This window comes from Lytechinus variegatus, chromosome 1 (genome assembly GCF_018143015.1).
Source record: "Lytechinus variegatus isolate NC3 chromosome 1, Lvar_3.0, whole genome shotgun sequence".
Lineage (NCBI taxonomy): Eukaryota > Metazoa > Echinodermata > Echinoidea > Temnopleuroida > Toxopneustidae > Lytechinus > Lytechinus variegatus.
Genome location: NC_054740.1, coordinates 45,177,939 through 45,322,117, shown reverse-complemented (window position 1 = coordinate 45,322,117; position 144,179 = coordinate 45,177,939). Strand labels below are relative to the sequence as shown.

Sequence of the window (144,179 nt, the reverse complement as noted above, 5' to 3'; positions counted from 1 at the left end):
CCCCCCCCGCCATACGATCTCCCAAAATCCCGCCAAGTTACGGTTAAATCTTCCTATGGCGGCGCAAGCAATTTTGATTGCGCACATGCTGTTTAGAACCTGATGGAATTATGGGAAAGTTTCAGTATATGGGAAATTCCACGCCCAACATTCTTTCCTGTTATTAAAGTTAAAAGAGATAAGCAGCCTGATATCTAAGAAGCAAGAATACCCCTTCGCTTAATCTGTACAGTACTGCCTACTTGAATATCAGGTAATTTATCTCCATTATGGACACACAAAAAAAGGAATGTCTGGGTGGATGTGCCCTTATATATATCACATATCATGGTAAAGAGACTAGTTATATACAGTCCTAAAAAAGGTACTATGTCTACATAACAATGTAAATTAAAGCAATAATGTTTTTCATGGAAAGTTCAATGATAGTTTGACATTTCAAACTTTGTCAAATATTACCCCTATTCAAACACGACAAGATGCATTTCAGATTTAATATTAAATGGCAGAAATATTGCCAAGTATACAAAGGCAAAACTGGTACTGCTGTTCATATTAAAGGGGACCAATACCCATGGAAATAATCACTTTTTTAATGAAATAGCACAATGAGAGGAACAGTTTTAAAAAAGTTTCATTAAAATCGGTTATAAAATAAGAGATTTATGGAAGTTTGAAAAGTCTCGTTGTACCTTCTACGGGGATCCTCAAATTGGCAACATCGGCTTCAAAATGGCTGATTTTATGGACAACTCTTCATTTGTTTTGTACGCAAATTTTAAGATAATATTTCTTTCAAAATATGTCTTATTTACCTCTGAGCTTAAAATATGTCAGAGGAAAATGTATTTCACACAATATGTTGAGCTCTCAACCTGTCTGGACTAAATATTAGAACACTGCATTTTGCATTAGTTAATTTTAATGAACCACAACTTTGAAACTACATTAACACAATTTTAGAATCAATCTATACATTGTACAATAGAATAACAAGAGGCCCACAGACCTTGCACTCATCTGTGGCAAGAAAAGATAGTTTTCATATCCTGTTCAAATTACGAGTATACTTTTTACCCTTTTTTGGGACCAAGTTCCACTATCATATACTAGCTCCAAGGGTCCATGGTAACAATTTAAACAACCCTAGGCAAAATTTTAATGCCCTTGAAGATTTCCAGGAGCAATTTGTTTTTCTAACAGTCTGTAAAGTTCTCTTACATTAATTTTCCTTTAACTCTCATTCATCCAAATGTAGGTTCGTTTGCAAGTCATGTTAAAGTCCCAGACCGGACCGAGAAATGAAAACCAAAATGACATATAAAATGAAAGCTAATATTTCTTCATAATACAACAATTCCCAATTTAAGCATTTTTATCTTCCATCTAGAAAGTATTTCATTAAAAAGGTGATCAAACCTCAACCAGGCCATTCCTCCCAAATACTAGAAAAGTACCCCTATTATAGTGGCGCGGCTGATGATGTCAAAGAAGTTTAAGGGAATGCTACTGCCAGGCATGATTGGGTTTCGCCTTTAGAAAACATGTTTGTATTGCTATGTCAGAACAATAGACCCCATGTGTGCTAGAATTCTATTGTTCTGACATAGCAATACAAACGTGTTTTCTAAAGGCGAAACCCAATCATGCCTGGCAGTAGCACATTCCCTTAAACTTCTTTGACTTCATCAACCGCGCCATCAAAATAGGGGTAACTTTTCAAGTATTTGGGAGGGATGGCCTGGTTGAGGTTCAATCATCTTTTTATGAATACCGGTACTGTTATGAAAATTTAATTTATTTTGGGGGTATTTATGTTATACGCCTACTTAGCTATCAATCGATGTAAGGTTGTATTTACTCCGTCAACGGACTTTAAAGTTTGGCAACATCTAAAAATATGTTCTACTTGATCACACGAATCAGAAAATATATGTTGCCAATTTTTTAATTGACCTTTTGTGACCTGAAATGGAGGTCAAAGGTCAGGCTACATTAACATAAACATAATTTTCTTCAAATTGTGTCAAATTTGGTATCAAATTGTAGGTAATGTTATAACTACAAGATAAGGTCAAAGTTCAAATAACATGACGCTGAAAAACCTGGAAATACCAGGAACTACGTATTTTCCATTACTTTCCACATAATCAAAAGGATCAAAACTATCAGTAGGAGTGGGCTATAAGTAGGTACAAAATGTGTTTTTTGTTATTTTTCCCTGGTAACAGTTTTTTTCTGTTCCATATATCCTACCTCAACATGAAATGACAAAATTTTTGACCTTGCGTCCAAGAAAAAACTGAGCAGGGCAAAATTCCAAGATGGCTGCCGTTTTCCTGAAAAATCACATTTTTAGCCATAATTTTGCCATTTTGGGCTCTTTTTAGCTGGTTTTGGTGTCTACTCCTATGTATTAGAGGGCAGGCTATCTGTTTATGCAACAAGAAGTAGTATCAACCCTTCACCTGTATAAATAGCCCTCAATATCCCTGCTCTGGGGGCTAAATTAGCCCCGCCCCTCTTAACTTTTTTCGCTATAACTTTTCAGTGCAAAAATATTTTGGGCTGAAATTTCATAACTTTTTTATTTTTCATCTCACACACATTTTAAGACCCTATTCACCAAAATCAGGGGTAGGGTTGAAGAGATACAGCACGTTTTTGTGACCAATATCACAAAAAATAGGCCGGTTTCCAATGCTTATATGTGTACAATGTACATGGTTTTACCATAAATGTTGTCAGAAGAATGTTTTTTATTGCAGAATAACAAGAGATATCATAAATTTGACTATGTATTCTTGTAAAATACATGATGAGATTTGGACACACCAAGTTTGGTCACAGTCAGTTCATAAATAGATGAGATCTCAGGATGGAACGGAGGAAAATTAGTAAATTAGATCAATGTACATGCACTTGCACCAATACATTTTACACACAAAAGCATTGGAATCGCTTTTTTTTTAAAAGATTGGTTATGAAAAGTGTTTTTTTTTCTGCAACCGTTACCCCCAATTTTCGCAAATAGGGTTTTAAAATGGGTGTGAAATGTCAATTGAAAAAGTCCAGAATATTTTTGTCCGAAATATTTTTGCATTGACAGATTATCAAGAAAAATGTCAAGAGGGGCGGGGCTAATTTAGCCCCCAAAGCAGGGATATAAGGGGTTATTTATACAGGTGAAGGGTTGATACTACTTCTTGTAGCATAAACAGATTGCTCTCCCTCCAATATATAGGATTAGACACCAAAACCAGCTAAAAAGATCCCAAAATGGCAAAATTATGGCTGAAAATGTGATTTTTCAGGAAAACGGCGGCCATCTTGGATTTTTGCCCTGCACACTTTTTTTGTGGTAAAAAATTTTGTCATTTTATGTTGAGGTAGGATATATGGAACAGAAAAAAACTGTTACCAGGGTAAAACAAAAAATCACCCATTTATAGCCCACTCCTACTATCAGGAATTAAGTTGGGAGCATGGGAAAGAGAAATGGTTGACAAAGTATATAAGTTATGTAGATTTGATAGAACATGCGAAGGAACGCACCATAGGCTTCACCTTATGGGTGGGCCAAATTTCGTATAGACAAAAGCCGCAAAGAAATCATAGAAATGTGAGAGGATGTCCGGATAATGTACATTAAAGACGAAGAAACTCTTGAATAGCTTGTCGAACGCTTCTACGATCGTCTGTCCAGCACTGAAAGGCAGACTATCGAGGCACAGGAAGTATTGCTGCTGTCCTGTCTCCTTCCCGATGGCCACTATGAGGGGCTGCCTGTATGTCTGCTTGATATGATTGATGGCTTCTTTGATGCTTGTTCCTTCCTGTAATTAGAATTTGAAAACATGTTTCAAATAAATAACATTATCCTTCATCCTGCTCAATTTAACAACATCACCCTATTTAAAGAGGATGTTTTCTTCATCAGGGTTTTTTTTAAGTGTTGGTGGCATATCAGACCACAAAAAGTCAATAATAAAAATGCATAGCACAAACGGTTACCATAGACCCCCTAAAAGATCAATTTACCTCATCACAACTCCAATATCCTTTGAGCTCATGTAGTTTGCCTAAAACTATGAAGAGGCTGTGACGTTTACGTTATAATCACCCTACATGTATAAGCCATTAGTTGTAAATACCCCACTGGGGTGATTCACTAACTGGGAACAATTTAATGATTCTCAGGACTAGTATTATTCCCGGCAAATATTAATCCTGATTCACTGGTTCGCTAAAATGTTGTTGGGCTGCAATAATTTTTATCATAAGGCTAAGCGCATTTCAATATTCATGAGCGCATCTAATCCATCCAATCAAAGCATGCAAATTCCTCAAATTTCAGACACCACCATGGACACCCAATCTAATAATCAATAGCTTGTCTGGTCATGACGGGTGTCTGGAAAACGAAGACCGAAGACCGGGGACACGAATCACACTCGTGTGAAAGCGTTTGTAGTTCACGCACGAAGCGTGTACAAAGCAGTGCAAAGTGTGTACAAAAGACGTGCGCGGGTTAGAATGGACTTTGGACCTTGCCCCCTACACATGTTCTCCCATTGACATAACGCATGTCCCCGGTCTTCGATCTTCGTTTTCCAGACGTGTTGTTGGGTGTCTGGAAAACGAAGACAGAAGACCGGGGCCATCGCATCCGTCTAGCTAAAATAAACCATTATTATATTCAGATCAAATTCAGGAATATTCTGATATTTGATATGTAATGAATTATGATTGGTTATAGGATTAATTGTATGGATATCGTAATGTGAATGATAATTGATTGAGCAATATATCGCGCTCAGCTCAGCTGGCATTAAAATTTTATACCATTGACATACCGCATGTCCCCGGTCTTCGATCTTCGTTTTCCAGACCTGTTGTTGGGTGTCTGGAAAACGAAGACAGAAGACCGGGGCCATCGCATCCGTCTTGCTAAAATAAACCATTATTATATTCAGATCAAATTCAGGAATATTCTGATATTGGATATGTAATGAATTATGATTGGTTAATGATTAATTGTATGGATATCGTAATGTGAATGATAATTGATTAAGCAATATATCGCGCTCAGCTCAGCTGGCATTAAAATTTTATACCATTGACATAACGCATGTCCCCGGTCTTCGATCTTCGTTTTCCAGACCTGTTGTTGGGTGTCTGGAAAACGAAGACAGAAGACCGGGGCCATCACATCCGTCTAGCTAAAATAAACCATTATTATATTCAGATCAAATTCAGGAATATTCTGATATTGGATATGTAATGAATTATGATTGGTTGATAAGTTAATGATTAATTGTATGGATATCGTAATGTGAATTATAATTGATTGAGCAATATATCGCGCTCAGCTCAGCTGGCATTAAAATTTTATACCATTGACATAACGCATGTCCCCGGTCTTCGATCTTCGTTTTCCAGACCTGTTGTTGGGTGTCTGGAAAACGAAGACAGAAGACCGGGGCCATCGCATCCGTCTAGCTAAAATAAACCATTATTATATTCAGATCAAATTCAGGAATATTCTGATATTGGATATGTAATGAATTATGATTGGTTGATAAGTTAATGATTAATTGTATGGATATCGTAATGTGAATGATAATTGATTGAGCAATATATCGCGCTCAGCTCAGCTGGCATTAAAATTTTATACCATTGACATAACGCATGTCCCCGGTCTTCGATCTTCGTTTTCCAGACCTGTTGTTGGGTGTCTGGAAAACGAAGACAGAAGACCGGGGCCATCGCATCCGTCTAGCTAAAATAAACCATTATTATATTCAGATCAAATTCAGGAATATTCTGATATTGGATATGTAATGAATTATGATTGGTTGATAAGTTAATGATTAATTGTATGGATATCGTAATGTGAATGATAATTGATTGAGCAATATATCGCGCTCAGCTCAGCTGGCATTAAAATTTTATACCATTGACATAACGCATGTCCCCGGTCTTCGATCTTCGTTTTCCAGACCTGTTGTTGGGTGTCTGGAAAACGAAGACAGAAGACCGGGGCCATCGCATCCGTCTAGCTAAAATAAACCATTATTATATTCAGATCAAATTCAGGAATATTCTGATATTGGATATGTGATGAATTATGATTGGTTGATAAGTTATGGATATCGTAATGTGAATGATAATTGATTCAGCAATATGTCGCGCTCAGCTCAGCTGGCATTAAAATTTTATACCATTGACATAACGCATGTCCCCGGTCTTCGATCTTCGTTTTCCAGACCTGTTGTTGGGTGTCTGGAAAACGAAGACAGAAGACCGGGGATCGCATCCGTCTAGCTAAAATAAACCTTTATTATATTCAGATCAAATTCAGGAATATTCTGATATTGGATATTGTAATCAGTTATAATTGGCTGATAAGTTAATGATTAATTGTATGGATCGTGATGCATGATAATTGATTGAGCAATTATATCGCGCTCAGCTCAGCTGGCCTTAAAATTTTACTACCATTGACATAACGCATGTCCCCGGTCTTCGATCTTCGTTTTCCAGACCTGTTGTTGGGTGTCTGGAAAACGAAGACAGAAGACCGGGGACACGCGTAATGTCAATGGTAGTTGCAAACGGCAGTTAAGTTGAGACTGCTTGTACGTGATTGCGCAGTATGAGGTGTATTGTACGTTATAATTGTTATGTATTAATTATGCCCTAGCTGATAACGATATCCATACAATTAATCATTAACTTATCAACCAATCATAACTGACTACATATCCAATATCAGAATATTCCTGAATTTGATCTGAATATAATAATGGTTTATTTTAGCTAGACGGATGCGATGGCCCCGGTCTTCTGTCTTCGTTTTCCAGACACCCAACAACAGGTCTGGAAAACGAAGATCGAAGACCGGGGACATGCGTTATGTCAATGGTATAAAATTTTAATGCCAGCTGAGCTGAGCGCGATATATTGCTCAATCAATTATCATTCACATTACGATATCCATACAATAATCATTAACTTGTCAACCAATCATAATTCATTACATATCCAATATCAGAATATTCCTGAATTTGATCTGAATATAATAATGGTTTATTTTAGCTAGACGGATGCGATGGCCCCGGTCTTCTGTCTTCGTTTTCCAGACACCCAACAACAGGTCTGGAAAACGAAGATCGAAGACCGGGGACATGCGTTATGTCAATGGTATAAAATTTTAATGCCAGCTGAGCTGAGCGCGATATATTGCTCAATCAATTATCATTCACATTACGATATCCATACAATTAATCATTAACCAATCATAATTCATTACATATCCAATATCAAAATATTCCTGAATTTGATCTGAATATAATAATGGTTTATTTTAGCTAGACGGATGCGATGGCCCCGGTCTTCTGTCTTCGTTTTCCAGACACCCAACAACAGGTCTGGAAAACGAAGATCGAAGACCGGGGACATGCGTTATGTCAATGGTATAAAATTTTAATGCCAGCTGAGCTGAGCGCGATATATTGCTCAATCGATTATCATTCACATTACGATATCCATACAATTAATCATTAACCAATCATAATTCATTACATATCCAATATCAGAATATTCCTGAATTTGATCTGAATATAATAATGGTTTATTTTAGCTAGACGGATGCGATGGCCCCGGTCTTCTGTCTTCGTTTTCCAGACACCCAACAACAGGTCTGGAAAACGAAGATCGAAGACCGGGGACATGCGTTATGTCAATGGGAGAACATGTGTAGGGGGCAAGGTCCAAAGTCCATTCTAACCCGCGCACGTGTTTTGTACACACTTTGCACTGCTTTGTACACACTTCGTGCGTGAACTACAAACGCTTTCACACGAGTGTGATATGTGTCCCCGGTCTTCGGTCTTCGTTTTCCAGACACCCTGGTCATGACTCAACTTTTCGTCAACTTCCCCCTTGAAACTAAAGAGAGCATACGTTTATTAAGACGTTGGACAAGCTTGAAAAAAATTCAGGACCATTTGTAGTAGTGCAGGTATTGCATCAAATTGTGTAGGTATCAGTTAACTTTATTCAACCTTAAGTTTGTCTTAAAATTTGGCCCTTTTCAAGCATTTATTCACGTTTGACCACACTTTCACTGCTTAGTCATACAATAAAACAGGCAGGAGACACACATGGAGGCACATACTCAAGGCGCACAGGGTGGGTCTGAAGGGAATGAAGAGCATTGGTCGTTTGCAATAGGAGTTGCAAGCAATCCAAATCACTCTAAGCCTAATTAATAGGGATTTTACTGCTAATATCAATCCCAAGTACTTTAGTGAATCAGATACAAAAAGGGATATTGCTCTTAGTAGGGATATTGGGCCAAAGAACAATTTTCACTTTATAGTTAGGATTGATATTTGCTGTTCACCCCCTGATGAATTATAAAAGAACCCTAAAAAAAGTGCAATATTTCAGAATCAAATTACTCACTGGCACATGCTGTACAAGGTAGTGTACTGCTGCAGATCTGCTACAGTTTACGCCCTTCGACTTTGGCACCGGCCGATGCAGTGTGTAGAGCACAGTTAGTAGTGCACAAAGATCTCCTGAAAGATGAATGAAAATTCATAAATGAAATCTTTACATTTTAGAACAAGGTAATTTCTGGATCATGTGTTACCCTTCAGATGGAGAAGTAGAACAACAAGTGTTGCCGGCTCCTCTGCAATTTGCATTCTGATAATACATTAATGACTAAATATGAAAGCACCCTTCCCTCTCTCCCTGCCTGCCTTTTTAGGGTTTAAACTCTAGGAAGTTCCAGCCCAACCAGTCACCAAACACTAAAAGTCAACTGATTTAAGAACATTAGATACAACAATGTTTTCATGACATCAATAAATATATGAAGGATAAATTTGCTGAAATTATGTAACATTACTCAACCTGAATAACTATTTATTTCTAAACACAGTAATCTGGGAAAATATTTCCATGACCTTTCAGGGTCCTAAGACATCTTAGGACCCTATAAGTTGAATCAGGTTCACAGGATGCGGTAAAATCATTAACCTACTGTTTGTATCTTCGTAGCGTTTCACTACTTCCTTGATGCTTTCAGATTCCTGATGGCCCTGCAATATGATCTTCTCCCTCAAGGTTGACATCTTTGACAGCAGTTTGTCGGCTGCATCTTCATGTAGTAACGCAAAATCGATGCCAATCTAAGAAAATTAGGCAAATAGCAAACAAAATATTAAAACAAATAAATAAGATAAAATAGCTTTAAGTTTGATGGACTTGAGAAGTACAATATTATGCATGCATAGATTTAATCCATACACATTAAAAAAATATATAAATACAGGAATACTACCAAAACTAGGTCTGGCTGGCTGGCTCTCAACTGAAGTCACAGCAAGACGCATTATTAAATGTGCTCTAGTCTAGACATAAACAATAATGTCCATCTAGCCTCTATTTGTGATCTGTACTGATGTCATTATCCATTACCAACCACATCCTATTCCAACAGACCTAATCTAGGATAGGTCTAGACCCTAGTCAAGAACAGTGTTATTTTACGAAACGACAAGCCTGTCTAAAAATTATAAAATAACACTGTTCTTGTAGACTTTCTTTCTAAATGATTTCTTGAGATATTTTGCTTCATTGATCATTAGAATATAAAGAATGGAATAAATCTAACATTGATGAATCGTAAAAAAAAATATTTTACTTTTTATTGAAATTGAGATAAAATTTCAGTTGCGCAGACTTAGATCTAAATCTAGGCAATACAGCCTACGTATGATGGGGGGGGGGGGTCCGTTGTCCGGATACTTATATAGACCCTAGACTCTAACGTTAGGTCTAACTCACTGTTAAGCAGATAAAAACTTCATCTTTTGCTCTGGATTTTCTCAAAATCTGTGCAGTAAATACCAAAAATATTTGCTAATGTTTGTGCTTTGTCCTAGATCTAGATTCTATTGTCTGTATTACTTTCAATCGATTAGTCTAGAATATTGATCACAAACTTCATAAAATGTTGTCCGGATCGACAAACAACCCGTCCGGAAACACAACAACCGGGTAGATAGGCTATAGATCTAGACCCTTGGTCTAAGTTACAGGCTTTAACTTAACGTTAGACCTAACGTTAGGGCCTAGAATCTATACCCGGTTGTTGTGTCCGGACGGGTTGTTTGTCCGGACAAGACAGAAATTTTTAAGAACTTTGTGATTTCATTAGGCCCCTTAGGTTTCTAGGCCTAATTGATTGAAAGTCGATTCTAATTTAACAGACAATATAACAAAGCACACATATTACTTTTATTAGCAAATATTTTTGGTATTTACTGCACAGATTTTGAGAAAATCCAGAGCAAAAGATGATGTTTTTGTAGGACCTGTTACAACCGATAATGTCGCACCAACGCATAATGTCGCAGCAACGCATAATGTCGCAATCTGCGACATTATGCCAAGAGCGTCCGACGCATAATGTCGCAGTCAACGCATAATGTCGTAGTTTTTCTAACGCATAATGTCACATGTCGCAACGCATAATGTCGCAGTAAATCGTTAACGCATAATTTCACATGTCGCAACGCATAATGTCACAGCGGTATTTTCTTCAGGACTTGAGCTACAGATAAGATATAAAACATGCTTTTACTCAGTATTTTGAGACACGAAAAAGAGAATGAAATTATTTTGAAATCAGGATTACTCTTTGTATGGATATTTGTCGCTTTATTGCCATTTCGTCTACTGCCTTTTCCCCACTATCGCATGGTCTGATATAATTTCGTCTACCATTAGTTAGTCAACTATCAACATAGTCCAATAACCATTTCGTCTAATTACCATCTCGTCTAATAGCCAGTTGGTCTAATAGCCGTTGTGTTTATTATCATTTAGTCTAATTGTATTTTTTTCAGTTGGTCCAATATCCATTTTGTCCAATATCATTACGTCTATTACCTTTTGGTCTAATAGCCAATTGGTCTAATAACCACTTGGTGTACTCTCATTTTCGTCCATGTTCCATTTGGTCTAACTTCAGTTGGTTCGCTATCACTTTGTCTAAATCCATTTCGGCTAATACTCATTTGGTATCGTTGCCACGGGTCCAATCACCAATAGGTCCAATCATTGGTTCTAGGACAATTACCCCACGGACAATCACCCTTCCGGACAACTAATCCCTGACAATTTTACCCACCCGAGGTCAATTACCCCCGGACAACTACCCCCGGATAATTACCCCTTAGGAAATTACCCCCCCCCCCCCGAGGACAATTACCCTGCCCCGGGGACAATAACCCCCTAGACAAAGGGAGTGCACAGAGTTAGGGCCTAAATAGTAAAATTACAAAGCGTTCTTGTGTATATTATCTTTGCATATTTTTTTTTTGCTTGCTGTATTAAAACTAAAGCCACATCTTAATCTGGAATGTGCACCAATTGTTTCATAATTCTTAGCTTCTTGATAGATGAATTGTTTTAAAATAACAGGTTTATAGGTTTTTCTTGTCAATAGTAGTGTTGATGGTTTGCGTTACCGACTACCTGTGAAGGTGTCTTTTTAATGTTTTATCTATTTTCCTGATTTTTCCTGAAATTAAACCCCAAATGAATCAAGAAAAAATCAGATCAGTTGGAATCAGAGAAATTAGGCATTTGTGATTATTATGTCTAATCGTGTCTTTTCATGAATGTTCAATTGTTCTATGAAAACTTAGTATGTGGGCCAGTTTACACATTTTCTGATGTACATATGCGTAGCTATATAGCGCAAGCCCCCACCCCCATTTTTCATGATGCAGAAGGCATTGCTAAACAAAAAGAAAGAAGGCGGAAAAGGAAGAAAAAATGAAAAAGAAGAAAATGAGAGAGAGGGAGAGAGAAAAAGGGAGAAAGAGCGATATAAGAGAGAAAGTTATTAACATAAGATAAAGTAGAAAATATATTGAAAACCTGTGCCACCGACCCAGACCATTATAATGGTTCACGCCGGGGGGGGGGGGGGCACTCAGTATATGATAATGTGCAGCGGAGGTGACCCCTATTTTTACACTCAAATTTCCGTTCCAAGGCATAGCATCTTTGTCTTATTGAGAAAAAGAACAAATAAAGCCGCTCCAAGGCAAAAAATGTTCTTCTTATCGAGAAAAAAGAAGAAAGAAATCCGCTCCAAAGCTTGTCATATTTTTCGTTACGCCGTTCCGGTCACATTGATCTGCTACAATGAGCTGCAGTTTTGGTGAAATGCGGCCGCAGAGCGCTGTCCGACCATCACCTCTGCGCGAGCGCACCCGGCGGACGTTCCAAGGACCCCTCGTTTTTTTTGTCGAGTGCCCCCTCCGCCCCTGGGGTCACGCTTGATTCGATGCCAGAGAGAAATGGGGGGGGGGATTTTCGGGGGGTAATTGTTTGGCGGTAACTGTCTGGGGAATTATTGTCCTCGGGGGCAATTGCTGGGGGGGGGGGTAATTGTCTGCGAAATAATTGTCCAGGGGATGATTGTCCGGGGGTAATTGTCGGGGGGGGGGGGGGTAATTGTTCTCGGAGGCTAAATGTTAAGAGGTGGTTGTCCGGAAGGTGATTTTCTGGGGATCATTGTCCTAGAACCGATGATAGGACCTAATGGTGATTGGACCCATGGCAACGATACCAAATGATTGTTTGCCGAAATGGGTTTAGACAAAGTCATAGCGAACCAACTGAAGTTAGACCAAATGGAACATGGACGAAAATGAGAGTACACCAAGTGGTTATTAGACCAAAAGGTAATAGACGTAATGATTTTGGACAAAATGGATATTGGACCAACTGAAAAAAAATACAATTAGTCTAAATGATAATAAACACAACGGCTATTAGACCAACTGGCTATTAGACGAGATGGTAATTAGACGAAATGGTTATTGGACAATGTTGATAGTTGACTAACTAATGGTAGACGAAATGATATCAGACCATGCGACAGTGGGGAAAAGGCAGTAGACGAAATGGCAATAAAGCGACAAATATCCATACAAAGAGTAATCCTGATTTCAAAATAATTTCATTCTCTTTTTCGTGTCTCAAAATACTAAGTAAAAGCATGTTTTATATCTTATCTGTAGCTCAAGGCCTTAAGAAAATACCGCTGTGACATTATGCGTTGCGACATGTGACATTATGCGTTAACGATTTGCTGCGACATTATGCGTTGCGACATGTGACATTATGCGTTAGAAAAACTACGACATTATGCGTTGACTGCGACATTATGCGTCGGACGCTCTTGGCATAATGTCGCAGATTGCGACATTATGCGTTGCTGCGACATTATGCGTTGGTGCGACATTTGGGACCTTTCGCAATCATCACGGACGCTAGTATTAGGGTCCCCTAACACAAAAGTTAACGCTTAATCATACACTTGATTTTTAAGATTGATTGTGCATTACAGTCAATAGAATCAAACGTAGAAAACTGCTCTACGATCAATGCTAAGCTTTGTGTAACAGGGGGGTTACAGGCCCTACAAATCTGCTTTTCGTGTGCAAAATCCCTTTCCGCGACACCCGTACCGCATACATGCATGTATATTACGACTGATGGCTGGAGATATTCAAAATGCAGAACCTAAAATAGATTTATGACATTGACATAGATATTGAGTGAGATCACTGGTCAATTGATTATTGGTGGATCACTGGCAATTGATTTCATGGATAAGATCAACCTCTCCAGCCGAACATTTCGCATGCGTTGATATGTACACATCATATGCGATACCTTTGAACTCGTTTCCTTTTGTTTCTTTTGTTTCTTTGTTTCTTTTGTTTACTCCTTATACACAAACGATATGCCTCTCGCACACGATGTGAGGGGCATTAATGTTTTACATTCCCCAGAAATGGGGATTAGATTCAAATTCCGGGGGACCACTTCCATTGATGAGTGGATACCAGGCACGACCATGGGGTTTCGAAAAGTACCCTAAACATGCTAAACAAGGGAAGCAATTCTTTTCCAGATTATGAAAATGCATCTCTTAACAAGTATTTGGCTTGTGAAACCCTACAAGTATTGAATATATATCCCTTATTTCAGCATTTTAAACATCGTTTTGACACCCTTATAACGTTACATAGACCTATATACGTAACGTACCTGCCCACTCTGTCCCCTTTTACGGGTGGTCGCTACTGGTATCCACTAATCAATGGAAGTGGGCCCCCCGGGCGGCCTCTCGAGCTCTAGGAGGAGTCAAATGTGGCTTTGGAAAGTCGTCCTCAATCGGATAAATCGCTGTTACCATAGTAGCAACCAGAATTTTGCACACGAAACGCATATTGAATGTTTCCGTCGCAGATGCGAAACGAAAAAAAAATCTCATGTCACACAATTTGCATTGCAGGACTGAGTTTTACGACCATGATGACGGGCCCAAAAAGTCCCTTCCAAAGTCAACGACCGTTGTAAATAAGCGTCCGCGTCCTCAAACGAAAGGTCGGGATTATCGGTTGTAACAGGGCCTACCGCCCGGTGCAGCGGTGCCGATTTCTACAGGTAACCGTCACCACTGCATACAGCCAGGTAAACCGCCACCGCTGCACCGGGCGGTAGGCCCTACAAAAACTTAACGACTGTCCAGCCCGCACTTCGTGTGTATGGGCTGCAGTATGTAACGACGGTCGTTAGGCACGTTAGGAACGCTCACAAAAATACCAAAATTGCCCAATTGGTAACAAGACTTGGCTTAAATGAGAGCTTGATAATCATGCGTCACAATTCTGGAAACAAATATCTGTGAAAAATGTTTTAAGAATGTATTATTTGATGTTTTCTACAAGTCAATTGTCTATGACTATGGCGAAATTGCGACTCAGAAAAATCGCACACGCAATTTTGCCATTCACGTGAATGGCAAAATTGCGCGTGCGATTTTTCTGAGGTCGACTATTCCCAACTTGATAAAACACCCGTTTTGCCGCCATATAATTAGTTATTCTAATAAAGTTAGCATACTTAACACCAAATGAACTTACCCTCCGATATTCGTTTAGTATCTTCGGCCTTCGTGCCCAGTACTTTTTCCAAAAATCCATCCAGATTGGCCATTTTCAATCCATGGATTACTGCGATGATTTTTTTTCCCGCTGCAGTTCCCGCTTGCAAGTCACGTGACAAAATATCCATCTTCCTATTGGCCACTTTTCTATTTATCTTCGAAACTTTTTTAGTCTTTCGGGACTTAAATAAAAATATTGGAATCTCGGATAAAGAACTACGTTTAGCAATCTTTCAGGACTTAAATTTAATCTTTTAGATTTAATTTCATTTCAATCCCGACTGAGACTTAAATTTTAAGTCCCTGAAATTTAGAGTGTATGACATGGATAAGAAAGTGGTTTTTCAAAAAAATCGACTCCATATTTAGAGAGGAAAAACTTACTGAATGAAGGCTTAGATATAGATCATTACAGTCCATCGAATCGATTTTGCATTTAATGTGGATTATTGGTGGATCACTGGCAATTGATTTCATGAGGTTAGATCAACCTCTCCAGCCGAACATTTCATTTCGCATGCGTTGATACACGTACAACACAGCATGCAATACGTTTGACCAGGGACGTGTTGACCTCGCGGGTTTCTTTTGTTTCTTTTGTTTAACCCTTCTACACAAACGATATGCCTCTAGCACACGATGTAATGGGCATTATGTTTTATACTTTCCGCAGAAATGTGGATTAGATTCAAATTCCGGGGGGACCACTTTCATTGATGAGTGGATACCAGGCACGACCATGGGGTTTCGAACAGTACCCCGCTAAACAAGGGAAGCAATTAATCATTTTTCAGATTATGAAAATGCATCTCTTAACAAGTGTGAAACCCTACAAGTATTGGATATGTATCATTTTTTCAGCATTTTAAACATCGTTTTGACACCTTTATAACGTTACATAGGTCTATACGTAATGTACTTGCCCACTCTGTCCCCTTTTACGCGTGCTCGCTCTTGGTGTCCACTAATAAATGGAAGTGGGCCCCCCGGGCGGCCTCTCGAGCTCTAGGAGGAGTCAAATGTTGATTTGGAAAGTCGTCCTCAATCGGATATATCGCTGTTACCATAGTAGCAACCAGAATTTTGCACACGAAACGCATATTGAACGTTTCTGTCGCAGATGCGAAACGAAAAAAATATCTCATGTCACACAATTTGCATTGCCGGCCAGAGTTTTAAGACGGGCCCAAATGTCTCTTCCAAAGCCAACTACCGTTGTAAATTAGCGTCTGCGTCCTCAAACGAAAGGTCGGGAATATCTGTGCCGGCGCGGCCCGAACGCTCTGCAGACGTTCGAGCTGTCGCAGTTAATTCTGGGCGAGAATTTCGCATGCAATTAACGGACAAGTCCACCCTAACAAAAACTTGATTTGAATAAAAGGAGAAAAATTCAATAATCATAACACTGAAAATTTCATCCAAAGTGGATGTAAAAATAAGAAAGTTATGGCATTTCAAAGTTTCGCTTCATTTCACAAAAAAAGTTAGTTATGCACATCTCGGTCGGTATGAAAGTGAGGAACTGATGACATCACTCACTCATTATTTCTTTTGTATTTTATTATATGAAATATTTTTATTTTCTCGTCATTACTCATTGTCATGTGAAATGAAGCTCTCATTCCTCCCTTAACACATGGAATTCCATTCCTCCCTTCTACATTATTTCATTTTTTACGAATTTGACGATTTGGACCTCCTTGCCTGAAGCAAAAAATTAAAATAATGGAATTCCATCAATTTTTACGAATTTAACGATTTGGACCTCCTTGCCTGAAGCAAAAAAAAATATTAAAATAATGGAATTCCATGGAATTCCATTATTTTAATATTTTTTGCTTCAGGCAAGGAGGTCCAAATCGTCAGATTCGTAAAAATTGAAATATTGTAGAATTAGAAAAAAAAGAAGGAAATAGTGACATCATCGACTCTCTCATTTGGATGTAACTGGCTCGTTCATATAACTATTTTGTTTAATTAAAAATAAGCGAAACTTTGAAATGTCATAACTTATTTTACATCCAATTTGGATGAAATTTTCAACATTGTGCTTATCTGATTTTTCTCTATTGATTGAAATCAACACTTTTCTGAGGTGGACTGACCTTTAAGTTACAGTAGGCCTGAGACCAATTAGGTGCCAGTGTGACTGTCACAGTGTGAGTGATACACTATACTGCCTTGGCCTTGGGCCTTACGGCTGTGAATAGTATACCCAGTGTCCTGTCGGGTTGTATGTCCGGACGATCAATTTTAGAAAGTCATTTGGAAAAAAATTTACAAGGGAAGTTTCATCAATTTTTAGTACATTACAAAATGTTAGGAAATATAAAGAACAAAATACGGTACAAGATGATAACAAGTATTGAATTCATATTTCTACTGTAATCCAAAGACAAAAAAGAAGGCATCAAAAAAGATTAAAGTGTCCGGACAAGTAGTCTAGATCCAGATGTAGACCTAGACTAAACTTAAAATCTAGACTAGGAGATGGGTCTAGATCTATCTAAATGTAATAGATCTAAAAGCTAATGTAAGTACAGAAACCATAGCCTTACACAGAATGTAGAAATTGATGAACTGCTAATTAATGCAAGTATATTAAAATCACCAAACTGCTTTTTTTAATCTTAGGTCTAAGTCCAACTTCAAACTAAATCTGGTAGAGCCAAGTACAGGGATCATAATTTGTGCATAGAATTGGAAATTTATATTGGCTAATTCATGCAAATTGTACGATAAGCCCTCCGAACAATTAAAAATAAGTGTAATTATCAAAAAGTGAAAAAAGAGATTCAGAGCTAATCATTATTGGTCAATGATTAAAGACTTTCCTCATGAGGGAAGCATTTCCTTAACTGTTGTGTGATAAGCCCGAATTGTTATTTTGACTACCAACTTTAACTTTAACAGTTTGTTCAATTTTTGTGTATTTATTTCATTTCTGTTTTATATAAGTTAATATAGCGCACATATCTGTCGATGACACTCAAGGTGCACCTTGAGTGTCATCGACAGATATGTGCGCTATACAAATCTTTAATTATTATTATTATTATGAATGATTTGCCTTGATAATCATCATCATTCTTTCATTTTAAGTTTGTTTCATCAATCTGAGTGACAATGCACATTTGGAAAGCTTTAATGATTTCAAGTCATTTCATGCAGTTAACATTTACGGAGGTTATATTGACAAATGTTGTGAAATCTATTTCTCATTGGCAAGGTTTCTGATGAGTTGCCATGTCGATGGCATCCCTAGTACGCATGCACATCTGTGTAATGTATGAAATGCAGAATAGCTCAAAATACGAGATCAAGGGGGCACCAAAATCACGTTAAGAAGTAATGCAAAGAGTATGGCCAAGGCAATAAAAGCGCCTTACATGTACTGAAGGTTATTTTGATGGTTGAAATAATACGGTAACTACTGTCTTTCAGGTTAACTGGATGAAGCACACAGTTCCCACTGCAGCAAATAAGGGGAAAATTATCAAATTTTTCAAAGACACTCCTGCTTATCGTCAAATGATGCTGAAGAAGAGGACAGACGTGACCATTACAGACTTCATCACCACGTTTCCAAGGATACAAGAGATGCCAGAACTTGTAAGTTAACCCAAGCTTTCATGACAACTTATTTAGAGGCCTATTTGATCACCTTTTCTTCTGCTAATTGGCTTAAAATGTTAAACAAACATTTGCTTATAATATATCCACTAATAAATATGTTTAATCCTAAACTGGCCGGGGGACCCCCCCCTCAACATTTTCTGCGATCATTCCGCCGCGCGATATTTTTTGACCGCGCCACTCACAGAGTTTATACTTTTAAGTCTGGCGCATCTTTTGAGACCAAATTTACGACGCCGGGTTCGTGGTTCCGAAATTACGCAACATTTTGTAAGTACATGTTGGACCAACAATTGTTCCAAAACGTGATTTTGTTTACAAAGTCAATGCAAATTGAGCTTTCTCATCTTTTTCATAAAGATATGATTATTTTTATTTTAAACATCTGAAATCAATTGATTTTAGCATAATTATGCTTTAAAAAGTTTTTGCAATAAATCTGGTGAGAAAAACAAAAGGTTGAAAAACAAAGAAATTCATAAAACAATAAAATACATAAGAAATTGATTTCCAAACCGAAGTTTTTTTTTATTGCTATTGTTAAGAATACTACAAAGAATATTTTTACCAAAAATAAGCATTCTAGCAGCTTTATTTGGTGAATTAGAGCAAAAGATATGATTTATGCAAAAATTAGCATAATTACTTGTATAAAATAAAATCTCATTATTTTGGAAAATGTTACCATACAGCCTTGAAGATTACATCGCACACTATCAGCATGCAAATCAACCAAAGTTTGAGTAAGATTGTGCAAGTAATAAGAATGTTATGAGCATTTAAATTTCAAGATCACTAATGCTATGGAGACATTGCCATTGGCAATGCGACCAATATCTGTGATGTCACAGACGTACAACTCTTCCCATATCAATTTGTTTGCGCTCCTTTTTTGCAGTGCGTAGCGTGTTAAATTATTTCCCTATGGAGAATAATAGAAAAATACGCCTTTTTTGACGGATTTGCTAAGATATCTCCCAAACGCGTCAACAAGGTGATCTATCAAAACAGAATAGAGCAGATTCTCACCTTGAACATGATATGATTTTCATTTAATTTTAGTCAAATTAAGTTCTGTCACTTTTGAGGTTTTTGGAACCTTTCTTGATGATTTTGGAAATCCATTTGTACATGAGCCAATGGGCAAGTGCAGGAAACGAAACGTTTGGTGCGACTTCACATTGTTGTAAAAAAATATATACGTCACAATAGACCCTATCAAAAAAAGACATTTTGCAGAAAATGCTGTAGATTGCGAATACCTAAGAATTATTTTGATTGGATAAAAAAAACCTCTGTCACTTTTCACATTTGCAAAAGCTTTTGCAATAATTGGTCACTATAGTTTGGCGGGTTCAGCCGATGGCATTGTGTGTACACAGTACACACGCATAGCCAGGCAACGCAACGCGTGAAGAATTTTGCACGTTTTCATTATTCGTACAGCGACGACTTTAGTGTATGTTGGGTAGGACCGTACCATTTTTGACCGGGGGGTGTGCCAATGAATGCAAGTGATCAAGAAGAGTTACAAAACTGAAGGGAGTGAGAAAATAAGGAAAGTGAGAGGGAAATTTATGAAAACAAGTAATGCGAGGAAAAATGACAAGAAAAGGAGAGAAAGGAGAAGAAGTGAAAACACGCAGCTGAGTGCGCTCACGATATGTAAGTTGAACACCCCCCCTGATAGCAGACATGGTCATAATCACGTGATAATTACGTCGTATTCTCGGCATACTGGTCGTAGACAATAAATATGACGTCTTTATGACGTAATTTTGACCACTTTTAACGGCGAGTTTATCTTGCATTTTTATTTGACCAGATTATGACGTGATTACGACGTCATTAATTCACCAGTCAATGACGAGTAAATTTAAAATTTTGCATGACCAGAATATAACGGGATTATTACGTCATTTATTGACAAATCAACGACGAGTCTATCCACAATTTTACATGACCAGATTTTGTCGTGATTATGACGTCATTAATTGACCATTCAATGACAAGTAAAATTTACAGTTTTGCATGACCTAAATATGACGTCATATATTGACAAATCAAAGACGAATATATCACAATTTTATATGACCAGATAATGATGAGATTATGACATCATTAATCAACCAGTCAGGAGTAAATTTACAATTTTGCATGACCAAAATATACAACGTGATTATAATAATAATATGCAACATTTATATAGCGCTTAATACAAATGTTTCTAAGCGCTGCATGCCATTACCCCGGCTTTAGCACGGCTACCCTGATCTGGCGCATCGAGCATTCCAAGGAATTTCTTCCTACCGGGTACCCATTTACTACACCTTGGTCGAGAGTGGCAGATAAACGCCTTGCCAAAGGACATGCTGTGGTGGGATTTGAACCCTGGTCCTTTTGGTTCACAGTCCGCAGACTTATCCACTGAGCCACAACACCTTCACGACGAGTGCATTTACAATTTTATATGACGTCATGAAAACATTTAGACGTACCATAGGCAGCGAAAGCGCGGGGGGGTGTTCCCCCTTCTAAATTGTTTGTTGATATAATAACCTTTTTTTTGCTTGTTTACTTTGTTTTTCTGCATGCATCCCCCTTAATTCACGTGGGCCCCCACCCCTCCCTAAAATGTTTGTGTCCCCCCCTCCCTAAAATTTAGGTTGATAACCCCCCTTTTTTTGCTTGTCAAATATTTTTGGTAATACACTCCCCTAAATTCAAATGTCATTTTTTTTGCCTGCGTCCATCCCTAAATTTCAGATGGACCATGCATCCCAAAATTTCAGATGGACCCCCCCCCCTAAATTTTGAACGAAGTCGAGTCAAAGTGCTGGATCGTGCAATCGACGTCCGTAATAACTTGTTCTCAATTGACTGCCTGCCTTTTTTGACATGTCAAGACACTTCAGGGTAAGCATTTACATGTATACTAATATTCTATATACCGTATGTCTAAATTAGCTGGAGTATCAGTAGAAATCAGAATAACCTATCACTGATGAAGTTATTTCAACCAGCGGTATTGTGCGTGCCGGCGTAAGTACCGTACGGTACGGTATGTGAAGTCGAACCCTAGAGTTGTGGCGATGCCAACGCCCTAACGGCTCTCGAGCCGTGGCGTTTGCTGTTTGGACTGTGAACATGTGAAAACGTTTTCTTGGCTTTCATCTTTAAATCCAATTATCAAACGTTGAAATACATTCTTATGACTTCTTAAATTTGATCTCAAAAAATCATTTTAGACCCTATTCTCTAATTTGTATGGTGTGGACGTTGTCAGCCATGGCATGGCCTGGACACGTGCTCTGCACAGTGCCCTTTCCTCGCCTTTTTATTAGGCCTAAGGCTTTGGCTTGGCCTACATTACATGTACCTTCAATTCAAGTGATGTTTGTGCAGGCTCCACTTCACCACTGCTACACTGCGCTCCACCTACCCGAACCTCAACTCGGTGAACTCGTAATTCGGATACTCCGAGTTTCAAAGGTGGGAAAAAATAAAATGAATTTTTATTGTAAAAATTACCCCCGCCCTTATAAAAAAAATTGAATGGTATACCATTGACTACCATTTATCATACACCATTGATATACCATTGGAATACCATTCGCACAGCACCCACCATACACCAATGGTATACCATTCAAGCCTCAATGGTATACCATTCAAACTAATTTAAATAATTTGGACCTTACTATTACCATATTCATGAGCACCATTTACCATTCATATACCATTGATCAAACACCATTCACCATTGATCTACCATATGGCCACTATAGACAGGTTTACCATTGACCACCATTGACCATTCAGCCACCATTCACTGGCCTACCATTTACCATTCAGCCACCATTCACTGGACACCATTGGCCTACCAATTACCTTACACCATTCACCATACACCATTCGCCTACCATTCAACATACACCATTCGTGTACCATTCACCATTCGTGTACCATTCACCATTCGTGTACAATTCACCATCCGCGTACCATTCATCGTACACCATTCATTGTACACCATTCGCGTACCATTCGCCGTACACCATTCGTGTACCATTCACTGCTCACCATACACCATTCAACTACCATTCGTCGTACACCATTCACGTACCATTCACCGCTCACCATACACCATTCAACTACCATTCGTCGTACACCACACACCATTCACCATTGATTGACCATTCACTTTACACCATTCTACCATACACCGTATACCATTGACCTACCATTTACAGTACACCATTGGCCTACCATACACCATTGAACTACTATTCACCGTACACCATAGGCTTACCATACACCATTGGCTTACCATACACCGTACACCATTGACCTACCATTTACCATACAACACTGTCATACACACTATACTATTAGTCAACCATTCAAATAACACCATTGGTCATACACTATAGACCACAAGTTCAATGGTAGACCAATGGTTTACACTGAATGGTAGACAGTAGAACAACGATGTGCAATGTATAGTAGGCCAATAAAGTACAGTGAATGGTAGACCATTGGTGAACAGCATATCTCTGGGGTTAGTGGTAGGCTTAATAATGGAATAAGTATACACAAGAAAAAAAATGAAAACAGTTACTTATTTCAAGAACGTCAATAAAATGTTTTTACTATAAGAAGTTTAAGTACAGCATAAATGGCACAGAGTATTCACAAGTATAGACTTTATAATTAAAGCACATAAGTTATTAATATATATGACTTAGCTACTCGTTGATATCTATACTCTGTCAATCTTGTTATCTAAAAGTAAACATGCATCAAGACAGAGTTTGATTGAAAAACACAACAAATGAAGGCTAACATTTCCAAGAATAAACCTGTTCTCTCATATTGCTTTTTACATGGATTGAGTACTTGGCAAAACCACTGTTCTGCATACAAACCTGATACTTGTAATACAATAAACTTGATGTTAAATCTGTTGTGTGTAATTGCTTTCAACGACATTAATAAACATTTTTTTACTAATAAGTTCAAGTACAAAAGAGTATTGACAGGTATGGCATAAAAGCACCATATTATGAATACATGTGACTGTGCGACTCCACAAGAGATCAATGATTGCACTCCACATAAATATTATGTTAATCTTCCTATAAACAAATTTACATGTAAGACAGAGTTTGGACAACAAACTAATGAACACCAAATTTCGAAGATTAAACTCAAAATGTGTGATAGCCTTCACATGGCCAAATGAATAAAGGGTACCACACCTAGAAGAAATGAAATATCCCCAAAAGGGGGGAAAATAGTACTCCCAAATTGGTCTCTTTTTTCTTTTCACCTAAAAAGATATATCAATGGCATGTTTCTACATAGAATTGTTAAAAGGTATTACCCGCCTAAGTATCCCGAATCCCTGATAACTTTCCTGTAGAAACAGACGCGATGCGGTTTATTGATAAATTGCATCGCGCAAAATACGGTTTCTCATAACCCTCTCTCTGAGAGGTGGTTATTGCCATGTTAATCCGTTTAACTTTTCTGTAAAAACACGGGGCAAAATAGCATACGTGTCTGGCTTAAGTGCTTGAACCAAGAAGTGCGATCTCACAGTAAACATATATTCTGGCCGTTTTTTATCTCGCCAGCTGATCGCGAAACGTGTACCTGCTACAATGAGTGAGATCTACCATGAATTTTGAAAATTTTCCTAACGAGATGCAATTTTTGACATACCAAAATGCAATGTGAGGTTATAGGTTGAATTTTCCGATTTCCACCGTATTTGCGACGCGAAATGCAAGTTAATCAGATTATTCAGTCTGTAGAAACAGGTTGGTTTAAGAACGATAAGGTTATTCAAGTCCGGAAAAGATAAACTGTTTTTAATGATTTACTGTAGAAACACGCCAAAAGTTTATCATAAATACAATAATGATACATTAAGAAATAAATAATATATCACACATAGAAAAAAAATATAATGAAAATAAGGAAAGAAAATTATTCAATTTGGAACACTAAAAAACAGAAGAAAAATAGAGACCTTTTTTGCAAAATATATAGAAAATAATCTATACAAGATACCAACTTATTTCTTTTCTGTCTATTTTTGTTGTGTTAAATATGTGTGAGAAAGATTATTGTCTTACACAGTAAATTAGTAGTCAATCGTAATTCGAGTCCGGAAAAGATAAACCGTTTTAATGATTTACTGTAGAAACACGCAAAAAGTTTATCATAAATACAATAATGATACATTAATAAATAAATAATATATCACACATAGAAAAAAATATAAGGAAAATAAGGAAAGAAAATTATTCAATTTGGAAAACTAAAAAACAGAAGAAAAATAGAGACCTTTTTTGCAAAATATATAGAAAATAATATATACAAGATACCCACTTATTTCTTTTCTGTCTATTTTTGTTGTGTTATATTGTCTTACACAGTAAATCAGTAGTCAATCGTAATTTTTTACAACCGAGCTTGGACAAAATTTAAATTCATGTAATACAAAAAAATATATAAATTGTGATCTTGTATATTCATGAGGACTTGCAGAGAACAGTTTTAGCAAAAAATAACAACTTTAATTCGTCAAAACTTTGTTAATCCTAAACAAATTTGGATGAGATTTTCAGTGTTTTTTGTTTGTCTGATGTACACTTTGAATTATATCACATAGCTTTCAGTCTCGAGTACCTCTAGCCCTTCAATCAAATTGGTTGGACGACCGGTTACACTTTACATATAACATAGTTATAAGGAGAATGAAGGGGACCATAGAAAGAAAGCATGAGAAAAGGGGAGATTTTGGTAGGGAGAGAATGAATCAGAAAAGGATCATGCTGAAAATTTCATTAAAATCTGATAATAACAAAGTTATTGAATTTGAAATTTAACAACATTTTGGTAAAAAATTAACCCAATGTACACACGATCGTCAGGAATATTTGTTAGGCTTATTCTATAAAATGAAATAATTATTTCATATTTTCATACATGTGTGTATGATATGTCCCAAGTATCATATCATTATTTCCAGCAATGCATATCTTCACATTAAAGGTCTAGTCCACCACAGAAAAGATTGTTTTGAATCAACAGAGAAAATCAGGCAAGCATCATGCAAAATATTTCATCTAAATCGGATGCAAAATAAGACCCTCACTTTTTGTTTTGGTTTTCATTGTTTGAATTGTACAATATTTCATTTTTTTTACGGATTTGACAATAAAAAATAAAAATAAAACTTTATTTCATAGGACAATGAGGAGAAAATTATAATATTTCATATTTAAAAAACAAAGAAAAGTGAATGAGTGATGTCATCAGTTCCCTCATTTGCATACCGACCTGGATGTGCATGTAACTATTAATTGAAATTGAGCGAAACTTAAAAATGTCATACCTTTCTTATTTTTCATCCGATTTTTATGTTTGATTTTTCTCTTTTTAATCAAATCAACTTTTTTGTTAGGGTGGACATGTCTTTGAAATAAATTTTCACTCCATTTTTTATAGTTCTCGGAGGACAAAATGTAAATTAGCGTGACTTCTTGTAATAAAATACAAAAGAACAAGTGGGGATATGACATCAGCTGGGAACGTCGTGGTCTAGTGGTTCTGACTCTCACCTTTCAAACAGAGGGTCGTGAATTTGAGTCCTAGCCATGGTGTGTTTTCCTTCAGCCCGAATTTCATCCACACTGTGCATCACTAGACCCAGATGAAGTGAATGGGTACCCGGCAGGATTAATTCCTTGAAGCTGTAATAAGAAATATTGGATGAAAACAATGCAAAGGACAGTATATTAGCTAAGTGTTCAAAATATGAATGCTTGTCATGTGTGTAAGCTTTCTTTAGAAGTTCATATATTTTTTTATATATTGAGAAATTTGCAGTATACTCTACCATTCAATTGAATGATACCAATTAACAAATATCAACAAAACATTTTGTAAAATATGATAAATAAATTTATGTTTAACCATAGATGGGTAGACAATAACCTATTATATAATGGGAGGTTGCCACAATGATGACAAATACCACAACAAATGAATACCTGGGGAAAAAGTGTCCACCCTTCCCCCCTCAGCCAACATACTGATTTTTTTCTGGGGGGGGGTGTCAGAAAAGACGTGTGCTCCTCTAAATAGGGATGACATTTGTCCTTTCTAAGGATTTTTTACCATTCCTGACAAGGTTTTTTTTTTCAGCTATGCCACTGCAGGAATACAATCTGTTTTATCTCATGAAGCTTTGCATTTTTTCTACTGAAGAAAATTCTTACACACCTACCTTTCATAAACTCCAATTGTTTCTTGTACACGGTACGTTTTCTGTGTTCAACACCCGTCGTGTCATTCCAAGATAAGGCTGGATCATCTACCTTATCATCCAGTGTATCCGTCGTCCAAACTTTGAAAATGAAATAAAATCAATTTAAGTGTAAAATCTGCATGTATGTGCAGATACAAACAAAAATAGAATACTAATATAATAATAGAAAAATAATGATCTTAGAACTTTAATGTTAAAGATATTTTTCATGGACCTCTGATTACCAGCCCAGAATTTAGGATAAAAATAAGGAAATGTGATAGTATTTCAGCGTAGTTCAGACAAGGCTGTATTATAACTGTGCATGCTTTATACTAGTAATAGCTATGTCATCTGAAATCAAATTTCTAGAGCAGCAATTTTCAAGAGGGTAATCGATGACATAAATTCCATTTTTCTGGTATTGACAATCGCAGAAGCAGATCCAAGTGGGCACATTTGACCTGTGCCCCCACCTTGAGAGCAATAGTTGATGTGTTTGATAAAAATGTGGCTTTCTTACACAAGTGTTCTCCCCCCCCCCCTTCGAAAGTTACAGCAAATATTTATATTAAAAATATTGTCTCATACAAGAGGATCTCCTTTTTGGTTTGCTTGTTATTTAAAGTTTCCTTGGGAAAATGTGCCCCACTACCCCCTTTGAGAAATCATGGATCCGTTCATGGACAATCATATGCCAGTGGATGAACTCCAGACGTTTTTTAGGCAAGTTTTGATCAGTAAATAAATAAAAACAGATAAAATGTGATCACAGGACAAACTTAACTTTAAAAGAGGATAAAATTTACTTTAAAAATTGATATGCCTAGCCCCATGAAAGGATCTAAGAATACCCTCCGGCACTAATGCAGTTTCACACCAGCCAACTCACAGTGAACAATTGTGTACAACGGATAGCAGAGCGTGAACGTAGCGGTCGTGTACATTTTTGCTTATTACATGACGTCATCCAGCCACTGCCGAGAACCAATTTATGAATGAAAATATAGTAAGCATGCGCAGTGCAAGCCTTTTGTTTCCCCACACAGAATTCCACCAAAACAAGTGTGCAATTCCCTATCACCTCGTACCAAAATCGACCTAGAATTTCAATTTTCCTATATTTTATATGAATTATGAAAGGTATTCTCGGAGGATCTATTTTCTCACCGATACCGCACAGGTAAGCGAATTTTGAATACTTCTTGCTTTTCCGTCAAAATCTTACAAATTAGCGTCTATATGTCATCGTGTTCCTTGGAATTTGTAGAGTCTATCGCAACGTGCATAAAGTCAATTGGCTTCCGGGTTTTGGAGCGTCGCGTGAATATGCATGAAATTGCAGTTTTGATAATGTTCGATCGATACCGGAGCGATCCAATCACGAACCAAGACCATTTACCGTGTACACAACATGACCGGATATCGTTATCGATACTTCCGCACGCAGTCCAAAGGAATTATTTTTGGGACCACGTGGTCATGACGTGATCTGCACTATTGACCAATCAGCGGTCTTCGAATCGCTGTGCGGAGACGATCTATCCGTTGTACACAGTCTATGGACAATTGTTCGTTGTGCATGCAACTTCAAGCAAAACTCCCCACCAGAATTGTCTACACACATTTTGAGATCAATACACAATATGCCCACCACTTTTCAAAATATTGCGGATCGCTTGGATTCGCCGTCATGTTGATATGGACCGAAGTTATGCGATCAAAAGATTCGCATGCGGCATGCTGGCAGTTTGTTTGCCACATGTTAGCATGATTTGGTTGCTAACTTCAGTCCATATAAATATTACGGCGAATCCGAGAGATCCGCGAAGTGATGTCTACGGATTAGATCAACGACGTCGAGATCGAAGACTAAATACAGCCATTCCCAATATTTTGAAAAACGGTGGGTATATTAACATCAAAATGTGACTGAGAGACCTGTCATGACATTTGGGAACAAGTTTTGGTGATGAGGTATGCTGGTAATCGGCTGGTGCAAAACTGCATTAGCGCCAGTTTTCTCTGCATATTTATTGCAGCCTCTGTAGAAAAATTGAATAGGAATCGTTTGTCACTCCGTCCAGTCACAGTTCCACACACAAAGTGCACATTTTACCATTGAAATAGTATGTGCAATGAGTGGTGTGTACAGTGTAGCAAAGTTATAGACCTGCGTAGCCTTTATCATTTTTTAAACTTTAGGACCCTTACCATGTTTCACCTCCATTTTATCTCATTTACCAACATCTATCAACAACAACAACAACAAATTATAGGCCTAATTTCAAAGCAATATTTGTCGGCAAGTTTTCAATTTCAGTAAATTAACGTGTGCAGTAACGGTCTATTTATTCACAATTAAAACTTTGACAGTCTTGACATTAGCATTAACAAATCATTCATTCACGAATTCAATGTATTCAGAGATGGTTTTTGTAAAACATTGACAATAAACATCAGGCAATATGAGCGAATTACTATTCAATGCTCGCCGATCTTAACTCTGCCAATACAAAGCATAAACCATAAGCACTTCCTATCGTCAAAGCCACGTCCCGGCCCGTAGAGCAGCGGCCAGCGCCAACGGGGCAGTGACGGTGGCAGTGCAGTGGTCGTGCATGTCGTGGCAGTACAACGACATCTAACATTTTGAGACAATTTGAGAAATAAATCAAAGAAAATTGTTATAGAACTTACTGTTATAGCCTTCTACAAATGACTTTGAAGTCGCTGTCCGAATCTGACCCGTGTTCCTTTAGTTTTTGATGAATTGTCGACGGACTTATCAACAGCAAAACGGTAGTACCGGTAGATCGAGTTTTCTTTTTCAAATATTGCACTTGGCGGTTATAGACGTTCGCGCGTGCGTAGTGCGAGAACAACACGTATAATAGAGCTACCTGGCAAGCAGCCAAGCGGCCCCTCTCGCCAAAGCATATGGGGGGGGGGATAAATTATGACAAAATATGGGGGGAGGGGACTTCTTCGCCAAGATAAATACACATCCCGATATGGGGGGGGGGGGGGGGTGAATTAAAACCAAATCAGGGGTGTCTTCTTTTTCCTCTCGATTGGTTCTGGGTTGGAAACCATGATGGCGTGAGTGCATGCCACTGAATTTCCTTGGATCTTGGAATATATGAAAAAAGTTTTCGATCCCTTCACTTTTTTTTCCTGTTCTCTATGTTATTTTCTTTTTTATTTTCGTTGTCTTTTTTTCTTTTCTGTTAATCTTTCTTTTCTTCTTTGCCTTTTTTCTTTTCTTGTTTTTTCCCCTTTATATATATATTTTTTACTCACTCCTCTTCCCTTTTAATTTGCTTTTGTAATGATTGAAATTGAGATTTCATTCAGTAGATTTCTTTTCTGTTACATTGTACGATACCCTGTATGGCGGCAGGGAATTTTGATAGGGGTGAGGGAGCAAGACCATGTGGATAAATCATTTCAATCAAGTAATGCCGGCCTATAGAATAGCTCTCCTCTTTATAAACGCCGTCCACAAGTGGGAAAGAATATTTAGAGCCTAAAATAGAATTAGAATTTTGGAAATATCATTTGTAAAAAAAGGGTGCATAATTCATGAATGGAAGCAGCTATAATAGCGTACAAATGGGTCAGATGGGGCTTTTGACGTTGCAGACAGACCAAATCAGGGTTTGCGGATGGGAATTTGATAGAGGTTGGGGGACCAAGACAACCAACAGTGAATTCATTTTTAGCAAAACTATATGGGGCATTGCAAGAAACTTGCAATCGAAGCAATCGAACGCAAATCAATTTCAGACTCCAAAATAATGAGAGTCATACTTTTCATTGCAAACTTGCAACTGATCCATAAAAAAATCCAAATTGATATGTTCTAGATAAACTGAATGTATCATCACCTGTAAATTTGCATCTGATCGAATTTTGGGATTGATTGCAAATATCTTCTTGGAACACTATATATATATACACAATATATAGTTCTTTTTATAAAAAGCGGCCATAAACAAGCAAAATGATTATAAAAATAGAATAAAACTTATTAATTAAATATTAAAACCCTTTTTATCAAAAAAGATTTCATTGACCGATTGATTTTATTTTTGCATGCACCCATTGCATCAGATTTAAATTTATGTACAATAGCAAAATATAACAAATTTTTAATATTGTATCATAACCACTGGATCAATAATATTTAAACACATATAGACCTTTTACTTAATAAGGACAAAGACAATTTAAAAGAATGCAAGAGACCATGTTTACAATCATGAGCGATTACACTTGATTTGGGGAAGCTGCTCGCATAAAAGTCACAGGTCAAATATTTAATTAACTCTAAATACCTTTTAATCTTTGATATATTTTCTTTAAATCTTCGGAATTATGTTAATGGGTAATGCAATTGGGCATATCATTCAGCATTAACACAAATGGCATTCATTAGGCAAACACCACTAAGCCACTATAGCTTTACAATTATCCAACATGATTATATTATATACCACTAGGCACATACTACTAAGACACCATATTGATACCAATCATACCATTATAGAGGCACATACTACTGAGACACCATTGAATACCACTGAGACACCATTGTATACCACTGAGACACCATTGGGTATATAATGGTATACCATGCAGTCATACCATTAGAGGCACATACTACCCAGACACCATTTGACACCACTGAGACACCATTGGGTATATGGTATACAATTCATCATACCAGTCATACCATTATAGAGACACATACTACTGAGACACCATTGAATACCACTGAGACACCATTGTATACCACTAAGACACCATTGGTGCATGGTATACCATTCATTATACCGGTCATACCATTAGAGGCATATACTACTGAGACACTATTGAATACCACTGAGATACCATTGTATACCACTGAGACACCATTGGATGTATGGTATACTATTCATCATACCAATCATACCATTACAAGCACATACCACTGAGACACCATTGAATACCACTGAGACACCATTGTATACCACTGAGACACCATTGGGTATATCATGGTATACCATGCAGTCATACCATCAAAGACACATACTACTGAGACACCATTGAATACCACTGAGACACCATTGTATACCACTGAGACACCATTGGTGCATGGTATACCATCCATTATACCAGTCATACCATTAGAGGCATATACTACTGAGCACCATTGTATACCACTGAGACACCATTGGTGTATGGTATACCATTGATCATACCAATCATACCATTACATGCACATACTACTGAGACACCATTGAATACCACTGAGACACCATTGTATACCACTGAGACACCATTGGATGTATGGTATACTATTCATCATACCAATCATACCATTACAAGCACATACCACTGAGACACCATTGAATACCACTGAGACACCATTGGGTAAATGGTATACCATTCATCATACCAATCATATCATTAGTCACATACCACTGAAACACCATTCGGTATATGGTATACCATTTACCATTAAATAAACTACCAATTACCATTAAGAACTTACCATTGAAACACCACTTAAATACCATTCGCGTACCATTTACCATTCAGATTACCATTCAACTACCATTCGGCACCATTCAAATACCATTGGCGATTTTTATAAGGGGGCCCCCCCCCCCCAACCAACAATGCATTAAAGTTTAAGGCGCTAATGCAGTTTCGCACCGGCCGATTACCAGCACACCTAATCACCAATACTTGTTACCAGATGTCATGACAAGTGGATATATTGACATCGAAATGTGACTGAGAGTCTCAGTCACATTTCATGTCAATATATCCACCACTTTTCAAAATATTGTGATCGGGAATGGCTGTATTTCGTCTTCGATCTCAATGTCGTTGATCGACATCGCTTCGCGGATCGCTTGAATTCACCGTGCACCGTAATATTGATATGAACTGAAGTTAGCAACCAAATCATGCGAACATAGATTCGCATGCGGCATGCTGGCAATTTGTTCGCCACATTTTCGCATGATTTGGTTGCTAACTTCAGTTCATATCAACATTACTGTGCACGGTGAATCCAAGCGATCTGCGAAGCGATGTCTACGCCATGTCACTTCGCAGATTGCTTGGATTCACCGTGCACCGTAATGTTGATATGAACGGAAGTTAGCAACCAAATCATGCGAACATAGATTCGCATGCGGCATGCTGGCAGTTTGTTCGCCACATTTTCGCATGATTTGGTTGCTAACTTCAGTTCATATCAACATTACGGTGCACGGTGAATCCAAGCGATCTGCGAAGCGATGTCTATGCTGTGTCGATCAACGACGTTGAGATCGAAGCCGAAATACAGCCATTCCCAATCACGATATTTTGAAAAGTGGTGGATATATTGACATCGAAATGTGACTGAGAGACTTGTCATGACATTTGGGAACAAATATTGGTGATGAGGTATGCTGGTTACCAGCCGCTGCGAAACTGCATTAACGCCAAGTTTAATTTCTTACTCTTGACTTAGACTTGGTCTTAGAGCCAAGGTACTTAGTACATAATGTGTGGTGGGTATGTGCCGCAGTGGGAACCCCCCTGTTTTACACTCAAATTTCCATTCCAAGGCATAGCATTTTGTCTTATTGAGGTAACCGGAGGATTAGAGCAAGAAATCTAGCTTTTATTTATTGTTGATGTCTTTTGGGGGATATTTTTTACAATAAATATGCATTTTCCCCACCTTTGCCACTCAGAGTATCTGAACGAGTTCAACGACTTGAAGTTCGGGGAAGTGGAGCGGTAATGAAGAGGAGAAAAGCCTGCTCGAACATCACTTCAGGTAGGCTTGGCCTTGCTTATAAATGTAATTGTACATAGACCCAATTCAGAAGAGATGTGTTTTTTCTAAAAAAATAATCCCTGTCTGAAAATTGGTAGTGATGGACAATCATATGGCAAATCATATATTAATTTATGATTAGAAAATATCTCAAACCAAAATATCGCTTCCATCTTTTCCAAACACCTTTAAATTTTGCCGCCCGATTTTGAAGGTGTCCTTATATCTAATACACACTCGATTTATCATGCAATTTTTTTTCTTGTTCCTCAGTTCTCAGTTTTTAAAACATGTTCTATTGTTGGAAAAATATAAATGAAGGTGCATACACCTAAAAAAAATGATTTTTTTTTGTTTTCTCTACAATTTGCAATTTTATGTACAAAATATTAATACTAAAGGAGTCGTTTGTCACACTACAGTCACGAAGATTGTGCATTTGCCATTAAAATTGCATGTGGAATGAGTGGTGAGTACCTGAAGCTTTAGGACATGTATATCTGATCGATAGACTAAATAAATAATCATTTCAATTTCAGTGACATCATCTGGGACAGTTGGAACAACTCTACGCTCCACATTTAATTCAGTGTCAATCCTGATTTCATCAACATGGACTGATGGAACAAAAGTCATGCAAATATGCTGTTTTGTGTAGTGGTGAGTACAATTATCACTTTTGGAAGGGATTTTTTTTTACATGAACATGAGCTCCATGTTTGATTCAGTTTATTTGTTCCAATGTTAAAATGAGAATGAAGGAAAGTTATGTAATCATTGACAGTGACTGATACTCCAACATTATTCCTGTAGATTAACCCTAAATCTCCTGGGGTATTTTGATTCTTGGGGGCATTAGGGCCCCCCTTAAGATCTCAGCCACGGATTGCGCTATCACAATGAAAATTTGCATGATGGTAGAGAGTGACATAATCTACGCAGTTGCATTGGTAAATTTCACTGAATTCATATATTTTTATTTTGTAGGAATTAATTTTCTAATTTATTCATGAAACTTATGTATTTTATTCATGAAATCATACTTTTTGCTCTGATTCACTAAATAAAGCTCATAGAATGCTATTTTTGGTGAAATATTCTTTATAGCATTCCTAACAATTGTGAATGAAAAAATCCTGGTGCCAAGACCGATTTCTTATGTATTTTATTGCTTTTTTAATTTATGTATTTCTTTTTTTTTTGTACTTTTTTCGATAAAAATCGTTCCAGAGTGAATTCTGATCATAAACAAGGCAAAATTAATATTGTTTAATCAGTAAAAGTAGAAATAATGATACGTTTCTGAATTTTGGCTAAATACCCGGTACACTATTTGCATTGGATTTGTACATGAAAAATATAAGGGCTCGAATTAAGAATTTAATAATACACATCCCGATATGGGGGGGGGGGGGTGAATTAAAACCAAATCAGGGGTGTCTTCTTTTTCCTCTCGATTGGTTCTGGGTTGGAAACCATGATGGCGTGAGTGCATGCCACTGAATTTCCTTGGATCTTGGAATATATGAAAAAAGTTTTCGATCCCTTCACTTTTTTTTCCTGTTCTCTATGTTATTTTCTTTTTTATTTTCGTTGTCTTTTTTTCTTTTCTGTTAATCTTTCTTTTCTTCTTTGCCTTTTTTCTTTTCTTGTTTTTTCCCCTTTATATATATATTTTTTACTCACTCCTCTTCCCTTTTAATTTGCTTTTGTAATGATTGAAATTGAGATTTCATTCAGTAGATTTCTTTTCTGTTACATTGTACGATACCCTGTATGGCGGCAGGGAATTTTGATAGGGGTGAGGGAGCAAGACCATGTGGATAAATCATTTCAATCAAGTAATGCCGGCCTATAGAATAGCTCTCCTCTTTATAAACGCCGTCCACAAGTGGGAAAGAATATTTAGAGCCTAAAATAGAATTAGAATTTTGGAAATATCATTTGTAAAAAAAGGGTGCATAATTCATGAATGGAAGCAGCTATAATAGCGTACAAATGGGTCAGATGGGGCTTTTGACGTTGCAGACAGACCAAATCAGGGTTTGCGGATGGGAATTTGATAGAGGTTGGGGGACCAAGACAACCAACAGTGAATTCATTTTTAGCAAAACTATATGGGGCATTGCAAGAAACTTGCAATCGAAGCAATCGAACGCAAATCAATTTCAGACTCCAAAATAATGAGAGTCATACTTTTCATTGCAAACTTGCAACTGATCCATAAAAAAATCCAAATTGATATGTTCTAGATAAACTGAATGTATCATCACCTGTAAATTTGCATCTGATCGAATTTTGGGATTGATTGCAAATATCTTCTTGGAACACTATATATATATACACAATATATAGTTCTTTTTATAAAAAGCGGCCATAAACAAGCAAAATGATTATAAAAATAGAATAAAACTTATTAATTAAATATTAAAACCCTTTTTATCAAAAAAGATTTCATTGACCGATTGATTTTATTTTTGCATGCACCCATTGCATCAGATTTAAATTTATGTACAATAGCAAAATATAACAAATTTTTAATATTGTATCATAACCACTGGATCAATAATATTTAAACACATATAGACCTTTTACTTAATAAGGACAAAGACAATTTAAAAGAATGCAAGAGACCATGTTTACAATCATGAGCGATTACACTTGATTTGGGGAAGCTGCTCGCATAAAAGTCACAGGTCAAATATTTAATTAACTCTAAATACCTTTTAATCTTTGATATATTTTCTTTAAATCTTCGGAATTATGTTAATGGGTAATGCAATTGGGCATATCATTCAGCATTAACACAAATGGCATTCATTAGGCAAACACCACTAAGCCACTATAGCTTTACAATTATCCAACATGATTATATTATATACCACTAGGCACATACTACTAAGACACCATATTGATACCAATCATACCATTATAGAGGCACATACTACTGAGACACCATTGAATACCACTGAGACACCATTGTATACCACTGAGACACCATTGGGTATATAATGGTATACCATGCAGTCATACCATTAGAGGCACATACTACCCAGACACCATTTGACACCACTGAGACACCATTGGGTATATGGTATACAATTCATCATACCAGTCATACCATTATAGAGACACATACTACTGAGACACCATTGAATACCACTGAGACACCATTGTATACCACTAAGACACCATTGGTGCATGGTATACCATTCATTATACCGGTCATACCATTAGAGGCATATACTACTGAGACACTATTGAATACCACTGAGATACCATTGTATACCACTGAGACACCATTGGATGTATGGTATACTATTCATCATACCAATCATACCATTACAAGCACATACCACTGAGACACCATTGAATACCACTGAGACACCATTGTATACCACTGAGACACCATTGGGTATATCATGGTATACCATGCAGTCATACCATCAAAGACACATACTACTGAGACACCATTGAATACCACTGAGACACCATTGTATACCACTGAGACACCATTGGTGCATGGTATACCATCCATTATACCAGTCATACCATTAGAGGCATATACTACTGAGCACCATTGTATACCACTGAGACACCATTGGTGTATGGTATACCATTGATCATACCAATCATACCATTACATGCACATACTACTGAGACACCATTGAATACCACTGAGACACCATTGTATACCACTGAGACACCATTGGATGTATGGTATACTATTCATCATACCAATCATACCATTACAAGCACATACCACTGAGACACCATTGAATACCACTGAGACACCATTGGGTAAATGGTATACCATTCATCATACCAATCATATCATTAGTCACATACCACTGAAACACCATTCGGTATATGGTATACCATTTACCATTAAATAAACTACCAATTACCATTAAGAACTTACCATTGAAACACCACTTAAATACCATTCGCGTACCATTTACCATTCAGATTACCATTCAACTACCATTCGGCACCATTCAAATACCATTGGCGATTTTTATAAGGGGGCCCCCCCCCCCCAACCAACAATGCATTAAAGTTTAAGGCGCTAATGCAGTTTCGCACCGGCCGATTACCAGCACACCTAATCACCAATACTTGTTACCAGATGTCATGACAAGTGGATATATTGACATCGAAATGTGACTGAGAGTCTCAGTCACATTTCATGTCAATATATCCACCACTTTTCAAAATATTGTGATCGGGAATGGCTGTATTTCGTCTTCGATCTCAATGTCGTTGATCGACATCGCTTCGCGGATCGCTTGAATTCACCGTGCACCGTAATATTGATATGAACTGAAGTTAGCAACCAAATCATGCGAACATAGATTCGCATGCGGCATGCTGGCAATTTGTTCGCCACATTTTCGCATGATTTGGTTGCTAACTTCAGTTCATATCAACATTACTGTGCACGGTGAATCCAAGCGATCTGCGAAGCGATGTCTACGCCATGTCACTTCGCAGATTGCTTGGATTCACCGTGCACCGTAATGTTGATATGAACGGAAGTTAGCAACCAAATCATGCGAACATAGATTCGCATGCGGCATGCTGGCAGTTTGTTCGCCACATTTTCGCATGATTTGGTTGCTAACTTCAGTTCATATCAACATTACGGTGCACGGTGAATCCAAGCGATCTGCGAAGCGATGTCTATGCTGTGTCGATCAACGACGTTGAGATCGAAGCCGAAATACAGCCATTCCCAATCACGATATTTTGAAAAGTGGTGGATATATTGACATCGAAATGTGACTGAGAGACTTGTCATGACATTTGGGAACAAATATTGGTGATGAGGTATGCTGGTTACCAGCCGCTGCGAAACTGCATTAACGCCAAGTTTAATTTCTTACTCTTGACTTAGACTTGGTCTTAGAGCCAAGGTACTTAGTACATAATGTGTGGTGGGTATGTGCCGCAGTGGGAACCCCCCTGTTTTACACTCAAATTTCCATTCCAAGGCATAGCATTTTGTCTTATTGAGGTAACCGGAGGATTAGAGCAAGAAATCTAGCTTTTATTTATTGTTGATGTCTTTTGGGGGATATTTTTTACAATAAATATGCATTTTCCCCACCTTTGCCACTCAGAGTATCTGAACGAGTTCAACGACTTGAAGTTCGGGGAAGTGGAGCGGTAATGAAGAGGAGAAAAGCCTGCTCGAACATCACTTCAGGTAGGCTTGGCCTTGCTTATAAATGTAATTGTACATAGACCCAATTCAGAAGAGATGTGTTTTTTCTAAAAAAATAATCCCTGTCTGAAAATTGGTAGTGATGGACAATCATATGGCAAATCATATATTAATTTATGATTAGAAAATATCTCAAACCAAAATATCGCTTCCATCTTTTCCAAACACCTTTAAATTTTGCCGCCCGATTTTGAAGGTGTCCTTATATCTAATACACACTCGATTTATCATGCAATTTTTTTTCTTGTTCCTCAGTTCTCAGTTTTTAAAACATGTTCTATTGTTGGAAAAATATAAATGAAGGTGCATACACCTAAAAAAAATGATTTTTTTTTGTTTTCTCTACAATTTGCAATTTTATGTACAAAATATTAATACTAAAGGAGTCGTTTGTCACACTACAGTCACGAAGATTGTGCATTTGCCATTAAAATTGCATGTGGAATGAGTGGTGAGTACCTGAAGCTTTAGGACATGTATATCTGATCGATAGACTAAATAAATAATCATTTCAATTTCAGTGACATCATCTGGGACAGTTGGAACAACTCTACGCTCCACATTTAATTCAGTGTCAATCCTGATTTCATCAACATGGACTGATGGAACAAAAGTCATGCAAATATGCTGTTTTGTGTAGTGGTGAGTACAATTATCACTTTTGGAAGGGATTTTTTTTTACATGAACATGAGCTCCATGTTTGATTCAGTTTATTTGTTCCAATGTTAAAATGAGAATGAAGGAAAGTTATGTAATCATTGACAGTGACTGATACTCCAACATTATTCCTGTAGATTAACCCTAAATCTCCTGGGGTATTTTGATTCTTGGGGGCATTAGGGCCCCCCTTAAGATCTCAGCCACGGATTGCGCTATCACAATGAAAATTTGCATGATGGTAGAGAGTGACATAATCTACGCAGTTGCATTGGTAAATTTCACTGAATTCATATATTTTTATTTTGTAGGAATTAATTTTCTAATTTATTCATGAAACTTATGTATTTTATTCATGAAATCATACTTTTTGCTCTGATTCACTAAATAAAGCTCATAGAATGCTATTTTTGGTGAAATATTCTTTATAGCATTCCTAACAATTGTGAATGAAAAAATCCTGGTGCCAAGACCGATTTCTTATGTATTTTATTGCTTTTTTAATTTATGTATTTCTTTTTTTTTTGTACTTTTTTCGATAAAAATCGTTCCAGAGTGAATTCTGATCATAAACAAGGCAAAATTAATATTGTTTAATCAGTAAAAGTAGAAATAATGATACGTTTCTGAATTTTGGCTAAATACCCGGTACACTATTTGCATTGGATTTGTACATGAAAAATATAAGGGCTCGAATTAAGAATTTAAAGGGGCAAGGCCATTTTTTAAAAGGGCACTTAAGGGAAAGGGCAGGCAGTTTTCACTTTATGGGACATCCAAGGCCACCAAAAAAAGGGCATCAGTAATAAATGCACTTTTCAATGGGGCACATGCACTGGATTACCGCAGGGCACCAAGGCCACAGCAAAAAAGGGCAGTTATTTTGGCCTTAAGTCTACAAATATATGAAGGGCATCAAGGCCATTTCTGAGGGCATCTAAGGCCATGGCCTTGGATTAATTCGAGCCCTGAAATACACTTACATTTTGACGTGTAATGTCGTAACCGCGCACCCGGGTGTCACAAATTTGGTCTCAAAATTTATGCGAGACTTAAAAGTAAAAAGTCAGTGAGCGGCGAGGTCAAAAAACTTTGCGCAGCAGATATCGCAAAAATTGTCGAGGGGGGGGGGGCATTATGGCCCTCCCCTGGCAGAATTAGGGTTAATGAAAAATTTCAAAAGACTAGTTTAATAATTTTTTCTCTGAAATTATGCATGAAACGATGCAAAAGTGACATCTTAACAAAGATAAGAGTATTGTTTGTTTTTGCAACTTAGACAATTTTTATGATGCGAAGTAGACATCTAAACAATGATAAGAATAAGAGTATCGTTTGATTTTGCAAAGACAATGACAATGATTTTATTGGACCCCTGTTACACTCTTTCGGGGATTAGGGACACTATCAAAACGACATTACACATGAATTATGCAATTTTACATATGTAACTAATCAAAAGATTAAATCCACATCTGGCGTAAAAGATTTTCATTGGATGAATGAGATGGGACTGCTGCATTTTATTTACAGCCTTTCTCATTGGATGTTGCTTCACAAATGGGTGTGTCTTAGATAATAAAATGAAGATGAAATTGTTCTTAGAAGAATATCAATTCAAAGGGATTTTAAGGGATTCTTTTTTCAGAGATGAAATGGATCTAAAAATACTACCCCTGTTCCCTTCTATGAGTTTTTCCTTTAATTGAATATTGATTCAAATTGTCTTTATTGCACTCTTGCGCTCCTTTTTTTTAGAGTGAAATATCTCTTCTGCAGTGTCTCTTCTTTCACCTCTTATTAAGTGCCCCATTTATGCCCTCATTTATTTTTTTTTCTACTTCTAAATGTACAAAGGTGAATGCAATTAGCACCCTTTCATTTTTACATATTTCATATTACAGAATATAAAAGTTTTCAGCTGAGCGATTGGAATAAAATAAACTGAATAAGCAAATGTCCTCCCTCACCTGATGTTGATTTTCATATCAATGGATATTGATATCGATAGTGATAATGTAGATCACTGACTTTTGGCAATATGCAATAACAAGAATTGATAATTGAAACCAATAAGTTTTGCATGCAGATGAAATAGTTTGGTTATGTTTATTATAAGTTTGTCAATACCCCCCTTTTATTTTTTACAGGTGTCACAAGATAAAGTACTTCCTTGATGAGTTCAGAGATGGATGATCAATCAAACATAGAATATGGTTTCTAGCAACCCTGCAGGTATCCTTCATACGCCAATGAGAGTGCATAAAGCTTGCACATATTATAAACGGTATCTGTGCTATCCCCAATATATAACATTAGACCAATTACATTGCCAAATTACAATGGAGCCTATCAAAGAAAAGGTAGACTCCACCAAAACGTAATTTGAATATTAAAATAGAGAAAAAACCAAAGAAGCACCGATAATTTCATCAAAATCTGACTAAGATAAGAAGGTTATGAAATTTTGAGTTTCAAAAAACTTTAATATTAAATGCAAAACACAGGTCAAATGAGGATCAAAGACGTTATTTGTATTTTAGAACAGATCCATTGTCTTTGGCAGAGAGTAATTGGTCTACCGGTAATCTTATACTTAGGGGGATAATAATTTAAGAGATGCTTTACATAGGAATAAATAATTATGTAGTACAATACATTTTTCAGGAGCAACTTGGTCTGCTCATCATTAGAGTGCAGTGGGCTGATTCATAAATCTGTTAGTAAGTTAAGATTGACTTTGAGAACGACTAGTGAACCTTTCCTTTGTGCTAAATGATTATTAACCCTAAATAGACTGGGCTATTTCAACACCTAAGAAGACTGGGGGGCCTGATTCAGTCCCCCCCCACCTTATGATCTCGGTCGTCCATCGCGCGATCGCAACAGAAATTGGCACGGGCGTTACCCATGGCATTATCTACAAAATTTTAATATATATAATTCTGTGAAAAATCTCATTGCTCATTAATTTGCCAGTTTATGCGTAAAATCATAAGTTTGCTCTAATTAATAAAATAATGCCCCTAAAATGCTACTTTTTGTTTCACATAATCTAGATAGGCATCTGATCAAATTTATTTTTTAAAAATTTCAACATCACATTTATTTTCTTAAGTATTCTATTGTTTTCTAAATTTCCTATGTATTTCTCTGTTTTTCGACTTTTTGTTTTTTATTGTTTTTTCAATGGAAATTGTCAGGGACTTCATTTTGACCATAAAAAAGATAAATTTAATTGATTTTAAGCACTAAATGGAAAAATGATACAATTTATGAATTTTGACGAAAAACACTATTTGCATTGGATTTGTACACAAATTAACGTTTTTGAGTTATTTTGGGTCTGCATGCACTTGCGAAATGTTGCGTAATTTCGAATCCGCGTACCCGGGAGTCACAATTTAGGTCTCAAAAGTTGCGTGAGACTTAAAGTAAAAAGTCAGCGAGTGACGCGGTAAAAAGATTTCAAGCAGCGGGTTTATCGGGAAAAAATGTCGAGGGGGGGGGCTGAATCAACCCCCCAGTCTTTTTAGGGTTAAGTCGCTCGTAACTTACGAACAGCTTAATGAAACGTCCCCCAGGTCTTCCGGCAATTCAATTGGCAAAATTTGATTCCCGTCAAAGTTGACCAAGCACGGGCCACAGACCGGTTTTTCAAGGGGGGGGCTGACCATGCTAATAAACACAATCATGATAAATTTTGATTTTTTTACATGGTTTTAGAAGAAAGTGGGGAAGCCCCTCAGCCTCCGCAGCCCCTGCCTGATTTAAAGTACAAGTCCAACCTGACAAAAACTTGAATTGAATAAAAAGAGAAAAATTCAACAAGCATAACACTGAAAGTTTCATCAAAATGTAATGTTAAATAAGAAAGTTATGATGTTCTAAAGTTTCGCTTCATTTCACAAAACAGTTATATGCATATCTCTGTCAGTATGCAAATGAGACCGATGACATCTCTCACCCTCCTTTTGTATTTTATTATATGAAAATATGAAATGTTTTGATTTTCTCGACATTGTCATGTGAAATGAAGTTTCATTCCTCCCTGAACACGTGGATTTCCATTATTTTAACATTTTGTGCTTCAGGCAAGGAGGTCCTAATCATCAATTTCGTAAAAATTGAAATATTGTCTAATTCAAACAAAAGAAATAGTGAGTGAGTGACATCATCAACTCTCTCATTTTGATGTAAGTGGCTCGTTCATATAACAATAAACGAAACTTTGAAATGTCATAATTTTTTTATTTTACATCCGATTTTGATGAAATTTTCAGCATTGTGCTTGTCTGATTTTTCTCTATTGATTCAAATCAACATTTTTTTACTTATTGTACTTATTTATTCATCATGAACTTTTGTTCAAATTACTTACTTTTGACATTTAATTTATAATCTTTGGATTATTTTCCTTATTTTCTATTTTTAATTACTAATTTTCATAATATGAAAATTAATTTCAGGCATTGGAATGAATTGGACTTGACCTTTAACCTCCCCTTAGAACATGAGTTTAATGTTTCATTTCATTCATCTGAAAAAGGTCGATTTCTTTTGATCTATTTCTACTATAATTTCAGTTGGGGGAATTCGTCATGTTCATTGTGAGGCTTTTACAAACTTTACTAAAACAAAATAATAAAGAAAACGTAGATCATTGGTATGATAGAAGATTTAGGAGATGAAGAATTGTAAAAATTAGCTTGATAATTAACGTATATCAATGTCAAGTTTGACAACTATTCGCCCGGAGGTCAAAATGATACAACCTTTTTCATATTTAATTCAATTGGTCAACTCGTATGGCGCAATGGCCGTTTGAAAGTAAGGTCACGCCCATTTTTGTCAAAACAAGAGAAAAGGGCGGGTTGTAGCGCGAGAAATGATGGGTCGTTCGCACTGATCCTTATTGTTACATACTTTAAAGGATAAGTCCACGCCAACAAAAAGTTGATTTCACTTAAAAAAGAATGAAACCATTGGAACAAGATAGCTTGTGTGAAAATAGAAAAATCAAAGAAACAGATCAACAAAAGTTTGAGAAAAATCGGACAAATAATGAGAAAGTTATGAGCATTTGAGTATTGCGATCACTAATGCTATGGAGATAGCAAATTGACAACGCGACAAAGATGAGTGATGTCACTTGTGAACAACTCTCCCCATTACTTTAGGATATATTTCACTTGAATTGCCTCTTTTATCACATCTATCCATAGATCATGTGTTCTGTCTACATGAGGGCATGTAATAAATATTTTGTTAAGAATACATCATGGATAAAGTGTTTGTATCATCATAAGAAAAAGCAAAAAGAGACATTTTGAGGGTATTTTATAGTCCACCAAAGGGAAAGTTGTTCATCAGTGACATCACACATCCTTGTCGCATTGCCAATTGGAGGATCTCCATAGCATTAGTGATTGCAATATTTAAATGCTCATAACTTTCTCATTATTTGTCCGATTTTTCTCAAACTTTCTTTATTCTTATTCTCTGATTTTTCTGTTTCTACACAAGCCTATTTGTTCCAAAGGTTTCATTCCCCTTTAAAAGAGAAAATTTATTTTATGTGGTATTTGATTTACTCATTTTAGTTAAATTTTTTATACTTGTAAGCAATTATTTCTTATATATCAGCATTATATTCACGCAGTACAACTCATGCTACACAATATCGAGAAATATTTTAACTGGGTCAGGCTCTAGCTGGTGTCAGGAATTTCACTCATGTATGCAAGTGAAGTATTCACCTTAAACTTGGGTGTTTTTCATTATTATGTATATATGGAAAACTGCTGTTACCAAGGTGAAACTTTTAAGCGACAATCACAAACCATACTTAGTTAAAATGAATACATGTTGCTTACATCCAAATAAATATGAGCTTCCATTTGAGTATCGCTGCAAATCTGGTATTATTTTCACAGACATATTGTTCAGGGTAAGCCATTTCTTGTTTAAAATAAGGTACTTGGAAGCCATATTTCTTGGACATCAGTATTGTATTTACCTTAATATCTCAGACTCTGCATGGGTTTATCAGTCGAACGCTATCATTTGGTTTACCATCAGTTCGTCCACCCACCATTTTTTCTGAATAACCAATTGGTTTAATTGCCAAACCATTTGGTCTAATTGGACCAAGTGTAATAAGTGTCAATCGGACAAAATGAAGGAAAAGAAAATTGGTATTAGACCAACTGGTTATGAGATGAAATGGTCATAGACAAGCTGGTGATTAGAAGATTATTGGACCAAATGGTTGTTAGATATTTCGTTGATGGACCAATTGTCTTTTGACTAAATGAGGTAGGCCATGATCACAGTGGATGAGTTGACAATAGATGAATAGGCAATTTATCCAAATTGTATCTCTGTATTTATTAACAGACATTGTAACTGGTTTCATAGTTCTTTGACCAGACACGGAATGGGGGGGGGGGGGGGTGCCAATTCTGAAAGCCAAATTACCTTTTTTTTTTAGCTTGTCAAACTTTTGGGAAAGCAATCCGCACCCTGTAAGAGTAAAATCCAACTTGTTGTATGTTGTATTTACAAGAATACACCACATACTGTATTCTTAAAGGAAAAAAGTTTTGTTACGCGATTTCTTGAATTTATTAATAAAATATTTGTAACTGAGTTCACAATTGAAATGTGTATTTGATTTATCGTTTAATGTGTGTGACTGTGTGTATGGGTGTTTGTGTTTTGTCTGTTCTTGACAAGTCTTGGACCTACAGTCAATCTTGCAATCGTAAAAATATTGGAACTGATCAACCCATGATTTGATTTCTTTAATATTTTGAACTAAGCTAGGTTAACTGTACGTTCGAGTTGTGTTTTCATGTACAATTTCATATGTAAATCATTATCACGTCATAATAAGTCAAAATTACATCAATATGACATCGTAGTCGACTATTAAAGACCTTAAAATCATGTCCAGATGACGTCTAATACTGGTCATATATATGTTATAAAGTGACTATTAATCACGTCATAATCACGTCATAAAGATGTTATAAGTGACCATTAATGACATCATAATCACGTCAATATACGACGTCAATCTGACGTATAATACTGGTAATGAATACGTTATAAAGACGTTATAAAGACGTTGTAAGTAACCATTAATGACGTCATAATCAAGTCATAAAGACGTGTAATACTGGTCAGGAATATGGCGTAAAAACGTCATAAAGGCGTCGTATTCGACTTATTAAGACGTCATAATCACGTCATTTTACGACGTTGATATGACGACGTGCGTTGGTGCAAATAGTTGACTTTAAGACGTCTTTTTACGACGTCAAAACGATGTGATACTCGTCGTAAAATGACGTCAATATAACGTCTTTTTACCCAGTTTTTGCTATCAGGGCCTGCACCGCAATGTAGCAGCCCGCCACTATACACGTAGATTGCCTGCACGATGCGAAGACAGCGGCGCGTATTAGTGACTGTGCGTTAAACGTCCCATTTCTATGCCTTATAAAAGGAGCGTTTTTTGTACACAACAAATTGATATGCTTTGGACACTGAAAATATACCCCAAAATGTCTCATTTTGCTCATTCTTATGATATGACAAACAAATCATCCAAGATATAATGCTGTGAAACCTCTGTGTTTGTCCTCTCATAAAATAACACCTCATCTTGCAATAGAGAATTTAAGTGAGGTAAGTATTAAAGTAATGTGAAATCACAGATCTTGGTCGCATTGCCAATGGGAGGGTCTACATGGCATAGTGATCTGAATATTCAGATACTCATATAACTTTCTTATTATTCATTCAATCTGGCTCAAACTTTCAACAACATGTTTCTTTGATTTTTCACTTTGATATGAATTCAACTGCATGGTTTCTAGGGTTTCTTTCTCCATTAATTATCCTTATGTGGGTTATGTCCATGTTTAATGAACTAGGCAAAATGTACGCATTGAATCATGGACCCAATGTTTTACTATTACAAGCATGAAAGTTTACAAAAATATACTTATTCCTGTTTGATTTTACAGATCAACATGGACTTTGAAACAGAACATGGGCACATTTCTGACAACTTTATTTCAAGGTGGGAGTCGTTCTACCGAGACCGCATATCAATTTGTTGTGTACAAAAAACGCTCCTCTTATAAGGCATAGAAATGGGACGTTTAACGCACAGTCACTAATACGCGCCGCGCCGCTGTCTTCGCATCGCGCGTGCAGGCAGTCTACGTGTATAGTGGCGGGCTGCTCACATTGCGGTGCAGGGGTGTTCAACTTACATATCGTGAGCGCACTCAGCTGCGTGTTTTCACTTCTTCTCCTTTCTCTCCTTTTTGTCATTTTTCCTCGCATTACTTGTTTTCATAAATTTCCCTCTCACTTTCCTTGTGTTCTCACTCCCTTCAGTTTTGTAACTCTTCTTGATCACTTGCATTCATTGGCACACCCCCGGTCAAAAATGGTACGGTCCTATCCAACATACACTCAAGTCGTCGCTGTACGAATAATGAAAACGCGCCGCGTTGCCTAGCTATGCGTGTGTACTAGTCCTGTGTACACACAATGCCATATAATATGATGATTAGAAATTGCAGAGCCAGAACTTGAAAGAGGCCATAATGCAGTGGTGTATGCCATCCTGAAGATGCATTCCAATATCTTATGTAATACAAATTCCAGCTAATACATTCAGTCATTAATCTCTCCTTCACTGGCAAAACCTCATTGTTGGCTGTTTATGGATTGTGGCAGCCTCCCAAAGCTTCATCCATGGGTTTGTTTCAAATATACTACAGGTTTACATCATGCAATTTTTTCCTCCCTGTTTGAATATGAGATTAATTAGGTGCTACATTTGTTTGAATATTATATTGTTGGGGCCTATATGCTTTTAAAATTTGTAGATCATGTTGTCAATGCTCAACTATCACTTCTTTCTGCTTCTTTGCCAGATTGGGACAGACGTTCAAGCGGCAGCAGCTGGGAAGTCTACTGAGTTTCGGCAGCCCTATTGCCTGGACACAGACGCAATCCACTACAATATTTCTTGATTGCAGACAGGGTAGTGATTGAAGCGGGACAGAAAGTGGTGGAAGCCACTTACAGGCTTTTTAAGTCTCATGTATTTGGAGTCCATTTTGCCCAAGTAATTCAAAATTTCTGGGAGTTCATGGCATCTGAAGTGTACAGTGTAATGCAGGCATCTGATACCAAAGCCTCTGTAAGAAGTATGGCGTTATCGATCCGAAATTTAAAGTTAACCGAGCAGTAGCTTGGACAACAAAACTAAGCGGCTTTCGGGGACAGGCTTCTCACTTACCTTTGTAATTCATAAGCACTTTTGCTGTCTATATGAACATGACAGAGAATAGTTTCTCTAAGGCTGTTATTTCGGATTTTGTACATAAATCTGAAAATAATAAAATATGAAAATAAGAGATGTTTTGTACAGATTCCAAATGGTATAGATATACGCTGAGTGAGAAAATGTTGTTCATATAGGTAGTCTTGTATGCAGACCATTTATGAAAGAAGTTCTAATTTACATATTTTAATTATGCAGAGCAAAGAAGTAGTACAAGGTTGTTATTTCAAGCTTTAATAAAGCGATCAGGATAGTAGTGGTTTGGAGTGAAAGCTAAATTAATGGTTAGTTTATGCCAGAACAATGAGCCCTTGTATGAAATTATCTGAATTAAGATGAGTTATGATGTACACATGTTCTGAGACAAAATGAGTTTGTTGACTACTTGTGGTGTGAGCCTATAAGGGTTGAAAAGAAATGTTAGTAATCAGCGTATGGTCGGGCGGTCCGTTGCAAATCTTGCGGATCAATCTTCTTCCTCATTTTTCAACCAATACTCGTGAAAATTGGCACATAGATTACACTTGTTGTGAGGATGTGCAAGACACATTTTTCTTAAGTGTTGGAAACTGTGCGTTGTCGGGGTAACGGCATGTATTGGCATAAAATTTGGTAAAAATCTTGTGGATCGAACTACTTCAGTTTTCAACCAATATTCATGAAATTTGGCACATATATTGGTCTGCTTGTGAGGATGTGCAGACACATTTTTCACAAAAATATCTAGAAGACAAGGTGATATCTAGTTTTATATTACATTGCTGAGAGTGATTTATAATTCATGAGTCATAAGGTAAAGAATCAAGTAGAATTTGCAGGGTCTTTTATTAAGACATAACGACAAATTTAACCCTAAATAGACTTGGGAGGGGGAGGGTGAAAGGCCCCCCTTGAAATTTTTTTGGCAATAAATCTGTGTCGATAAATCTCATGCAACCTTTGAGACCAAATTTGCGACGCCTGGGTATGCAGTCCGAAATTATGCATAATTATGTAAGTGTCAAAAGTCCCAAAATTGCTCAAAATGCAAATTCTGTTTAATGTGCATTTGGTCAGAATCTCACAGGGAGTCTCTAAAAAAAGATTAGCGGTACAAGGGCCTTATAATTTAAAATAGTCAAATTCTAATTTCATGCATAAATTAGGATAATTAATAACAAATTAATTTGAATAATTTTGGAACAATCAAAAAGTATACAGTTTTGTAGATTAAGTCATGACTATTTTCGTTGCAATTGTGCGATCAACGAAGTCGAGATTGGGCGGGGACATTTAGGGCATTTAACCCCCCCCCCCAACAGTATTTCCATCCTCCAAAATACTCCAGTGTGATTAAGGTTAAACTTTCATTTTCATATTGATTTTGCTTTTTTTTCTCACCTGAACAAAGTTCAGCAGAGACTTAATCGCTGTCCCTGTTGGTCTGTTACAACAATCTGAAAGTTTTTGTTTAACTTGCTTTTATTTCTGCAATTTATGAATTTGAGTACACATGACTATTGGCGGCGGAGCAGAGGTTTATCTTTTGTGTTTGGGGGGACGGCTATTGTTGCGTCCCCCCCCCAAACACGAAAGACAATCATCTGCTCCTCCGCCTATGCACATGACTATAATTAATTATGCCATGAAGTTATTTACTGTGACACTGTTTAGTGCTGAAAAAACAACTCGCATTGTAAACTCTTTCAATACTATACATTGTCTGGTCACTTATCCCTTCCTTAGATTATATATGATATAACTTATTCTCAGTATTTTTATGAATTTATATCAAATCACAACATTTAATATCATACTTATGAAGTTTGAAGGTGGTATATAGTAACCAAATGAAGTTTGAAGGGGCTATATGAGTAATCAGCGTATGGTCGGGCGGGCGGTCCGTTGCAAATCTTGTGGATCAAACTACTTATTTTTCAACCAATACTCATGAAATTTTTGGCACATACATTGATCTTTGTGTGAGGATGTTCAGGACACATTTTCCACATGTTTCGGAAACCGTTGCCATGGTAACGGCATTTTATGTCAGAAAATTTGGTAAAATCTTGCGGATCGAACTACTTCCTCAGTTCCAATTTGGCACAAACATTTGTCTTGGTGTGAGGATGTGCAAGACACATTTTTAACATGTGTTGAAAATCGAGTTGTCATGGTAACAGTATGATTTTGATGTAGCGTGGGGTATTGATCCCCTTTATACCTTGCTATTCCAAATATTCTGAAAATTATGAATATGATGAAATTATTTTATGTTTTCCAACCTTTTTCTTTGCACCGCACTTGCCGCATACCCCTCCGCGAAAAACAATTATTTTCGTGCGTGACAAATTACATCACAATTCCGGACGCGCGACGGACGGGTAAAAATATTCTTGATTATAATGATGTAAGAAAGAGTTGGTGTGTTTTTTTCATGATATATCATCTCATGAGTAAATTCTAAGTTTTTGTTTGCTTTCTCATATCGATTTTGAGCAGATCTTTGTAATAAATTGGTGTTTGCTAACTAATTTCTTTTTTTTTTCAAAAAAAATTGATTGCGTGTTCGATATGGCACTTTCCAGTATTAATGCTCGTTCATATCGTGACCCTCAGTCAACATGGTCAAGTTCTATCGATGCGCAGACGATCGTTGACGGCTCTCTATCTACCTCGCGCACGGACGGCCGGGGTATACCTTGAGAACTAGCCGTCGACGATCTGATCGATGGAGCGGACAAGATTGAAATTTGGCGAATCAGGCCCGAAATTAGGTCCGTATTGCCATCAGAAAATAGATCGATTGGGATCAATTGTTAATGCAATACTATGTTACAAGATATTTTAAGCATTTTCTGTCATTTTAGAGAAAAATAAGGAAAAAGTTTGATTTTTTCGCCTTGTTTTTGCAAACTTGTTCTTTGAATTGATCTGTGAAATTGAATTGCGGAAGTCTTACGGTACGAAATTGATTTCGTACGCAGTAATATGCGTGGTTCAGAAACTACCTCGTAAATCGTAAACAATTCGTAAGCATAAATGAACAAAATTCTTCTCTACAAAATGTTAACTGGGGTGTTCCCCAAGGCAGCCTCCTGGGCCCTGTTTTATTCATAATCTATATAAATGACATTCAGAACTCCTCTGAAATATTATCTTATGTCCTTTTTGCAAATGATTCAAATGTACTCTACTCTCATCCTAACCCCGATATTTTAATTAATGTACTGAACACTGAACTGGATAAATTGGTACAATGGATTAGGGCTAATAAATTGTCAATTAATGTTCAAAAAACGAAATGCATGCTTTTTAGCAATTCTTTAGAACAATTACCATTTAAATATCAAATTAGACAATGTAGAAATTGAAGTTGTTACTACAACAAAATTTTTAGGCCTCATAATCGACAACAAATTATCTTGGAAATCGCATATTGACTCTATATGTCGTACAATTTCACGCAATATTGATGTTATCAACAAAGTTAAGTTTTTTCTTCCAACTTCCTCCCTGAAGATGCTTTATTCAACATTAATTTTACTATATCTAAATTATGGAGCAATTGTTTGGGGAAACACACACTCAACCTACCTAGATAGAATATTGCTTTTCATTGGCGGCGGAAGCCAATAAATTTAGGGGGTGTCCACCTGAAATTTTGGGATGGACACATGTAAAAATTAGGACAAGCGCCCCAAAAATTTTTGAGAAGCAAAAAAAAAAAAAAAAAAAAAAAAAAAAAAAAAAAAAAAACAGGTCATCAACCTAAATTTTAGGGGGGGACAACACACGTGTCAAGGGGGTCCGCGTAAATTTAGGGGGAACGCAGGAAAAAAAATTGACATGCAAAAAAAAAAAAAAAAAAAAAAGGTTATCAAAACTAAATTTAGGGGGGGACCGTCCCCCCACCTCAAATTTAGGGGGGGACACGTCCCCCCCGTCCCCCCCGCTTCCGCCGCCTATGTTGCTTTTACAAAAGAAGGCATTGCGTGTTATTTTCAACTTAATTGTCCTAGAGATCTCACACAGATAAGTTGTTTTTAAACAATAACATTCTAAAAATACAAACACTGTACCAATATAATTTAGGTCAATTCATGTATCAGTTAAACAATATGTTACCACCCATATTTAATTCTTCATTTAACAATAACAAAACCTTTCACAAATATCCCACACGTCAATCCGATGAATTTCATTTACCACTACCCCGGACCATCCTTGCAAAATCAATTTTTACTTTTGAAGGCCCTAGACTCTGGGGAACTATTAATAGTAACATCAAAGAATCTCCAAGCCTTAATTCTTTCAAATATAAGTTCGAAAAATTTCTTCAAGATAACCATTGAATTTAACTCTTCATCACTCAAACTCTTGTATTTTTTAATCAAACATGTTTATCATGTCACGTACACTTTTACATCTCTCTCGTTTCCCTGTTGATCGGCGAGGTCCGTCTGTGAGTGCTGGGGCTGGATTCTGGAGACCTTTCATCTCTCTTTTTCTTATTTCCTTTTCTATTTTTATTTCCCATTTTTCCTTTTAATTCAACTGGTTATGCTCAAGTTGTTATTTTATTTTTTATATGCTATACAACTGCAAGAATATTTATTAGGAGGCTGCACTCTACAAGCTCCGCTTTTTAGCAGCCTCCTCCACTTCCAACCTGATTTGTAATAACCTTGAATATAATTTTCTGTACAGGAATATTTGAAATGTGTTTTCTTATTTATATATGTCAACATGTACAGAAGAAACTGTAATTGAAATAAACGAATGAAATGAAATGAAATGCGCGTCCGGAAATATGATAGTGTCCGGTAATACAATACGTGACTATACTATCGGAATGCGCTATTTATCATACTACTGACATTTATCCAATTAACATCATAACTATTGAAGGAAGGTTTGCCTTTTTTTCTTTTGTCTTTTTTTTCCAGACAGTTACTCCTATCCGCTATGCAAAGCGGAGAGATTGACATAACCAGATACATGCACATGTAGCTATAGGCCTAGATATTTGCATTAGACCTACAATACCATTTAACTACAGAAGCATTCCTGTCATTATTACTGGCAGTCCCCGAGATCATATAGAGAGGGAGGGAGAGAGATAGAAAGAGATCATAAAAATAAAAATGCATCTTGTATATGTATACGCATATCCACTTATAGATTGGATAAAATGTATCTCTTCGAATCCATAGATTTTTTTTTTGGCAAAGGAAATCCATAGTTATATTACAAAGAAGCTCCACAGAACTTTAATTCACTGCAGTTAAAAAAAAAACGCAGCTTAAACTGCCATTTTCCCTTTTTTCCCCCTTCCCTTCCCCTTTCCTCACTTTTTCTTGGTTTGAACTTCAAGTTTGTTAATACTTATTCCCACAAATATAAGAGAAATGGTGAAAACAGATAAAGGGGGGGGGGGGGGGGGAAGAGAAGAGGCTTTCTCTAATATAGGCCTATATTTTTTCACATTTACTTGGTACATTTAAGAAGGCCCCAAAACAACCTGTACAATCAATCAGAGTCACTTTAGGCTCTAATTAATATTTATTAAAAAAATATATATATTTATATATGTCTATATATCTTTTACACAAAATAAATAAAGGGTGATTATTCCATGAACGTCTTCTAGTTTCTTCTCGTTGCATGATTATAATATGTCTTTAATAATCAGAATATCAGCTCTGTTGCTTTTCACTTTTGAAACAATTCATCTCCATTTCTTCCTTCAAAAAAAAAAGTTTTTAGTATTAAACTCATTCTCCATCCCGCAGTGTTCCCAGTTGAGTACGCAATATCTTTTCTCACACCACGCTTTAGTTATTGCTGTTATATTTTCCTGTCTTCTTTATCCTGCATTTCTCTCCCTTTTTTGGTTTGAATAGGAATATACCATTCTTCAATCATCCTCATTGCATGCATCTTCGAGATGTAATGAAACAATTTTGCTTTCAGTTGACTCGCATTTTGTTAATATTTATCAAACCAAATTCTTATCACAGTTAAACAGTTCAAATGGTGTTTAGCAGGGTCTCACTTTGCGAAAACCTCTTTAACTCCGTTGTCTAGAAAATCAAATGCTTAGTGTAAGTGAATGTAAACATAAATGATACTTATCCAAGCTTTTCTCCTTGCATTCTCATAGCGCCAGTCGCTTATTAATACCATGGTCACATTTGCTACGGCCGCCGTAGATTCTAAAATTTCTACGGCGAGTAGCAATTCTACGGTCGCCTCAGAATTTCCACGGCCACTTACTCTAGCGGTCACATATGTTACGGTCGCCGCACGGCGTATTTTTTAATTTATGGAGAAAAGAAATCTGCGGCTGACGTATGTCCTTGAAATCATGACGTACGGTCGCCCTAGGGCGACCCTGCGCTGGCCGTAGGTTTTTGACAAATACTACGGCAGACGCAAGGTGGCCGCAAGGCGCCCTCACGGCGGCCGCAGGGGGACTCAGTGAGAAATACCATCATGATATTATACATTAGACATTTCATTTCAGAAAGTTTTCAAAGTGTCGCACCATGCCCATGCGCGTATTCTGGGCGGGAGGGGGGTTGGGGACCCGGGCTCCCGGGTAGGCGAAAAGGGGGCGCCATAAAGAGGGAGGAAAGAAAGGGAAAGAAAAGGGAGATAAAAAAGGAGGGGGAAAGAAGAGAAAGAGAAAAGGGAGAAAATAAAGAGAGAAGGAAACAAGAAGAAGGGAAAAGGAGAAAGGGGGGGGGGAGTAATAAAAGTGCTGGGGCGCCAAATTGATGTTCGACTTAGGAAGGGGGGTCGCCAAATTAATGTTTGATACTGATCTGAATATTATACGATCAGTAATGCTCGACCAAGGAAGGGGGGGGGGGCAAATTCGACCTTTGGGGATTCGCGCTTCGCGCTCTCATCAGATGGTTATTTAGATGACATCCTGTTAATGATTACCTAATGATTACCTCAATTGCGTAGAATGTCTAGTTTTGGAACGGAATATAATCGAATAATTTTTAAGTGCCCATCCTGATCATGATTACCAATAATGCTTAGAATTTCCAAACTTTGGGTCATTTTGGAATATAGACAATCATCAGCTCGCCCTGACAGATAGATAGATACCCATCCTGCTCATGCTTACAAAACTTCTCAGAATATTCTATTCAGGTCTATACACAAGCTATCAAAAATCGCGTTCGCATTATTTATTTGGACTTACGAAATAAATCTCCCTTAACCATGATAACTTCTTTGTATGAATAAAGTTAAGACGTTAATAAACACGTTAGTCTTAAGTAAGAACTACACCCTAGGAAACAACAACAAAAATCAGCATTTAACTCCCCATGATAGTAATAATAATGATAATGATAATAACATCATATTTTACCCAAGTTAGCCGCTAGTGAAAGGGCAATATCTGTGCTTCCTGCATGGTCACATTTGTTTTTTTTAAAGTGGTATTACAGTATATCATATTCATGGATAGTTTGCTTTTTATTAAGTCATAATTAAAAAAGTTGTCTGCAGTTGTCCTTTTCATGTGATTATGAAATAAGATAATTCAACATGCATTTAAGGCACCTGTTTGCCTGACGAGGAGGGGTCACCATTTTTTTCCGAAAAGTACACTTGCATATGGGCCAAAATTATAGGGAGAGCCCCCGAGGTGCAAAATTCTGAATACGCGCCTGGTGGCTTCCGAGCAGATAACACAATAGGAGAAGGGGAAAGGAGGGAAGAAAAACACGAGGGCAGCCGCACGGCCACCGTACGCTCAACGTACGGCCGCCGTAGACCGTTCTATGCAATGCCTACGGCTAGTCTAATTTCTACGGCGAGCGTAGAAAAGAAAAAATGTTATAACTCCGAGTTAAAATTCTACGGCCACCCCTACGGCCTGTAAAAAGTAGGAATCCGCCGTACGTCGACCCTGCGGCCACCGCAGATTTTCTGCGGCCGCCGCAGAAATCTCTCGAATTCATGTATCTACGGCAGCCGTACGGTCGCCGTAGAGCATATGTGACCAAGGTATTAGGGAGATTGTGCTCTGCACCAGTAGTTACCTGAAGACGTATTCATGGGTTACCGGGATGTGTCTCCGTAGGAAGTTGCCGAATGAACACTTGTTGTCTCTCCCGTGGCACATAACTCGATCATTATACAATTTCCAAGGTTCACTTCGGGAGAAATAAGCCATGTTACAACCAATAATGTCGCACCAACGCATAATGTCGCAATCTGCGACATTATGCCAAGAGCGTCCGACGCATAATGTCGCAGTCAACGCATAATGTCGTAGTTTTTCTAACGCATAATGTCGCAGCAAATCGTCAACGCATAATGTCACATGTCGCAACGCATAATGTCACAGCGGTATTTTCTTCAGGACTCGAGCTACAGATAAGATATAAAACATGCTTTTACTGAATATTTTGAGACACGAAAAAGAGAATGAAATTATTTTGAAATCAGGATTACTCTTTGTATGGATATTTGTCGCTTTATCGCCATTTCGTCTACTGCCTTTTCCCCACTATCGCATGGTCTGATATCATTTCGTCTACCATTAGTTAGTCAACTATCAACATAGTCCAATAGCCATTTCGTCTAATTACCATCTCTTCTAATAGCCAGTTGGTCTAATAGCCGTTGTTTATTATCATTTAGTCAAATTGTATTTTTTTCAGTTGGTCCAATATCCATTTTGTCCAATATCATTACGTCTATTACCTTTTGGTCTAATAGCCAATTGGTCTAATAACCACTTGGGGTACTCTCATTTCTGTCCATGTTCCATTTGGTCTAACTTCAGTTGGTTCGCTATCACTTTGTCTAAACCCATTTCGGCTAACATCATTTGGTATCGTTGCCATGGGTCCAATCACCATTAGGTCCTATCATCGGTTCTAGGACAATTACCCCCCAGAAAATCACCTTCCAGACAACCACCTCTTGACATTTAGCCTCCGAGGACAATCCCCCCGGACAATTACCCCCTGAGGACAATTACCCCCCAGGACAATTACCCCCAGGCAATCGCCCCCTGGACAATTATTTTACAGACAATTACCCCCCCCCCCCCGCAGCAGGCGCGGGGGGGCACTTCCATTCACGAGTGGATACCATGCGCGACCATGGGGTCTCAAAAAGCACCCTAAACACGTAATTTTCATATTCTGAAAATGCACCCCTTAACAAGTATTGGCGTGTGAAACCCTACCCTTAACAAGTATTGGAAACAAAACGATACTCATGGCAAATATTCCCTGAAATGAACCCTAAACAAGTACAGGAATGTTTTATTGTTACGGGTCCTTCGGTCGTCGGCTTTACCCATACTTGCCAACTTTAGAGAAAAAAAAGAGGAATCCATTTTTCACGCAGAGTAACGACTCAAGAGCGTGTGACATTTTGCGCGGGAAGGGTGTGGGGGTACCCCCTGCCATGGTAAGAAATTTTTGGAATTTTAGAACATGAAATGGAGGGCTTTCCTTCACTTTTGAAGTGCCTTTTACCTGTCCACAAAGAAGAAAAATATCTTAATTTTGTCCCAAAGTAATGAAAAATGAAAGTTGAAACAGGAAAATCAACAGGATTCATTTCATGAAATTTTACCATATTCTTTTTTACTTCAAAAACATGTATTTCCATTACAATAATAACTGGATATTTCTCAGAATACTCCTTGTATTTCTAAATAATTTTGGCTTTATTTCACGAAAACAGACTAACAGTCTAAATGCATATGTAACTTACACATGAACTTATGCAATTGCAAATGCACCGGTACGGTACTCACCAAACCCAGGCCCATGGTGCTCCGACCCGCTAAGCGGGCGGGCCGCGACTGGGCTAGGTACCGGTACTCAGATACTGCCCAGTGCACCCATGCACTGTCTGTTTAACGATCGGAATCACAATCACAACTCACATTCACAATTCAAACGACGCATTGGCGACGGTATCTAGTTTCCACACACTAAATTTGTAATTTTGGCTTCAAAATTTCACGGAAAACTATATCCTTTGGCCATTAATCCGACGATCGTTGAGCTGGATCTTACGTTTCCACACATATGCACTTGCAGCGCGGTAACCCACGGAGCTCCGGCCCGTCGGTAACCCGGCACAGGCCGAAGCTTCCTGGGTTAGCAGCGAGGAATACTCGCGCTCGCGACGTCGCAGCATGCATTGTATTTGCATGTGTTGTCGCTCTAGCTGTGTTTGCACGCGCTTCTGCAATGTGCGCGCCATGTGAGATAGGCAAAGCATGGATTCTAGAGTAGGATCCATGGGCAAAATGAAAATCTACGTACAAGAGTGTGTTCAGTTAGTGGAAAAGTAATGCTATTTGGGATATCGCGACATCCAGGTGTCCGCAAGCTGTTGTTGTTGTTTTAGCTTATACGGCGCGTGTCATTCAGTAGTGAATATTAGCGCCAATTCAGATTAGTCTATAACCTTCGCTCCAGCCGTTTTTTTCAATATTATCAATGTAAAAATTAATGAAAATCGTAATTATGGAGTTGATATTCGTAACGCGGAATTGGCAATAAAAAATCGGGATGATTCCGCCAAAAGCGGAATGGTTGGCAAGTATGTTTACCTTATTTGGTTTAGTACGACCCCACCTTCTACACCTTGCGCAAATCGGACTCTAAACACGAAGTTTTGGGGCAAAAAGGACATCCTTTATAAAACATTTTAATTTTGTTTTTTTCATCCCCGCAAATTCGACCCTAAACAAGTAATTTTCCTAGCGAAATAGATACCCTTTTCCATTATTTTTGTGTTTTTGACACCCTTATCACGTTACGTACGTAACGTGCCCTATCGTGAAAAAGACATCCTTTTTACGTGTTTTTTTGGTCGCGCATGGTATCCACTCGTCAATGTAAGTGGTCCCCCCGGGTTGGCAATAGGCCCTTCTTCATCATTCTACCGGCGCCTATTTATTGGAACCAGGGGACGCTGATTGTTCTTGACCGGCGCCGATTTAGATATAGGTGGCGCTGATTATCCTTAATCGGCGCCGGTTACGAACTCAGGCAGCGCCGATTTTTCTTTACCGGCGCCGATTTATAACCAGATGGTGCCGATTATTCTTGCTCGGAGCCGATTTAGATGGCCGGAGCTGATTATTCTTGATCGGCGCCGGTTAAGAGTCTGGCAGCGCCGATTTTTACCAGATGGTGCTGATTATTCTTGACCAGCCTCGATTTAGATTTAGAAGGCGCTGATTATCCTTAATCGGCGCCGGTTACGAACTCAGGCAGCGCCAATTTTTCTTTACCGGCGCCTATTTATAACCAGATGGCGCCGATTATTCTTGCCCGGCGCCGATTTAGATTAAGGTGGCGCTGAATATTCTTGATTGGCGCCAGTTATATGCAGGCAGCGCACTCTTGATTATTTTTAACCAGCGAAGTTGCTGGGGAAAAGGGTAGTTAAAAAAAGATATGATTGTGCTATGCTGGGATAGCTAATATTATATCAGTGTATAATTTTTTAAGCGGCGCCTTTTTCTTTTCTTTCTTTTATTTTTTGAAGCAGCGCCTTTTCTTTCTTGTTCTTTCATTTTTTTTGAGCGGCGCCGCTCAAATATTAGGGGGGGGGGGTGGCGTGCGCCCCCTGGATCCGCCACTGTGGTGTTTTCCAAAATTTGCATTTTTCAGAATTTCGACTAGCATACGTTTTAGACTAAAAAAAGGGTTACTAGTATTTGTCTCCTCAAAGGCTTATGTGAAAAGAGTGGAAAGGAAAAACACCAATACTTTGCTCGTCTGGGGCAATTAATAATTCTAAAATATGACCTGAGAAGCATCCCGATGAACAGCATGTTCTGGCATAAATTCCTTTTTTATCATCGATTATTAGATTGTGATCGTTTGTCTCTCTTGCCTTTTAAACAACAAAAAAAAAAATTTGTTTATCGTGCTTCAATTTCTGTCTTCAAGAAAACAAACATTTGAAGAAAAAAAAATGTTTTCTTCTTGTTGAATATTGATTTTGACCCCTGACCAATATATGAATTCTAAAAATAGGTACCCCCCCCCCCCCTCTGTATTGATAAGCCCCTTCCCACCAGTTTCTTCCTCCTTTATTCAATCTCTAACTTTAACAACAAACAAATTGGCATGACATTTCTGATGGTCATTCTCAAAGCCACCCTCCACCCCCACAACTTTCAACCCTCTTTTCTCCTCTCTCTCTCTCGCTGTCATAATGAACACATAATAAACAAGTTGGACCATGCACTCTTGTCTCTTTCATATACATACACATGGTATACATGTTATTAATATTGCCTTCAGCAGTTACATGTATTTCTAAAACCTAATATTTAAGACAATAATTAAAGAAGACTAAGGTACTGAAATTCACTTTATTAAGACATGCAATGATGACTGTCTAAACTACTTATTACACAATGTACATAGCTACATGTTCAAACATGGTTTCATTTCTCTGATTACACTTTGTTGAAAAAAACAGACTGTCAGCAGTCAAATACCCCACAAGCGTGACATAATGGGAATGAAAAGAGTTTATAACACATCTCCTGTGCAATGCCAAACAATCTCTCAAACTTCAAATTGTCACCACAATGGTGAAAGGGAGGGGGGGGGGGTGGGCACCCTCTCAATTGACTACTGGTGACTTTCCATTGGACCTGTAACCCAATGAAATACATTTAGTAGACATAACAATAAAGGATGTGCATTGTTGAGAAACTATAAACACGAATAGATGAAAGAGAGCTGAAAACTGTAATGGAGTTGAGGCCAGTCAGCCAGCCTAAGCCCAGAGACATGTACTAAGACTGGTGGAGAAAGTTTTGTTTTTTTTACTCCTGACCTTGAATCAAGCATCGCTTACATGAATCAATCAGATGGGATGTTGGTCTAGTCTCAATTTGCCATTACTACAGGTTTCTCAATGCACTACCTTGAATAAATTTGAGAATATTGCATTTGTCATGTACCAATTGAAACTACTAAGATTAAATGCTTGATAGTCATCAGCATCAGTGATATGATGTGATAACCATTTGCCTGAAGTGCTTATTCTGGTTACTCATATCATGTCAAACTTCACTCTACAGTTTCCAATTTGAAGTTGTTGAGCAAAAATTATGATCCGATGCATTAAAATAAAGAGGACATCAAGATATGAGGCAAGCATTTAATTGAAACTACTGGAAAGAAATAATAGGTTCTGAACAATCTTTCCCCAAAATCAAAATGTAAAAAAAATGACACTACAGACATGTTCCTTTAACACAACAAAAAAGACATACTGTAATATTACTATTCTATTAGTATATCAATGCTTTCACATTAACAATATAAGGTATTGAAACAAATGTTCATGAAATACACATATAAGTCATACATGTATACATGTTTACAGCTTCAAAATAGATTACAGGAATATACATGTATCTGTAAAATTATGTTTCTTTGCAATTTAATTCTTCATTTTTTGTTTTGCAATCAAGTTCAGTTAGAAATACACTGGATGGAGGCAGGATAAAAAGGCATCTGAATATTATTCATCAAGTTCTGGAGAAAAAATATCATATTTGCAAAGTTTGGATATCCCTGTAGAGCCACCCAAGATGAAAATCTTTTTATGGGGTAATCTGCATATTATTAGTATCAGTGTCAAACAACACGCACTAGACATGCAGCTTTCAGTGAACTGGTATAATTCTGATGCTACTTAAGAGGTGTACAGTAATCCAAGCTGGAAAATAATATCTGAATAAAACAAGTAAATCTAAACGGGCAAATCGCGAACAATTTCATCAAAATCTGAAGAAAAAAAAATAAAGTAATTTATTCAAAATTTTAGCCTTTTTCAGAACTTGGTCAGATAATGTGATGTCCCAAATATTGTTTTCCAATCTAATATGATTGTTTTAATATTTCCATACATATGTGCATAACATGTTTCCTTTGTAACAAAATAAACTACAGCAATGATCTTAGATATATCAGTAGTCCTGTAATTACATTCTTGGAGAGAAAAGAAATCACCATTTTATAAAATACAAAACATTACAGAAATGGCATCGGCTCATTCATTGCCTATTAATGCAGACAAACATGTATGCACAAAGGAGATAAGGCATTTTTTTTTGAGGGAGGGGGGGGGGTGTTGTCTGATTTCAATGAAATTATCTTAGTTTTGTGTAATCTTAATTCACATTATTTTTTATCATCCTGTAAATTACCTTTAAAATAATGAAAGCTATTGGCACCACAGCCATTGATTGTCTGATTGGAACTATGTCATTGCAATATTTACCAATTTACCAACTTCTGTTTCAGTCAAATTAATAGATTCATACATGCACATAGGGTAAAATATGCGAACATTTTATTTATGAATGTATGATGTAAGATTTAATTCATTGTATACATGTGCGTATATGAACTAAGGACAGAAGATAGTTGGGGATTATGGTTACCTTGATACAATGTGCATCTGTGTACTCATCATTTTAGACCAATATGTACACACAAGCATAGTATTCTTACAACTTACCTCGGGCCCCAAATCACAAAAGAACCTCACCTAAATTCAAGTGTGTTTTATCCCTTGTGACTACTGACCTTGACTTCATCCCTAGCATGGAGCGTTACCATGGAAACAATAATGCATTTAATGAGGCTTAAACTTAAAGGTCATGTCCACCCCAGGAAAACACTGACTTGACTAAATAGAGAAAATCAAACGATCATAGTGCTGAAAATTTCATCAAAATCGGATGTAAAAAAAGAAAGTTATGACATTTTAAAGTTTCTCTTATTTTTCACAAAACAGTGATGTGCACAACTAGGTGAGTCAGTCGATAATGTCCATCACTCACTATTTCTTTAGTTTTTTTTTTTGTTTAACTTATACAATAATGCATTTTTATAGATTTACAATAAGGACCAACTTGACTGAACCATATAGTATTAAACAATGCTAATTCCACATGTTCAAATAGGAATTAATTGTTGTATCACTTGGCGATGAGGAGAAAATTAGAATATTTCATATAATGAAATACAAAAGAAATAGTGAGTGGATGATATCATACATGTAGTCTCCTCGTTTGCCTGCATACCGGCCAGCATGTGCACATAACTGTTTCGTGAAATTAAGCGAAACTTTAAATGTCATAACTTTTTTATTTTACATCTAATTTTGATGAAATTTTCAATGTTATTTCTTTTTGTTAGGATGGACTTAGAAGTAAAACTCTTTTGTGAATGCATGACTTTTATGTGATATAACCATCTCCTCAAATCAATCCATGAGCAGATACAACAGATTCTAAGAGCGTCTCAACTTCATATTAAATGACAAATTTATGAAATCCTTTTCATCTCTAAATATTTTTTTTCTTCGTAGAGTGAAGAGAAATCTCCTGATGTGTATTTGGTCATTTAGCTATGCTACAAAGTGATTTCAATGAACACAATTTCAAAGTTACTATAACTGGACAAAAAGTAGTGCTACATCCATAATATTGTACAAATTTTCAGAGTGTCCACAGACATTTATACACAAAAGAAATGAGGGACTTATCCACAACCTGCACGTGCATATGTCTTACTGCAGAAATGATGTCATGTGACACCGTACCCATCAACTCACTTGACAATTATTTACAAAAAACCAGGTTTTAGGCAATTTAAATGATACTTTGGCACAAACTATGATTAAATAAGACACATAAGCCAAAGACAAAATCAGAGAAACAAATTTGCAAAAAGGGATAATTAAGTTGAGGAACATAACTAGAGTGCCAGACTTTCAACACACCGACTCTGCAGCATCTCACATGGGTTAATTTGTTGAACTGTATCAGTCGATCATTTAGGGCATTTAAAAACTACAATCAAATAATTGCTACATTGCTGGTCTCTGACATTCTTGTGAAGATGCACATGTAGGTTGCGGAACAATTGGAACTAATGATTCATCAGAAATGAGTCCAAGCCTACCCCCTACCACCGGTCTGCTCTTGATATGCCTCAAGCTGGTCTTCATCCTCCATATCAAGAGTCTCTGGTGTGTCATCTTCGTTTACTGGCTGGCCATCATATCGGAAACGCAGCTGTCCCCTCAAACCCTGAAGGAAAAAAAAAGGAAAAGCAGAAAGGCATCCTATAGAGTTAAGGTGTTCAGTCGCAGTTCATCAACAAATAGGGGAAGGCGGGGTAAGTTGTGACACTTTTTGCATTTTGCATGTAAGAATAGATATGACTAGCAATATTGTAGAAATAAGTACCTTGCCTTTTAAGTTTGATTCTTGGGAAATCTTTTTCACCTATTCTACCCCCACAATGAAAGTCATCGTGACCTTTGAGAAACAAGTGGAATGCCTCTGGCCGTCTCACCTGCATCACGCAGTTCAATATAGCAGCAGTGCTGACTTTGAATACTACTCTAACTCGCACAAGATGTTCAGTGATACATGGTTATTCTTATGTCCACTTTTTATGAACTAGACCAATAAACTTACAGAGATATGATGGTTATTCAACAGATACACCCAATTCGGCCAAAGTTCATTGACCTTTGACCTTGGTCATGTGACCTGAAATGCGCACAGGATGTTCAGTGATACTTGATTACTCTAATGTCCAAGTTTAACGAACTAGATCAATAAACTTTCAAAGTTATGATGGTAATTCAACAGATACCCCCGATTCGGCCAATGTTCATTGACCCTAAATGACCTTTGACCTTGATCATGTGACCTGAAACTCGAACAGGATGTTCAGTGATACTTGATTACTCTTATGTACAAGTTTCATGAATCAGATCCATCAACTTTCAAAGTTATGATGGTAATTCAACAGATACACCCAATTCGGCCAAAGTTCATTGACCTTTGACCTTGGTCATGTGACCTGAAACGCGCACAGGATGTTCAGTGATACTTGATTACTCTAATGTCCAAGTTCAACGAACTAGACCAATAAACTTTCAAAGTTATGATGGTAATTCAACAGATACCCCCGATTCGGCCAAAGTTCATTGACCCTAAATGACCTTTGACCTTAATCATGAGACCTGAAACTTGCACAAAATTTTCAGTGATGCTTGATTACTATTATGTCTAAGTTTCATGAATCAGATCCATAAACTTTCAAAGTTATGATGGGAATTCGACAGATATCCCCAATTCGGCCAAAGTTCATTGACCCTAAATGACCTATGACCTTGATCATGTGACGTGAAACTCATGCAGGATGTTCAGTGATACTTGATAAACCTAATGTCCAAGTTTCATGAACTAGGTCCATATATTTTCTAAGTTATGATGACATTTCAAAAACTTAACCTCAGGTTAAGATTTTGATGTTGAATCCTCCAACATGGTCTAAGTTCATTGACCCTAAATGACCTTTGACCTTAATCATGTGACATGAAACTCTAATAGGATGTTCAGTAATACTTGATTAACCTAATGGCCAAGTTTTATTAACTAGGTCCATATACTTTCTAAGTTATGACGTCATTTCAAAAACTTAACCTCAGGTTAAGATTTGATGTTGACGCCGTCGCCGTCGGAAAAGCGGCGCCTATAGTCTCACTTTGCTTCGCAGGTGAGACAAAAATGATATCAAATGGCTCAACTTGCCCCATCTGTGGGGGTAAGTTGTGCCACCGTCTGGGGTAAGTTATGGAAGCTTAAAAGTGCCACCGAGATGTTGAGATAATTATCTTGGAAGTCGACATAATGATAGCAAAAGATCAGATGACGAGATCCCGGAACTCGTCATTTCGACATCTTGTAGAAGAGATGATCAGATGACAAGATCCCGAATCTCATCATGTCGACATCTTGTAGAAGAGATGATCAGATGACAAGATCCCGGATCTCGTCATGTCGACATCCTTTAGAAGAGATGATCAGATGACAAGATCTTCGATCCATGATCATGTCATCTGATCATCTCTTCCACTGGATGTAGACATGTCGAGATAGAAGATCTTGTCATCTGATCATCTCTTCTAAAAGATGTCGACATGACGAGATGCGGGATCTCATCATCTGATCTTTTCTATCATGATGTCGACTTCCCAAGATAATTATCTCAACATCTCGGTGGCACTTTTAAGCTTCCATAGTAAGTTGAGCCACAAAATGTATGCGGGAAGAACCAGGATGTAAATTTTTCATTTAAAGTATTTTCACATGCTAATTCTCTATAAATACTAACATCCTTTAAAAGTAAAAGAACTGTCATGTGAATTAGGTTCTTTCTGCCTGCATATCAACGGCTTTTACATTTTTTTTATTATACATCACAATAAGAATTACCATGGCTCAACTTGCCCCATGTTGATTTGGCTTAAATCACCCCAGTCCAAACTTATTGCGATATTTTCACATCCACACATTTCTTATGTATTCATCATGTAAAAGACTATGACAAGAATGAGAATCCATACTTGGACTATATTGCTCTCATTTCTATAAAAGACATGTGTGGGTAAAAAGCACTTATCTATTTTACACCCTTTTTTTGACTTAAATTTGTATTTTTCCCTCTAAAAAAATACTTTTTGTTTCAAAATTGAAAACAAAGTGGTGGAGTTAAAGGTCATTTAATGGGTCATGAGTCATGACAATATACAACACCAGAGCTTGATCGGTTCATCACAGACGGACATTTGATAGATTTTGAAACTTTTGAAGGCTTGTAACGAATTAGGAATAAGATGAACAAGGTTCCTTTGTGTTTTGTAGTGAAGGGTAGGACAAAGTATGCTGAATGATGAAAAAAGTTTGTTGCCATGGTTACCTACAAACGTAGGTATCCACTAAATGTGCCATATCACGGACGGACATGATAGAAATGTGGTTTTTAGAATTTTTGTACATTTTTATTGTTTCTATCTAAACAGCTTAACATGGACCAATAATTTTTAATGCAACTAACACTCGGGTATGTTAGCTTCTATGTTCAGCATATTGAATTCTTAACCAATATCAAACTTCTGAGAGAATTGCAAATATTTTCCATCACGGACGGACACAATAAAAATACATTGGAAGTACCCTGTAAGAAGTTCTTAATACTTTCTTGGGGAAACAAATGCTATTGTATTGATGATTTTTACATATCTTAATATTATCAAACATTATTAGTTGCACAATCAAGTTGCTGCAACTTGATTTAAGATGTATAGCAACTTGTTTTCTATGCTAGACACACAGTATAATCTAGACATATGATTGCTCTAAACACAGTTCTTGTCAAAGAATATTGTCTTTTTAAATTGTAGAATACAAGGTTCCAAATCAACAGCTAGTTGATCAATGATCATATTGATACAAGTATTTTTATGATCATGATGATTTTTAGGCATTAATTTTCCAAGAGCAAAGAGGGTTTTTTTTAAGGTCAAATATCTAAATCGAAAAGATCAACAGGTCGCTGATCCTTATGCTTGTTTGTTGGATCAACACTTTTGGGGGACTCTCTTTAAATCCATCTTTTGCACATATCAAAGTGGAGACACCCCATAATATCAACAGCCCTCATGTATTTAGGAACGGACCGAATCCAAAATTGAAATTGACATATCAATCCAAAGCTTATCAAAACTTTTAAACACTGCAGTGTAAGCTTTATGCATTTTCACAGTTTACCAGATATTAAGCGATTTGCTTAAAATTAGCTCCATAATGGACTTCAAAAAAGGTATTCATGTAATGTTCACAAGCCTCAAGACTGTGACGTCATGTTCTGTTAGAAGCATTGTGAATCCATAGGTTTGTACATGGAAAAATTGATTTTTCTGCTAATATCAGATTATGCATTGCATTCTACTTCTTCTCCATCACTTTCTGCAAGCTTGAATTGATGAAATCTACAGCTTTGTACTTGTTCTTGTCTTATTTTATTTCCTGCTTTTTAGGCGTATACATTTACATGCAGCTTTCCAATCCTATCTGCATTCCAATAATGTTTAACAATTTTTCCTGACAAAAATATAGCCCCAATAACGGCCGAAGATATCACAAAAAAATGTGACGAGTTGTAGATAGTTACTCCATTTGAGTTCTGAATAATTCTCAGAGCCACTTCTCACTGCAATTAGAAGCTAAAATTAAATTCATAATCTGCTCAGCAAAGTTTCTCACTTGCATATATGAATCTTTCCATATATGAAGTATTTCACTCGTCCGTCTGTGATGAAATGTCCGTCCGTGATCATTTTTTGATTTATTGTATGCATAAAATGTATGGATTTTAGCTATGTTCAAATAAAATGATAAACAGTGTCCAATGAAATACTTCTACACAATTTTATTTCTGTTTCTATTCTGATAAAGAATAAAAAGCTGAATCCATAGACATTATCTTAATAAAAATGATCCCGGACGGACATCAATTTCATCACGGACGGACAGAAATGTTAACATCTACAAGGAAAGTTTACTTCCCATATTTTTTCCTATTAATTAATTTATGTTTGATGATTTGATTAATGTTCAGAGTGCAAGACCATTAAAAAAATTGGAGTAACTTTGAAAACAATAAAACTAGAGTGAATTGAATTTGAGTGAATTAACTTTGTCCGTCCGTGATGAAATTAATGTCCGTCCATAATAATTTTTGATTGAGTTTATGATATGGATAAAATGTATGGATTTCAGCTATGTTCAAATAAAATGATGTACAGTGTTTAGAGAGATACCTCTTCACCTTTTTATTTTTTATTTCTATTCTGATAAAGAATAAAAAACTTTTCAACTTTTTTTCCATCACGGACGGAAATTTCAAAATGGAAATGTTAACACCTACCAAAAAAAATTACTTCCCAATAATTTTTTTCTACTATATTACACTGTATGTCTGATAATAGAGTAATGTTCAGAGTGCAAGAACATCCAAACCAAATTAGAGTAACTTTAAAAACAACAAGTGGAATGCCTCTGGCCGTCTCACCTGCACCACGCGGTTCAATATAGCAGCAGTGCTGACTTTGAATACTACTCTAACTCGCACAAGATGTTCAGTGATACATGGTTACTCTTATGTCCACTTTTTATGAACTAGACCAATAAACTTACAGAGATATGATGGTTATTCAACAAAAAACCCCAACATGGCCAAAGTTCATTGACCTTACATGACCTGTGACCTTGATCATGTGACCTGAAACTCGCACAGGATGTTCAGTGATACTTGATTACTCTTATGTACAAGTTTCATGAATCAGATCCATAAACTTTCAAAGTTATGATGGTAATTCAACAGATACACCCAGTTCGGCCAAAGTTCATTGACCTTTGACCTTGGTCATGTGACCTGAAATGCGCACAGGATGTTCAGAGATACTTGATTACTATAATATCCAAGTTTAATGAACTAGACCAATAAACTTTCAAAGTTATGATGGTAATTCAACAGATACCCCAATTCGGCCAAAGTTCATTGACCCTAAATGACCTTTGACCTTAATCATGAGACCTGAAACTTGCACAAAATGTTCAGTGATGCTTGATTACTATTATGTCCAAGTTTCATGAATCAGATCCATAAACTTTCAAAGTTATGATGGGAAATCAACAGATATCCGCAATTCGGCCAAAGTTCATTGACCCTAAATGACCTTTGACCTTGGACATGTGACGTGAAACTCATGCAGGATGTTCAGCTATACTTGATTAACCTTATGTCCAAGTTTCATGAACTAGGTCCATATATTTTCTAAGTTATGATGACATTTCAAAAACTTAACCTCAGGTTAAGATTTCGATGTTGATCCCTCCAACATGGTCTAAGTTCATTGACCCTAAATGACCTTTGACCTTGGTCATGTGACATGAAACTCTAATAGGATGTTCAGTAATACTTGAATAACCTTATGGCCAAGTTTTATTAACTAGGTCCATATACTTTCTAAGTTATGACGTCATTTCAAAAACTTAACCTCAGGTTAAGATTTGATGTTGTTGACGCCGCCGCCGCTGTCGGAAAAGCGGCGCCTATAGTCTCACTCTGCTTCGCAGGCGAGACAATAAAACTAGGGTGAATTTAATTTGAGTAGAAATGTCCGTCCGTGATGAGAGGTAGCAGCACCCATAAATAAAATGGACTATTCTGGTACTTTCGGAATCATCAATCTTCATGAAACTAAGTTTTTTGAAACCTGAGATATCAAAGATTATTTTAAAAGCAAATTTGATAGAAGTACCTAAAAAAAAAATTTTCACCTCAATGCGAACCCTTAACTGATCATGCTCACCACCACGATGTATGACTCGTTCATTATTAGCCTGGGGGTGGTGGCTCACTTGCCCCTATGCTCAACTTACATGTACCCTGCCTTCCCCTATTCGTTGGATTTGATCACAAGGACATTAAAACAACAAGTGGAATGCCTCTGGCCGTCTCACCTGCATCACGCGGTTCAATATAGCATCAGTGCTGACTTTGAAAACTACTCTAACTCGCACAAGATGTTCAGTGATACATGGTTACTTTTATGTCCACTTTTTATGGACTAGACCAATAAACTTTAATACAGAGATATGATGGTTATTCAACAAAAAAAAACAAACATGGCCAAAGTTCATTGACCTTACATGACCTTTGACCTTGATCATGTGACTTGAAACTCGCACAGGATGTTCAGTGATACTTGATTACTCTTATGTCCAAGATCATGAATCAGATCCATCAACTTTCAAAGTTATGATGGTAATTCAACAGATACACCCAATTCGGCCAAAGTTCATTGACCTTTGACCTTGGTCATGTGAAATGAAATGCGCACAGATGTTCAGTGATACTTGATTACTCTAATGTCCAAGTTTAACGAAATAGACCAATAAACTTTCAAAGTTATGATGGTAATTCAACAGATACCCCCGATTCGGTCAAAGTTCATTGACCCTAATGACCTTTGACCTTAATCATGAGAGCTGAAACTTGCACGAAATGTTCAGTGATGCTTGATCACTATTATGTCCATGTTTCATGAATCAGATCCATAAACTGTCAAAGTTATGATGGGAATTCAACAGATACCCCTAATTCGGCCAAAGTTCATTGACCCTAAATGACCTTTGACCTTGGTCATGTGACATAAAACTCACGCAGGATGTTCAGTGATACTTGATTAACCTTATGTCCAAGTTTCATGAACTAGGTCCATATATTTTCTAAGTTATGATGACATTTCAAAAACTTAACCTCAGGTTAAGATTTCGATGCTGATTCCTCCAACATGGTCTAAGTTCATTGACCTTAAATGACCTTCGACCTTGGTCATGTGACATAAAACTCTGATAGGATGTTCAGCAATTTTTCAGGATTTTTTCTTCATTCTCTAAAAAAAAAATCACATATTTTGCGAATGACATTCAGATTTCGCTATAAAGAAATGATCATGCCAATACATTTGAAATGGTCATACAACTTAAAGGAGAATGAAACCATTGGAACAAGATAGCTTGTGTAGAAACAGAAAAATCAAAGAATAAGAATAAAGAAAGTTTGAGAAAAATCGGACAAATACTGAGAAAGTTATGAGCATTTGAATATTGCGATCACTAATGCTATGGAGATAGCAAATTGGCAATGCGACAAAGATGTGTGATGTCACTTTGTGAACAACTCTCCCCATTACTTTAGTATATTTTTCACTTGAATTGCCTCTTTTATCACATCTATCCATAGATCATGTGTTCTTTCTACATGAGGGCATACATTACATATTTTTTAAGAATACATCATGGATAAAGAGTTTGTATCATCATTGGAAAAAGCAAAAAGAGACATTTTGAGAGTATTCTATAGTCCACCAAAGGGAAAGTTGTTCATCAGTGACATCACACATCCTTGTCGCATTGCCAATGGGAGGATCTCCATAGCTTTAGTGATTGCAATATTGAAATGCTCATAACTTTCTCACTATTTGTCCGATTTTTCTCAAACTTTCTTTATTCTTATTCTTTGATTTTTATGTTTCTACACAAGCCTATTTGTTCCAAAGGTTTCATTCCCCTTTAAAATGACAATGGCAGAGGTAAATTTTTGTTGGTCGTGAGCCAATAGCCATTATTGGTATGGTACGAACCGCAAAGTTGGATATCAGTAGGAGTGGGCTATAAATGGGTGATTTTTGGTTTTACTGTAGGAACAGTTTTTGTGTGTTCCTTTTACCTTATCTCAACATGAAATGACAATATTTTTAGTCTCGGGTCCGAGAAAAAAGTGTGCCGGCCCAAAATTCAAAATGGCCGCCAACCCCCCCCCAAAAAAAAACCCACCCAAAATCACAGTTTTGGCCACAACTTCTTTATTTGGTGGTCTTTTTTCTCTGGTTTTGGTGTCTATTCATATGTTTTGGGGGGCAGGCAATTTGTTTTTCCTATAATTAGCACCTTTAAACCATTATTTGAAGAGTTAAAAGGTAATTATAACTAAATTTTTCCATTTTTATAGCCTTTTTCAGCCAAATGTAGATTTTATCGTCCTGGAGTTCTTGGATATTTGATAGTACGAGGTCAACAATAGCAAGCAGCTTCATAGAGCTATATTGCTTTTATTCCTCTACTGTGGGTTTTATGGATATTTGTGAAATATATCTTAGTAAATAAAAAAAAATGTTAATTATCCATAGGGGCTATACAGTATACAATGTACTGTTACTGTATTTACTACACTGCCTATCTATATCCATGCATTGACCACCATGACATATGACAAGGCCTGTATAAAAACTATAGTGTCATAGAAATAAGCTCCTAAGGTTTCAAATTAGATTGTGAATTTGATTGCTTGTCAGCTGATGCAAATCAGCTAACAAAAATTGCACATAAAAATATCATGTATATCCTTTACGTACATCACATATCTAGCCATATCTTCTTCATTTGGAGTCTTTTTTACCTGGTTGTGGTGTCTTATTTGCCTATGTTCATGGGGTCAGATAACTATCATGGTAACATTGATCAACAGCAAATCAGAACCAAGGACTCCATATAAGTTAGCATTAAGTTATGTTAACATGATAGTAAATTTTTATGCAACGGGGCCCAGAATAGCTGCAGTGTAAATGCCATGATGTGGGGTTAATTACCTTTCTCCGCCCCCTGAATTAGCATATTTGACAAAATATGTCCTCAGTTTCTGAGACAAAACATATCTTCAATTTCTGAGGCATCTAATTCTTAACCAAAGAGCTCCTTTCTACATGTATAACATTATAGTTTAGGCCTTGTCATGGTGGCCAATGCATTTATGCAGTACAGTATGTACAGTACATTGTATACTGTATAGCCCTTATGGATAATTAACTTTTTTATTTAATAAGATATATTTAAAAAAACAACCATAAATCCCATAGTAGAGGAATAAAAGCGATATAGCTCTATGAAGCTGCTTGCTATTGTTGACCTCGTACCATCTACTATCCAAGAACCCCACGACGATAAAACCTCCTTTTAGGCTGAAAAAAGGCTATAAACATTGGAAAAATTAGGTATACATGTAATTACCTTTTAACTCTACAAATAATGGTTTAAAAGTACTAATTATAGGAAAAACAAATTGCCTGCCCCCAATACATATGAATAGACACCAAAACCATAGAAAAAGACCACCAAATAAAGAAGTTGTGGCCAAAACTGTGATTTTGGGTGGTTTTTGCGGCCATTTTGGATTTTGGCCCGGCACACTTTTTTCTCGGACCCGAGACAAAAAATATTGTTATTTCATGTTGAGATACATTACAAGGAATAAAAAAAACTGTTCCCATACTGATATTACAAAAAAGTATTTTTGTACAGCCCACTCCTACATGTAATATCAGTATTCAACCTGGCAGTTTGAACCAATAATACCTTTTGCAGTTTCATTATCAATATATGATACAAGAGCAATATATGCATAATGCCTTTAATACATGTATATCATATTATACAACATGTAATTGCTAGGCAAGGATAGTACCTAGAATCCATGTAGCTAAAAGTTTTTACTGAGCAACAATCCTTAAGATTAGTTTTACCTGTTTGTCCCTGTAGGCATCCATGAGTTTAGCTAACTTTGTCCTGCGCCTGATCTTGAAGCTTATCGTTGAACCATCCTGTTCAGACAAAAGGGTAGGATATGATCACACTACATACATGTAACTACTTGCATTATTCAAAACCATGTCAAAATGACTATCAAATAACAGAGCATCAGATTTCCCAACTGCATCAACATTGAAGCAAAAGCCTGCATGTATATCAGGATCTACATGTACACACATATACATTTATCATACTTGAGTTCAGCATATTTGAGCTTTACCAAATACACGTAGAAGCCTGTTTCTTTCCCCAATATCAAAACAGATTTCCAAAGGCATAATTTTTGTCATCATTCTGCATGTATCATCCCATAGTAGTGGGTATTAGTCACTTCACAGCTTTATAGGGCTCTTTCGCCCAGCCAGGAATATTTATAAATACAGAGTGAGTCAGAAAAAATGTCCCACTTTTGTAAAGTTAAATTGTTTAAAATATCATTATATCATGATATGTCTTGATAGAGGTATCCTCCCATTACATTCAGGTACCTTTTTCATTTGATCCCCTGCAAGCATGACTGAACAGCGGACAATCTTTAGAAGACTGTCAGATCTCACTTGCGCCAAGTTACAGGGTGGGGAATAAAACACACAAAAGCACAGACATCCATTGTAAACTTTCATTGGTAAAGGCGCTGTCACACCTTGGCGTTTTAGACAGCGTATGCCCGACGTATCAAAATTTCTCTAAAACGTCGGCATACGCTGAACTTTGTTTTTTTTTTCAACTCTGGGCGTATACTTAGCGTATTCATAACGAGTTAGACGTATACATAACGTATTAGTAACTTATATCGAACGCTTCGTTAACTTATAAGTAACGTATTCCAACAAATGCTTAGCGTATTGCTGGCGTACACAACTTATGCCCTAAGATAGCCTAACTTACGCATAGCACGCGGCAGCGTATCGCTGGCGAACACGTGTCGTAGCCTATAAAAAGGCTGCCGCTCGACTATTCAAATCATAACCGCACGATACATCACCGTATCAACACCACCGCCATGTCGAAGAAAACTCCTGTGAACCCCACCTTTATATACCAATTCCTATAAACGTCGTCAATACGCCATTATACGGTAGCTCTAAGTTATAAACACGTTCAGTAAGTTTTGTGGTCGTCAATACGTCAATATACGTTGGAGTTAAGTTACACATACGTTCAAAGCACGTTACTCATAGGTTAGAAGTTTTAGGGTATGTTGGACATTATCTCGACGTACATCGACTTACGAGTAACTTACGAGTAACGTGTGTCAACGTGTATCAACGATCGAGTAACTTGCCTACAACTTATGACCCGCGTATGCGGGACGTATGAGCCATACGCTGGCATACATGTACGTCTAAAAATTTTGTGCTTGCACAAAATTTTTCGACGACCTCGCCGTATGACGACGTATACCAGCGTGTTTTAGCGTACTCTTAACGTATGCAAAACTTACCCGTAACGTATTCGACGTACGCCAGCGTATTCGCCAAATTCCTCATACGTCGGGCATACATGTACGCTGTCTAAAACGCCAAGGTGTGACAGCGCCTTAACCAACAAAAGACATAACCAGCATATTGGATTTATGGGCACTTGATGATGATGATGAAGATCAAGATCAAGATGATGACAATGAGGATGATGATAATATGATGGTGGTAGTGAATGTGTTTTAAGGGGAAAGATTGTCGGGAAATGCCACTTAAACATTCAACTATCTTGCTAAAAATCAATGCTTAATCAGAAAAGAAAAAATTATGAACCAGTTATTACCATGTGTGTTGTGTGTGTTTGTGTGTGTGAGCGTGCCAGTCTGTCTGTCTGTCTTTGTCTAAAGCACTGTTTTATTCATCACCACGTAACTTGGCGCAAGTGAGATTTGACAGTCTTCTAAAGATTGTCCGATGTTCAGTCATGCGTGCACGGGATCAAATGAAAATGGTACCTGAATGTACTTGGAGGATACCTCTATCAAGACATATCATGAAACTAATGATTAAATATTCATATTTTAAACAATTCCACTTTACAAAAGTGGGACATTTTTTCTGACTCACTCTGTATAAGCAAGACATTAAAAATCTGCTTGAAACAGGTGGAAATAATTAAAGTACTCGTCTTTCAAAACTGCTTTGAGTTTATCTGTTGTGCCGACAGATCATTGTAATGCATTTTGGGTATAAAATAAGCTCATGTCACTCCAAATTATCCAAATTGGCACCCTTAATTTATGTTTCAAACCTTAGTTCTAGATCCCACAAAAGAGATAAACCAGACGAGAATAGTTTTGCAGGAGCTATTCTTCTATTTTGCTGCAAATTGAAGACAGACCGGCAATTCCTGGTCGTCGAAAAGCGCATTTGTGTAGCTAAATAGTAGCTCTCACTTGACGGTTCAGAGTATCTTCAGGAAGCCATGTTCTTGCATATAGAGATGGTCCTCCAGCAATGGTTGTATGCACATTGAGAGGGTTATCACTACAACAATAGCAACATGAGAGAAAGACTTCCTCTATTACACAATGGATGCTCTTCAGCTTTGTTTTGTTCTGCTGCTTGGCTTTTATATCTGTTCTAAGAATGAACCTCAACTGTTGAATAGCAAACAGTCAACTTCAATGTCCAGCAATGCCTTTGTTCGGAAAAGCTTCACAAAGGCTAGAGTACCAAACTATTCTAACTCTTTGATTTCTTTTCAAGTGGAACTCTTGAGAGGAGGTGATATCAACCCCAACCCTGGCCCCAATATTGAAGACCATGGCAAGATACACAAGCATAGTATACAGAGTACCAAAACAGTAGTAGTCTAGGATAGGCCTCATAGGAAATTGACCAAACCTTGTTTTTTTATATATACAATATTTTTTTATGGTTCTTGTCAATTCGAGGGTGCTGATTACGAATCTGGATGATGCCACTCGTGTAACCTTGAGCATTTTCCGCAAATTGGCAAAAATATGCAAATTGGCAAAATATGCAAATTACCCATGAAAATCATAAAATTGTCAGCATATTGGCTATGAAATGCATGAAATTGTGTGGCAGGAGTGAAATACAATCTTGAAAAATAATTTTTGACAAAATATTTATTTTCCTGATATTCCAAATGGCACCATAGGCCATTGTATACACTATTATGTATAATATGAATAGGGAAAACTAATTTTCACAAAAATGAGCACTAAACTGCAAAATCGTGATGTATGAACGAAGTAATTCAAATCATCATTACTAACAAGATATATAATTTATTATGTCATATATGGGAACCAATTGCTGTATTTTGATATCTAAAATAGCCGCCACTGGCCCAGAGTATTATGTACAATGACAATGGCCGGGGCCCCAAAAATGACAAGAGTGAGCAATAAAATGCATATTATTAAAATTTATGAGTGGAATACTGAATAAAAACAAAATTGTTAATATGCCATTTATGTGATAAATGCTGTAATTTGAAATTCAAAATGGCCGCCATACCCCCTATATTTATCATGTACAATCCGAATGGAGAAACTAATTTTCACACGAGTAAGAAACATAAAATGCATGTAATTGTGATCTACGAGTAAAATATTGTCTGACATGTTTTCTAGCAAGACATATCATTTCTTTTGTCATGCGTGAGATAAATGCTGTATTAAGAAATTCAAAATGGCCCCTATAGGCCCTAACGGTATTGACAATGTAAGTGGGGACATATAATTTTTTAAGAAGTTGGATTTGCTTGACTATGACATCCATATAATCCTGTTGTATGAGTAAAACGTTACTTGTAAACACATTTGGTCGCATTTCATAAGTTGGGTATGCAAAAAGGGTAGCATATGAACAATTTTCCACACTGTGCCATGGATAAATTGTTGCTACATCACAGCATCTTGACCAAATTTATTGAGTAATATCTCATTTTGAAGCTAGAACTATAAGCTAAATATATTACTATGAATTAGATCAATACAATATGAGGAACAAAAACTATAGCACATTAAGCTTGAAGTAACAGGGGTGGTGGAGCCGGTAGATGCGGAGCCGGTGGATGGGGTAAATGATAAAATATGGATTAAACCTAATTAACAACTTACTATAATCAGTAATATGACTGTTATCCTCATATTTCTGGGTGTTTTAAAGCAGGGAACAACTAAATGTCATAAAAATTTGACAATTTTGAAAATATGCAGCAATTGAATACATGTGTATGTCAGCTCTGATCTGCAACCTAATTAATTAGTAAACCAGAGAGATTTGGTTAATTATCTAATTTGTAATCTCAATTTTTAGCACAAATGTTGTGTATCATTGCAACAAACATTTCTACCCATGATGTTGTTGTTTTGCCAAGCATATAAATACAGTGACAGGTATTTTTGGGGGAAAAATGTAAAATTAAATACTGTTAATTAATTAGTATAATTAATATGCATACAATAATAGATAATTATTCGATTTTTTGTACAGATTTAATTATTGATGTTTCAAGATTATAACTGCAATTTACTAGGGTGATCCAATGTTGCATTAATTTTTGACACCATTTTATGTGCAGCAGGTCCAATTTGAGAAAAACACATTTCAAAATTCACATTTACATTGATGTCTATGTAATGATTAGCTGTTAATTAGTCATTTTAAGGAGAAATAAAGGTAGTAGAGACTTAAAACTTTTTCATTATTTAGAGAATGGTAATAGCTATAACATATAAAAAAATGAAATTTTTGACCATTTTTACCCTGTTCGCGAAATTGGACCACCTTATGACATGCGACCTAGGTCGCATTTCATAAGTTGGGTATGCAAAAAGGGTGGCGTATGAACAATTTTCCACACGGTGCCATGGATAAATTGTTGCTACATCACAGCATCTTGACCAAATTTATTGAGTAATATCTCATTTTGAAGCTAGAACTATAGGCTAAATATATTACTATGAATTAAATCAATACAATATCAGGAACAAAAACTATAGCACATTAAGTTTGAAGTAACAGGGGTGGCGGAGCCGGTGGATGCGGAGCCGGTGGATGTGGTAAATGATAAAATATTAATTAAACCTAATTAACAACTTACTACAATATGTAATATGACTGTTATCCTCATATTTCTGGGTGTTTTACAGCAGGGAACAACTAAATGCCATAAAAATTTGACAATTTTGAAAATATGCAGCAATGGAATACATGTGTATGTCAGCTCTGATCTGCAACCTAATCAATTAGTAAACCGGAGAGATTTGGTTAATTATCTAATGTGTAATCTTGATTTTTAGTACAAATGTTGTGTATCATTGCAACAAACATTTCTACCCATGATATTGTCATTTTGCCAAGCATATGAATACAGTGACAGGTATTTTGGGGGCAAAAATGTGAAAGTAAATACTGTTAATTGATTAGTATAATTAATATGTATACAATAATAGATAATTATTCAATTTTTGGTACAGATCTAATTATTGATGTTTAAAGATTATAACTGCAAAATACTAGGGTGATCCAACGTTGCATTAACTTTTGACACCATTTTATGTGCAGCAGGTCCAATTTGAGAAAAACACATTTCAAAATTCACATTTACATTGATGTCTATGTAATGATTAGCTGTTAATTAGTCATTTTAAGGAGAAATAAAGGTAGTAGAGACTTAAAACTTTTTCATTATTTAGAGAATGGTAATAGCTATAACATATAAAAAAATGAAATTTTTGACCATTTTTACCCTGTTCGCGAAATTGGACCACCTTATGACATGCGACCAAATTGTCTTAAACATTATTTCTAACTAATATACATCACATATTGGTCGTGGAGGTAATAAATACTATACTTTGAAATCCAAAAATGGCTGCCATAGGTCCTAAAAATATTGTGCACATTGTAACATGGGACATATAATTTTAACAGAATTTGGCTTTGCTTGACTCTAAATATTGCATATAATTGTGAATTGTGATGTAAGGGTGAATTATTGTTTAAAACCATGGTTTCTAACGAGATATATCATACTTTTGTGTAATTAAGGTGATAAATGCTGCATTTTTAAATTGAAAATGGCCACCATAGGCACTTATCGAATACAATTTGAGTGGAGACAAATAATGTCACAACAAGTGGAATGCCTCTAGCCGTCTCACCTGCATCACGCGGTTCAATATAGCAGCAGTGCTGACTTTGAATACTACTCTAACTCGCACAAGATGTTCAGTGATACATGGTTACTCTTATGTCCACTTTTTATGAACTAGACCAATAAACTTACAGAGATATGATGGTTATTCAACTAAAAACCCCAACATGGCCAAAGTTCATTGACCTTACATGACCTTTGACCTTGATCATGTGACTTGAAACTTGAACAGGATGTTCAGTGATACTTGACTACTCTTATGTACAAGTTTCATGAATCAGATCCATAAACTTTCAAAGTTATGATGGTAATTCAACAGATACACCCAATTCGGCCAAAGTTCATTGACCTTTGACCTTGGTCATGTGACCTGAAATGCGCACAGGATGTTCAGTGATACTTGATTACTCTAATGTCCAAGTTTAATGAACTAGACCAATAAACTTTCAAAGTTATGATGGTAATTCAACAGATACCCCCGATTCGGTCAAAGTTCATTGACCCTAAATGACCCTTGACCTTAATCATGAGACCTGAAACTTGTACAAAATTTCCAGTGATTTTTTATTACTATTATGTCCAAGTTTCATGAATCAGATCCATAAACTTTCAAAGTTATGATGGGAATTCAACAGATATCCCCAATTCGGCCAAAGTTCATTGACCCTAAATGACCTTTGACCTTGGTCATGTGATGTGAAACTCATGCAGGATGTTCAGTGATACTTGATTAACCTTACGTCCAAGTTTCATGAACTAGGTCCATATATTTTCTAAGTTATGATGACATTTCAAAAACTTAACCTCAGGTTAAGATTTTGATGTTGAATCCTCCAACATGGTCTAAGTTCATTGACCCTAAATGACCTTTGACCTTGGTCATGTGACATGAAACTCTAATAGGATGTTAAGTAATACTTGATCAACCTTATGGATAAGTTTTATTAACTAGGTCCATATACTTTCTAAGTTATGACGTCATTTCAAAAACTTAACCTCAGGTTAAGATTTGATGTTGACGCCGCCGCCGCCGTCGGAGAAGCGGCGCCTATAGTCTCACTTTGCTTCGCAGGTGAGACAAAAAGGGCATATGGCAGCCACTTTGAATGTTGAAATACTGTATTTATCACCTGATTTACACAAGGTATGATATATTGTGTTATAAATCATGTTTTCAGACATTTCGCTCATCACCATTTGGCTAAGCAAAGCCAAATTCTGTTGAAATTATTTGTTCCCAATACCGTAATGGCCTGTAGCGGCCATTTTGAATAATAAAATAACTGTATTTATCTGGCAGAATAAATGATATATATCTTAATAGAAATTATGCTTTCAGACAATATCTTACTCATACATGTAGATCACTATTACGTGCATTTTTGGTGCTCACTCCTGTGAATATTGGTTTCCCACTTTACATTGTACATAATACAGTTAATGTCTATGGCAGCCATTTTGAAAGTCAAAATACAGTCTTTAACACAAACTTGAAATCTGAATGATATTTGGTTAGAAAAATACGTTTTTAGACAGTATACAATTAATTTATCACATATATATGCATTTTAGTGCTCACCTAAGCTTGTGATTTCCTCTTTCTCATTGTGCATTATACATTTTGAATATCAAAATACAACATTCATCACATACATGGCATACTGATAATATATTTTGTTAACAATTGTTTTAGTCAGTATTTCACTGATTAATCTTCATAAGCATGTTAATGATCACTCTTGTGAATTTTTGGCCCCCATTGCCATTGTACGCAATACTGTTTGGGCAAGGGGCGGCTATTTTAGATATCAAAATACAACAATGTTCCCAAATATGACATAGTAATTTATATATCTCGTTAGTAATGATGATTTGAATATATTACTTCGTTCATACATCACGATTTTTTGCAGTTTAGTGCTCATTTTTGTGAAAATTAGTTTTCCCTATTCTTATTGTACATAATAGAGTATACAAGGGCCTACATGTATGGCGGCCATTTTGAATATCAGGAAAATAAATATTTTGTCAAAAATTATTTTTTAAGATTGTATATCACTCCTGCCACACAATTTCATGCATTTCATAGCCAATGAGCGGAAAATTTGTATGATTTTCATGGGTAATTTGGATATTTTGGTGGCCATATTGGATTTTGCCAATATGTGGAAAATGCTCAAGGTTACACGAGTGGCATCATTCAGATTCGTAATCAGCACCCTCGAATTGACAAGAAACCATAAAAAATATTGTATATACAAAAAACAAGGTTATGTCTCTTAGATCTTTGGGTATCTGCTCCATTCCTCGAACTCAACGTGGAACAAGAGGTGGTGTGAAGACAAAATTATTCAAGAAGTTGAAAAGGAATGAATCTGAGAATATACCGGCAGACTCTCATCATCCTGATATACATGTAAAACACTATGATCAGGATCAGCCCAGTGGTTATAACTCTACCATACCAGTCTGCATAAGGCCACGTTTTCGTCCGTTATGGAGCGGAAACAATAACAGAAGAATTAGATGTGTTCAGAATTCAAATTTAATTCACATTGTACCAGTTGATACATGTAGCTTTACTAAGCTCTGTACCTTGAATATGCGATCAATTAGAAATAAGACAACTGAATTTTCAGATTTTGTCATTGAAAATGATTTAGATATTGTTGGAGTAACTGAAACCTGGCTTACGGAAAGGGATGATGTTGTTATCGGGAAGATTACAACAGCGGGATATAGCTGGGAACATAAGCCACGTTAAGGGAAGAATGGAGGAGGGGTTGGACTCTTGTATAAATCCTCCCTCTCAGTATCTACCAGTCATGTAACCCAATTCAAATCCTTTGAGTCACTACATGTTAGAGTGTTAGGAAATTCTCGCTCTGTTAGTTAAGTGGTTATATACAGACCTGAAACTGATGAGCACAACCATCACATTCCCTTTAGCATGTTTTTGGAAGAGTTTGGTAAAATGCTAGATAGTTATCTACTTCACAATTCCGAGATAACACTTTCAGGTGATTTCAATATATGGGTTGATACACACGAGGATATGAAGTCTAGACAGTTTCTAAATTTGTTATCAGTATATGGAATGGTACAGCATGTATCCGAGTCAACCCACAATCACGGACATACTCTTGATTTGTTAATCACACGCTGTATCATGTAATGTTATGCTTGAAAAACCTAAACCTTCTCAACAGAGAATTTTAACACGAAATTTGTAATCCTTAGATAGGCAGAAATTTAGACAAGGTCTCCACAAAGCTTTGTCTGTACGGTCTGCACCTGATTTACAGCATGATGTAACATCGTAACATCTATATGTATCAATTATGATGATTCTCTTAGATCCATGTAAGATGAATTAGCTCCTAGAAAATCTAAAATTGTAGTATTTAAACCTCGGTCTCCGTGGATGACACACGATATCCGTGAAGAGCATGATCGGTTCATCACGGACGGACATTTGATAGATTTTGAAAGTTTTGAAGGCTTGTAACAAATTAGGAATAAGATGAACAAGGTTCCTTTGTGTTTTATAGTGAAGGGTAGGACATAGTATGCTGAATGATTAAAAAAGTTTGTTGCCATGGTTACCTACAAACACAGGTATCCACTAAATGTGCCATATCACGGACGGACAAGATAGAAATGTGGTTTTTAGAATTTTTGTACATTTTTATTGTTTCTATCTAAACAGCTTTACATGGACCAATTATTGTTAATGCACCTAACACTCGGGTATGTTAGCTTCTATGTTCAGCATATTGAATTCTTAACCAATATCAAACTTCTGAGAGAATTGCAAATATTTTCCATCATGGACGGACATCTCGGACGGACATCACGGACGGAGACAATTAAAATACAATGGAAGTACTCTGTAAAAAGTTCTTAATACTTTTTTTGGTAAACAAATGCAATTGTTTTGATGATTTGTACATATTTTAATAATATTAAACAGTATTACATGTAGTTGCACAATCAAGTTGCTACAACTTCAATCAAGTTGCTGCAACTTGATTTAAGATGTAGCAACTTGATTTCTATGCTAGACGCACAGTATAATCTAGACATACGATTGCTCTTAACACATTTCTTGTCAAAATCGAATGTAAAGAATAGGTGATGTATAATAAAAAAAAATAAAAAATGTAAAAAGCCATTGATATGCAGGCAGAAAGGAGCAAATTCACATGACAGTCCTTTTACTTTCAGATGTTAGTATTCATAGAGAATTAGCTAGTGAAAAGACTTTAAATGAAAAATTGACATCCTGGTTCTTCCCGCATACATTTTTCACATAGTTTTTGTGGCTCAACTTACCCCAGACGATGGCACAACTTACCCCACACATGGGGCAAGTTGAGCAATTTGACATTTTTTTTTTCAAAGGTCACAATGACATTCAGCATGGGGGTAGAAAGTTATATATAGGTGAAAAGTATTTCCCAAGAATCAAATTTAAAGTTCAGGTAGGGGAAGGCGGGGTAAGTTGAGCATAGGGGCAAGTTGAGCCACCAGCCCCAGGCCAATAATGAATGAGTCAGACATTGTGGTGGTGTCATGTATTGATGACCCATAGCATAACCCCTAACCCCACCATATTGTTTTCAACTTTGAAACAAAAAGTAGTTTTTTAGAGGGAAAAATATGAATTTCAGCCAAAAAAGTAAAAAAGAGTGTGAAATAGATAACTGCTTTATAAACACACACGTCTTTAAATATAATAAAGACATGATAACAACATTATTAGTCCAGATATGGATCTTCATTCTTGTCATAGTCTTTTATATGATGGATGCATAATAAATGTGTGGATACAAAATTATCGCACTAAGTTCGGACTGGGGTAAGTTGAGCCAAACAGCATGGGGCAAGTTGAGCCATGGTAATTCCTATGGTAATGTATCTTAAAAAACAAACAAACCATAAAAATCGATTGAAATGCTGGCTGAAAGGAGTAAATTTACATGGCTGCTCTTTTCCTTTTAAAGAATGTTAGTATTTATAGAGAATTAGCAAGTGAAAAGACTTTAAACAAAAAATTGACATGCTGGTTCTCCCCTCATACATTTTGTACATAGTTTTTGTGGCTCAACTTACCCCAGAAGGTGGCTCAAACTTACCCCATATATGGGGCAAGTTGGGCCATTTGACATCGTTTTTTTTCAAAGGTCACGATGACTTTCAGTGTGGGGATAGAGAGTTATATATAGGTGGAAAATATTTCAGAAGAATTAAATTTCAAGGCAAGGTACTTATTTCGACAAGATTATTAATCATATCAATTCTAACATGCAAAAAGCAAAAACTGTCACAACTTACCCCGCCTTCCCCTACTTATTTCTACAATATTACTAGTCATATCAATTCTAACGTGCAAAATGCAAAAAGTGTCACAACTTACCCCGCCTTCCCCTATTGTCTTTTTAAAGTGTAGAATACAAGTAGGTTCAAAATCAACAGCTAGTTGATTATTGATCATGTTGATACAAGTATTTTTATGATCATGATGATTTTAGGCATTAATTTTCCAAGAGCAAAGATGCTTTTTTAAGGTCCAAAAACTAAATCTAAAAGATTAACAGGTCGCTGATTCTTATGCTTGTTTGTTGGATCAACACTTGTCAGTGGCTCTCTTTAAATCCATCTTTTGCATATATCAAAGCGGGGACACCCCATAACATCAACAGCCCTCATGTATTTAGGCCCTGACCGAATCCAAAATTGAAATTGATATTCCAATCCAAAGCCTAACTTCTAAACACTGCAGTGCAAGCTTTATGCATTTTCACAGTTTACCAGATAAGCGATTTGCTTAAAATTAGCTCCAAAATGGACTTCTAAAAAAGGTATTCATGTAATTTTCACAAACCTATGTTCTGTTAGAAGCATTGTGAATCCATAAGTTTGTGCATGGAAAAATTGATTTTTCTGCTTATGAGATTATGCATTGCATTCTACTTCTTCTCCATCACTTTCTGCAAGCTTGAATTGATGAAATCTACAGCTCTGGACTTGTTCTTGCCATACTTTGTTTCCCGCTTTTTTGGCATATACATGTACATGTAGCTTTTCAACTCTATCTGCATTCCAATAATGTTTAACAATTTTCCTAACAATATAGCCCCAATAACGGCCAAACAAAGATATCACAAAAAATTGTGAAGATTTGTAGGCTTATTCCATTTGAGTTCTGAATAATTCTCAGAGCCATTTTTCACTGCAATTAGAAGCTAAAATTAAACTCATAATCTGCTCAGCAAAGTTTCTCATTTGCATATATGAATCTTTCCACAAGTATTTCACTCGTCTGTCCGTGATGAAATTAATGTCCGTCCGTGATCATTTTTCATTGATTTATTATATGCATAAAATGTATGGATTTTAGCTATGTTCAAATAAAATGATGAACAGTGTCCAGTGAAATACTTCTACACACTTGTATTTCTGTTTCTATTCTGATAAAGAATAAAAAGCTGAATCCATAGACATTATCCTAATAACAAGTGGAATGCCTCTGGCCGTCTCACCTGCACCACGCAGTTCAATATAGCAGCAGTGCTTACTCTAACTCGCACAAGATGTTCAGTGATACATGGTTACTCTTATATCTACTTTTTATGAACTAGACCAATAAACTTACAGAGATATGATGGTTATTCAACAAAAAAACCCAACATGGCCGAAGTTCATTGACCTTACATGACCTGTGACCTTGATCATGTGACCTGAAACTCGCACAGGATGTTCAGTGATACAGTCAGACCGCAGCTCGCGCGATAATGAGCATATTCACGAAGATTTATTCAGCGGCCCTCTATCGGTCTCCGAAGGAAAACGTGCGATCAATTTGGCTTGATATTTGGAGGGGCTGAAGTTATAGCTCTGTACTGGTCGCTAACTTCAGTTTACGTCGAAACGAATTGTGGTAAGTTATTCTCAAGGCCTTCATCTACATTTTGATATATAATTTTTAATATTTCGACATTTTCAACCTACCATTTTTACCTGTTTAATTGATGCTTATTTTAGTAATATTTTAACTACGATTTTGTAGTCGGAATTTCACTTTTGGTTCCTGACTTTGCTACATAACCAAATTGTTTCAATCGGGGTTTTTTATGAAGAAGAAAAGTCACTGTTTAAAATATGTCAGAACCAATTTGACGCAAACTCACCTTATATTTTTATTTTAGAGAAAATCAAGAAATTTACGTTTTACCCGGAAGTAACCTTCGCGTTCACTCTACGATATGGCGCGAAATAATGCTAAAATTGCGTTCGTCGGGGGTTGGTAGGATTTCGTCTTTGGTCCCATACGTTGAAACTTCTGTAATGATGACAGATGGCTCGCATTATTTATGTGACTGTGGACGGTGGACCTGTTTTTATTTGTAATTAAGACTTAATATAAACGAAGCTCAATAAGTAGATGTCTTCTAAAATTTATTTAATGATTATCAGGTTTCGGAATTCCATGAAGCTTTTATAGATTGAGATATTTCTTGATTTATGTTTAAAAAAAGTTAACCATTTTCTTAATAATTAGGCCTAGTCGAAGTTGTGTCCCATGATGATTTTTGCCACAGGCTGTGGTTAAGAATGAAATGATGATTATTTTAGACAGTCTACTCTATAGAAAATAAACAATTTAAAGTCAACTAAAAAGTTTGGTACTACCGTACTCAGTAGTATTTATAAACCATTTTGTTCAAATAAAAAAAATGTGGCTGTCGCAGACAGTACAGTACTACGTGTATTAGTCTCTTACATGCATCATACATGTACTTTGAATGATTATTTAGTAATTTAGACTATGTATCTCTTTTTTTGTCTCTTCTACACACAGATCTGCACACTTGCTGACTTCTGGTCCCTGCTCGCTACTTCATTCTGGGAGATGATCCATCATGTAATGGTCGGACTGATTTGGACAAAGCCATTTTTCATTTGCAAATTTTGAAGTGATAATGATACTACAGAAAATTGATCTTTATCGATATTGGAAACAAGAAAATTTGAGCACAGTTTTGGAGAGGACTAAGAATACTGACTTTGACAGGAATACAGCTTGACAAAAATAAGAATACACAATTTAAAACCAAAGAACAGTTTTAATGTTACTTATGGCGCATTGCAAGAAACTTTCTACTCATTTACACATTCCAAAATCAAGGGTAAGTCCTTTGCTTAAAAACAAACATGTAGTTGATTTGCAATTGAACATAAGTTTCTTGCAATGCCCCATAATTATATTTTGTTCTCAAGCAACTCTTTAATGTTATCCAATGTGCTGAAGGTTAAGTGTTTATGTATGTTCACAATTTTTTCTCAAAAGTTATAATATATTTGTCCTTTTAAACGTGGACGGTATTCGAATGTGGTTACGCTTTGTTTTTGTTTTCCACAGTAATTATTGCATGTGTGAACAGAAGTGAAATATTTGTTGCGAAACACCGTGTGAATGTTGTGTGATCATGGAGCTATGGTGTGATGGTATTATGATTAATTCATCATTTTTGTTGTAAGACTGTAAACCTGGTGGATGTGAAGGAGGGGCCTGGATGAAAGGAAAGTGAACATGTGTCCAATTACTGATTTGCACACTTTAAGACAATTTTGTTCGTGGATAAATATTAATGTGCATTCCCTACATTCCATGCAAAGAGTAAAGGAGAGGTCCACCCCAACAAAAAAGTAATTTGAATTTAAAGAAAAATAAAGTATTGCAGAAAATTTAATAAACATTATGATTCAAAATTTAGAAAATTATAATTTTGACATTTAGAAATTTGCCTAATTTCATTAAACAATTATATGCTCATCTTGGTCAAGGTGCAAATTACAGAACTGATTATGTCACACACACTCTAATTTCTTGTGTATTTTTTTGTTTGATACCTGTTCATGACATGTATGTTTTATTTTGATTTTCTCATTTTCTTTGACAAATTTTGAGAGATTGTAATTCCTCCATTAACATTTGTAGTTTCCATGAATGTAACCTATTGTGACTCGATGAAGAGTTTTTATAACAAATTTGCTAAAATTGATATAATAAAATGCAACCAAAATTTAGAAAGTAATGTGATGTGAATGACATAATCAACTCTATTTGCATACCATTGTTTTGTGTATATAACTGTTTTGTGTTAAAAAAGGGAAATTTCTCTATTCAAAGAATTTTTTGTTGATGTGCACTTGACCTTTAACTCACTTCCCTTCCCACCTCTGCCCAAATAAGTGTAATCAAGAACCTGAAAATCAAAAGTGATTGCGAAGAAGTAAGATTTATTCATAGCTCCATGATTTAATAATACAGCCCTTAATAGAAATTCACATGAAAGTAAAAAAAAAAGAGAATAAAGCTGGGTAGGAACGGGGGAGGAATATGATTTAAAGAAAAAGCCAAAATATATTCCCCCCCCCGCGAAAAAAAAATCACTCAGTCGGGTTCGAACCAGGGTCCCAGCACACGTCAAACAGAGTGTCTACTCAAGTCGCCACGGATCGCTTTCGTAGCACTTCCGGGTTTTTAATGCTATATGAAATGTTGTAAGTCTGTGCGCCGCTGTTGACCAATCAGAACGCGTCAGCAATTGTACTGCAATTCCAATCATTTTGCGATGGACATTGCCGTGGTTTTTTGTGGTTCCCGACTTTGCTACATCATGAAATTTCATAATTTTTTTTTGTCGTAAAGAAGAATATCTACGCTTTACATTGATTATAATATCAATTTGACGCAAGTGTGATTTCTATGCAAAAATACGCTGTTTATTCACACATATTTCTTGAAAAAAATTCTTTTTTCTAAGCTAAATATCGGTCTTCAAAATACGTCAAATGTGCATTTTATTCAATTGATCAGAAATTTCAAAGCCTTTTCTATAAAATAAGACCAATTTTGTGAGGAATAAACGATTCTAAGAGCAAAAAACACCGATCGGAAAGTTCGTCTTCACAGCTCATTACGTATGCATAACCACGGACGGCTATGCATACCGCTGAATAAAATAGAGCACTTTCGGACGGGCTGCGGACTGACTGGATACTACAGTGATACTTTGACCTTAATCATGAGACCTGAAACTTGCACAAAATGTTCAGTGATGCTTGATTACTATTATGTCCAAGTTTCATGAATCAGATCCATAAACTTTCAAAGTTATGATGGGAATTCAACAGATATCCGCAATTCGGCCAAAGTTCATTGACCCTAAATGACCTTTGACCTTGGTCATGGGACGTGAAACTCATGCAGGATGTTCAGCGATACTTGATTAACCTTATGTCTAAGTTTCATGAACTAGGTCCATATATTTTCTAAGTTATGATGACATTTCAAAAACTTAACCTCAGGTTAAGATTTCGATGTTGATCCCTCCAACATGGTCTAAGTTCATTGACCCTAAATGACCTTTGACCTTGGTCATGTGACATGAAACTCTAATAGGATGTTCAGTAATACTTGATTAACCTTATGGCCAAGTTTTATTAACTAGGTCCATATACTTTCTAAGTTATGACGTCATTTCAAAAACTTAACCTCAGGTTAAGATTTGATGTTGACGCCGCCGTCGCCGCCGCCGTCGGAAAAGTGGCGCCTATAGTCTCACTCTGCTTCGCAGGTGAGAAAAAAATGATCACGGACGGACATTAATTTCATCACGGACAGACGGACGGAAATGTTAACATCTACAAGGAAAGTTTACTTCCCATATTTTTTTCCTACTAATTTATGTTTGATGATAGATTAATGTTCAGAGTGCAAGACCATTAAAAAAAATTGGAGTAACTTTGAAAACAATAAAACTAGAGTGAAATGAATTTGAGTGAATTAACTTTGTCCGTCCGTGATCAAATTAATGTCCGTCCGTGATCATTTTTGACTGAGTTTATGATATGGATAAAATGTATGGATTTTAGCCATGTTCAAATAAAATGATGTACAGTGTTTAGAGAGATACCTCTAAACCTTTTTATTTTTTATTTCTACTCTGATAAAGAATAAAAAACTTTTCATCTTTTTTTCCATCACGGACGGAAATTTCAAAATGGAAATGTTAACACCTACCAAAAAAAATTACTTCCCAATATTTTTTTCTACTATATTATGTCTGATAATAGAGAAATGTTCAGAGTGCAAGAACATCCAAACCAAATTAGAGTAACTTTTAAAACAATAAAACTAGAGTGAATTTAATTTGAGTAGAAAAGTCCGTCCGTGATGAGAGGTAGCAGCACCCCCATGAATAAAATGGACTATTCCGGTACTTTCGGAATCATCAATCTTCATGAAACTTAGTTTTTTGAAACCTGAGATATCAAAGATTATTTTAAAAGCAAATTTGATAAAAGTACCTTAAAAAAAATTTTCACCTCAATGCGAACCCTTAACCGATCATGCTCTTAAGCTAATTCCTTACGACGCAGACTAGAAAGACGTTGGAGATCCACCAAAGCTGAATCAGATCGTCTACTATTTGTCAAACAGAGACAGGTTGTATCTCGGCTCATTGACCAGGCGCAAAAGCAGTACTACTCTTCAGCAGTAGAAAATTGTTCTGGTGACCAGAAGAAGTTGTTTGGACTCATTAACAAGCTCTTGAATAAGAAACAAGAAAGAAATCTCCCAAGTATGGTGTCCAATCAGGACTTGGCAGATCTTTTTTCTGACTTCTTTATTAACAAGGTAAAAAACATTTGTCTGAGTCTCGATATCAACGATGATCGTTCACCAGAGAAGTCTTCTCCGGTCATGTCTTCTTTTCATGCCAGCCACTCCAGAAATTTAATATTCTGATATCAACATAGATTTAACGTTTGCCTTAAATGAGTAAAGAAACGTGGATCTTTTTATACATTCTGGTAGAGAGTTCCACAAATCAGGACCATGGTGTCTTATGGATCTCTGCGCAATAAGCAATTTGGGGTTGATTAAATGGAAATTACATGTAGAAGAGATAAGTAGATTAAAACAGATTGGTATTGTTGGTTTGTCTCTTCAATGGTTTCAATCCTACCTGTCGAGTAGATCTCAAGCAGTTCATGTTCAAGATGCAACATCTTCAGCTGTAACCCTTGATTTCTCAGTTCCGCAAGGCTCAGTATTAGGCCCTCACTTATTTAACGTGTATACCATGCAACTTCATGATGTGATTAAAAGACATAATATTAGCTATCATATGTACGCTGATGATTTACAAAATACTTTTCATGTTCTCCAATACAAGAGCACTTTGATAGATGTAATAAGGATCTCGAGGATTGCATCTCAGATATACGGAAGTGGATGATTGTTTTCTTAAACTCAATGATGATAAAACCGAATTTCTAATGTTAGGCTCTAGGCAACAACTAGCAAAGATAAATATCAGTCATATATGGGTCGGCTCAGCTCATATTTTTCCTTCTGAAAAGGCAAGAAATCTTGGTGTTATTTTTAATTCTACCATGACTCTTGATATTCATATCTCTAATATTGTTAAGTCTGCTAATCATAATCTCCGGAACATCCGTGCAATAAGAAATTATCTAACCCCCAAAACGACTGAACAGTTGATACATGCTTTTGTAACCTCTTATCTTGATAATTGTAACTCCCTCCTCTTTGGCCTTCCAAAGTATCAGATTCGCAGATTACAGAAAATTCAAAACATGGCTGCCCGACTTGTCACAAAATCTGAACGTTTTCCCCCCACTACCAAACTACTTAAAAACCTTCACTGGCTTCCAGTCGAACAACGCATTAAATATAAGATATTGCTTTTAACCTACTGTTCACTTCACAACCTTGCCCCTTCATATATTTCCTCTCTCATTCATTCCTCTTCTACTACCTGTACTGGTCTTCGCTCATCTAATTCCATCAAACTAAAAGAACCCAGAACAAAGAGGACATGGGGTGACAGAGCATTCTTTGCTGCTGCACCCTGTCTCTGGAACTCACTTCCCCACACTGTTCAAATCTCATCCTCTCTTCAGTCATTCCAAACAAACTTGAAAACCTATCTTGTGTCTCATAACGTCCAATAATAATGTATGTGTACCCCAATAACTCACCCCCCCCCCTCTCCTTATGAATTTGAGCGTTTTTTTTTTTTTGTTAATATATGATTTTATATTTTTCCAATTTACTGTTTATATTTGAATTATGATGAATTGTCAGGCGCCTTGAGCATTCTTCGGGAGTGGATATGTGCACATTAGAAATACATGTATGGTTATTATTATCATTATCAATTTCTCAAATTTGGAGATCCAGTTTTAAAATCAACAACAAATTATTATTAACATTGCTTAATGCAACTTGAATTTGAAGTATTGCTTATTGTGATTACTCAACAATGTGCCATTCATCCAGGCAAAATATATACATAGGCCTACATGTACATAAACATTTTTTTTCGGGGGCTACTTTTTACAACTCTGTAATTCTGCCACATTGAATAAGCTTTAACATGTCAATAAATAGGGATTTCAAGGGCTCTTTTTTAGGTATCCATGGCTCTATTGAGCATTTTTGTGGCTAAATCACACCCAGTCCTGTGTAATCCCATCCCTGCATTCTTCAATACTAATTATACCAATAACAGAATGAATATATTTGCCTTCATCTAATGCCATTACAGAGATCTATACCAACATCATACTAAAAACACCAATCATTTTTTTTTAATAAAATAAAATTGGACTTTGATTTACAGTGTACGTACATGGGCAATTCCACAGGTTGGTGGACATGAGCTTAAAAATTCAAATTCAATATTTTCTTGAATTTTTTAATACTTTAAGTTTTTCATACATGATAGTTTCAGGAACAAGAAATATAAAGTTTATTTTCATATGTATACTTTGGAAAAAATGGTCAAAAGTTGTGTCTTCCATTGTGTATCAAAATACAAGAAAAATAGTGAAAAATGAAATATGCCTATTACCATTTGGTTATTGCAACAAACATACATGTACCACTTTATATATTTCTGAAGTTTAGAAGAGTCAAATTAATTAAAATACACAACCGCTTTTCAAGTAAATTGGTAGTACTCATTTAAAAATGAATATTGCAACCTGCCCCGGTGATGTAACATGAATAACCAAACAAGTGGAATGCCTCTGGCCATCTCACCTGCATCACGCGGTTCAATATAGCAGCAGTGCTGACTTTGAAAATTACTCTAACTCGCACAAGATGTTCAGTGGTACATGTACATGTACATGGTTACTCTTATGTTCACTTTTTATGAACTAGACCAATAAACTTAGAGATATGATGGTTATTCAACAAAAAAAAAACCCAACATGGCCAAAGTTCATTGGCCTTACATGACCTTTGACCTTGATCATGTGACTTGAAACTCGCACAGGATGTTCAGTGATACTTGATTACTCTTATGTCCAAGATTCATGAATCAGATCCATAAACTATCAAAGTTATGATGGTAATTCAACAGATACACCCAATTCGGCCATAGTTCATTGACCTTTCACCTTGGTCATGTGACCTGAAATGGGCGCAGGATGTTCAGTGATACAAGTTTAACAAACTAGACCAATAAACTTTCAAAGTTATGATGGTAATTCAACAGATACCCCCAAATCGGCCAAAGTTCATTGACACTAAATGACCTTTGACCTTAATCATGAGACCTGAAACTTGCACAAAATGTTCAGTGATGCTTTCAAGATTACTATTATGTCCATGTTTCATGAATCAGATCCATAAACTTTCGAAGTTATGATGGGAATTCAACAGATACCCCCAAGTCGGCCAAAGTTCATTGACCCTAAATGACCATTGACCTTGGTCATGTGACATACATGTAAAACCCGTGCAGGATGTTCAGTGATAATTGATTAACCTTATGTCCAAGTTTCATGAACTAGGTCCATATATTTTCCAATTTATGATGACATTTCAAAAAACTTAACCTCAGGTTAAGATTTCGATGTTGATTCCTCCAACATGGTCTAAGTTCATTGACCCTAAATGACCTTTGACCTTGGTCATGTGACATGAAACTCTGAAAGGATGTTCAGTAATACTTGATTAACCTTATGGCCAAGTTTCATGAACTAGGTCCATATACTTTCTAAGTTATGATGTCATTTCAAAAACTTAACCTCAGGTTAAGATTTGATGTTGACGCCGCCACCGCCGCCGTCGGAAAAGCGGCGCCTATAGAGTATAGTCTCACTCTGCTATGCAGGTGAGACAAAAATGATGAAGAAAAACTGTAACGTGAGTAACTTTGTAACTTGAGTAACCATCATGTAATGTGAGTAACCAGTGAAAATTATTCAGTTCGGTAACATTTTCTGTGGGATGTCAAGTTTTAAGTCTCATGGTGAGTTGTGAAGTTATTTTTTATTAATTAAAAGCAAAATGAGGGTACATCTCTTTGATGTGACTCTTTGTTCATCAAAACATCAGTGGTCATACAATCACACAAATAATTGAATATTAGAAGAAGTATTCACAATGCGAGGCCGTGGTATTTTGGGAGTTGATATGGCCGGGGGGGGGGGGGGAGGGGGGCTCCCAGGCTTCTCTTGAGATCTCGGCCATTGGCCGCAAGATCACGCAGAAAATTTGCGTGCAGGTTGTCTCGGACATAATCTACAAGTAAATTGGTATTAAGCGATTATGCTAATTTATGCATAATTAGTAAGCGAAATCATACTTTTCCCTCCTACTCCCTAATAAAGCTCCAATTGTTCCAATTTTTGGTATAAAATCTCTTTTTGATGTTCCTAGCAATGAATTTTACACACATTAATGAATTTTTAATGACATGTGTGTTGTTAACCATACATGGACAAAATGTAACGTGAGTAACCGTAACGTGAGTAACCATATTATCTGCACCCCAAGTATAAACCATGTGTTCTCTATTTTTTTAATGATATACAAAGTTTGTCTCCCTAATATACTTCTTTGAAATGGATATAATCAACTTTCATAAAAGCCTTGTATGAGGAGACTTTTCACGTATGTCGACTTTTCAATTTTTGCATGTCCAAATCATGTAACGTGAGTAACCAACACATTCTAAAGATTTGCCAGGAGCATAATAGAATTTCCCAAGTTTTGTTTGTATACAAACGATAGTCAGACTGTGTACTTTGTTGTGATAAGGAGATATTTAGTTCCTATCAATAATAATGGAGTTACAGCTCTAAGTATGAGTCAAGGTGTCTCCAAATGTAACTAACGTAACCGTGGAATAGCCCACATGTAAATCAGATTTTTAACAATTAAATCAGATTTTTTTTTTAACAAGATGTTTTAAAACAATGCGCAAACACCAATAATATAATGCTTCACCCTGACATAAACTTTGAAAATCATGCATTTTGCTACTGAAATTAGCTTTTCAATTGAAAATAAAATCAAGTAAAAATAGAATTTATAGACAATATTAATTTCATGAAGATGCTGACAATTTCTACTATGTCTGTGTCCTTAGATATAGGGAGCTCCTAATGACTGGTTCAAGCCAAGTTCATAAACTGTCTTGGTAAACCATAAGCTAATTTAATGCAGCATAGTAGGTGTTCTGATTCGAAGCTCAAAATGAGGATCAGTTTCTTTAGAAGAATTCCATGACTCTGAGACTCCCATTCTCCAATAAGAAACATTTTTTATTTTCAAGCCAAGGACTGAAGATCATACACTGCATGTTAAAGACTAGAAAAAATGACAAGTGCTGAGGACACAGATGCCCATGCTTAACGCAATCAGAAATTCATTCATTTTGATTCAACTGAAAATAGTGCAGAAACTATGCATATAATAAACAAATTGAGACCTTTGAATAAACTTGCATATAATGAGCTGTGACCTTCGACTTTTGACCTGCAGACTTTGAATTCAAACTTGGCCTGTATTTTGGTGTAATCTACATATGTACACACCAGTTCTTATAAATCTGTTGAATATTTCAAAGGTGATGTGGAAACAAACTCGCATAATGAGCTGTGACCTTTGACCTGCAGACTCTGAATTAAAACTTAACAAGTATTTGGTGTTTTCTACCTACATGTACACACCTAATATTTTAAAATCCATTAAGTATTTTTTTAGTTGTTGTACGGAAACCAACTTGTATATTTCATGAGCTGTGACCTTCAGTGATACATGTACACTATTACACTTATCTCCAAGTTTTATGAACTAGGTCCACATACTTTCGAAGTTATGACAACATTTCAAAAACTTAACCTTGTTTAAGATTTTGATATTGATTTCCCCCAACACTGTCTATAAAGTTCATTGACCCTAAATGACCTTTTACCTTGGTCATGTGATCTGAAACTGGGGCAGCATGTTCAGTAATACTTGATTACCCTTGTGTCCAAGTTTCATGAACTATTTCCATATACTTTCTAGTTTCTAAGTTATGATGACATTTCAAAAATTTACCCTTGATTAAGATTTCAATGTTGATGCCGGCGCCGTTGCTGCCGGAAAAGCGACGACTATAGTCTCGCTCTGCTATGCAGGTGAGAAAAAAAACAAATGCTTAATTTTGGCAAAAAGCAAAGAATGTGTGTTTGTTATATGATTAATTTAATTTACCTAGGGCATGCATGCCCTGCATACATTTTATTTATATATACATGTATTATTGAACCGTTCTCAATGTACCACAACCATACACCTGGCAAAGTCTGAACAGGCCTTGATTCAAATCAATCCTGGTAAAATTCTCTGATTGAATTCAGCCCTACAAGTTCAGGGTTTCTTTTTTTTTAATTCCTCTCTTTAATTTATTTTGTGTTCTGAGGAGCTACAGATTGGATAGATATGAATATTTTGTAAGTGTTGGAGAAAAGTATACATGTAGTATTTCATGCGAATGATCAAAATAGAATGCCAATAACCCTTGACTTATATTTTCTCAAAAAATGTCATCTGAAACTCTTGGATTTTGACCAAAAAAAAGAAACAGTGGAGTAGGGGTCTACATATACATGTAAGTGTTAACTGCTTTACATCTTTGGTTTTGCAAGATTACAGTAACTTCATTTTATTGACTCGATTTCAATTGCTCTGAAACATGCATGAAGGGCTTAAATACATGATCTATAAATTTAATAAAATCTACTTCTTTTTGAGTACCGGTAAAAAAAAGTTCATTGACCTTGGACCTTAATCAAATTCAACTCACATTCCAAAATGACCTGCACCTTCAAGAGATGGACCTCTTGTATGAATTTGGCAATCCTACAGGTCTCAAAGATATAGTAAGTTATTGTGTGTACAGCACAGCACAGTGCCAGTCATGGAAAGTTCATTGTCCTTTGACCTTATCCAAATCAGCTCACATTCGAACTTGACCTGTGCCTTCAGGAGATGGACCTCTGGTATGAATTTGGCAATGGACCTCTAGTATGAATTTGGTGATCCCACCTCGAAGCTATAAAAAGTTATTGGGTGTACAACACAATTGTGCCAGTCATGGAAAGTTCATTGACCTTTGACCTTATTCGAATTCGACTCATATTCGAACATGACCTGTGCCTTCAGGAGATGGAACTCTGGTGTGAATTTGGTGATTCCACCTCGAAGCTACATGTATAGGGTCATTCCATCTGGATTCTCCCAGTGGTTGTACCCGACCGTATCAGAATTCGTTGAAATTTGGTACACATAAAATTCACCATGGCCCACGCACAAAACAAAAAAATTAGTCCAATCGGTCTGTCGGTTCTCATGCTATGGCCAGCCCTTTTCTCCTTGTTTTGACGAAAATGGGCATGACCTTCAACTTTCAATGGCCATTGCCTCGTAACATGTTGACCAATTTTCATGAAACTGGTACCATTTAATAGGAAATTCAGAGAGAAATCCAAAACATGCATCAAATAATGCATTGGAGATTTATAAGGTAATGACCTTTGACCTTTATTTCGACCTTGAGTTTGACCCCCGGACAAACAATTTTTTTACTTGGTTTTCGTGTATGTTAATTATTTGTATGATATTGACAAAATATGCTAAAACCAATGATATTTTATTTCTTCACCTTTTAAAACTGTTCCAAAGATACCATGAAATTTCACTCTAGTCCCACATACTGATATTCATGTTAGTAAAGTGTTTATCAGTTACATCATTTCTTCCAATCTTAAAGGGGAAGTTCACCCTGAAGAAAAGTTTGTTGTAAAAATAGCAGAAAAAATAATAAAAAATATTGGTGAAGGTTTGAAGAAAATCCGTTAAAGATTAAGAAAGTTATTAGAATTCAAAGTTTTGGATTTGTGACGTCATATGCGAGCAGCATTCCTACATAGCGAATGGTAAAAAAACAATGAATTTCAAATTTTGTATGGTTCCTGATGACTTTATTTTGTTTTCTATTTATGATCGGGTGTGAAATGATTTGTCTATTGATATACAAAAGGCACAGTAAAAACCGTTTTCAATTTTCTGAGAAAATGACATTTAAAAGATTTTTTACCACTTGCTTTGTAGGAGTGCTGCTCGCATATGACGTCACAAATTCAAAACTATGAATTCTAATAACTTTCTTAATCATTGACGGATTTTCCTCAAACCTTCACCAATATTTTTTATTATTTTTTCTGCTATTTTTACAACAAACTTTTCTTCAGGGTGAACTTCCCCTTTAAGTTACAGTATGCAAAAAAAAAAAAATTAGCTCATCAGTTCACAAATGAAACATTAAACATTTATGCTCATGAGTAGGTATCTGTTTAGGCATTTTGATGTTCAGCAATATTCTTTTTAGAAAGTGTTTCCTTATCATCAAATTCTTGAGTACATGTATATTTATATGCCTATTTAAGAATCCCATAAAAGTAAACACTTTACTAACAACAATATATTGCTGAATATCAAAATGCCTAAACAGATACCTATTCATGAGCATAAATGCTTAATGTTTCATTTGTGAACTGATGAGCTTAATTTTTGTTCATGTGTATGCAAAATGTAACTGAAGATTGGAAGAAATCGTGTAAGTGGTAAACACTTAACTAACATGAATATCAGTATGTAGGACTTGAGTGAAATTTCATGGTATCTTTGGAAGAGTTTTAAAAGGTGAAGAAATAAAATATCATCATTGGTTTTAACATATTTTGTCAATATCATACAAACAATTAACGGACACGAATATGAAGTTAAAAAAATATTTGTCTGGGGGTCAAATTCAAGGCCAAAATAAAGGTCAAAGGTCACAACCTTATAAATCGCTCCAATACATTATTTGATGCATGTTTTGGATTCCTCTCTGAATTTCCTAATGAATGGTACCAGTTTCGTGAAAATTGGTCAACATGTTACGACGCAATGGCCATTGAAAGTTGAAGGTCACGCCCATTTTTGTCAAAACAAGGAGAAAAGGGAGGGCCGTAGCGCGAGATCCGACTGACCGATTAGACTAATTTTTTTTGTTTTGTGCATGGGCCATGGTGAATTTTATGCATACCAAAACCAATTTACAACAAATTCCGAGAGGGTCGGGTACAAAATTGCACATTCATTGGGTGACTTGGCAAGGAATGACCCTATAGAAAGTTATTGGGTGTACAACACAATTGTGCCAATCATGGAAAGTTCATTGACCTTTGACCTTATTCGAATTGACTCATATTCGAACTTGACCTGTGCCTTCAGGAGAAGGACCTCTGGTATGAATTTGGTGATCCCAACTCGAAGCTATAGAAAGTTATTGGGTGTACAACACAATTGTGCCAGTCATGGAAAGTTCATTGACCTTTGACCTTGTTCAAATTGACTCATATTCAAACTTGACCTGTGCCTTCAGGAGAAGGACCTCTGGTATGACTTTGGTGATCCCAACTCGAAGCTATAGAAAGTTATTGGGTGTACAACACAATTGTGCAAGTCATGGAAAGTTCACTGACCTTTGACCTTATTCGAATTCGACTCATATTCGAACTTGACCTGTGCTTTCAGGAGATGGACCTCTGGTATGAATCTGGTGATCCCACCTCGAAGCTATAGAAAGTTATTTGGTGTACAACACAATTGTTGACAACGACGGCGGAAATAGTGATACCTTTATCTCGCTCCGCTACACACTGAGGCGAGACAAAAACCATAATGTGAACATTATATTACACCTAGATAGATCATTGGGATTTGATTGGTTGTTTGATATCGTTCATTCAGCCCATTTTGCAATGACGTTATCAACCATGCAATTTTGTATCCATTCATCGTGCAATCTTGGATCCATACGATTTTGTCCATTGCACGCGCGCACCGAGACAGCTCATGGACAAATAAACACGCATGTTGTAATGACGAAACAATCAACAGACCGAACTCGCACTGCATGAGCATGTTTTGCATCGAAATTCATAAATTTCACATGAAAAAAAATCAGTTTTTATGTGTCACATAAACCAAATAATGAATGCTTTTTTCATTCATGCAATGGATAGAATACTTCATTCGGTGAAAGATGAAACAATAATCCAATGCATCATATCATCTTTCACTTCATGAAGTATTCTGTCCATTGCACTCATAAACATTCATTATTTGTATAACATACATGTAGTATACATGTACATGTACAATAGAACAGACAATCACAGCACTGCTGTATGCAAAGTATGATGCAGTATTTCAAGCAGATCAAGTCTCTAAAGGCGCAAAATTGATAAAGTAACAGGACAATGAAAATATAGCATGCATTTTTAGCAATCTCTTTACACTACATGTACATGTACATGTACATTAGGGAAAGGGTATCAATACAGTATCTCTGCACTACCAATGTTAGAAGTAAAACCCAACATGTAACAGTATTAACAAGTGGAATGCCTCTGGCCGTCTCACCTGCATCACGCAGTTCAATATAGCAGCAGTGCTGATTTTGAAAACTACTCTAACTCGTACAAGATCTTCAGTGATACATGGTTACTCTTAGTCTTATGTCCACTTTTTATGAACTAGACCAATAAACTAACAGAGATATGATGGTTCTTCAAAAAAAAAACCCAACATGGCCAAAGTTAATTGACTTTACATGACCTTTGACCTTGATAATGTGACCTGAAACTTGCACAGGATGTTCAGTGATACTTGATTACTCTTATGTCCAAGTTTCAGGAATCAGATCCATAAACTTTAAAAGTTATGATGGTGATTCAGGGCAAGTCCAAGAATTCGCGCGCGTTACATATGGGACATTTCAGAGGCTTTAATGACCTGAAAAATAGTGTTAAATGACGTTGATTAGATTGAATACCCTCATGATGGTAGACATTTAGGAGAAGAATAATCATGCAAAAAATTGTGACATATGACCTTGATCTTGACCTTTTAGAGCGAAAAGATGCGCCGTTACGTATGGGACGCAGAGAAAAGACAATTTTTAATACATTAGTTTCAAGTTGAGAATTCTCTGAAAGTATTTCACTTGACAACTTGAAACTTAGTGTGATACCTGTAGAAGTCTCAATACTAAAGTACATTTATGGCAAGTTTCATGTCATAAGCCAATTCCCTCTAATTACAGACTCTAATTAAACAAATTAATGACATGTTACGTATGGGACAGTTACGTATGGGACATTTTGTCCCCATAGAGAACGTACACAATTTTCCCCATAATTCAAAAATTGAAATAATTTAAAATATGGAAATAACAAGAGTTTCTTTCTTTTTAAATGTTCTACTGAGACATATTTGATATCACTGAAGGGGAAATTAGCCATTTCAACCTTTTTACTCCTTGTTTTTCATGGTTTTATGAATTTCTTATGTATTTCTATTGTTTTTATTTTTTCATATTTTTCCATTTTCACATTTTTTGGGGCTTCATTTGTATTCATTAATCAGTATTCATAACAAATCAGTGTTTAAAAACTAAAGAAAAGGTAAATATTCAGTTTTTAGAGCACTCTTCAAATTTGTTTTTCTCCATTCACTTTGTACACAAATCTCCCCATTGACATTGTGTGTAAATGTCCCATACGTAACATGTTGTCCCATACATAACAATTTTTTAATTAACTTTTAATTAAAAAGTAAACTCCATTTTTGAAACTTTTTGTGGTATAACATTTTCATACTTAATAAATTAGAACTTCCCAGAGATGCAACAATACAAGTATTGTATTATGAGAAATAACTTAAAAAAACATCCTCAAAATGTTACGTATGGGACATTCCATCCTTGGACAAGACCTAATTTGCATAATTAATTAGATGACACCACTTTTTTCTGCCAAAAGTAATAAGATGTCCCACCTATGACTGAATCTCAGAAGTTTTGTTTTCATTTTCTATGAGTATTTATAATTGTCCCATGTACGTAACGCCCATTTTACTGATTATGCAAATTAGGTGCCCCAAATTAGCATAAATATGCATATTATGAAATTTTTCTTAATGAAATTTTATAATTCCACATTTGGGCTTTCTTACCCCACCAAAGATAACTTCTTAAATTAAAGATTAAATTTTGCCTTCCAGGGTGACCTTTTCTTGGACTTGCCCTTCAACAGATACACCCCATTCGGTCAAAGTTCATTGACCTTTGACCTTGGTCATGTGACCTTAAATGCGCACAGGATGTTCAGTGATACTTGATTTCTATTATGTCCAAGTTTCATGAATCAGATCCATAAACATTCAAAGTTATGATGGGAATTCAACAGATACCCCCAATTCGTCCAAAGTTCATTGATGCTAACAGACCTTTGACCTTGGTCATGTGGCATAAAACCCATGCAGGATGTTCATTGATACTTGATTAACCTTATGTCCAAGTTACATGAACTAGGTCCATATATTTTCTAAGTTATGATGACATTTCAAAAACTTAACCTCAGGTTAAGATTTTGATGTTGATTCCTCCAACATGGTCTAAGTTCATTGGCCCTAAATGACCTTTGACCTTGGTCATGTGACAAGAAACTCTATTAGGATGTTCAGTAATACTTGATTAACCTTATGGCCAAGTTTCATGATCTAGGTCCATCTACTTTCTAAGTTATGATGTCATTTCAAAAACTTAACCTCAGGTTAAGATTTCGATGTTGATTCCTCCAACATGGTCTAAGTTCATTGGCCCTAAATGACCTTTGACCTTGGTCATGTGACAAGAAACTCTATTAGGATGTTCAGTAATACTTGATTAACCTTATGGCCAAGTTTCATGATCTAGGTCCATATACTTTCTAAGTTATGATGTCATTTCAAAAACTTAACCTCAGGTTAAGATTTGATGTTGACGCCACCGCCGCCGTCGGAAAAGCGACGCCTATAGTCGCACTCTGCTATGCAGGTGAGACAAAAACAATTCCCATTATGTTGCGATACCTTGAAAGACACACATTTTCAATCTTTCATCCTTAATGAGGATACTTACATCACCAGTTACTTTTAACGTCACATGTTCATTACTTGGTTTCACTTCCTGGAAAGAGAAAAAAGAGAGACAAATTAAAATCATGATCAACAATCAAACATGTTTCATATTCATACAATGATGCACACAGTGCTGCATACCAGATCTTTTGGTGGGTATCCCCAGCACCAGTAGCTGCAATATGTTACAATGTACATGTAGATTCCAGCAGAAGCTAGCACACTGGCCCTAATGTTAATACATATCACTAACAGTGCCAAGGGCACTAATGGTGACGATGTTAGTGTATTTCTCCCTATAAAACTTGTCTCTCTTTCTTATACCAAGTACATGTAAAAAAAATAGACCTCGACCAAATTAAAGGGGTACTCTGGGCCCTAACAACAATATATGAATAAATCTAGTAAAATTGGATGAGCAAATTGCTGAAAATTTCATCAAAATCTGATAAAAATAACAAAATTCTTGAATATGAGAAATTTAACACTGTATTTTGCAAATTACATGTATGATATTACTGAGCAGCATGTGGCCATAAATATGCAATAAATTTAACGATGATGCCATATCCTCTAGCAGGGTGCTACAGGGCAATTCCACAGGTTGATGGACATGAGCTTAAAAATTTAAATTCAATATTTTCTTGAATTTCTTAATACTTTAAGTTCTTCATACATGTATAGTTTCAGGAACAAGAAATAAAAAGTTTATTTTCATATGTATACTTTTGAAAAAAATGGTCAAAAGTTGTATCTTCCATTGTGTACCAAAATACAAGAAAAAAATGAAATATGCCTTATTACCATTTTGTTGTTGCAACAACATACCACTTTACATATTTCTGAAGTTTAGAAGAGTCAAATTACTTAAAATACACAACCGCTTTTCAAGTAAATTTGTAGTACTCATTCAAAAAATAAATATGGCAACCTGCTCAGGTGATGTACATGAGTAACCGAAAAAAATAACTTTGTTTTCTGAGAGAAAAATTCTTCACAGTTAATTGGTGGGATTTTAAATTCTCTTCCTTCAAACAATCTTTGACACAGTGATGACGATCAAAATCATTAAAAAGTACAATTTTTTATAAAATTGATGAAGAAAAACTGTAACGTGAGTAACTTTGTAACGTGAGTAACCATCATGTACATGTAATGTGAGTAACCAGTAAAAATTATTCAGTTCTGTAACATTTTCTGTTGGATATCAAGTTTTAAGTCTCATGGTGAGTTGTGAAGTTATTTTTGATTAATTAAAAGCAAAATGAGGGTACATATCTTTGATGCGACTCTTTGTTCATCAAAATATCAGTGGTCATACAATCACACAAAAATTGAATATTAGTAGTTCTAAGTATTCACAATGCAAGAGTGCATAGTAAGACTTGGTTTTCATTAACCAAACTTTTAAAGCCTGTGTATAGCTTTGGTATAAAAGGGTCAATAATGTGATTGATAATCGAATATCATCTAATATGACAGTCTTACTGAAGCGTAGAGACCGTTAGATATTTTTCCAACTGCACTTCTCTGAGAAAATTTCAAATATTCAAATCTTGGATATATAGCGCCCTCTCTCGGCGATGCTTGTTTTAAATTAAAAAAATGGGCATTCAAGCACTTATCTTACAAATTCAGTGATTAGATATCCAAAAGTTACAAAGAACAAAAAAGTTTCAGCCCTTTCCATGATTTGGAATAGGATTTAATTGAAAGACAAAAACACACAGATATTTTAATTTGATCGGGTGACCCGATCAAGTTAAATTTCCATGTAAAATCGCAAAATTTATCCTGTAAAACACATTTTCATTTCATATCCTCCACATCATAACTGTTATAGGGCATATCCATTCATATTAGCTAGCAATGAATTGGAATAGTGATAGGTGCATTTTGGTGGATTTAGCAAAACTATACACAAGCTTTAAGAGTGTTTGAACAACACATTGAATGCCCTTACCTGTAACCCTATCTAGGCCGGGGTATTTTGGGAGTTGATATGGCCCTGGGGGTGGGGGAGAGGGGAGGGGGGGGGGCTCCCAGGCCCCCCTTGAGATCTCGGCCATTGGCCGCACAATCACGCCGAAAATTTGCGTGCAGATTGTCTTGGACATAATCTACAATACTATACAGTAATTTATTTCATGCAAATTGGTATTAAGAGATTATGCTAATTAATGCATAATTAGTAAGCGAAATCATACTTTTCCCTCCTACATGTACTCCCAATTGGTATATAATCTCTTTTAGATGTTCCTAGCAATGAATTTTACACACATTATTGAATTGTTAATGACATGTGTGTTGTTAACAATACATAGACAAAGTGTAACGTGAGTAACCGTAACGTCAGTAACCATATTATCTGCACCCCAATTAAAAACCATATGTTCTTTATTTTTTCAATTATATTTATATACATGTACAAAGTTTGTCTCCCTAATACACTTCTTTGAAATGGATATAATCAACTTTCATAAAAGCCTTGTATGAGGAGACTTTTCACTTATGTTGACTTTTGATTTTATGCATGTCCAAATCATGTAACATGAGTAACCGACACATTCTAAAGATTTGCCAGGAGCATAATAGAATTTCCCAAGTTTTGTTTTTATATGAAGGATAGTCAGACTGTGTACTTTGTTGTGATAAGGAGATGTTTAGTTCCTATCAATAATAATGGAGTTACAGCTCCAAGCTTGAGTAAAGGTGTCTCCAAATGTAATGTGAGTAACCGTGGAATAGCCCTACATAACTTTTTAGAAGCATTTGCATACTCGGGCAAGTAAATTTTGAAATAGTTGGAATATACTTGCCAAAGAAAAAACATTGAAATACACAAGGTTTTGAGAACTCTGACCAATAAGCTGATAAATACCAATTGTGGAATAAAGGAAGACAAGACCACGGAATCTCTCAACATTACTCATCCTGTTTCTCAGACCAAGGCAGAACAAAAACCAACCTCTTCTGGCTACATGTATATTAGATGGATTTTCTGCTCCCTCACCTTTCAATGATAGTCGCAGCATTAGCAAAGAAATACAAAGAGTTAAGCCAAATCTGAATAAATCTTTTGCCTATTCTCTGCCAGCTGGTAGAATACATGTAGCTCTTCATTGTAAATCAAAGTTTGACTATCAGGAAACTCTCAAGCCTTGGCCTTCAGATTCCTTTGGGAAAGGCAACATCTTCCCTCACCCTCCTGGCACTCAAGGTCGACATGCTATGGTATGCAGAGGTTTAAAACCTTATACCTACATTTGACAAAACTGAAGCAGCCATAGAAAAGACTGGTGAGAAGTCTACAGTCTACGCCCTTTGTAATCATTGTTCTCAACGTCATATGCCAATCATCAACATCTTCCTTTCATCTAGTTCTGCAGCTGACACTTTACTGCAGGAAGGTTTGGAAATTGAACAGGAACTTTATCGCTGTGTGCCTCTGAGAAAGTACAGAATGATTCATTGCTACAACTGCCATCTCTTCGGTTACCTTGCTAGCTTCTGCATTGCGTGAACTGCGGGCAAGCCCATGATAGGCCCGTTTTGAAAGTCCATTTTTGATGCACATGTACACACTTTCTAAACAATGTGAGAGCGAGTTATGTTTTCATGTCGACACGGACCCGTATCCAAGCCTTGAAATAAGCACCTGTGAGCCGGGGGCAATTTAAAAAAAAAAATTGCCCCCTGCTCACGGGCTTTTTACAGGAACCGGGGGCAATTTTCTGGAACCAGGGGCAATTTAAAAAATATGTATATAACAGTGAACCACACCGCAAATTTGTTTATAGTAAGCGCAGTTCCTGCAATTTTTCAATTAGTACATGAATAGCATATGCTAAGTATTAGGCTTATTCAAACATTTAAGAAATCAGATTTAAATGTTTAAGTGTTTTGACACCCTCACTCCACATCCCCTTTACAACCACACACACATGGGCTTATTTATTTTTCATCTTTAATGAACCATGATCAATGAACCCCCCCCAAAAAAAAAAAATCTAAATAAATGAATAAAATAAAAATTAAAAAAGATAGAGATGGAGAAAGAGAGAATTCAGATCAAATAATAAATTTAGAAAAAAAAATAATTCATTTTTTTTAATGGTTTGAATCACGGGAGTGGGTGAGTGTTTGTTTGTGATTGTGGCTGTGAGGTGCACTTGGATTGCATATAAATTATGTTAAAGAAATTAAGAAACGAAATCAATAAATAACTCAGTCTATTCAAATTCCAGCACATAGCCACAGGCTATGTACATGTATTGTAGGTTCACGTACCTTAAGTTTTTCACAAGTTATTTGAAAACGCAGATCTCCACAGAAAATGCCTTTCATTCTGGGAGAGTCTGAATTTGGTGAAAATGTATTCATTAATAACTTAAATATTCATCACAATGAAGAAATCATAAAGTTTTTTGAGTTTTCAAAAATTAACATGAAATCTAAACTTTATCTCAAACGGAAAATCACCATCACTTAGGCCATTACTGATAGAATTCTCACCCAGAGCTCTGGCAGACAACATGAGCTCAAAACTGGCTTGCTAACACCACACTCAACTGCACGCAGTGTCCTCCAATTTTTTTTTTAGATGGAGCCTTGTTTGATTATTTATTGTCTGATATTTACCCCTCTCCAGGAAAGAAATTAAAAAGCTACAATTCACAACTATAAACTAAGTTATTTTAGATTATTAAGGCTCCGTTTTGACAAGCGAGGTCGGCGACTTGAGGATAAAAGACTTGCACATCGTATGTGCTGTGAACAGGATTTATCTCCTGTGCAATTCGAATTACTATATCACAGAATTGTGATATCCCAAATGGAAATGTGTGCATTAGAAATTGCACATGGTGAAGTATGGAAAACCGCTACCGGAAGAACGCGCGCACATGTATTACAGGAGAAAAAAAAGACGGACGTAGCTCACTTTTTATAGTACAGAAAAAAAGATGCACTTAGCAATTTTAAACTGTGTTTATAGTAAATTGAAAGTTATTTGATTTTGGCTTTAGGGTCATTCCATCTGGATTCACCCAGTGGTTGCACCCGACCGTCTCAGAATTCGTTGTAATTTGGTATACATAAAATTCAACATGGCCCAAGCACAAAACAAAAAAATTAGTCCAATCGGTGCGTCGGTTCTCGCGCTACGGCCCGCCCTTTTCTCCTTGTTTTGACAAAAATGGGCGTGACCTTCAACTTTCAATGGCCACTGCGTCGTTACGTGTTGACCAATTTTCATGAAACTGGTACCATTTGATAGGAAATTCAGAGAGGAATCCAAAACATGCATCGAATAATGTATTGGAGCAATTTTTTGATGTTCATCAATATATATTCATTTTGATGTTCGGCAATATATATCATATATATTCATAGTAGCAAGGCTTCACACTAACTTTTTTTCTTGGTGGCCCAAACAATCTACCAAAATCATCAATTTCATATTTTTGGTGGCCCTAAAACAATAGAAAACATTACAATTTATCAAAACTTTGGTAGCCCAACCGGGCCACCAAGTGTTGGCTTTTACAAAATTTTGGTGGCCCGACTCTCATTTTTGGTTGCCCCGGGCCACCGGGCCACTGCTAATGTCGAGCCCTGCATAGTAGTAAAGTCTTCACTTTTATCATCAAAATATATACATGTATATATATGCATATGATATATATTGCTGAATCATAAAATGCCTGAACAGATACCTATTCATTAGCATAAGGGTTTAGTCTTTTATTTGTAAACTGATTAAGCTTGATTTCTTTTCATGTGTTTGCATGCTGTATAAACTGAAGATTGGAAGAAATCATGTAACTGGGAAACACTTTACTAACATGAATATCAGTGTGTGGGACTAGAGTGAAATTTCATGGTATCTTTGGAAGAGTTTTTAAAGGTGAAGAAATAAAATATCATCATTGATTTTTACATATTTTGTCAATATCATACCAATAATTAACATACACGAAAATCAAGTTAAAAAATTATTTGTCCGGGGGTCAAACTCAAGGTCAAAGTGAAGGTCAAAGGTCATGACCTTATAAATTGCTTCAATACATTATTCGATGCATGTTTTGGATTCCTCTCTGAATTTCCTATCAAATGGTACCAGTTTCATGAAAATTGGTCAACACGTAACGATGCAGTGGCCATTGAAAGTTGAAGGTCACGCCCATTTTTGTCAAAACAAGGAGAAAAGGGCGGGCCGTAGCGAGAGAACCGACGGACCGATTGGACTAATTTTTTTTGTTTTGTGCTTGGGCCATGTTGAATTTTATGTATACCAAATTACAACGAATTCTGAAACGGTCGGGTGCAAAATTGCACATTATGATATGGCTTCACTACCCACTCACGGCGGGCGCAATTACCTGGAAAATATTTGCGCCCAGTTGTCAAAATTTTGATGATTTTGGGGCTTCATGGGCGCAATTGATGGCGTTATGAGCGCGAATTTGCGTTCAGCGCCCGCTTATTTCAAGGCTTGCCCGTATCAACATATGGGCAAGTCCAAGAAAAGGTCACCATGGAAGGCAAAATTTAATCTTTAATTTAAGAAGTTATCTTTGGTGGGGTAAGAAAGCCCAAATGTGGAATTTTAAAATTTCATTAAGAAAAATTTGATAATATGCATATTTATGCTAATTTGGGGCACCTAATTTGCATAATCAGTAAAATGGGCGTTACGTATGGGACAATTATAAAAACTCATAGAAAATGAAAACAAAACTTCTGAGAATCAGTCATAGGTGGGACATGGACCCCCTTACATCTTATTACTTTTGGCAGAAAAAAGTGGTGTCATCTAATTAATTATGCAAATTAGGTCTTGTCCAAGGATGGAATGTCCCATACGTAACATTTTGAGGATGTTTTTTTAAGTTATTTCTCATAATACAATACTTGTATTGTTGCATCTCTGGGAAGTTCTAATTTATTAAGTATGAAAATGTTATACCACAAAAAGTTTCAAAAATGGAGTTTACTTTTTAATTAAAAGTTAATTAAAAAATTGTTACGTATGGGACAACATGTTACGTATGGGACATTTACACACAATGTCAATGGGGAGATTTGTGTACAAAGTGAATGGAGAAAAACAAATTTGAAGAGTGCTCTAAAAACTGATTATTTACCTTTTCTTTAGTTTTTAAACACTGATTTGTTATGAATACTGATTAATGAATACAAATGAAGCCCAAAAAAATGTGAAAATGGAAAAATATGAAAAAATAAAAACAATAGAAATACATAAGAAATTCATAAAACCATGAAAAACAAGGAATAAAAAGGTTGAAATGGCTAATTTCCCCTTCAGTGATATCAAATATGTCTCAGTAGAACATTTAAAAAGAAAGAAACTCTTGTTATTTCCATATTTTAAATTATTTCAATTTTTTGAATTTTGGGGAAAATTGTGTACGTTCTCTATGGGGACAAAATGTCCCATACGTAACTGTCCCATACGTAACATGTCATTAATTTGTTTAATTAGAGTCTGTAATTAGAGGGATTTGGCTTATGACATGAAACTTGCCATAAATGTACTATAGTATTGAGACTTCTATCACACTAAGTTTCAAGTTGTCAAGTGAAATACTTTCAGAGAATTCTCAACTTGAAACTAATGTATTAAAAATTGTCTTTTCTCTGCGTCCCATACGTAACGGCGCATCTTTTCGCTCTAGAAGGTCAAGATCAAGGTCATATGTCACAATTTTTTGCATGATTATTCTTCTCCTAGATGTCTACCATCATGAGGGTATTCAATCTAATCAAAGTCATTTAACACTATTTTTCAGGTCATTAAAGCCTCTGAAATGTCCCATACGTAACGCGCGCGAATTCTTGGACTTGCCCATATCATAAAAAGGGGTCTATATACATGTAGCCTAAGTCACGGTTTTGAAGCTTACCTGAGAAGTTAGAAATATCAATCCACAACAAGTGGAATGCCTCTGGCCGTCTCACCTGCATCACACGGTTCAATATACATGTAGCAGCAGTGCTGACTTTGAATACTACTCTAACTTGCACAAGATGTTCAGTGATTCATGGTTACTCTTATGTCCACTTTTTATGAACTAGACCAATAAACTTACAGAGATATGATGGTTCTTCAACAAAAAAACCCAACATGGCCAAAGTTCATTGACCTTACATGACCTTTGACCTTGATCATGTGACCTGAAACTCGAACAGGATGTTCAGTGATACTTGATTACTCTTATGTACAAGTTTCATGAATCAGATCCATAAACTTTCAGAGTTATGATGGTAATTCAACAGATACGACCAATTCGGCCAAAGTTCATTGACCTTTGACCTTGGTCATGTGACCTAAAACGCGCACAGGAAGTTCAGTGATACTTGATTACTATAATGTCCAAGTTTAATGAACTAGACCAATAAACTTTCAAAGTTATGATGGTAATTCAACAGATAACCTCAATTCGGCCAAAGTTCATTGACCCTAAATGACCTTTGACCTTAATGATGAGACTTGAAACTTGCACAAAATTTTCAGTGATGCTTGATTACTATTATGTCCAAGTTTCATGAATCAGATCCATAAACTTTCAAGGTATGATGGGAATTCAACAGATATCCCCAATTTGGTCAAAGTTCATTGACCCTAAATGACCTTTGACCTTGGTCATGTGACGTGAAACTCATGCAGGATGTTCAGTGATACATGATTAACCTTATGTCCAAGTTTCATGAACTAGGTCCATATATTTTCTAAGTTACGATGACATTTCCAGGGACTCAGTTTTATAATTATGAGGGGAGCAATAAATAGCTCTCCTAGATCTTTTAAGGAGAGCGGTAGGGGAGCACTGCAAAAGGCTCTTCTTCAACATACAAGGGGAGCTTTTTGTCCAATTAACAAAACAGATGGAGGAAATGTATGTACTATAAAGTTACAATCAACAACCAAAGGAAGTATTTGTAATCGTTTTACAATGTTTTGTAATTAGATTGTGTGTTATCAAAACCTGTTTGAGTTAGGTTTGACTTTGGCTTAAAGTTAAGTAACTAAATTTTTTTTTTTCAGGGGCTCCATTTTAAATTTTTTTGGCAAATTTCAGGGGCTCTTTTTAAATGCTACTTTTTTGTATTTTGAGGAATACCTGTTCTCTTATTAATGAATTATTACTTTTTGTTCAATATTGTATGATTTTTAAAGTTATTTTTCATGCTTAGAATCTTGGATGTGGGTGTGTGTGGGTGAGTGCATGTGTGTGTGACTGTGAGTTGGACTTGGATATACCTGTTCACTTATTAATGAATTATTACTTTTTGTTCAATATTGTATGATTTTTAAAGCTATTTCATGCTTAGAATCTTGGATGTGGGTGTGTGTGGGTGAGTGCGTGTGTGTGTGACTGTGAGTTGGACTTAGATATAAATGAATTCAATATCTAATTTCTACTCCATCTAGTCCAGTACAATACCTTGTACTCGGCCATGTACATGTAATAAAGGCCCACATCCCCTAACTTTTCCTGAAGTTCTTTGAAAACGCAGATCTCCATGAAAATTTAATTTCTCTATTGGGGAGTCTAAATTTGGTGCTATTCATTAAGAACTTAAATATACATGACAATGAAGAAATCATCAAACTTTATTGGCAGTTTTGAATAATATTCATGAATTGTAAACTGTCTGAAACAGAAAATCACCATCATTGAGGCCTTTACTGAGTGAATTGTCCCCCAGAGCTCTGGCAGAGACAGAGCTCTAACTGGCTGGCTAGTAAAAGCGCCAATGCGTGAGCCTGCCGCCAGCCTTGTAAAATAGATGGAGCTTTGTTTGATGATTTATTGTCTGATATAATACCTCATCCCCTAGAAAAGAAAATAAATGATTTTTAGTCATAATTAATAAATAAGGTAACTTATTTTGGAAGTTAATAGGCATTTAGCCGTTTTGAAAAGCAAAGCCGAATGACAACTCACCAATGCTAGGTTACTAATCTCAGGGATTTATTTCCTGTGTAATTCGAATTATTTAATCACAGAATCGTGATATCTGTAGGGGAAACATGTGGTGGTAGTCATAATGGACCCCTATACATGCAACTGTTTCCCGACCGTTGCATTGATTTTTTTTTCCGTAGTTGGTACCATGTGTATGGAAATACGTGGTACAGAAAAAATAACGCAACGTCGGCATTTGAAACTGCGCTACTCGCGCTATTTTTAAGGATTATTCATGACTTTGAGTGTTGGTTTTTGGATTATTTTTAAATGGTAATCGGAGATCGAGCATATTGAGTTGTTATTCACTCGGCAATAAGCATGATTTTGGGTGATTTCGAGGGCGACTTTAGGCATTTCCGCAGGTCAACGATCGCGAGGCACGCTATTAATCACGCTACCAAAAATGGATTAAGGCGCGCATGTAGCGCGCGATTGCTCTCGCGCGCCTTAAAATCGAATCCCTGCATTTCAAAAACTTAACCTCAGGTTAAGATTTCAACGTTGATTCCTCCAACATGGTCTAAGTTCATTGACTCTAAATGACCTTTGACCTTGGTCATGTGACGTGAAACTCATGCAGGATGTTCAGTGATACCTGATTAACCTTATGTTCAAGTTTCATGAACTAGGTCCATATATTTTCTAAGTTACGATGACATTTCCAAAACTTAACCTCAGGTTCAGATTTGATGTTGACGCCACCGCCGTCGTCGGAAAAGCGGTGCCTGCAGTCTCACTTTGCTTTGCAGGTGAGACAAAAATTGGTGCAATTAAAAAGTTTACTCAGCTTAACAGCGCATTAAATTTATAAAGAATGCAAAAGAAAATCAGTGCAGGGCCCTAGCTAGCGACGACGCTCATTGGATGCGCATTTTGTATACTGTACCCTACATGCATACACAGATTGCTGCAGAATTAAGTGTTACTGAAGTTATCGATTGATTTTTATTATTTCAGTGCCAATTTGAGGAGCGTTTGTTCGTAGGCTTGTAGCACATGTGCAGGCCTCTACAAAATTTTTTTTTGTCACTTGCCCAGTTGGGCAAGTGATGAAAAAATTTGCTTACCCGATAGAAAAAACTGCTTGCCCAATTTTTTCAATAATTTTTTCATTATGACGGCACTACTCTTATTTTTATTAAGGTATACTAAATAACAATTTAGAATCATGTCCAGTATAAAAGAACACACATTGAAAAGGATATTTTCAGCAACGTAGGCCTGAGTCTTTACGTTTATTTTGGAGAAAAAAATCGATATTTTATGGCTATTTAAGGTTTTAAAAAACCCTTCAACAAAAGTTGCTAAAATTTCATATTTTGCATCTTTAAATCCATGAAATGGCTACCTGCGTAACATATTTCCTTAGAATTGCTTTCATTTACCATAGTTGGAAACTATAAAGAAAGCCAGTGAAAAATGTTCAGCTCTTTATTGACTTTGAAAAAAATATTTTATCATCAAAAGTGGAGTGGCTAAAATTTCACATTTTGCATCTTTAAATCCATGAAATGGTCATTTATTTTCCATATTTCCTTGATTAAAAAAAAATTATTTGGAAACCATCAAGTCTTTTCTTCATCCTTTTATGATGTTCCACTCGGTCAATAATTTTATCTACATGTTTTCACATGCTACTTTTTTTTCTATTTTGAGGAATACCTGTTCACTTATTAATGAATTATTAGTAACATTGTTTAATATTGTATGATTTTTAAGTAGTTTTTTTCACTATGCTTAGAATCTTGGGTGTGTGTGTGTGTGTGTGCGCGTGTGGGTGTGACTGTGAGTTGAACTTTGATATAAATGAATTCAATATCTAATTTCTACTTCGCCTATTCCAGTACAATAACATGTACTCGGCCATGTAATAAAGGCCCACATACCCTAACTTTCCCTGAAGTTCTTTGAAAACGCAGACTTCTACGAAAATTGCATTTCTCTATGGGGGAGTCTAAATTTGGTGAGAATGTACTCATTAATATCTTAAATATACATGACAATGAAGAAATCATCAAACTTTATTGGAAGTTTTGAATAATATACCCGAAATGTAAACTCTGTCTGAAACAGAAAATCACCATCATTGAGGCCTTTACTGAGCGAATTGTCCCCCAGAGCTCTGGCAGAGAGACAGAGCTCAGACTGGCTAGCTAGTATGCGCACGTGTGTGTGCGCTTCCCGCCGGCCTTGTAAAATAGATGGAGCTTTGTTTGATGATTTATTATCTGATATTTACCTCATCCCCTCAAAAAGGGAAACAAATGAATTCTAAGTTATAAGTAACAAATACAGCAAGTTATTTTGGATGTTAATAGGCCTTTTTGAAAAGCAAGGCCGAATGACATGACAACTCACCAATGCGAGGTTACTAGACTCTGTGATTTATTTCCTGTGTAATTCTAATTATTTTATCACAGAATTGTGATATCGGAAGGGGGAAAATGTGCATTAGAAATTGCACATGGTGGTAGTCATAATGGACCCTACTACATTCAACTGTTTCCCGGCCATTGCGTTGATTTTTTTCATACCTGATTCCATGTATGGAAATACGTGGTACAGAAAAAATAACGCAATTTCGGAATTTGAAACTGCACTACTCGCTATTTTTTAAGGCTGATTCATGATTTTGAGTGTAGATTTTGGATGATTTATGGAAAAACGAGGTACGGTACAGAATAGAAAGACGCAACACCCACTTGCCCGATCGGGCAATTGACTTTGAGAGGTGCTTGCCCGCACGTCATTTTCACTTGCCCCGGGCAAGCGGGCAAGCGGGTTTGTCGCGCCCTGCATGTGTACGAGCCCATATCACGTAAGTTGTAGCAATGATCGCTGTCGCAATTGGTGATTCTCAAATTGGCTCTGAGTGTGATTGAGCAATGCTTTTGAGACCGGAGCAGACCCATTTCGTGGTACAAAAACTTGAGTCTCCAGAATGAATGTGGATTAAATCGGCGATTATGGAAGTGAATAGCCCATGATCAAACAACACGGTGTACCAGAAGTTTTTGCATCAACTGCAATGTTTAAGGCCATCCATCTGACAGTGTACATGTACGTTGCCCTGTGTACAAACATATTCTGCACAGTAGAATTGAAAAAAATCAATGCACTTCAATGTCTTGCAAGCCTACATTCGAGCTTGAACACCTCACAACCTTACCTAAAAACATATGTTGATAAACGTAACATTAGCATTGCTCTCAGGACTTCTGAAATGTGGAACACACAAGATGTGATAGAATTCAAGAACTGGAAATGCAATATGTGTAGGAACAGCAGTCAAGATAACTACGGTACGGGTAGAGTAGCATGCCTCCCTAGGCCTAAAGTCAAGATAGTTAAAAGGATCTAAAGGTTGACAATTCCGAAGGTTCAGAATCTGGGTCCAGACGCAAATTTGCAACACCATGTACATGTACATGTATACTATTGGGTATTGGCTCCATACATTCGACGGCAGGTCCAAGCTATTGTCCCCTCTGAAGCCAAAATTAAATCTTTGCCTAAATCTAGCATATTGTATGACATTTTAAAGCTTATACTCCAAAGTTTTTTGCCCTATATTTTTTTTCTTCTGAAAATGTAAAGTTAATGAATGCCAAGGTCACGATTCCAAGAAATCATTAATTAGCGTGACACACGGGACATCACATTTTTTGATCTGCAGATAATGCAAATTATATTTGAAAATATTTCTGTGGGGACTTGTTGTGCTAAGTTCATGCAAACATTTGAGAAAAAAAAAAGATTTTGAAAACTAATTAATTAAGTTAATTATCTGGTGTCCAACAGGCAGTGTCCCGTACGTCACGATTTAGCATGTTTTTTTAGATTCTAATTAAAGTGATCATTTCACTTTGTTCTGATTTAAAAAATTCTCATTTTGGTTCTTGAAAATGGGCTAAACATTAGGCTTATAGTGTAAAAATACCATCCCAAAAGTTTCAAAGTATTATATATACAGGATCAATTTTAAAACCTTGGAGAATGAGATGTAAACCAAAGTTTGAAAATAATTGGGAGATGGTTTCAATGACTATGTGTAGAGAGCGAATCTGTGCAACACAACACAGATGAACACAGCATGACCTACATACAGTGTATACAAGGTATACACTGAATGTACAGTGCAGCTAATAGCGTGTGTATAGGAGATACACACAGCAGAAGGCAGTCAACATAGCCAACGGACTTTTTGAATTGGAGAAAACTGGTCATAAGCTGAGCCTGTCTACTAGACGGTTCTCAAAATCAAGCTAATAAATTGCTACTTGTATCTAAATTAGAGTTTTTCATCCTATATTGAAGTCTGTTTCAGGGTTTTGAGGACAAATACAGGCACTCATACACATGTTTCGTCTCAGTTTGAGAATTTTTTAAATCACCTGCTTACAAAGTTAAACGATCCCTTTAAGAAAAAGTTGAACAGTTTTCTTCAAACTTTGGAGAGTTCTAATTTATATTATTAAGTGAATTTACTGAATTAATTTCATGTTTAATTATATCAGCTAATTAAGTTTTGTGACGTACGGGACAAATGTGTGACGTACGGGACACACCATAGGATTTCTATGTAATTTTAATTAGGGTTATTTTTCAATAAGGAGCAAAGATAATGTAAATTGAGATAAATAATATTATATCAGTGGTTGAATATTGGTAAAAGGGTGATAATAAAGTTACAATTTGTAATACATACCATTAATTAGTATTAATTAATTATGTTATTAATTAAATCTTTCATGATTATAAGGTAATAAAAGTTTTTTATGCTTTGTTTAATCATATACTATAATAGAAATATATATAAATCATACTAATCCATGTAAAACTTACTTACTTTGGTTTACATCCGGTTAATTATAAATTTTTAATTTTTTTTTAACACATGGAATTATTTGCAAGACATCTTTCATAATATTTATAAGGTCGTAAAGTGTTTGCTGTTTTCTTTCAGTGTGTGCAATTAAAGAAATATATATCAATCACGATAATCCATGTAAAAATTAACTTACTTTGGTTTGCATCAAGTTTATTATAAATTTTGATGAAATTTCATTTTCCCCATTCGTTTTACACATGGACAAATGTCCCATACGTCACATGTCCCGTACGTCACAGCGCGGTTGTTTATATTCTGAGCTATTACATAATAACAACAATGAGTTCTATCATTTCATTCAGGGCTAATGAAACTTGATAAGATACAAGATGAAAACATGATAATGAGAGATTTCCAGCTTATTCCAATTCACAGAATTTTAATGACAAACTTTTTTTCAAAAAAATCAACTTTCGTCTGGTCCCGTACGTCACAGTGCATATTAATTAAAATATTACATCGTTAATGGAATGGTAGATAACTAATTTTTTCATGAATAAAGAGGGCATGACTGGCCTTCCAAAATCCATAAAAGATTCTCTATTGTGCATTTATTTCTTATGTTACACAACTTTAAAGTCTCTAAATGTCCCGTACGTCACAAGTCAAATAGCTTGGACCTGCCCTCGACCAGACTGCAATCCTACTGCCTTACCTTGACAAATTTGGCGATCTTTTCAATATTTTCATGAATACTGAACTTATCCTGAAGAAACTTACGCCAAAGGCAAAGGGTAATTTTAGGTCGCCTCCAAGTTGCTGATGTCGGATTTTAAGGGTATTGGCTAGTTTTTAGATAATGACCGTCCGCAAAGTATGGACACAACGCGAGGTTTGGACTCACTGACACTGCCATAATAAAATGTCAGATATTGTTGATTCCAAGAAATGGCAGTTATTCCTGTCTACAAATAGAACAACACTTCGGTCTCTGTATTTTGGTTGTTTCGCTGAACTGCATTGGCTCACTGACCAATATTGGACTATACTTGAGTAATACATGTAGTATCCTGTAATTAGTGACCATCTGGAATAAAATCATTGGAAATGTTTTTTTGACTGATTTGAGTAGGTACATGTACTGTACATGTACATACTTGATCTTGATTTCTTTGTCTTCCGCTTGGCGACAGCACGCAAATCGTTTTTTCTGGTTTTGTACCCGTATGTGGGGAAGTATAGGAAGGAGTCCCAGGCGTTAGTGGGGAGTGACTCCATACGTAGGGGAAGGCGGGGTAAGTTGTGACAGTTTTTGCTTTTTGCATGTTAGAATTGATATGATTAATAATATTGACAAAATAAGTACCTAGCCTTGAAATTTAACTCTTCTGAAATATTTTCCACCTATATATATAACTTTCTATCCCCACACTGAAAGTCATCGTGACCTTTGAAAAAAACGATGTCAAATGGCTCAACTTGCCCCATATATGGGGTAAGTTTGAGCCACCTTCTGGGGTAAGTTGAGCCACAATAACTATGTACAAAATGTATGAGGGGAGAACCAGCATTTCAATTTTTTGCTTAAAGTCTTTTCACTTGCTAATTCTCTATAAATACTAACATCCTTTAAAAGGAAAAGAGCAGTCATGCAAATTTGCTCCTTTCAGCCAGCATTTCAATCAATTTTTATGGTTTGTTTGTTTTTTAAGATACATTACCATAGGAATTACCATGGCTCAACTTGCCCCATGCTGTTTGGCTCAACTTACCCCAGTCCGAACTAAATGCGATAATTTTGTATCCACACATTTATTATACATCCATCGTATAAAAGACTATGAGTATGACAAGAATGAAGATTCATACCTGTACTAATGTTGTTATCATGTCTTTATTATATTTAAAGACATGTGGGTTTATAAAGCACTTATCTATTTCACACTCTTTTTTACTTTTTTGGTTGAAATTCATATTTTTCCCTCTAAAAAACTACTTTTTGTTTCAAAGTTGAAAACAATATGGTGGGGTTAGGGGTTATGCTATGGGTCATCAATACATGACACCACCACAATGTCTGACTCATTCATTATTGGCCTGGGGCTGGTGGCTCAACTTGCCCCTATGCTCAACTTACCCCGCCTTCCCCTACACTAGTATATACGGTATCTTTCACTCCCCAAAACGCCCCAGGCCCAGGCCCCAGGCTAACCCTTTTTGCATACCCAACTTATGAAATGCGACCTTATTTATTTTTTTTGATGCACCAATTTTGCAAAATCTGCACCGGTGCTAGATCACATCGATCGGACGCCGATTTTAAAATCGATTCGACTAAGGCTTAATTTTTATTTCTATTTGTCACGTTTACGTCACTCATTCTCCTTTCAGTTCACGTAGGCCTAGGCCTAACGAGTACGAGTAATGTTACACATTGTCAGTCACACAGTCAGAGTCTCAGACCACACGCCATTCATACCCAGATTCCCGAACAAGTTTTCAAAACAATACAGGAAAACTTCGTATTAGAGCGTTGTTTATGATAATAATCGTTTTTACTTATCTTACCTTCTGTTCAGTGGTCATGATATATATTGTTTGTAATTGTGTCCTTGCTAAAGTTGAGTATTTTACAAACGTTTATCCAAAATTTTGCACACACAATGAATGAATGCGCGCGCGGGTACAATTTTCAAAGGAGACACAAGAGGGCAGTGTTTATTTTACATTGCGCCCCCTCTCTTAATTTTTTCGATTAATCAGAAAATATATTGGTTTTAATTTTATCTGTCCCATTTTGCCCCGGCATTTTGATGAATGATGAAATACATCGAGAGATCAGCGATTTGGAATTGATAGTATAGGACTTGGCTTCACTGGCTTGACATTGACCTAACCCAAATTATTTTATTTTTTTCCCACCAGTACCGTATTTTGAATTCCATTTGACAAGTCAGCAGTATAATTATGTCCATTATCATTGGAAAAGTAATAACTTTGAGCAACTGATGCCAATTTTTTTGTCCGGTTTTTCTCGATAAAAATGTGTTTGTGGAATTGAGGATCCAATATGTGTAGATTTGATCAATAGATTTTGAAACATGAAACTTGCGTTTAGTGAATTGCAAAACATGGGTGTCTAGGGGTATTCATGCCTGGGGGGGGGGGTGACACATATACAGTTCTCTCTGAGGATTTTTTTTCGAAGTTTAGAGGAGTAGTGTCAGTGGGGGATTTCAAGTACGGTGTTGGAATCTGGTGTTGGGAACACCAACACCAGCTACAACACTGTACTTGAAATCACGCTGGTGTTGCATTTTATGGATTGACCTCGGAAAAAATCAGACGTATTTCCGGCAGTTTGTGTTGAATGTCGTGCTGAACCGAGCATTACAGCTCGGGTGTTGACGATCTAAGGGCAATTTCCATATTCACCAACACCAACCCCAGGGATTGGGAAAATCGTGATTTCAAGTTCGGTGTTGGTATTGATTCAATTCAATTCAAATTCAAATCGTGAACTGTAGTTCACGAACAGGAGGCGGACACGATGAAACACGCCCGTAAAATTATCTAGTACAGTTAAGATGAGCGCAAATCATTAGAGTTTTACGCATTTTAATGAAAAATAATATTTATGCTTTCTAATTGTTGCAGTGACTTTAACCTGTGCATTCTGTACGATAAGATTTTACTGCAATTTCTTCCCGATTTCACTTTCGCCGTCGAGAATTTCTCGCTTAAATGAGGTGATCAGCAGCGCTGCGCAGAGGCGTGACTTTTTTTAAAAAACAAGTGCACACCTAGTTACCAATAGCATTTTCGTTTATTAAAAAGCATGATAAAAGAGCATTGTAGATTAAATGCCTTGCTCACGGGCATAGGTGCCACGGCCGGGGGTGTGACTTTTTTTTTAAACAAGTTAACACCTAGTTATAAATAATGCATATAGCATTTTCACTAATTTGAAAACAGGATAAAAGAGCATTGTAGATTAAATGCCTTGCTCACTGGCATAGCTGCCGCGGCCGGGAATCGAACCCCCGGAATTTTTCATGCATAGCCAGGCGCCTTAGACCACTTGGCCATGGCACCTCCACTCCACGTCATAGGATATCGATAACGCGATCGGTATCGCTCCTCTGAACTGAAAGGAACAGAAATGTTAGATGTATGGTTCAATAAGAAATTGTTTTTACTTACAGAAGAGAAGAATAAAAGAAATGAGATAATAGGTTCATCCGTTTGAAAGGACAAACATATTATGATGAAAAGCTGTTTTTGAAGAAAATTTATAAACTCCATCATATTGTAGATAATGATGGGAAGATGAAGTCCATCTCGACCTTTCACAAAATAGGTGTGGATCGTTTAGAAATAGAAAAGGTACTCGAAATTTTAATAACATTCCATACTTTTGGAAGGACTCGCTGAAAAAAAAGGGGTCAAAGTTCCATAGATAGTGAGTTGATTTTGGATTTTCAATTAAAAGGCAGGACTTTTGACTTGCAAGACATCACATCAAAAAGAAATCTCTTGTAAGTATGAAATCGGATTATACCCCAAGCATTTAAAAAACTTGAGGTAAAATATACTACAAAAAAGATATATCTGATATTTTTCTAAGACCACGAAAATCGACTCTGAACAGCAGACTCAGAGAATTTCAATCTAAAATATTACACAATATACTATACACAAAAAAATATTTATATTTATTTCAAATGACAACAGATGATTTATGTTCATTCTGCAGTAAAGAAGAAGAAACATATGATCATATATTCTTTTCATGTGAAAAAATAAAAACCATATGGAAAGAATGTGGGAACATGCTTCAACTTTTGCATTTGGAGTGAAGATTTAGGTGCACAAGTTAGATCATGCTTGTGGCTCAGAATGTGGACTGAAATGGAGGGTAGCTAGGGTGGAAATGGAGGGACCCACTAAAAAGCAATGTACAATGTGGGCCCCTCAAAAAAGATAACACAACCAATAACAAAGTACAAATACATATATGTAATCAAATGAAAAAAAATGATAAATAATACTCACAAAATAAATACAAAGTTATCAAAAAAAATATAGTTTGTATAGGACAAAACAACCCGTCCTAAAATATCCCCAACCCCCCCCCCTCCCCCTCGAAGAAAAGAAAAAGAAAAAGGGGAGAATGCCCTGATAGGATGGATGGGTGCTGCTGAACGTAGATAAAACACATGCAATCGTGGACTCAAGCAAACTGGATTCAATGATGTGTATAAAAGGAGAAAAAATATATGAAATGACCTGGACAGAATATAATGCGCAAAAAATGTGATTGATGCCGTAAGTAAATAAGTGGTATAGGAAGGCGGATAAGGACAGGAGAGAAAGAGAAAATAGAGAAGAGGATAGACACAATAATGTACGAAGTTCGACACCGATTTGTTTTTCTATTAATTAAAAAAGATGATTAATTTGTTTTAATTATAGTCTTTATAGTAATATTGATGACTTGACAGAGATGATGAATTAGATCTAATTTGAGGGTATATTATAAGATTTTTATATAGAGATAGTTTGAATTTAGTCTTAAAAGAGTTAAAAGATTTAGCAGTTCTTAAATCATTATGAAATGAGTTCCATAACTTTGGTCCATCATATATAAATGTGTTCTGAGCCAGCAAAGTTCTTAAAAGTGGTAAATGGAATTCACCCAATAAATAGCCTTGTTGGATAGTTATGAATGGATTGATTTTTTGGAAACATTGAATTGAATACATTTGGGAGGTTGTTGTTGTTATAATTATACATAAACTGACCGAGATTAAACAAATATAAGTCTTTAATTTTCAATAATTTATGTTAAAAAAATAATGGGTCCGTATGAGACAAATATGCTGTGTGGCATATGATACGAAGAGACTTCTTTTGTAATAGGAGTAATTTGTCTAAGAGAGTTTGATGTGTGTTGCCCCACGCTAAAATTCCATAATTTAAATAAGGCAATATAAGGGATGAATATAATGTAAGCAGGGACGATAATGGTAAATAAAATTTAAGCTTGTTAATTATACCAATGTTGCGTGAAATAGTTTTACATTTGTTATCTATATGGAATTTCCATGAGAGCTTATTATCGACTGTTATTCCAAGAAACTTAATATGGGATACATTTTCCAAAGGAGTTCCAACCAAAATAATATCGACAGGAAGTGTATTAATAGAGTTGCTAAACAACATATATTTTGTTTTTTTGAAGATTTATTGACAATTTATTTGCTCTTATCCATTGGGTGAAATTTTTTAATTCAGAGTTTATTATATCAGCAAGGTGAAGAGGATTTTTATGTGAAAAAATAAGTTAGAGTCGTCCGCAAAGAGAATGAAAGAAAGAACATCTGATGATCTACAAAAATCATTAATATAAACTATAAACAAGATCGGGCCTAAAAGACGACCCTGTGGAACTCCACAATTATTTTTTTCATTTGAGAATTGCATCCGTTTAAAAAGACATATTGCTTCCTATTCAAGAGGTAGCTCCTGAACCACTCCAAGGCCTTCCCACGCACTCCATAATGATGTAATTTTTTAGTAAAATATCATGATTAATGGTGTCGAAGGCCTTGGAGAAGTCCAGGAACAAACCAATTAAATGAGAAGATTTATCGATTGAATGTGCCGCTTTTTCAATGAAACTCAATAATGCATGTGTAGTGCTGTGCTTTTCCCTAAATCCAAATTGGGAATTTGAAAGTATATTATTTGATTTGAGAAAATTTATAGTTCTTTTATAAATAATCTTTTCTAGTATTTTGGACAATGTAACAAAGAAATTGGGCGGTAATTATTAACATCTAATTTGTCACCCTTTTTAAACAAAGAATGACTTTTGCTGTTTTCATGCTCTCGGGAACAATGCCGTTAAGAAGTGACAGATTGAATATATGAGTTAATGAATCCGCAATTGACGATATTACCCCCTTAAGAAGAAAATGATTGATGTCATCATGTCCTTTACTTTTTTAGAACTGAAATCAGAAACAATATTAATTATCTCCTGATTATAAGTTGGGGTGAGAAACATTGAACTAGAATTTGGTGGGCCTAAAAATTCAGAGAAGTGTTTTGTTGCGGGAGGAATATTACTTGCAAGATTTTCCCCAATTGAGGAAAAGTGATTATTCAGGATATTACAAATTTGGCGAGAGTCTTCAAAAATTACATCGTCAGATCTAATTTTTGTCTCACCTGCGAAGCAGAGTGAGACTATAGGCGCCGCTTTTCCGACGGCGGCGGCGACGGCGGCGGCGGCGGCGTCAACATCAAATCTTAACCTGAGGTTAAGTTTTTGAAATGACATCATAACTTAAAAAGTTTATGGACCTAGTTCATGAAACTTGGCCATAAGGTTAATCAAGTATTACTGAACATCCTCTTAGAGTTTCATGTCACATGACCAAGGTCAAAGGTCATTTAGGGTCAATGAACTTAGACCATGTTGGAGGAATCAACATCAAAATCTTAACCTGAGGTTAAGTTTTTGAAATGTCATCATAACTTGGAAAATATATGGACCTAGTTCATGAAACTTGGACATAAGGTTAATCAAGTATCACTAAATATCCTGCATGAGTTTCACGTCACATGACCAAGGTCAAAGGTCAAAGGTCATTTAGGGTCAATGAACTTTGGCCGAATTGGGGATATCTGTTGAAATCCCATCATAACTTTGAAAGTTTATTAGTCTAGTTCATTAAACTTGGACATATGAGTAATCAAATATCACTGAACATCCTGTGCGCGTTTCAGGTCACATGACCAAGGTCAAAGGTCAATGAACTTTGGCCGAATTGGGTTTATCTGTTGAATTACCATCAAAACTATGAAAGTTTATGGATTTGATTCATGAAACTTGTACATAAGAGTATTCAAGTATCACTGAACATCCTGTGCGAGTTTCAGGTCACATGATCAAGGTCAAAGGTCATGTATGGTCAATGAACTTTGGCCATGTTGGGGTTTTTTGTTGAATAACCATCATATCTCTGTAAGTTTATTGGTCTCGTTCATAAAAAGTGGACATAAGAGTAACCATGTATCACTGAACATCTTGTGCGAGTTAGAGTAGTATTCAAAGTCAGCACTGCTGCTATATTGAACCGCGTGATGCAGGTGAGACGGCCAGAGGCATTCCACTTGTTGTAATATTAGATTTATTATTCGATATATTCATTGCTTGTTTTAAAACTTTCCATGTATTTTGCATATCACGCTTGTAAAGTTGTAACTGATTAGGGTTGAGGGGAGGGAAGCAGGCCGCGCTTCCTGGATGGGATGGGGGGGGGGGCAGTTGGGATGGCTTTTACTTCGTTTTCTCGATCCAGTTCCACTGGACCAGTTATACCAGCATAATTTTAACTGGTAACTCTGGAAATCAGAACATCGGTTTACTGGTCTAACTGGTCATACGGCATGGTCCAGTTAAAACTTTACTGGTCCAGTTAAAAATCAAACTGGTTTTGGATTACTGGAATTTTATACTGGTCTTGTTTCTGGTGGTTGTTACTGCTCTCCATACTGGTATCCAATTTCAGCTGGTCTTTACTGGTATTTTTTTTTACTGGTCTGACTGGTCCTCGAACTGGTCGAACTGGTCCTCGTACTGGTCTTACTGGATCAATTTATGACATGCATTTGGTTTGTAATATACCATGGTCAGTGAAATGTGATGGAAAAGATGGTTAGTAAATTAATCTTTCTGCTGTTATTTAAATGTGATGTATGAAATTACACATTTTCATTATGAATTAGTTCACACACTTATTTAGAAAGTTTTTACACAACAATGAGTGCCATTGCAAGGATATACCATTCTAAATCCTGATTTTTCTTTTAAAAACAGGAAATATGCAAATGAGGTAAACCACGTGATCAACATCATCAGAATTACTGGTCTTGACCAATTCAATTTCAAACAATGAATTACTTTAGACCGTTGACTCTATCAGAGGAATCTTGCTTTGGTCTCAATCATTTAAAAAAGGAAATAATTATTTTAATGATAATGCTGTTAATACTTGATAATTATGATAATATTAATAATAATAATTACAATATCAATAACAATGATAACAGTAATAAGAATGATAACAACAATGATCATAATAATAATAATAATTATAATAATTATAGAAAGAATGATAACAATGATAAATGATAGCAGTAATAACTTTCTCCGAATTGCAAGATTCATTTTTCATAATTCGTCATATGATCTGACTTGAAATAAAGTCATTATTTATTGGACTTGTACAACATCAGTTTGATGAAAAACAATTTAACTGGTATTACTAATATTATTATTTAACTGGTCTCCAGTTGATTTTTAATTTTACTGGTCCAGTTAAAAATCAACTGGTCCAGTAAACATAATGGAAACCAGTAAAAATCTACTGGAAACCATTTATTGGACCAGTAATTACCTAGAAATTACCTTGATGGCCACATCTCACTGTCTTCACGACGAGGGAGTACAGATGAGTGTGACAGGGTTAAGGAGGCTCTTAGAGCCCATTTAAAAACCCAATTTTGAAGTAGCATCAGTATGATGAAAAACAATTTAACTGGTATTACTAATTGCCTCAGCTGGAATGCAGTTGTTGGAACTGGTCTCCAGTTTATTTTTACTGGTCCAGTTAAAAATCAACTGGCCCAGTAAATTATACTGGAAACCAGTAAAAAAAAGTACTGGTCTTACTGTTTTTTCCTTCTGGGTATGAATTATTTTGTTATAATTATTTTGTTCTTGATGATTCGAAGGTTATATTCTGTATTTTTTTTGTGTGTATGATTCTTTTTTCTATTATGAATAATTATTATTTGACTTTGTGAACTATGTTTTGTTAATATACTATTGTATGTATGATTTTGAACTGAATGTTTTAATAAATACTACTTCAAAACAAAAAAAAGCTCGGTGTTGGGGCTCGGTTCAGTAGCCTTGCACCGTGACGCTCTCAACACCAACACCGAACAACGGTACTTGAAATCACATAGTGGCATATTTAGCTATACATGGCGCATGAAGCAAACTTTATTTGGAAAAAAAAGTTGAAGACGAGCAATATCATTAATTTAGACATTTTTATAAAAGAAATTTTAAGATAGACATTTTCTTTTCTTTTTCTAGGCTCTCTTTTTAATTGTTCTTGGTCGTTACGCCATTTTGGGTAGGGAGGTTTCAAACGCAAATACTTGTTAAGGGTTGCATTTTCAGAATTTGGAATTACTTGTTTAGGGTGCTTTTCGAAACCTCATTGTCACGCATGGTATCCACCTGTCAATGGAACCTCCTACCCCCCCCCCCCCCTCCCTCCCCCATCTGGGTCATTAACCATCATCATCATTCGTCACCGTCATGATCATTATCTTAACTCATTGTTTTCATCATTACTAATTGTTAGCATAAATATCATCTTCATATAATATAATGATGAAAACCGATGATGCGATTTTGGCAAAAAAAAAGAAGGAAATAAGATCAATCGATGATGAACTCGTGTTAACGTCTTTTTTTTCAATAAACTCTTTTGTTAAAGTAGTCGAGCGCCATCTTGTGCTAAATATAAGCGAAGCTTAGAAGGACGCTCTCTTTTGCCCCAACCCCCTTTCATCGGACATGTCGGAAGAGGTCCCCTTTAGATGTAAGTGCCCTTTCCCGTATAAGTGCCAATTCCCCCCCCCCCCCCCAAAAAAAAAAAAAAAAAAAAAAAAATGTCTCCATACGGACGTGTTCTGTGCACTGTAAAAAAATAAAGTGCGAATTAAGCACTTTCAGTGCTATTATAGTGACAACACTATACAAGCACTGTAAGCGCTAAATTGGCAGTTCATTTTTTACAGTGTACACTTAACCAGCTGAGAAGGAACCGTTTAATGTGTTAGCATGCACCATATCTCGTATCAGTGCCAAATTCCTCCCTCACGATCGTGTTTTGTGCCCCTTTCACCTGACAAGGATCCGTTTTTATCTCTGATCAAGTTTTCCCTTGCCTTCTTGTAAGTAGGGCCTACCCTATCTCGAATCAGTGCCTCGAAAAGTGCATGCCCCTCACGAAGATGTCCTGTACCACTTTCACCTGAGAAGGATCGGTTTTATGCCGTTAGTAAGTGCCTCTTTGTCTTCTTATAGGTGCCCTTCCTCTAATTAGTGCCCCTTTTACCCTAAGAAAAGTGTCCCCACGAGCGTGTTCTGTGCCCCTTTCATCTGAGAAGGACCTGTATATGCATGTTATATAATATAAAAATATAATTCTCACATGAAATTGTGCCTGTTCTTCATTTCAGTTAAGTTGTCCTGAAAAACCGCTCTTTTTGTGCCCAATGACTGCCCGGTTTCTTTATTTACCGCCGTTCTGCTTCCTTCTGCAAGCCAGAATGAATTTAAAAAACTAGATTATCCTACCTGCCTACGTTCCTTAAATTTCATGAGTTATGTGAGTGGTGTAATGAAGTCATTTTTTTTAAGATCATGGCCGTAAAAAATTCACCAAAAATATGCACGAAATGCAAAAGCGCCTCAATGGTAAAGCTCGGTCGCTTCGGCCTCTCGCTTTATATTTTCCCTCACTTGCTCCCCCCCTGCGAAAAATGTATACATACGACCATGTTTAAGATAGTGCTCTTTCGAAAGAAAAGGTGCCCTGTCCTTTTCCCCTTTGCCCCCCGCCCCCCCCCCCCCACTTTCAACACCGCTCTGCAGCCCCCTTGTAAGTTTCAAAGCCTCCAAAACAGATTTAGTCCTTGTCATTTGGGGAAAATACGCACACTGTAACACAACTCTTTTGTTAGAACTGATTGCATTATCATTAAAGACGTATTTTTTTAAACGTCTCTATCTTCTATCCATTATGTATCAAACACGCGGGATGTAATTATCGTCATAAATGAATATAAATGCATGTAGATATTTTATTTGGATGCGGCACCCGATCAAAACATATTTTCAAACAATATGGCGAACTTTTTCCCGTAAAACGAATCGTTGACATGAAAACATTTGAAAAGAAAAAGACACCCCGCTCATATCAAACCCACCCATTCAATGGGATATTTCTTTTTATTAAAAAAAACCCCTAAAATAATGCACATGGAAGGGCTTTCTCTATGCATGAATACCAATCGTCAAGACAGGTGAAAGATGCTTGACTTCCTCAGGGATCGCTACTTGTTTCCGTTTTGATTTTGAAGATTTTTATCACTGACCTGAAGGTTGAATACAAGAAAAGGGGGAATAAAAAGACAATTCGTTGCTTGTTTTGCTTATGGGATTCTAAGTATACAAAGAGGAGAAAATTAACCGGACGGTCCCAAATATACTTTTTACAAATAATTACTAGAGAATCATGTTACTAATTATATTTGCTCCCATCGTAACCTGTAATGGCATGATTTAAGTATTAAAAATATATATTGTGTATTTCAAAAATGGTAAATACCGTACGTTGAAAAACAGTGCACCAGAACAGAACATTGGAAAGTGAGGTTAGGATTAAAACAGCTATGATGGATGAACATTCAAAAGCAGGTAGGGTGAAAGAGAATCTCGATCGCCCCACCAATAAAAATATTGTGGGGGGGGGGCAACATATCGCTTTGTGCAAAAAAAATGAAATAAGATTGTAATGTTATACAGAAATCAGCAAGCGAGACTGAGATACACAACTCATTCTTTATTTAAAATTGTGCTCAAAATGTCCGCTTTTCAGATTGCAAAAATAAACATTTTCAGCTCGCGCTCGCATCATTTCTGTAGCAAGCACCCATACTTTTCATGATTAAATAGGTAAATAGAATGTCCCGTATCGGATGTTATTTTATTTATTTTGTTCTTTATTAAGAACGTCCATTAAACTCAATTTTGTTCAGATCGAAATATAAAAATTTTCAGCTCGCGCTTTACGCTCGCATGCATCCATTGTTTTTTTTTTTTTATTAGATATCAATCTTAATCATTGGTACCAAAATACTAAGAATCAAGCTTTTAGGTCTCAACTCGCTCTCGGCACTTGCAATATCTGGGTAGTGAGATATGTATTCTCCTCATGAGTTACTACAAACAGTTCTAAACAGGCACCTTTTTCCTGTTATCAGGTCAGTATATTAAAAAATTTCAGCTCGCGCTTCGCGCTCGCATTAATTTGTTGGTATATTTGTCTCTATCTCATGAGTCACGTATATGTATATATATATATTTATGTGAGGGTGTGTGTGTGAGTTTGTTTGTTTTGCCTTTGGAAAGTTCATCGATTTCAAAAATGGATCGACGCCCCTGAAAGAGATGGATAATGGACCGCTATTGCATTATAATCACGATCTTTTAGCTTTTAATTTACCACATTTGAGATTTTTTTTTTTGGGGGGGGTCATTGTGTGGGTGGGAAGAAGGAATGGAGGGGACAGAAAGAAGAAAAAGAGAAAGAGAAGAGAGAAATATTTTCTTTTTTCCTTTTATTTCTTATTCTCCTCATCTTTCTCCACCTTCGTCTTCTCATATCATCATTATCACTATTCTTCTTCTTCTCCTCCTTCTCTGTCGTTGTCTTTCTCTATCGTCATGTTTCTTCCCAAACGCGCCCAGGCTAATCCAGTGATGAAAAGAAGTCCCTCTCATCAAGAATCTTATACGCAAATGAAAACGCGGGGGAGGGGGGAGTGGTCGTGGCAATAGACATGGAATTGCCCATCGTATTCTAATCGACCATTGTTTTGAGAGTGTCCATCGTTTCCCTCACGTTCTCATACCTGATGAGAAGTATATAACCATCACAAACTTAGACATGATGCATATTACCATCTCATCTTACTGAGTGTCGTGAGGTACTGGATGTGCATTCGCTATTATCATTCTGTAGCAAGTACATTGACAGCTGCTAAAAGCTCTCTGGAACGAAGTTATCGACAAAACTCGACTTCGGCAAGCCGGCAAGCTTCTGTCTCATTCACGCGCTTCTATACTCATCATCATCATCGTTCACCGCGTCAGAAGATAGAGATAATATTAGTTTTTAAATGATGCACTCAAATAATAATTCGTGATTTGGATTCGTGATACAGCTGGACACCTACTGGATACCATCCTGCTGTATTTTTTTTAAAGATTTACCCCACCAAGACATGATGATTTTTCCATCAATATCTTCGTCATTAGTAAGTATTCATTTCTCCTCCAATTCAATTATCATCTTTCTTTCTAACATTCTATTAAAAAGAAAATAATGTTTAATCTTTTATTTATTTGCACCTTTGTAGAAAATGTAGCGAATTCCAAGTCATCACAAGGAGGAAATCAAAGTTTGTTCGGAATAACCCATGGGGCGATTGTCCCTGTATAAAAAGCTCTACCGCCAGGAATAAAAAAAGAAAAGATTAAGATGATTTCTTTTCATTTTGTTTATATTCATTTACAAGATAACGGGGAAATATATCATTTGTTGAACATTATATCGAAATTAAGCAATTGTCTTTATACTTTAAAGAGAATAGTTTTCCCCACACGCCATGCTTTGCCCCTCAATATTTGTTAGCTCATTTACGTCACTTACATTTGGAAATAGATTTAATTTAACATATTTACAACATGACCAATACGAATATGTAAACTATTAGCACTATTCATTTAATCTCGGTATATTGATGTAAAATACAAACAATACCAAAGACAATCATCCAAGTTGTTATATACCTTTCCCGCACAATACTATATTACTCAGATATTTTTTCGGTATTATCTACAGAAATTATTCAAATTATTTTTTTTTTCTTGATAGATAGACCTTTCAAAATATTACTTTTTCAATGCAATTTTAGTGCCGTGAATCAGGGCCGTGAATTTACAATTTAGACTGGATTCAGTGCAAAATCCATTCCGAGCCGAGGGGGGAGGGGAAGATAGCAATAACTTGAAATCATAATCAAAATTTCAGGGACACCCTACCACCCCCCCCCCCATCCCAATGGCTATTTTAAGTGTGTACATATTACTATATCTATCACTTTTGATGATGGCAGTTAAAGGCACATCAATATTTTTTTCGGATGGCTATTGTAATGGTTTTGTAGAGACTTAAACTACTCAGTTATATCAATTTGCGTTCGAGCGAAGCAAATTTTCGATAGTTGGAAGACAGAAACGTATCCAAAAAAGGCCTTTGAAAGGCGTAAATACGGGAAAATGCGACTTAAATACATTGCTTCAGTCATTAAGGTAGTGACGAGTATATCAAGAGGAAAATAAAGCTAGCTCATCAATAACTAAAACTTCAGAATAAAGAAAAAAAAACAAATATGAAGTTGTTATATCAAAATTAATTGATCATGATTAAACAGTCGAGATCTCGTCTAGTGAAAACTTATTTACTCCCCGCTAAGATGTGAGATGAGAATGGATAAAAATTAGATGATGATTGTCAGGATTACCGGTGCCTTAATACCATCACACGCACAATATCTAAATAACGTGGAAGACGCTCAATGAAAAGAAACAAAAGTTACAGAAAGGAAAGATTTTGAATCTTTCAAAATTTCATTTAGAGATGACGCAACATTCAAAATTTAGAGCAAAATTCATATTTGAAATATTTCTCAGATTTTTTGTTTTAATTAATGTGATTTCCCGTTTCGAACTGATAAAACAAAAGTTTTATTAACCGCATCGATTGTGCCCTGCTTCCGTAAAGATGCCATGATATAACACCCCCCTTCCCATTACATTCGCGCAAGTGTATCTGAAGGGTTCTTGGGTTAGTTTATTCATAAATGGAATTATCGTATTGAATTATTATAGTCTTGCCCTCCCCGCAATAATTATCACAACAAAGAAAAGGAAAGAGAAATGGTGAAATATGATATTATTTTTGTAAATATTATGTCAAAATCTATCACAAAATTCGGTTTTTGTAATAAAAATATCAAACTTCTGCTCACTCTTTTCGCACGCTCGCAACTTTTATTTAATTTAATACGCCATATCAAGTCCTCTCAAAATGTTCGGCTCACATGATGCAGCGGATACAACCTTTACAATAAAGCCAAACGTAGGGATTTGTCATTGCCAAATTTGCTCGTTGGAATACTCCCTAGATTGTGTGGGAGCATGCCAGGATCCGATGACCGGGGTAAGCACATTAACGGGCCGCCCTTTCATACGGTTAAAAAAATGGAATTTGAATGATGATTCAAGTAAAAAATAAGGCTAGTATCGAAATTTTGGCACGTGTGATAAGAAACTAATGCTTATCACGACCACGAATTCCAGTTTAAAAAAAATATACGAATTTTCCGTGTGAAAGATAATTTCCAAAGACGAATCGTAATTATCATTACAATGATGATTCAAGATTCACGTGTGAAAAGGCCCTTAGAAATGCAAAGTCTTTAGCACTGTATAAATGTATACTAAAATTATCATTATAGGTTGTTTTGTTATTCTGACAATGCATTCATACATTCATACTCGCTTTATGCAGCGCTTATGTGCTCTACGGCGACCGCGCGGCGAGTCGAATACAGCCCTTTTAACAGTTTTTTTTGTGTGTGCCAGCTCTTTATAGGTGGATTGAATGAAAACAAATGAATAAAACGGCTGTTTTCGACTCACCGAAGAGGAAATGTGATTCAGGTATTAACACTTACTATGTATATTGGTCTCTAAACGCTCTACAGACATGACAGAAATTATCATAATTACCCTGGCTTTTAGTATAGAGCAGTTGTTCTGTGTTTCACATCCCTACCAGATACCCATTCACCTCACCTGGGTTGAGTGCAGCACAACGTGAATAAATTTCTTTCTGAAGATCATGATGAATATTCTTCGATGTGATAGAATTAGACAGGATTCTTTGTAGTCCCAAAATTCTTTTACGGAGTTGGAAACCATCATTATTGCAAAAAAATAAAACCCCCATGGTAGTGACATCCCATTGCTATGAATGAATCGGTTACACTTCGTAATTCCGAAGCTTCGTTATTCCGAAGGTTCGTAATTCCGAAACACGTAAATTGCCTATACCTCGATGTTCGTTAATCCGAAAACGAAAAAGGGTTCGTTAATCCGAACATTTGTGGCGTTATTCCGAAGGTTCGATAATCCGAAAACGTAATAAGGTTCGTTGTTCCGAAGGTTCGTTAATCCGAAAACGAAATAAGGTTCGTTGTTCCGAAGGTTCGTTAATCCGAAAACGAAATAAGGTTCGTTGTTCCGAAGGTTCGTTAATCCGAAAACGAAATAAGGTTCGTTTTTCCGAAGGTTCGTTAATCCGAAAACGAAATAAGGTTCGTTAATCCGAAAACGAAATAAGGTTCGTTAATCCGAAAACAAAATAAGGTTCGTTAATCCGAAAAATGAAAACCGGGAAAGCAGAGGCAGAGGCAAGGAGGAGGGGGCGGGGGACACTGTTGCCGTTCAATTTTTATGAGGATGGGAAGGCAAGGGCGGCCGAACGAATTTTCGTTTGGGGGAAAGCCAAAAAAATGAAACTCATACGTCAAAATTGACATTTTCACCTTAAGATTATCATCTGCTTGAAGTCATTGTTTGTTTGATAGTGATTAAGTAGAGAAAAACCTTTTTTTGAAGTGATTTCTTATTAAGGCAAAACGTATATTTAGGCTTTATTTTTCGGGAGAGAGTATAATGAGCGAGCGGCTTGGTAAAACAAATTCAAAGGTGAAGTTGTAAAACTTTTTTGGGGTCAATTATTCATAAATGGCATTATTGTGAGGTGTTGCGAGCGTGAATCACAAGCTAAAACTTTAGGGTTTTCAATAAAAAATGAAAATAAGTTTTTAAAAATCCGAGCAGATTTCTGCTGTCATTAAACAGATGTGCTTCTAACTAAAAAATTAACACGAGCGCAAAACGCGAGCTTAAACATACTGACCAGAAAAGGAACCTGTTAAAGAAAACATTTAGTGAAAATTTGCAATATTCCAGCCTGAAAACTTAACTTGTATACTTTAAAAAGAGTATTTTATTTCGAATAACACGAAAAACGGCATATTTATTTTTGAAAAAGGAACTTTCCCATTTTGGAAAATATTAATTTCCCTGTTTTTTTTATTTCATTTTTGGGGGAAGTGCCCCCTGCCTCCCTCCCGGCGGATCCAACTATCGTCAAATAGGGGGGGGGGGGCAATTTTTTCCAGCCATATTTTCCTCGATCGGCAGCTTAAAGTTGATTTTTGTTTGTTTCTTTGAAAGGGTAGTCCTCACAGTCAATACTTAGCTTTATACTTATTAAATAAAGTAAATATGTAATAACATGATAAACCCTTTTTAAATAATGCGAGCGCGAGCTATATATTTTTTTTTTAATATGATGGGCAAAATGTTTGTGATCTTCAAAACGAGAAACGAGATGCCTATGTAACTAAATTTAGATAATAACTGCGAGCAAGAAGCGCAAACAGACATTTTGAATAAGCTCTGACCTGATCTAAAGCCATGAAGACGATGCGTGTTTCAACCAGTGGCGGCGGAACATATTTTCCTGGGGGGGGGGGGGGGGAGCAAAGCAAAAAAAGGGGCCAATAGGGGCAATTTGGGGCAAACGTATATGTTCACCATGAGATTATCATCTGTGTAAAGAGGTTGTGTGTTTTGTAGTAATTGCATTGAGCAAAAAATTTTAAGTGATAACTGATTGATAAATTATATATCTTTGTGTCATTTTTGCGAGCGTAACGAGCAAGTGGTTTGGGGGAAAGAAATCAAATCTGAAGATGTATAATTCGCCTTTTTGGTCAATTACTGTTAAAAGGGCATCCTTGTGAGATGTTGCGAGCGAATCACGTGCTCAAACTTTTGGAAATTTCATGTAGGCCTAGAATGATAATAATGATAATTATGATATAGATATTATTTACCCTGGGAAGCCACTTCAGTTCTGAAAACTGTTCTCCCAGCTATTATTATTTTTTTACAAGAATGCTTAGAATGTCCAGTTTTCAGGTTAGAAAATCGGAAAATTTTGGCTCACGTTTCTCGCTCGTATCAAGTATTGTTTATTGAGGAACTCATTCTATTCCTGGTTACAAAAAAAGTATAAAAATGTCCAGTTTTCAGGTGGAATATCACAAATTTTAAGCTTGCGGTTCGCGCTCTCATTATTTAGTTCGTGAGATATATACTCTATTCATGAGTCACTAAATGCAGTCCTTAAAAGATTACTTAGAAGCCTGTTGCATAAAACATTTTACCTGAGAAAAACTCTGGTAAAAACTGAAAACTAAGGTTAGTCTGATTTCCGCCATTATGCATTTAGCACAGAGCAAAAACTCCGGTAAAAACAACCTGAGTTTTCTCGGGTAAAAAGTTTTATGCAACGGGCCCCAGGTCAGTATATAAACAAATTACAGCTCGCCCTCGAGTTAATTTTTTAAGAAAGATACACATTTTTCTCACGATTACAAAAAATGCTCAGAATGTTTAAGTTCACGTCTTGTTACATGAAATGTCTACTAGTTTGAGCTTGCGATTCGCGCTTTCAACATCTCACAAGGATCATTATTAGTATTATTTTTATTTTTATTACCAGCAGAAGCTGTTATCAAAAATGACATCCCCTCCAATACAAATTATATTATCTATGGTTACTCGCACGCGACCAACACACTTGATCCCTGCATCTTTAAACCATTTGCTTAGGCAGCAATTGCTCAGATAAAATCGAAATTAGCCTATGCTTGATCAGGGCGCCTATTCTTAATGAAATACATGCTTTTGGCCACAACACACGCATGTATCATCGATCGTTATTACTATCATTGCAGAATATCGTGTAATCTTGTAATGACAACACCGTTTTTGTTACCAAACTGAATTATTTTCATTTTCGGAAATACGAACCTTATTTAATTTTCGGATTAACGAATCTTATTTCGTTTTCGGATTAACGAACCTTCGGAATTACGAATCTTATTTCGTTTTCGGATTAACGAACCTTATTTCGTTTTCGGATTGACGAACCTTCGGAATTACGAACCTCATTTTGTTTTCGGATTAACAAACCTTCGGAATTACGAACCCTATTTCGTTTTCGGATTGACGAACCTTCGGAATTACGAACCTTCTGAATTACGAACCTTCGGAAATACGAACCTTCGGAATAACCGAACCTTCGGAATTACGAAGCTTCGGAATTACGAATGTATGCGGAATGAATCACACCTATTATAATTATCTTCCTTTGTTTCATTTGATCTTTAGAAGACTTACCCCCAAAATAGGTCAAAGCTAGTACAGTAACTGAGCCAACAAAAAAATCTTGAAGGGGCCAGACAAGGCGTATTGAGCATTTTTTGTGTGTGAGCGAACCAAACAAATGACAATTTTAGTACAAAAATTGAGTTTTGAGATTGATTTTTGACATATGATTGGAAAAAGGGGTTACACTTCTTAATTCCAAAACACGTAAATTGCCTATAACTCGACGTTAGTCCGAAAACATAAAAGGGTTCGTCAATCCCAACATTTGTGGCGTTATTCCGAAGGTTCGATAATCCGGAACGAAATAAAGTTCGATGTTCCGAAGGTTCGTTAGTCCGAAAACGAAATAAGGTTCGTTGTTCCGAAGGTTCGTTAATCCGAAAACGAAATAAGGTTTGTTAATCATTAAGTTTTCGGATTAACGAACTTTCGGAATTACGAACCTCATTTCGTTTTCGGACTTACGAACCTTCGGAAATACGAACCTTCGGAATAACGAACCTACGGAATATCCGAACCTTCGGAATCACGATCCTCATTTCGTTTTCGGATTAACGAACTTTCGGAATTACGAACCTCATTTCGTTTTCGGATTTACGAACCTTCGGAATATCCGAACCTTCGGAATTACGAATGTATGCGGGAAAAAGTTACATTTTACACCTTTTCTTTCTTTTTCGGGGGGATGGTCCAGAGCCCCACTTCCATACGCCAGTACTTACCCCCCCCCCCCCCCCCACCTCTCCTTATTTACAGTCGAAATATCAACATTTAAACGGTCTGAACAACGGTATTGTGATATTCTCTCTCTTTTTTATTTATAAAACCACATCTCATGCAATGAGAAGCAGATCGCAATCTTCCCATATTAACCAAAATCAGAAGTATGTGAAGGGCCTACATAAAAGAACAAAACGAACAAATCTATTCAACGATCAAATTCCAATTTTCCAGAGTAAAAATAATAAAAGGGATATAACTTTGACTAAATTTGAGGTTGCTTGAAATTTTGGAATGAAGGTATTTGTGTGACCCTTTTCAACAGCTAATCCGAACATTTTTCTAACGCAATCAATCAATGTTAGATACGTCTGTGTTCCAATAACGGGTGCACAGATATGATGGGGCTTGGTTGCTATTCCCCCGCTCCCCGAATAAAAAAATCTGATGTGAGCCTTTTTTATCCTTAAGTGAATGTGGGATGTCGCCCCTTTCTCTGCAATGATTCCTTTTTTTATTATTAATGAAGCCCATTAAGCGCACACATTATACATTTAATTATTAAATGATATAAAGTTAGGACAAAGATTATGTCCTGAAAACCACTTCGTGGTTGGCAAGTGGTGATAAACGAGCCCTAGATACGCAGATATCTTATTGGATCCGGCACTTGATTGAATTCAATTTCGATGTAAAATCAGTTAATCTATCAAATAAAATACACAGTTTTGTTTATTCTTTACAACAGACTTTTGCGGATACGTGTATTGCTATAATGTAATGGATTCACACGCGCTTTTGGGGGGATTTACCAAAACTAAATGATAGGCTTTAATGTAATTAATTACCACGTTTACTTTGAAAAAGGATTCAGTAGTTGGCTTTAAAAAATGCTCAAGTTCCATTTTGAAGAATGAAACGTCGCATGTAGTTAAATGAACAAGTAGTTCTTACTAATGAAACCACATTGTGAGATCAGTCCTATACAAAAGTATTAATGAATTAAAAATCAAATTACCTCCGAACATTAATTTCTTTTTATTTTCTGATGAAGATTAATTGGCCATCATAATCTACACCAATCAAATCTAAACGACTCTACTCATGTAGAGTCGATTAGATTTGATTTGTGTAGATTATGTTTATCTCTTTGGGAAAATCGTTTGTCTTGTGAGTAACTCCATGAAATGCCGTGGCTGAGTGGTCTAAGGCTATGCATAGAATGTTAGGGGTTCGTTCGACCCCTTCCGCGGAAGCTACGCCCTTGAAGCAAGGCATTTAATCGATAATGCTCTTTTATCCTGAATTCAAATAAATGAAATTATTGGTAACCTGGTTTGCACTGGTTGTTTTTATATTTTTATATAAAATACATCGACCGTCTACCTACACCCCCCTCTCCCCGGAGAAAACTTGTAAGAAAATTATAGAAACTAGGCTTAAAGAATTAGGAAAGAAGGTTTTGATTCCTCTGAATGGGGTTTATGTATTGACGTCATCGTTGCCGTTTTAGAGACTGAAGCCAATATCTCGCAATCTGCAGCTAGCACATATCTGATAATTCTGTTTGTACGCGTTTTGATATCATTATGCACTAGTGTACCTATGGGGGGCAGACTTCCCCCTGACGAGTCACAACCCATGCAAGGGACTTATCACTGCACCCCCTGACGAGTCACAACTGATTCCGAGTACTAAAATAACTTGATTCAATTGCAAATTGATGAACATCACACGGCATGTTTCTAAAACTTGAATAATTTTTTTATAGCTTCTAAAGAATATTTTGTTTTCATTTGATTTTGCACTACGTAAATTTTCCTTGATCACTATATAATTATTGTTTTGATATGATTTTATTTCTGATGATACACTGATAGATATTAATTACATTCTCGACTTTGTCCTCTACACACTGATAGCACAGTCATTGTAGCCTTTGTTGCTATCTTTAGCAGAGTGATAATATCGTAACAATATATAGTAATTAGCTAATGCTAAAGTAATATCATTATTTTTAATGACATACTGTTTAAGTTAGTTTCGTTGATGTGACTTTGGCATTATTAGATAGATTCTTAGCTTTTTATAATGCCGAAATCTAGTGATGTGTTTATGGATATCTTTCTCTATATTTAGACTGACAGTCTAACATTTCGTTGCATTATGCAAAAAAGAATACTACGTTGTGCCTTATTTCAGATGTTGTGTCAAAACGCAAGGGATTGATTTCAAGACTAGTTACATGAAAATGCAACAAAAATAATATTTTTGTTTGTCTCACCTATGGCAGAAAGGTAATCACATTCGCCGCTATTCCGACATCGGTGAAGGTGGCGTCATCGACAACATCAAAGCGTTAAAGAAAGTTTTCACAATATCATCATTATAGTCTGGTCTGTTAGCGAAATTATGTGGACACGGTGGACCAGTACTGCGGTGGACAAAAGCATGATTTTTTTTCTCCAGACCTTTGTTTATTAGAAATGGGGTATGCTCCAAATAATCTGACTGCAGGAACAGTGAAAAAACGGGTGAAAGTGTCAGAATTTATGAGTTTAGATTGGTCTGATACATAGACTAGCGCTAGTGCAAAACTCTAATGATCAACTGGGCGTTGTGGCGCCTGTAATCCAAGCTGTGGGGAAGTTACAAATTAATGCAGA

General features: G+C 36.3%; 2 protein-coding genes and 4 long non-coding RNA genes across 8 annotated transcripts; 3 read left to right on the top strand and 3 right to left on the bottom strand.

The window, feature by feature from the left end:
- Nucleotides 1-3,415: 3,415 nt before the first annotated feature.
- Nucleotides 3,416-9,166, bottom strand: LOC121415083. The gene is made up of 3 exons (XM_041608168.1): nucleotides 9,059-9,166; nucleotides 8,473-8,588; nucleotides 3,416-3,836 (listed from the first exon to the last, which is right to left on the bottom strand). The coding sequence occupies exons 1-3, from the start codon at nucleotides 9,147-9,149 to the stop codon at nucleotides 3,564-3,566; spliced, it is 480 nt and encodes a 159-aa protein (XP_041464102.1). The 5' UTR covers nucleotides 9,150-9,166; the 3' UTR covers nucleotides 3,416-3,563.
- Nucleotides 9,167-21,510: 12,344 nt separating this feature from the next.
- On the top strand, nucleotides 21,511-34,454 carry LOC121406446. 2 transcript variants are annotated; one of them, XR_005968806.1, is made up of 3 exons: nucleotides 21,511-21,607; nucleotides 33,752-33,837; nucleotides 34,377-34,454. It is a non-coding gene; the product is annotated as an uncharacterized LOC121406446 (long non-coding RNA). The 2 variants fall into 2 exon arrangements; XR_005968805.1 differs by lacking the exon at nucleotides 33,752-33,837.
- LOC121406447 lies at nucleotides 26,440-29,752 on the bottom strand. The gene is made up of 3 exons (XR_005968807.1): nucleotides 29,712-29,752; nucleotides 26,991-27,110; nucleotides 26,440-26,454 (listed from the first exon to the last, which is right to left on the bottom strand). It is a non-coding gene; the product is annotated as an uncharacterized LOC121406447 (long non-coding RNA).
- Nucleotides 34,455-38,963: 4,509 nt separating the features above from the next.
- Nucleotides 38,964-42,070, top strand: LOC121406445. The gene is made up of 3 exons (XR_005968804.1): nucleotides 38,964-39,046; nucleotides 39,586-39,706; nucleotides 41,873-42,070. It is a non-coding gene; the product is annotated as an uncharacterized LOC121406445 (long non-coding RNA).
- A 22,260-nt stretch (nucleotides 42,071-64,330) lies between these two features.
- LOC121415061 (small ubiquitin-related modifier 3-like) lies at nucleotides 64,331-123,247 on the bottom strand. 2 transcript variants are annotated; one of them, XM_041608143.1, is made up of 4 exons: nucleotides 123,105-123,247; nucleotides 105,709-105,756; nucleotides 75,127-75,204; nucleotides 64,331-65,212 (listed from the first exon to the last, which is right to left on the bottom strand). In XM_041608143.1, exons 1-4 carry the CDS (start codon nucleotides 123,120-123,122, stop codon nucleotides 65,081-65,083), a joined length of 276 nt encoding a protein of 91 aa, XP_041464077.1. In that variant the 5' UTR covers nucleotides 123,123-123,247; the 3' UTR covers nucleotides 64,331-65,080. The 2 variants fall into 2 exon arrangements, with proteins under 2 accessions (XP_041464077.1, XP_041464085.1); XM_041608151.1 differs by lacking the exons at nucleotides 105,709-105,756; nucleotides 123,105-123,247 and adding an exon at nucleotides 102,227-102,259.
- LOC121415075 lies at nucleotides 88,186-89,697 on the top strand. The gene is made up of 2 exons (XR_005969948.1): nucleotides 88,186-88,253; nucleotides 89,175-89,697. It is a non-coding gene; the product is annotated as an uncharacterized LOC121415075 (long non-coding RNA).
- Nucleotides 123,248-144,179: the final 20,932 nt, after the last annotated feature.

Coding starts and splice junctions, on each gene's coding strand:
- LOC121415083 (XM_041608168.1), bottom strand. CDS start 9,149: ATGTCAACCTTGAGGGAGAAGATCATATTGCAGGGCCATCAGGAATCT. Junction 8,589..9,058: donor ACGCTACGAAGATACAAACA/GTAGGTTAATGA, acceptor TTCATCTTTCAG/GAGATCTTTGTGCACTACTA. Junction 3,837..8,472: donor ACCTTGTACAGCATGTGCCA/GTGAGTAATTTG, acceptor TTCTAATTACAG/GAAGGAACAAGCATCAAAGA.
- LOC121415061 (XM_041608143.1), bottom strand. Junction 75,205..105,708: donor CGTTAAAAGTAACTGGTGAT/GTAAGTATCCTC, acceptor TTGTCTGAACAG/GATGGTTCAACGATAAGCTT. Junction 65,213..75,126: donor ATGCCTACAGGGACAAACAG/GTAAAACTAATC, acceptor TTTTTCCTTCAG/GGTTTGAGGGGACAGCTGCG.